The sequence below is a fragment of the Rhinopithecus roxellana genome, chromosome 9 (genome assembly GCF_007565055.1).
Source record: "Rhinopithecus roxellana isolate Shanxi Qingling chromosome 9, ASM756505v1, whole genome shotgun sequence".
Lineage (NCBI taxonomy): Eukaryota > Metazoa > Chordata > Mammalia > Primates > Cercopithecidae > Rhinopithecus > Rhinopithecus roxellana.
The window spans coordinates 16,757,728-16,901,906 of NC_044557.1; the positions used below are offsets into that span (position 1 = coordinate 16,757,728).

General features: G+C 39.3%; 1 protein-coding gene and 1 non-coding gene across 2 annotated transcripts; both read left to right on the plus strand.

The window, feature by feature from the left end:
* Nucleotides 1-5,193: 5,193 nt before the first annotated feature.
* Nucleotides 5,194-80,542, plus strand: LOC104665285 (POTE ankyrin domain family member A-like). The gene is given in 14 exon segments (XM_030938153.1): nucleotides 5,194-5,451; nucleotides 7,218-7,270; nucleotides 10,131-10,239; nucleotides 10,400-10,516; nucleotides 10,519-10,566; nucleotides 14,233-14,339; nucleotides 15,951-16,088; nucleotides 18,854-18,924; nucleotides 28,158-28,228; nucleotides 42,271-42,347; nucleotides 51,884-51,914; nucleotides 52,534-52,675; nucleotides 67,638-67,851; nucleotides 80,254-80,542. Coding segments are annotated over 14 exon segments (1,725 nt in total).
* On the plus strand, nucleotides 17,328-17,434 carry LOC115899763. The gene has a single exon (XR_004059372.1). It is a non-coding gene; the product is annotated as a U6 spliceosomal RNA (small nuclear RNA).
* Nucleotides 80,543-144,179: the final 63,637 nt, after the last annotated feature.

Here is a 144,179-nt window from a genome sequence, read left to right on the forward strand (position 1 = left end):
GTGTAGATAGTCAGTTGTGGGATTGCTCTATTCAGATGGTAGTTCTGTTTTAAGTTCTTTGAGTAATCTTCAAACCACTTCTCACAGTGTGAGAGCTGGTTTTTATTCCCACCAAGAGTGTAGCAGTGTTCGCTTTCCTCTGCTGCCTCGCTACCATGTTAATATTCGGACTTAGGACAAATGGCCATTCTGACTAGTGTAAGGCGGTATTTCATTGTGTGTGTGAGTTGCATTTCTCTGATGATTAGTGATGTTGAGCAGTTTTTCTTCTGTTGGTTGCTTGTACATCATGTCCTTTGCCCCTTGTTTGATTGGATTATTTTTCTGCCTTTTGATTTTTTTAGGGTCACGTTACAGTCTGGCTATTAGATCTTGGTCAGAAGCATAGTTTGGGAACATCTTCTCCCATCCTGTAGGGTATATAGGCGTTTACTGTGCTGGTGATTTCTTTTGCTATCTGGCAGTCTTTCAGTTTCTTAGGCCCAACGTTTTTATTTTGGTTTTTCTTGCTGTTGCTTTTAGGGACTAAGTTATCTAAATGCTTTACCAAAGCCTATGTTGAGAAAGGTATTTCCTAGGTTTTCTTGTAGGACTTTTATAGTTTGAAGTCTTCTTCTGAAATCTTCTGTTCACCTTGAGTCAAATTTGCATATGGTGACAGGTAGGGCTCCAGTGTTAATCTTTTGCCTGTGTCTAGCCGCCTCTCCCAGCACCATTCATTGCATAGGGAGTCCTTTCTCCGTTGCTGAGTTTTGAGTCTTTTCAAAGGTGAGATGGTTGTAGGTGTGCGGGATTACTTCCAGGTTCTCTGTTCCATCCAGGTGGAGGCGGATCTATACCTCCATCGTGAAATTTGAAATCAGGGAGTGTGGTGCATCTGATGTAGTCTGGATCTTCCAGTGTAGCTTTGGAGTTTCAGGGAGTTTTGTGGTCCCACAGGAATTTTATCATTGTTTCTTTATGTTGCTTTCAAAAAACAAAATTGGCCCGTACATAAATGTGTACAAATAGAGGTTAGAGTGGGACATTTAGGTCCATGCATGCATTGCATAGTGATGAAATCAGGGTATTTAGCATCTCTTTTTGCCTTGTAGCGTTACCATGTCTTTGAGGTGAGGACAGCCAGAACCCTCCTTTCTGGCTGTCTTGAAAACTGCCCTCTGATAACGTTAGCCCTAGTGACCCTGCTGAGGAATAGAACAGTAAGTTTCATTCTTCTTATGGAACTTGTCACTTTGTACCCATTTCCTATCCCTGCCCATGCCCCACCTTCCACTCCAACCCTGGCAGGCACTATGGTGCTTTCTAGGTCTATGTGAGATAAAGTATTTTATAGTCCTCATGAATGAGATGATGTGAGGTTTGCCTTTCTTGGCCTAATGTGTTTCATTTTTGATAATATCCTCCAGGTTCCACTATGTTGCTGTGAATGACATGATTTCCCGTATGCATGTCTAGCTGAAGAGTATTTATTTGTGAATGGATACTGTGGTTTCTGGATCCCATTCTCTGTGGGTGGACAGGTAGGTTGATTCCTTATCTTGTCTTTTGTGACTGGTGCCACAGTCAGTATGGGAAGGCAGATACTGCTTCCATGTACTGGTTTCAAGTGCTTCCACTGCACACCCAGCAGTAGCAAAGCTAAGTGAAATGGTAGTTGTATTTTTAGCTTTCTGTGGAACCTCCAACTGGTCTCTGTAGTGTGCATACTAATTTACTCCTGGCTGGGTGACAGAGTGAGACTGTTTCTAAAAAAAAAAAAAAATAGTGTAGCAAAGGGATACCTGCATTGTCATGTTTATCATAGCACTATTCACAATAGCAAAGATATGGAATCAACCCAAGTATTCATCAACAAATGAATAGCTAAGTAAAATGTGCAAAATGTACACAATAGAATACTATTTGGCAATAAAAAATAATGAAATCATATCATTTGCAAAAACATGGATAGATCTTGAAGTCATTATGATAAGTGAAATAAGCCAAGCACAGAAAGACAGATACTGCAGGTTCTTACTCATGTGTGGGAGCTAAAAAACCTTGATCTCATGGACACAGAGAATACAGTGGCAGATACCAGAGTCCGGGAAGACTGGGTGTGTGGAAGGGAGAATGAAAAGAGGGTGACTATTGGGTGCAAACATACAGTTAGTAGAAATAAGCTGTAATGTTTGATAGCAGACTAGGGTAACTAAACAACAATATTTCAAAGTAGCCAGAGTACACATTCACTGCATGTAACAAACACTCGTATGTACCCTATTAAATAGGTAAAATATTACGGGTGTTAATGTTTTTTTTTTTTTTTTTTTGAGATGGAGTCTTGCTCTGTCGCTCAGGCTGGAGTGCAGTGGCACGATCTCAGCTTACTGCAAGCTCTGCCTCCCGGGTTCACACCATTCTCCTGCCTCAGCCTCCTGAGTAGCTGGGACTACAGGCGCCTGCCACTGTGCCCGGCTAATTTTTTGTATTTTTAGTAGAGACGGGGTTTCACCGTGTTAGCCAGGATGGTCTCGATCTCCTGACCTCATGATCCGCCTGCCTCAGCCTCCCAAAGTGCTGGGATTACAGGCAATGATTTTTTTTTTTTTAAGATAGAGAGGTTATGCCCAAGTCTCCACAGAGGGGCTCTTTGGATCCACACAGCACATCATGCTCACCTGTATCCACTGCTCCACCATGCTGGTCCTGTCTGGGCCTTCATGCTCTGGCTCCCAAGGCAAGTGGTGCTGACTCAGGTGGCCACACTGTGGACCTGGATGTTGGTGGCCTAGAAGGTGGGTGCTATGGGCTTCCTGTCCTAATTGTTTCACTGAGACCAGATGGGGCCAGGCAGTGACAGGGCACCACCTTCTTGACCAGATCCTGAGACATAGGAGGAGTGTCGCCTGGCCCCTCTTCATCCCAACTCAGAGCCTAAAGTACCCTCAGACCTGGGCCATGGCTGGGCTGGAATTCAGGAAGCCTAGGATGCAGCTCAAGCCTTGTGGCATCTCTGGGTTCTCAGCCCACTGAGGGTGCCCCATACAGATGATCCAGGACCCATAGCTGGTGGGAAGAGAGTGGCATTTCTCTGGCCCCTCCTTACTCATGCCAAGCACCCTAAATGTCCTTCCTAGTCCATCACCCTGGTCACATTCCCCAGGGCAGCTCAGGGCTTTGTTCAGATGTCTGCCATAGTCAGGTGCCTAATAAGTGCTGAGACTTGCAAGACCACCTGGGCAGATGGGTTGATGCCCTCTGGTGAGCACCCCAGCAGCCAGGCCCCTGTCCACGTGTCTGCCTGCTCCTGCTTGTGTTTGACTGTCACAATGCTGCTTTCCAGGGACACCGGCTCCCATCCCTCCTGTTGAGAAGGACAGAGACAGCAAGTGCCTGGGAGTAAGGCATTTGCCAGGTGGCACAAGTGAGGAGGGTCGGAGCTGGGATTTGAATCCAGATCATGGAACTCTGCATGGGGGAATGCAGGTGTGGGGATGCCCATAAAGGAAGGAAGGGTGGCCCAGCCCCACTGAGCCCAGTTGCTCCCTGCAACCCTGGAGGAAACTGCTCTGCTGTCAGGTGGGGAGAGGGCCCAGGTGGCTAGGCCTCCCCTTGCTTGCTGGCTCAGGGCATCACAGTGGGACAAGGAGATTTAGAGTATATGTCTTCTTTCCTTTTCCTATTTCATTCAAAAGGTCATTTAGTATCAAGCAAGAGGAGCCTTAGCTTAACCCTGCAGATCAGGCAAGACTTGAGTTACAAAAGAATACATTCTTTTCGCACTTTTAATTCTCCTCTACTTTTGTTGGCAAGAGCAGGTCTGTGTCCCAGGTTTGGAATCCAGTTTTCATCCCACACCAAAGCGCCTACTGTTTGGGTGAGCACCCTGGAGCCTGGCCACGTGGAGCTGTGTGGCAGGAAGGTCCCCACAGAAGGGTCACGGCGCCACTGCCCAGGTCCAGCTCAACTCTGCTGCCAGGGTTGCCTGTTCTGGCTCCCTGGGGCTTGCACGTCCTGTTCCCAGGATCTGCACATAGGGGTACCTTTCTGCATCTCTCTGTCAGTGGTAGGTACTCCTCCAAGCCCCCATGGCTTGCCAGCCTGGAGACAGCGGCCTGCACCCCGCCCCGTTGCATGCCAGCTGAGAGGAGCCTGGGCCAGAAGCCCCACAGCGGTTGGCTGTGGCTTGGACACCGGTTGGGGGCAACAGGGCAGGGGCTGGCCGCCCAGCCCCAATCCTATGGCCCCTTGCTCTGGGTGGGGACCAATGAGGAGCGGGTGGGGAAGGCGCCTCAGGCAGGCCCTAGGGACCATGGGCGGCTTATGTTCCACGATTTTGAGGCCATTTGCAGCGAGCTCAGCCAGCCTGCCCCTCCCCTGCAGCCGCCACCACCGGCACAGCACCGCCACCAGTGTCTTCGGGGCTTTCTTCAGAGGAGACTGTCAGCATCCTCAAGTTCCAGGTGCTCTGGCCCCAGTCCTGCTTCTTGACGCTTTTTGCCAGGGGCTGCCTCCCCTTCTCAATGGCCTGAACCTTGGCCAGTTCCCACAAAGTTTGACGGGAACACAAGGCTGTCACTGACATTTGTGGCACTATAACTTACAGGCACGCGTGTTGCACACATCGGACACTGTGCCACATGCAGTGACACCATCTGAGGTGCGCACGCCGCACGCGCACCCCGCACGCGCACGCCGCACCGTCTTGGCTTGGCGTTCTGCACACGCGTGTGTAACGGCTTGGGTTGGCGTTCCTCGCTTGGCTTGGTGTTGGTCGCTTGACTTGACGTTCCTTGCTTGGCTTGGCATTGGTCGCTTTGCTTCCTGGTCCTTGCGTGGATTGGCGTTTCCTCCCTCGGCATTCCTTTGCTGGGCTTGACCTTTCCTTGGCTGGGCTTGGCATTCCCCTGACTGGGCTGGGTGTTTCCTTGGCGGGTGGGTGGAGGGGCTTGGCCTTTCCCCGGGTGGGTGTGGGCTTTCCCCCGGGGTGGGAGTGGGGATTTTCCCAGGTGGGTGTGGCCTTGCAAATACTGCTGGGCTTGGCCTCTCCTCGCCTGGGCTGGGCTCCACTGCTTTGGTGGGTTTTGGCTGTGCTTGACCTTTCTCCTGTAACAGATTGGAAACCTAGAGTATCTTGCTTGTTGGTGAAATTTGTTGGCAGAGGTGATTGGCTGGCTACTACCTGGCTCCCCAGGCTGGTAAAAGAGGATGGGGGCTGAGGTTTCTTCAAAGCCGGCTGCCTCTACTATGAAGAAGCCTTTTGGCCTCAGCAGCAAGATGGGCAAGTGGTGCTGCCACTGCTTCCCCTCCTGCAGGGGGAGTAGCAAGAACAACGTAGACTCTGGGGGAGACCACGACGACATCGCCTTTTTGGAGCCAAGGTAACACATCCGTCGAGAAGATCTGGGCAAGTTCCACAGAGCTGCCTGGTGGGGTAAAGTCCCCAAAGGGGATCAGAGGCGGAATGTGTGGAGATGGGGTGGGGATTTGCCCTTCTGTTGGGTGGGCGAGGGCTGACTTTCTTGCCTCTGCAGGCCCCACAGCACCCTGGATGTGGAAACCTCGGAGAGGTTGGCGCAAAGTCCTCTTTATGAGCAACAACACAAAAAAATTTTAGCTGATTTCCAATCAGTAATAATTTCCTTTACATAACACTTAATAGACTGTTTTAAAGTGGTTTAACTTGCAAGATTAAGTCGATGCAGCAGATTATTTTTAATGTACACATTTAAAACAATGTTATATGCATTATAGAAAGGTGTGTAATGAGAAATAATTCCTATAATATATCGACTTCTGGGCTAAATATTCTTCAGATAAAATCCAATGTGCGTTTTATGTCAATGTATCCCTATATAAATATGTTCTTCACTGAGGAGTCTTAGAAAGAAACTGAAATGGGAAGATGGTTCATGTCCTTGAATAAGAAGATTCATTTTTCTCAAGATGTGAGTTCTTTATGTATCACCTTTCCCTAAGCCCAAATAAAAATATCAAAGTTTTATCATTTTTAAGTTACACATGGTGTCTTTTACTATTGTGGTAAATTAGTGTTTTGTAACAGAATGGAAAAAGACTTGCCTTTCTAGGTATCAAAATGTACTAATATTTCCACAAATTGTTTACCAGCAACTGAAAAGACATAAATGAATAGAACAGAATAGAAAATCCAGAACTACCCAAATGTATGTAAGAATTTAGAAGTTGATAATGGTCACATTTCATATTAGTAGAAATGTAGCAGAACGAGCCGCAGACAAAACTCTTCAGACACCAGATTAAAGAAGGAAGAGGTTTTTTATTCAGCCAGGAGCATCAGCAGACTCGTGTCTGAAGAGCCGAGCTCCCCGAAAAAGAAATACTTGGCCTTTTTAAAGGCTTACAACTTTAAGGGGCCCACGTGAAAGGGTCGTGATAAATCGAGCAAGTGTGGGAAACGTGACTGGGGGCTACATGCATCAGCTAACAGAACAAAAAGTTTTACAATGCTTTTTTCATACAGTGTCTGGAATTTACAGATAACACAAGTAGTTTAGGTCAGGGGTTGATGTTATTATTATTACCTTTTTTTAACTCCTAGGGCCGGGTGGTGGTGCCAAGGTTGTCTGGCTATTTATCTTACTTTTATTTCTTTCGAACTTTTTGCTTTCTCTTTTTCCTCCTGTCTTGTGAACTAGGCAAGGTAGTGGGGAGGAGGCAGCAGTAGTAGTAGTGGTCTCCTTCCTTAGAAAAAGATGAATTATTAATAAATGAAATGCCTGCTATTTGGAGAAAACTAGATGTTTATGTCACAAAATAAGTCTCTGATGGAATATAGATTAAAAGTTTTAAATATTCAAAATGAGAAAAGTACCAGAAGAAAACACAAATGCCTATTTATACAGATATATTTTTATCTTGACAAAGGCCTTCCAAGAACCTCACAAGCAAGCATTCTGAAGGTTGTTTTGGCAAAATAAAAATTAAAACACCTTGTATATAAGAAAAAAATTAGCAAAAGACAGCATACATGCAAAATATTTACTATATATATATTAGATAAGAAATGTGTTTTCATCTTACAGATAATTCTTTCAAATCAACAAGAAAAAAAAAATAAGCTCAATTTAAAATTGGGCAAAGTACTTTTTTGCAGATCTTCCAGTGACCTATGCACATAGGAAAACACTTAGTGTTCCTGGTGAGAGAAGGAATTTAAAAGAGGATTGAAATACTGTTTTCTATCCACAAAGTGTGAGGATGAAGAGCAGCGGTACTTATATAGTTGCTTAAAGTTTAAGTTGCTGTGAGTTTTCAAATAGACACTTTGGTGTTAAGAACCACATTTTAGAAATGTCTATGTGCCTTTTACCCATCAATTCCATTGTACTGAAATATCTTTGGGAAATTGATTTATCTGTCTTTCTCAGTGTTACTTAAAATAGCAGTGTATTAAGAACTCATAACGGATTTTACGAACAAATTTCAGTGCATCCATAGGATGGAATAATACGTAACCATTGAGGATGTCAATAGATACAGATATACGTTGACATGCGAAGATATACTTTGCTATACCAAGTGACAAAAAACCAGGTTATATATACACACAAACAGAATATGCTCTTGTGTTAGGTGAAAATACAATAAAACTTATTTCTGGGCATTTGTATTGTAAGTGAAGTTTTTCCTTTTTTCTTATCTATGATTTTTGCAATGAACCTCTGAAAAGTTCTAAAGTTCATTCTGAATGAAATAATCCTTGGGAAGAGAAGGAATATAATATTTGCATAGATCAATTCTCAGTTTCTATTACTTATTTATGTGGATGGATATCTTATGTGAACTTTTAGCCTCTTCAGAAGTAGAGGGAATGTTTTTGCCTGTGCCTGTAGATTTTATGTGTAGATTTTATTATGTATACATTTTATTATGTAAGTATCTTTTCATTATATATAGATTAACATGTTCAAGAAGTATGGATTAATCATTTTAGTTATATCTTTATGAAAACTAAAATAGCAAATATAAATGATCATTACTATTACAAATGTATTGCTGTACTCTACAGGAGTTTTCTTTAAAAATATTGAACTTGGGCTGGGCGCAGTGGCTCACGCCTATAATCCCAGTACTTTGGGAAGCCAAGGAGGGCGGATCACCTGAGGTTTGGAGTTCGAGACCAACCTGACCAACATGGAGAAACCCTGTCTCTACTAAAAATACAAAATTAGCCGGCTCTGGTGGCTCATGCCTGTAATCCCAACTACTTGGGAGGCTGAGGCGGGAGAATCACTTGAACATGGAGGTGGAGGTTGCGGTGAGCTGAGATCACACCATTGCATTCTAGCCTGGGCAATAAGAGTGAGACTGTGTCTCAAAAAAAAAAAAAAAAAAAAAAAAAAAAAAAAAAAAAAAAAAAATTGAACTCCCCAGCTGTGTTTATCCATTCTTTCAATCCATTTATTCATCAAATATAAGCCATCTACCTATAATGTGGCAGGCATAGTCTACTATCTTGCAGTATCCTTCCATCTTCGAAAACTTCATGTTTACCTGCTCAGCTTGAGCAAGGTGAGAGATTTAAAATTAGAGTAATAGGACTTAATCTCAACTGAAGCTTTTCCTCCCTCCTTTCAAACAAAAGCATTCTGAAGGTAGAAAATAGTAAAAAATAACCTTTAACTGCCCTTTTGAAAATTTATAACAGTCTTGGATAAAGACTGTTTTAGCACTTTTAAGAACTAAAATGTGGTACATAAACACCATGGAATACTATGCAGCCATAAAAAAGAATGAGAGCATAACCTTTGCATGGACATGGTGTTGGAGGCCATTATCCTTAGCAAACTAACTTAGGAACAGAAAACCAAATACTGCATGTTCTCACTTATAATGGGGAGCTAAATGGTAAGAACACAAAGGTACCTAGAAGGGAGCAACACACATTGGGGCCTATTGGAGGGATGAGGGAGAGAAGCAGGAAATATAACTAATGGGTACTGGGCTTAATACCTGGGTGAAGAAATAATTTATACAATCAACCCTCTTGGCACACATTTACCTGTGTAACAAACCTGCAATATACCTATGTATATTTACCAATTTACCTATGTAACATCCTGCAATATACCCCTGAGTGTGAAAGTTGAAAAAAACTCCACAAATAGTTTCATAAATTCATTAAAAAAGCAAATTTATAAGTTTCAAATCCTAATATTTATCACTGGAAATATCTGATTTACATATACTCTATAAATCTAGGTATTGAAAAAATGAGCCATACCTATTCATTTGAACCCCAAGTTTCCTTTGGTTTAAAGTTTTTTTGAAAATTAAAGTAAAAATTAGTTTTGACATTTGTTGTTTCTACCTTAGCCCTCTTATTCCATAGTACTTTTAAGAACCAAAATTTATCTAAATGCCAATCATCTGGTTAGAATTGCCTCAGAACTGTTATACGTACCATATTCTACTTAATGTAAGCCACCATGGATTGTATGATGCCCCATTATTTCATGTGTCAATAAGAGAACTATGTAAATGCTACCAATTATAGTTACAGTAAGTCATGAATTACAAGTGGTACTACAATGTAAGGAATGTCAAAACATGAAGACAGCGTCTTATAATCATCAAAATACAATGTAAACTGTCATCTTTAAAACATACCTCAAAGTGTATGTATAATTGTATTATCTCACTTAATTCAAGTGTTGTTTTTAGTAGTATTAGCAAAAATAACAATTATTGAACTGTTATTTGTGTTAGGAACTCTTCTATATATTTTGTGTAGAGTCTCATTTAAGCATTACAGTGGTTTCCTGTGAGAAAGCTACTATTTTCATTCCCATTTTATTGATGAGGAAATTGAGACACAAAAAGGCTAAGCAACAGCTAGGAAGTGACAAAGCTCAGAGCAGGATTCCAGCCCAAATTTAATGTAATCAAAGGGCTATGCTCTTTCTTTTCAGATAGGCTGCTATTTCATTAATACAGTGAGAAATGAGAGGTAATTAATAGTGTGCTTTCTCTACAGGAAAATTAAATGCTTGTTTTGAAGGCAGAGGGATAGCATGCTATTCAATGTTTGCAATTACGTGAATCATTGATACGGCTTTAGATAGTACACTACAATTTGCTAAAACGTCTTCTCACTCTCATAGGACTGCTCTACATTTGGCCTGTGGGAATTCAGAAGTAGTAAAACTCCTGCTGGATAGAAAATGTCAACTTCATGTCTTTGACAGCAAAAAGAGGACAGCTCTAATAAAGGTATGCAGTAGCCAACTATATCAGCATGAGATGGATTTGATTTCAATACATAGAATAAAAATGAGTTTTCTTATTTAAATATAACTTATTGATGAAACCTGTGGAATGTTTATCTTGAATTCCTAGGATTTATAATTTGTTTTTGGTCTAATATTGGCAGGCTGTACAATGTGCAATACTTTTGCTACGACGTGGTATTGATCCAAATCTTCCGGATGTGTATGGCAATACTGCCCTACACTATGCTGTCTACAGTGAAGATAGATTAATGCAATTAGCAATTAAACACTGCTTTTATACAATGCTGATATCAAATCAAAAAACAAGGTATAGATCTAATTTTATTTTCAAAATACCCAATGCATTTATTTTAACATTGACCTGTGTAAGGGCCAGTTTTCTATATTTGGAAGCTCAAGTATAACCTGAATGAAAATATTTTGAAATGACTTAATTATCTAAGACTTTATTTTAAATATTGTCACTTTTAAAGACACATTAGAGGGTACAGCATTTTTTATGCACTTGCGGTAAATATTTTTTTTTGAAAACTCTGGATTTGTAAAAGGTAAGACTTACTTTTTTTTCAATTTTCCCTCCCAGTTTCCCCCTCCCCCCCAAACAATGTAAAATGTCAAAATTTGCCCTGGAAATAGGTTTTACATTAAAACTCCAAGAAAACTAAAACATGCTTCAGTGAATAGAAATCTTGCTGCTTTGGCAAGCTCCTAAAAAAAAAAATAAAAAAAAAACTGTAATAGATATGAAGTGATGTATCTCTCAGTGGCAAGGCTTAAGATATTTCTGATTGCACATCTAGTTCTAGATCCTTGAGGAATTGCCATACTGATTTCCATAATGGATGAACAAGGATCTAGAACTAGATGTACCATATGACCCAGCCATCCCACTACTGGGTATATACCCAAAGGATTATAAATCATGCTGCTATAAAGACACATGCACATGTATGTTTATTGTGGCACTCTTCACAATAGCAAAGACTTGGAATCAACCCAAATGTCCATCTGTGACAGACTGGATTAAGAAAATGTGGCACATATACACCATGGAATACTATGCAGCCATAAAAAAGGATGAGTTTGCATCCTTTGTAGGGACATGGATGCAGCTGGAAACCATCATTCTTAGCAAACTATCACAAGAAGAGAAAACCAAACACCGCATGTTCTCACTCATAGGTGGGAACTGAACAATGAGATCACTTGGACTCGGGAAGGGGAACATCACACACCAGGGCCTATCATGGTGAGGGGGGAGGGATTGCATTGGGAGTTATACCTGATATAAATGACGAATTGATGGGTGCTGATGAGTTGATGGGTGCAGCACACCAACATGGCACAAGTATACATATGTAACAAACCTGCACATTATGCACATGTACCCTAGAACTTAAAGTATAATAATATAGAGGTCAATTTGGATATTAGGTAATGGAGAGAAAAGACCATGAAGAGGTTTTATATGTATGTTTTTTGTTGTTGTGCATTCATTTGTTCCCTTTGCATGGTGAGACAAGGTTCTCTTCAGTTTTAGAGAATGACAGTTTTTCAATTTGGGAGAGGGAGTTAGTGAGTTGTAAACTGCCTAGAGATCAATTTTAGGAGGCCTCTGAGGAACCAGATTGGCTGTGAATAGGTGGTGATATTGTGGGAAACCCTTGAGCAGAGGGAATAACGAGTAATTCACTGACTTACTATCCTATTCTGGTAGAAATGGCCGCTTAGATAGAGTCTCAACTCTGCTTTCAAATCTAGAATGTCCTGATGGGAAGGTGGGAGATAAGGAGCTTATAAATAACAAGATGAAGTTGGATTTTGAGTTTACTACACCCTGTTCTACCCCTACCCAGGAAAATTAAGTGGTGTTTTCAGCAAATGAGTCTCTCTCTCATTCTTTCCTCTTTTTGGCCAAATGCTCAAATGATAAAGGGAATTGGTCATGTGGGTGAGAGATGACACTGAAGTAATTGTCCATTGCACTAGTTTTCAGCTAGAATTGTGAATTAGAGTAACCTGAGAAAAAATTTTAAATAATCTGCAAGTCTAGGTTCTATCCTGAAGATTTTAATAGCGTATGTTTAAAAATGTTTCCTTGAGGCCAGGTGCAATGGCTCCTGCCTTTAATCGCAGCACTTCGGGAGGCCAAGGCAGGTGGATCACAAGGTCAGGAGATGGACACCATCCTGGCCAACATGGTGAAACCCCGTCTCTCCTAAAAAAACAAAAATTAGCTGGACGTGGTGGCACATGCCTGTAGTCCTATCTACTCAGGAGGCTGAGGCAGGAGAATCGCTTGAACCCAGGAGGCAGAGGTTGCAGTAAGCCAAGATTGTGCCACTGCACTCCAGCCTGGTGACAGATCGAGACTCAGTGTCAAAAAAAAAAAAAAAAAAAAAAAAAGTGTCCTTGAAGCCAGGCATGGTGGTGCATGTGGTGCATGGCTATAATCCCAGCTGCTAGGGAGACTGAGGTGGGAGGACTGCTTGAGCTCAGGAGTTCGAGTCTAGCCTGGGCAACATAATGAGACCCTGTCTCTAACAACAACAACAACAACAACAAATTCCTCAAAATCCGTGTATGCTTTTGCTTAAGAATCACTGAATAGATAAGTGTAATAGGTAAATTCTTCTATCTCAGGAACTTAATATATCTCTAGAAGAGTTGGAATTGGATATGTGCTAATTCCTTTACATCTTTCCTTTCCGATAATATTAGTCTGACTTTTTTTTGACACAGGGTCTCACTCTGTTTTCCAGGCTGCAATGCAGTGGTGTGATCACAGCTCACTGCAGCCTCAACCTCCCCAAGCTCAGGTGGTCCTCCCACCTCACTTTTTTTTTGTCTTTAAAGTAGAGATGGGGTTTTTGCCATGTTTCCCAGCCTGGTCTTGAACTCCTGAGCTCAAGCAATTCATCCACCTCAGCCTCTCAAAATGCTAGGATTACAGGTCTGACACCATGCCTGGCCTAATTTGACTTTTATCTGTGATTGGGACATTAAAATGAATATTATTGGCAGTATCTATCAGCTTACAGAATAATACTTTTTCCTTCCTATCATCAGTTATTCAATGCCATTCAGAAGGTCTTTAGAAATTTTCAGTGAGTAGCCTTTCAGTAAGTACAGGCTGGGTTTCTCAGGATTTTATGTCTCTTTGTTATCATTTAAGTGCTTAGGTCAGTAAATCATTTTTAAGAGCAGAGTTTTCTCAATTAGTATTGTAGCAAATTCTAAACCCTTTTTGTCAATTGAAGCTGTATTGTGGACTATCAAGTGTGTCTCTTAAGTTTGTAGAGGTTTGGCATAATCAGGATGGCAGTTTTAAACACTAAAAACCATGGAGTTATTAAGAATACAGATAGGAATTCTGTTAATTTAGTTTCAGCAGTACTATGAACTCATTATTTAGTTAACAATCTGGGAAAATTATATACAAATAGAGTTTAAATGAATAAATGTTGGAAAAATTCTTGAAATGGGCAGTGTGAGTCTTAACAGCAAGTTTTATTGCATGTCAGAGCTTGATCTTTTGGTAAAACATCTGAATTTAAGAAATATTTTACATGCAAATTCTTGCTTTATACACAATGATTTGTCATAGGGTTTGAGGATATAGAGATAAAATATACAGCCCCTGCCCTCAAGAAGCTTTTTGTTTAGATGGGAAAAATTATCCAGTAATACCATGTCAAATGCTGGGGCAGAAGCAAATAATCTTGGAAACAGTAAATGTTTAAAGTGAGTTTTCAAGATAACCAGAGTTAATGTGAGGCAGAGGAGGGGTGTTTCCAAGGGAAGGAGTAGTGAGTGTGTGGGAAAGCACAGAAGAGTGAGAAGGAGACGACTATATTTTATTTACTTTCTATGAGTATAAGTTCATAGGATCTTATATAAAGTTTCCAGTTCATTTGAAAATAGGTAATTTTTTTGAATTACATATTGTTTTTGCATTAATATTGTTTTACAGGGTGGCCTCACACCACTTTTACTCGGTGTATATGGACAGAAACAGCAAATGGTGGAATTTTTAATCAAGAAAAAAGCTAATTTAAATGCACTTGATAGGTTTGGAAGGTATAGTTATTTTATCTCTGTGTTGTTCTGGAGTGATAAGTCATTCAAGTCATAAATATTAAATTAATAAAATTAACTTATACTTATTGGAACATGGTGATCAGTATCAATACAAATCAGTTATGGAGAAATACAGTCATTTGAACTAGGCAACATAAAGAACAGTTTTAGTAGGGTTCATCTTCTCTTATTATATTGACTGATGTTATTTGTTATGTGACGTTTTCGGTTATATGATCTTATGTTAGCTAAAGGGATTTCATATTAGTTTCATGAAGTGCAAACTTTAGCTTTTAGTTTTTGACTCAGTGTTGAACTTCTTAACCCTTTCTATAGTTTTTAACCTCTACTTCTTGTATGCTTTTCCATTAAATATGCTATATTAAACATAAACAGGAGTTGAAAATCATTTTGTCTTTTGAATGACTGCTTTAAGTTGCTTCCTTTGAAGAATATTAATGTTAGCTTATCCCTACATGATGATTAATTGCTATTCCCAAATACTGTGGGTTCATTAGATTTTTTTCCTTCTTTATTTCCAGTATATTTTGATGTTTTTTTAATTGGTATGGAGAGAGGGAGTTAAGATAGTTTTAAGTGGATAACATACACTTCCTTTAATGAAGGCAAGCTGTAGGTGGGTGATAAAGAGAAAAGAGCTAGACTTTAGATTCACACAAAACTGGATTCAGTTCCTAGGTTTCTTACTTGCTAGGTGTGTGACCTTGGGAATGTTATTTACTACCACATATGTTGTCATATATGAAAAGAAGGAGAATATATCCTTCAAAGTTGGCTGTGCATAAGTAAGAAAGACATATATGGCATTTAATTCAGTGCCTAGCACATGCTTATTGGCATCATCAACTGAAGCTACTATAACTACTATTCTTACTATTATTATTAATATTACTGCTTTCAGCCTGCAGATAGCTCATATTTAGCTGATTTTCTATTACACCATATCAGTCTAGGGAAGCTGGGAAGAAATCTTCAGTTAAATCTTTGTCCACTTCAGATAAGCAGCCCTAGCATAGTTTCTTGCCCATCAAAGTCCTTTAAATTAGTAGCTTCTACTATTCAGTACCCCACTGAGATAAGAGGATTCCTTTTTGTCCCTTTCTTTTTTTTTTTGAGACGGAGTCTCGCTCTATCGCCCAGGCTGGAGTGCGGTGGCCGGATCTCAGCTCACTGCAAGCTCCGCCTCCCGGGTTTACGCCATTCTCCTGCCTCAGCCTCCCGAGTAGCTGGGACTACAGGCGCCCGCCACCGCGCCCAGCTAGTTTTTTGTATTTTTTAGTAGAGACGGGGTTTCACGGTGTTAGCCAGGATGGTCTCGATCTCCTGACCTTGTGATCCACCCGTCTTGGCCTCCCAAAGTGCTGGGATTACAGGCTTGAGCCACCGCGCCCGGCCTGTCCCTTTCTTTTAACCTTGGTGGTATTTTACAAAGATGAACACTTGAGCACCCAAGATGCTTATGTTTTTTAGTACATGTAAATGTTTAATTCTGCATGGACAGGCAAGATATTAAATTGGGAAAGTATATCAAATTAGCTTTTAAAATAACTTTATTAAAGTTCCTAAGGGAGAAATTATCTGTCATTTTAGAACTGCTCTTATACTTGCTGTACGTTGTGGATCAGCAAGTATGGTTAGCCTTCTGCTTCAGCAAAATATTGATGTATTTTCTCAAGATGTATCTGGGTGGACTGCTGAAGATTATGCTGTTTCTAGTCATCATAATATGTAAGTATTTACATTAAAAGGCTAGTTAACACTAAATTGAGGTTTAAAATAGTTTTAACTTTTGCATCTTAGATATCAGGTGAGATGTCATAGTTTGGTTTAGGTAGTTTTAGAGTGGCCATGAGTTAGTCCACTGGATCAGCTGGAAATCAAACAAAAAGTTAGACTAGTTAGAAGTGCCAATGGGTGCAGGATTCTTTACCTCAGGACTTTTAAGACCTTTATCCTTAGAGATCCCAAGATTGTTCATTTCATTCCAAGTATAACACCTATGCATTGGATAAAAAACAGAATCACATCTTTGATTTTTCTGATTAGTTATTTGGGTCTTTAAATGTCTAGTTTAGCAGAAAGTCTTGTATTGTTTTCTGGGGACTGTCTCCTATGCACTCCCTGAATTTGTCCAAGGAAGACAATCCTTTTTATCAAGTCAGAAGGAGGAGGAAAAAAGGACATTTTAATCATTCTGTTGTTTCCATTGATTCTGTTGCTGCATTGTCGCCACTGAAACTGGTCCTGCTGCCTGGTAATGGTTGACCTTTGACACCAACATGCCCTTACTGATTGAGATCCCTCAAGTCTTCATGGTGATCCATACATAGACTTCAAAGTTACAACATTCTTTACTTCACATACCTGTGCTTATGTGCTCAGTCATTGTTCCCAAAGCACCAGCACCCTGCTCTGGCAGCTTGACATCCTGGCTTTATCTGCATGCAAAGTGAGCAAATTGACCCTCCCCACCACATTCAAAACTTGATGTGGAACCCACATCTTATCCTAGACTTAACTGAGAACTTCATAGTAAGAGATCCTTTGAGTCCTGTGTTGGTCTTTTCTCTAGCAGATATTAATTGGGCTTGTTCTAAACTGTCAAAGAGGTTCAAATAATGTGGCAGAAAGAGATCAGTGTTTGTTTCTTCTTCTTTGCTACCAGATATGTACCCTGAGGCACCTTTATATCCTGTATAGTACCTTAGGCAGTAGAAAGTCTCATGTTAACCTTCCCTAGAGCAGTGGGCACCCAATTGTGGTTGGCCCCTTGAGTGATCTGTTTTCCATGATAATGAAAATTTCCCAAGCTACTTGCATCTTTTCCTCAGTATTTAAAAATATTTTCAAATTCTACCTCACAGGAAGCCGTTGAAGATAATTCTCGAGATCTCAAGTAGGTTAGTTGGACTTAGAGCTAAACTGCGTTCATGACTTATCACTGTCCATGTGTAAAAGTAGGGCTTTGTGCTTGCTTTGGCTGCACATATCCTAAAATTGGAGCAATACAGAGAAAATTAGCATGGCCCCTGAATAGGCAGGCTGCACAAATTTTTGAAGCATTCTATATTTTGCATAGTCACTGGAAGGTCATTTGACTATTTGCTGACTAACTCTAAGGAAACAGTGTGAATCAAAGCAAAATGGGTGCCATCTGAGTATTGAAATTGTGATTTTTGCTATAAAAATATTCATGTAAGGTGGCCTATGAGATGTTCCCAGAGCTGAATAATGTGTAGAGTGTTGTGTGCAAAATATATTGTTAGTATGTATCTCAAAAATTAGAGAATGTCAATTTGCAACTTCTTCATGGAACCTAAAACAAATAAAAGCAGGGTTTTGATCTCCCATGTCAGCTGGAGATGAACATGGACATGACGCATTATCCTAACAAACATCTGCTGGTTCAGAGTGTGAGTCTGTAGAGAAGGATCATTGGTCCAAGCCAGGTCTTGACATTCATCCATCGGTTTTTCTGCTCTTGGTGTGATTGAAACTCCATAATCGTGGACAATCATGTTACCTACTTTAATGAGATATTTAGAAATAAATTTAGTTATAAACTGTGAAATAGTTGAGATGCTCTGAATTATAAGCCATAAAGAGTAGGACAACTAATAATCAAAATTAATAACATTTCCTGAAAGCTACAATATTTGCATATTAGGACCTATGAACACAATACACTTTGGGTTTTTTTTTTTTTTTTTTTTAGACTGAGTCTTGCTCTGTTGCCAGGCTGGAGTGCAGTGGCGCGATCTTGGCTCATTGCAACCTCCATCTCCCGGGTTCAGGTGATTCTCCTGGCTCAGCCTCTCAAGTAGCTGGGACTACAGGCACGTGCCATCATGCCCACTTAATTTTTTGTATTTTTAGTAGAGATGGGGTTTCACTATGTTGGCCAGGATGGTCTCAATCTCTTGACCTCGTGATCTGCCTGCCTTGGCCTCCCAAAGTGCTGGGATTACAGGCATGAGCCACTGCGCCTAGCTACACATTGGGTTTTATTTGGGATTCGAAGATAATTTCGGTCATAAAGTTTAGGAACAGAATATTCCATTGCTTTACTGTTTCTGTGAGCATATAAAAATTTTATCTTGTTAAATCTTTATAGCTTAGTGAAATAAGGCAGCAAAGTCCTCACTTTGTAGAAGACATTGAGCCTAAAAGAAGTAAATTTTCCAAGAACAAATAGCTCTTCATTATGGAGCTAGGACTTCTTCAGAGTTGGGACTTTCTATTATGTCAAGCGAATGCAAGTTAATTTGCTGAGTCATAGTGCCCTCGATTTATGAGTATTTCACCTTACTTTGTTTCTTTTTTATGTAGAAGCTTAATGAAAAGTTTGTAGGATGTACACAAAAGTAGATGGGATAATATTGTTTTCTGATATTCTGATATTGTTTGAAATACTCTAAGAATTTTGCATTTAGTAAGTATTTTTCATGTCAGTATTAAAATAGTAATTTTATTTGTTACATTTTTATACATAGAATTTGCCAATTACTTTCTGATTATAAAGAAAAACAGATGCCAAAAAAATGTTCTGAAAACAGCAATCCAGGTAAGACTTCTGAGAGTGAATTACTTTAGGTCAGTTGTCCCCAGCCTTTTTGCTTTTTTGGCACCAGGGATCGGTTTTGTGGAAGACAGTATTTCCATGGACTAGGGGAAGGTGCAGATGGTTTCAGAATTACTCAAGTACATTGCATTTATTGTGCTACTTTATATTATTATTACATTGTAATATATAATGAAATAATTATACAACTTACCATAATGTAGAATGGGTGGAAGCTCTGAGCTTGTTTTCCTGCAACTAGATGGTCCCATCTGGGGGCAAAGGGAGACAGTGACAGACCATCAGGCATTAGATTCTCATAAGAAGCACACAACCTAGATCCCTCGCATGGGCAGTTCACAACAGGGTTCATGCTTCCATGAGTATCTAATGCTACCAGTGATGATCTGACAGGAGGCGGAGCTTAGGTGGTAATATGAGCCATGGGGCATGGCTATAAATGCAGATGAAGCTTCTCTGGCTTGCCTAATACTCACTTCGTGTGTGGCATGGTTCCAAAAAGGCCATGAACTGCTACCAGTCTGTGGCTTGGGAGTTGTGGATGCCTGTTCTGGGTAGTCCTACCATAGATGAAAAAGTAAAAGTAAGGAAGTTTTGATCATGAACAGCGAAGCACAGATCGTGTTACATATGCTTGTACCAGCAAGGCTCACTGTTACTGACTTTATTCCTCTAAATTTGAAATTCAAAGAGGTATATTTACTTTGTTGGAACAAGATGTGTTCTTCTACCTGGTGGTTAATTGTCGTGGTAACAGTAATTTTGTTAAAACAAGATGCTCTGCTACCGTTCGCCAAAAGATTGTCATAATAAATATACAAATTGCCCAACTATAGGCCCAGCAGATTATAATAAAAGTACAAAAATGTTTCACAATAAGAAAAATGCTAGTATGCTACCTGGATGTGGACACCTAGTATATTGTACAATTCAAACTGTGTGAGGACACCTTTAATTTAGCCCATATGTTTATCAAAGAGCTTCTGTAAGTTAGATTTTGTACGCTGCAGGAGACAAAGATGGAATAGATGTAGTTTTGATCTTTAAGGTGCTCATAACAGAATAGAGCTGTCTCTATTTCATTTCTGTGCTTTTTCAACATAATTTACAAAGAAAACATTTGTATTTATGTTTTCACCTGTCTACTTAACAAATAACTGTCAGATGTCTTTTAGATACTAAGCATTTTTCTAATGCTACAGAACACATTTAAAAATACAGACAGGAGCTTGTTATTATCATTGTCATTTTTATTATTTTGCTACTTTATTCAGTGCTTGCTGTGTGCTAGATGGCCACTGGAAGTTTATATTTATGGTTTATATATTACATTGATTATGTGCCAGACATGTGATGAGGAATGAAAGCTTTAAAAAAAAGTAGGTAGGATTTAAGGTGAGCGTGCAGAGTGAGTAGAATTTTTCTAGGTAAAGTAGCAGAAGAATGATGTTTGGCAGAATGAACATGTAACGAGATGGTGTGTTTGGCAGAAGGAACATCTAACGAGATTGCCTGTATGGGAGGAAGAGCAGCAAGTGCAAAAGCAAGATGCTTGAGTGAACTTTGCAGGGTTTATGAGCAGTTCACTTTTGCTAGTACAAAAAGTGTGAGATACAAGAGGTTGGGAATGAGGTGAATACTAAGCTAAGTCAAGTTTATGATATAATTTTTAATACTATAGAAATTAGTAGCTCTTATCCCATGGGCCATGGGAAATTTACCAGGTAGAATGCTTTGGACTGCAAATACTAGATGAGGAGTGGCTAAAACAGTAGGAATCAGAGTTGTTTTGGTCATTCAGTGATATCCTAGAATCCCACTTGTCCCTCTTTCAGCTGTGCTGTTGGCAGTGTCTTGTTCATGTCTCCTTTCACAGTTGACTAATCTGCATCAGCTGCAGGCATCTTATTCTCAGAACACAACGTTGCAAGGGCTGCTTTTCTTCATGTGTTTCTTTAAATAGGGAGAAAACTTAGAAGCATGCAGTGGACTTTCTGTAACATTTCACTGGCTGGGTCACACCACATGCCCATCCCCAAACCGGGCACTGGGAAAGCAAATGTAATTTTGTGACTAGCTTAGAATAACCATTTCTCTTTCTGAAGCTGGGGAGGAGTATTGGGATAGTAAGTATCCCAATAGATTTGTGTTTCTTCTGCAAGAAAGAATTAGGAATGGCTATTGGTAGGGAGCCAGCAATGGTTGATGCAGGGACTCATTGGAGAAATTTGAGCAGGGGAGTCAGAAGATTAAATTGGAGTGTTAAGGCATTCTGGCTATGGTGTAAAACAGGGGTTGTCAAGCTTTTTCTGTAAAGGACTAGGTGGGAAATATTTTAGACTATGTGATCTCTGTCATACCTACTTAACCCTGCTGTTGTAGTGTGAAAGCAACTATGGATAATATGTAAGCAAATAGGCATGACTGAGATCCAATAAAACTTTATTTACAAAACTATAAGGCAGACTGGATTTGGCCTGTGGCCTATAGTTTGTGACCCCTCATACAGGTTGATGGAAGGTAACTATGTAAAGAAACCGGGAGACAAAGGAAGCTTTTGCAGTAGTCAGCTATAGTTTTCTTGTCAGACATCCTTGGACTAGTATCAATGTATTTAAGGTTTTTACCCATCTGTGGTGAAATAAATAAAGTTAGGAATCTCAGTTTTTCATTTTAAAATGTTGGCCTTTTTTGGTGTTACGCCTTTTTCATTTGTTTTGCTTAAGTTCTTTTTTCATGTAAGAAATAACATTAATAGTTGGCAGATTTTTTTTTTTTAATAAAAGTCATTTGGTAAATGTTTATGTTCCCAGTGGCAGTGAGAATATAAAGCAGAGGCAGAAGAGAGGGATGGTCAATATGATTTAGTGATGATTGAATGAAAAAGGTTTGGGGGATAGAGAGAAATCTCAGATGATTCACAGGTTTCCAGGTTGTACACTAGCATTTAACCTGGACATGAGGAAGGAGTAGGAAATTTTCTGGTGAATACAGAATAGCAAAGAGCAGCAGGTCTGCAGGAATGACTAATTTTTTTTCTGTGCATGTTTAATGGCATATTCTTATATTTTGAGTAGGTAATTGGATAATCAGCATTTATAGCTGGATTCCTACTAGTTTGACTCTCAGTAATAAGAACTGTCAAAGATTCAAGAATCTGAAAGTTGATGATAAATATCCATGTGTATCACCATCAATGACTGAAAGTCAGTCAGCATCCACAGAATTGGGACAGATGAACTTAATGGACAAAGATGTATATTGTAGTTGTGTTTTCCTTAGGGAATGATACTCTCCATGACCTATGTGAGTAACAGCTGCCAGAAAACAAAGAGAGAAAGGAACGTATTAAAGAAGCACAGCAAATTCAGTTCTAGAGTGCCTCTGCTTGACTTCATGTTATATTCCGACTTCCAAAAAATCATTTTCTGGCAAAATGTGCTTTGTGTTTCCTCCTCTCTTTCTGCCTGCAACCAAACAGAATCCCTTTTCGCAGGGAATTTTTGTGTTCTTCCTTTAACAAAAGCAACATAAAAATAACAAAAAGAAGTAAGAGAAAGAGCGTTTTTTGTGTAGGCTAGTATTTAAAGTAAACTTGAGAGTGAGTACCAGGATTATATTTAGAATTTAGGGACTAGATGAGAAAACTATATAGAAATCTAAAGATTGCTGACTCAAACACAATGTGGTTTCTTTGCTTTATTTTCACAGCTCTGAATTCATAACTATTAGTTATATTTATATGCACTATAACTTTAGAAAGCACCTTCCCAAACCAAATATTAAGTGATTTCTTATAGTTTCTATGACTTTATTATAGAATTGACTTTCCAAATGTTCATAACAATTATTGAGAGTTTTCTACATAGTATCATCTCAGCTGTGTCCACATGAGCTATCTATCACCTTGCGTTAATGAATAATGATTCACTAGGAATATTAGTTTTGGCATTTAAAGTGATTTATAGCTAATGCAGATAGAACGAGACTACTCTTGAACATTAATGTCCAAGCATCTTAAAATTACACATAAGGCTTTCATAATCTGACTCTGCCCCAGCCACCATCTTTAGCCCTTTTCCCTGTGTGCCCTTTCTCTGGCATTACTGAACTGCTGGTAAAGACCTACTCACTCATCGTTCTGTTGTAGGCAAATACACATTCACTCTTGCAGGCCTTACTCCCTATCTTGTTGCTTCCTGGCACACTGTCACCCTTTCCTGCCCCCTACCCCTTTTATTTATTTTATTTTATTTATTTATTTATTATTTATTATTTATATTTATTTTATTTTTTTATTATTATACTTCAAGTTCTAGGGTACATGTGCATAATGTGCAGGTTTGTTACATATGTATACTTGTGCCATGTTGGTGTGCTGCACCCATCAACTCGTCAGCACCCATCAACTCATCACTTACATCAGGTATAACTCCCAATGCAATCCCACCCCCTCCCCTTCCCAGTGATAGCATGAAGGGCTGTTGAATTTTGTCAAAGGCTTTTTCTGCATCTATTGACATAATCATGTGGTTTTTGTCTTTGGTTCTGTTTATATGCTGGATTACATTTATTGATATGCATTTGTTGAACCAGCCTTGCATCCCAGGGATGAAGCCCACTTGATCATGGTGGATAAGCTTTTTGACGTGCTGCTGGATCCGGTTTGCCAGTATTTTATTGAGGATTTTTGCATCAATGTTCATCAGGGATATTCGTCTAAAATTCTGTTTTTTTGTTGTGTCTCTGCCAGGCTTTGGTATCAAGATGATGTTGGCCTCATAAAATGAGTTAGGGAGGATTCCCTCTTTTTCTATTGATTGGAATAGTTTCAGAAGGAATGGTACCAGCTCCTCCTTGTACCTCTGGTAGAATTCAGCTGTGAATCCATCTGGTCCTGGACTTTTTTTGGTTGGTAGGCTATTAACTATTGCCTCAATTTCAGAGCCTGCTATTGGTCTACTCAGGGATTCAGCTTATTCCTGGTTTAGTCTTGGGAGTGTGTAAGTGTCCAGGAAATTATCCATTTCTTCTAGATTTTCTAGTTGATTTGCGTAGAGGTGTTTATAGTATTCTCTGATGGTAGTTTGTATTTCTGTGAGGTCAGTGGTGATATCCCCTTTATCATTTTTTATTGCATCTATTTGATTCTTCTCTCTTTTCTTCTTTATTAATCTTGCTAGTAGTCTATCAATTTTGTTGATCTTTTCAAAAAACCAACTCCTGGATTCATTGATTTTTTGGAGGGTTTTTTGTGTCTCTATCTCCTTCAGTTCGGCTCTGATCTTAGTTATTTGTTGCCTTCTGCTAGCTTTTGAATGTGTTTGCTGTTGCTTCTCTAGTTCCTTTAATTGTGATGTTAGAGTGTCCATTTTAGATCTTTCCAGCTTTCTCTTGTGGGCATTTAGTGCTATAAAATTCCCTCTACACACTGCTTTAAATGTGTCCCAGAGATTCTGTGTGTTGTATCTTTGTTCTCATTGGTTTCAAAGAACATCTTTATTTCTGCTTTCATTTCGTTATGTACCCAGTAGTCATTCAGGAGCAGGTTATTCAGTTTCCATGTAGTTGAGCAGTTTTGATTGAGTTTCTTAGTCCTGAGTTCTAGTTTGATTTCACTGTGGTCTGAGAGACAGTTTGTTATAATTTCTGTTCTTTTACATTTGCTGAGGAGTGCTTTACTTCCAATTTTGTGGTCAGTTTTGGAATAAGTGTGATGTGGTGCTGAGAGGAATGTATATTACGTTGATTTGGGGTGGAGAGTTCTGTAGATGTCTATTAGGTCTGCCTGCTGCAGAGATGAGTTCAATTCCTGGATATCTTTGTTAACTTTCTGTCTCGTTGATCTATCTAATGTTGACAGTAGGGTGTTAAAGTCTCCCATTATTATTGTATTGGAGTCTAAGTCTCTTTGTAAGTCTCTAAGGACTTGCTTTATGAATCTGGGTGCTCCTGTATTGGGTGCATATATATTTAGGATAGTTAGCTCTTCCTGGTGAATTGATCCCTTTATCATTATGTAATGTCCTTCTTTGTCTCTTTTGATCTTTGATGGTTTAAAGTCTGTTTTATCAGAGACTAGGATTGCAACCCCTGCTTTTTTTTGTTCTCCATTTGCTTGGTAGATCTTCCTCCATCCCTTTATTTTGAGCCTATGTATGTCTCTGCATGTGAGATGGGTCTCCTGAATACAGCAAACTGATGGGTCCTGACTCTTTATCCAGTTTGCCAGTCTGTGTCTTTTCATTGGAGCATTTAGTCCATTTACATTTAAGGTTAATATTGTTATGTGTGAACTTGATCCTGCCATTATGATATTAACTGGTTATTTTGCTTGTTAGTTGATGCAGTTTCTTCCTAGCCTCGATGGTCTTTACATTTTGGCATGTTTTTGCAATGGCTGGTACTGGTTGTGCCTTTCCATGTTTAGTGCTTCCTTCAGGGTCTCTTGTAAGGCAGGTCTGGTGGTGATAAAATCTCTAAGCATTTGCTTATCTGTAAAGGATTTTATTTCTCCTTCACTTATGAACCTTAGTTTGGCTGGATATGAAATTCTGGGTTTAAAATTCTTTTCTTTAAGAATGTTGAATATTGGCCCCCACTCTCTTCTGGCTTGTAGAGTTTTTGCCGAGAGATCTGCTGTTAGTCTGATTGGCTTCCCTTTGTGGGTAACCTGACCTTTCTCTCTGGCTGCCCTTAAGATTTTTTACTTCATTTCAACTTTGGTGAATCTGGCAATTATGTGTCTTGGAGTTGCTCTTCTGGAGGAGTATCTTTGTGGCATTCTCTGTATTTCCTGAATTTGAATGTTGTCCTGCCCTACTAGGTTGGGGAAGTTCTCCTGGATGATATCCTGAAGAGTGTTTTCCAACTTGGTTCCATTTTCTCCCTCACTTTCAGGCACCCCAATCAGATGTAGATTTGGTCTTTTTAACTAATCCCGTACTTCTTGCAGGCTTTGTTCATTTCTTTTTCTTCTTTTTTCTTTAGATTTCTCTTCTCGCTTCATTTCATTCATTTGATCCTCAATCGCTCATACTCTTTCTTCCAGTTGATCGAGGTGGTTACTGAAGCTTGTGCATTTGTCACATATTTCTCATATCATGGTTTTCATCTCTGTCAGTTCATTTATGGCCTTCTCTGCATTAATTGTTCTAGTTATCAATTCTCCCACTCTTTTTTCAAGATTTTTAGTTTCTTTGCGCTGGGTATATAATTCCTCCTTTAGCTCTGAGAAGTTTGATGGACTGAAGCCTTCTCTCAACTCGTCAAAGTCATTCTCCGTCCAGCTTTGATCCGTTGCTGGCGATGAGCTGCGTTCCTTTGTGGGGGGAGATGCGCTCTTATTTTTTGAATTTCCAGCTTTTCTGCCCTGCTTTTTCCCAATCTTTGTGGTTTTATCTGTCTGTGGTCTTTGATGATGGTGACGTACTGATGGGGTTTTGGTGTGGCTGTCCTTCCTGTTTGTTAGTTTTCCTTCTAACAGTCAGGACACTCAGCTGTAGGTCTGTTGGAGATTGCTTGAGGTCCACTCCAGACCCCATTTGCCTGGGTGTCAGCAGCAGAGTTTGCAGAAGATAGAATATTGCTGAACAGCGAGTGTACCTGTCTGATTCTTGCTTTGGAAGATTCCTCTCAGGGGTGTACTCCACCGTGTGAGGTGTGGGGTGTCAGTCTGCCCCTAGTAGGGGATGTTTCCCAGTTAGGCTACTCAGGGTTCAGGGACCCACTTGAGCAGGCAGTCTGTCTGTTCTCAGATCTCAACCTCCATGTTGGGAGATCCACTGCTCTCTTCAAAGCTGTCAGACAGAGTTGTTTGTGTCTGCAGAGGTTTCTGCTGCTTTGTTGTTGTTGTTGTTGATTAGCTGTGCCCTGTCCGCAGAGGTGGAGTCTACAGAGACAGGCAGGGCTCCTTGAGCTGCTGTGAGCTCCACCCAGTTCCATCTTCCCAGGGCTTTGTTTACCTACTTAAGCCTCAGCAATGTCGGGCGCCCTTCCTCTGGCCTCGCTGCTGCCTTGCCGTTAGATCGCAGACTGCTGTGCTAGCAATGAGAAAGGCTCCCTGGGTGGGCGTGGGACCCTCCCGGCCAGGTGTGGGATATAATCTCCTGGTGTGCCCGTTTGCTAAGACCCTTGGTACAGTGCAGTATTGGGGTGGGAGTTACCCGATTTTCCATGTGTTGTGTGTCTCAGTTCCCCTGGCTAGGAAAAGAGATTCCCTTCCCCCTTGCGCTTCCCAGGTGAGGTGATGCCTTGCTTCTGCTTCAGCTCTTGCTGGTCGGGCTGCAGCAGCTGACCAGCACCGATTGTCCGGCACTCCCTAGTGAGATGAACCCAGTACCTCAGTTGAAAATGCAGAAATCACCTGTCTTCTGTGTCGCTCGCGCTGGGAGCTGGAGACTGGAGCTGTTCCTATTCAGCCATCTTGCTCTGCCCCCCCCCACCCCTTTTAATCTGGCTAGCCTCAAAATTTAAGTCTCTGTGTGGGCATGATTTCTGGAAAAGCCATCCCTGAAATGCTTTATTTTCGTTCTTGTTAAACACTAATGCTGGTATGTATGTAACAGGATTCAATGAAAAATTGCTGAGTAAAATACTGTTTATACCAAGGTGATGTGCACGACAGTCTTGGAGCAGAGGGGATAGACGTGGAACAATAATGTACAGTTCAGGCAGTAAAGGTGCAGTAGAAAAATCAGTAAAGTACAAAGGCAGCCTCAAAGAAAGAGTTACCTGTTTATTGGGGAAAGACATGTAGAGTCAAGAAAGACTTCACATTGGATTGTTTTAAAAGAGTTTTAAAAATTGTCAGAATAGTGGAGGGAAACATTTTAGATATTAGGAAGACATTGTACACTAATAAATGTATCAGCAGTGATTTTGGAAATCATTTATAAGGTACTATTAGGCAGTGGAGAACAATATACCATGTTACCTTGTATGTTTCTACTGTATTTTGAAGTTGTGTTTCCGGTAGTTTTGTTCATTTATGTTTGGTGGATGAATTTGTGAGCAAATGTTTGACCTGTTTGTATGTCTTTGATCTGGTGACATGACCAAGTGGTTTGTTGAAGTTTTGGAGAATTATTTCTTAAGTAACTATTTCATGAAAGATTAAGCTTCATTTAAACGCTCCATTTATGAAATAAAATGAAATGTAGTTTTTAATTGTTCTAAGTGGTTCATTTTAACTGAATGTATGGATTTCTCTTCAGAACAAGACTTAAATCTGACATCAGAGGAAGAGCCACAAAGGCTTAAAGGAGGTGAAAATAGCCAGCATGAGGCATGTAAAATTTTAAATGCACATTTCTGGTTTAATGTTGTTTTCTTTGTTTTAATAATATTAGTTCAAATAGAATTGCCTTTCAGACTAGGCTTTGAGAATCAATAGATTCTTTTTTTTAAAGAATATTTTAATAGATTCTTAAAGTTTACTTTAATAAGTGTAGCAACCTCATTAATAGAAGAATCGCCGGGCGCAGTGGCTCAAGCCTGTAATCCCAGCACTTTAGGAGGCCCAGACGGGCGGATCACGAGGTCAGGAGATGGAGACCATCCTGGCTAACACGGTGAAACCCCGTCTCTACTAAAAAATACAAAAAACTAGGCGGGCGAGGTGGCGGGCACCTGTAGTCCCAGCTACTCAGAGGCTGAGGCAGGAGAATGGCGTAAACCCGGGAGGCGGAGCTTACAGTGAGCTGAGAACTGGCCACTGCACTCCAGCTCGGGTGACAGAGCAAGACTCTGTCTCAAAAAAAAAAAAAAAAAAAAAGAAGTATCAATAGATTCTAATTTAATATTTGCTATTTAACTTAAACATTATAACCCACTATTAAATTTAAAATGTTCTTATTTAAAATATTCTTACCTGCTTTCTTGACTAGCTTATAGCTAATTTTTCCCTTTGGAATAGAGGCAAAAAAAAAAAAAAAAAAAAAAAAAATCCAGAACTTTGTTCTTTTATTTATTTATTTATTTTGTTTGTTTGTTTGTTTGAGACAGAGTCTTGCTCTGTCCCCCAGGCTGGAGTGCAGTGGTGCGATCTCTGCTCACTGCAAGTGCTGCCTCCCGGCTTCACGCCATCCTCCCGCCTCAGCCTCCCGAGTAACCGGGACTACAGGTGCCCTGCCACCACGCCCGGCTAATTTTTTTTGTGTTTTTAGTAGAGACAAGGTTTCACCATGTTAGCCAGGATGGTCTCGATCTCCTGACTTCGTGATCTGCCCGCCTCGGCCTCCCAAAGTGCTGGGATTACAGGTGTGAGCCACCGCGCCCGTCCTGTACTTTTATTTTTACAACATCTTAGCATGATAAAGAAAGTAACATCGGCCGGGCGAGGTGGCTCACGCCTGTAATCCCAGCACTTTGGGAGGCTGAGGCGGGCGGATCACAAGGTCAGGAGATGGAGACCATGGCTAACATGGTGAAACCCTGTCTCTACTAAAAATACAAAAAATTAGCCAGGTGTGGTGGCGGGTGCCTGTCGTCCCAGCTGCTCAGGAGGCTGAGGCAGGAGAATGGCGTGAACCCGGGAGGCAGAGCTTGCAGTGAACAGAGATCGTGCCACTGCACTCCAGCCTGGGCCACAGAACGAGACTCTGTTTCAAAAAAAAAAAAAAAAAAAAAGTAACATCAATTATTGGATAATATTATTAAGCAATTGAAGTTATGAACAGTATAACAGTGTTGGTCCCTGAGCTGGATTCATAGTAAAGAAGTAATCATGGCCAGTGATTGAAAATCTGCAGTTTCATATTGCCAATCACTGATGCCAAGGTTAAAGATGCATTCTGCCTTGTGGTCTGTCATTGACCTCAGGGTTTCTGTTCAGAGAGAGAACCAGATCATGAAAGCAACCCAAATGCCTATTACAAGAATCATATTTTGCAGAATGGGGCTTTTGATGTTAGTGTACAAACACAATAACATTTTACTTATTTCAGTTGCAGAAAATCAGTGCATATTATTTAAAAATTTTTATCCACTGTCCTATCATTAGTACACATTAGAATATATTAGAACTGGACTTTAGCAGATAGTCTAGATACATAACACTAACATACTACAGTATATAATTTCAATTAAAATTTAAGAATTTGCATTTCTTTCTGTTTGATGTTGATTTCAGCTCCTACTAATTTTAAGTGTGCCTATATGCCAGTTAGTAATCTTTTATTTTTATTGTTATTTATTTTATATTTCTAATTTTTTATTCTTTTTATTTTTTATTTATTTTTTTTATTATACTTTAAGTTCTAGGGTACATGTGCATAACGTGCAGGTTTGTTACATAAGTATACTTGTGCCATGTTGGTGTGCTGCACCCATCAACTCGTCAGTACCCATCAATTCGTCATTTATATCAGGTATAACTCCCAATGCAATCCCTCCCCCCACCACCCTCCCCATGATAGGCCCCGATGTGTGATGTTCCCCTTCCCGAGTCCAAGTGATGTCATTGTTCAGTTCCCACCTATGAGTGAGAACATGTGGTGTTTGGTTTTCTCTTCTTGTGATAGTTTGCTAAGAATGATGGTTTCCAGCTGCATCCATGTCCCTACAAAGGACGCAAACTCATCCTTTTTTATGGCTGCATAGTATTCCATGGTGTATATGTGCCACATTTTCTTAATCCAGTCTGTCACAGATGGACATTTGGGTTGATTCCAAGACTTTGCTATTGTGAATAGTGCCGCAATAAACATGCATGTGCATGTGTCTTTATAGCAGCATGATTTATAATCCTTTGGGTATATACCCAGTAGTGGGATGGCTGGGTCATATGGTACATCTAGTTCTAGATCCTTGAGGAATCGCCATACTGTTTTCCATAATGGTTGAACTAGTTTACAATCCCACCAACAGTGTAAAAGGTTCCTATTTCTCCACATCCTCTCCAGCACCTGTTGTTTCCTGACTTTTGAATGATTGCCATTCTAACTGGTGTGAGATGGTATCTCATTGTGGTTTTGATTTGCATCTCTCTGATGGCCAGTGATGATGAGCATTTTTTCATGTGTCTGTTGGCTGTATGAATGTCTTCTTTTGAGAAATGTCTGTTCATATCCTTTGCCCACTTTTTGATGGGGTTGTTTGCTTTTTTCTTGTAAATTTGTTTGAGTTCTTTGTAGGTTCTGGATATTAGCCCTTTGTCAGATGAGTAGATTGCAAACATTTTCTCTCATTCTGTAGGTTGCCTGTTCACTCTGATGGTAGTTTCTTTTGCTGTGCAGAAGCTCTTTAGTTTAATTAGATCCCATTTGTCAATTTTGGCTTTTGTTGCTGTTGCTTTTGGTGTTTTAGACATGAAGTCCTTGCCCATGCCTATGTCCTGAATGGTACTACCTAGGTTTTCTTCTAGGGTTTTTATGGTATTAGGTCTGACATTTAAGTCTCTAATCCATCTTGAATTAATTTTCGTATAAGGGGTAAGGAAAGGATCCAGTTTCAGCTTTCTACTTATGGCTAGCCAATTTTCCCAGCACCATTTATTAAATAGGGAATCCTTTCCCCATTTCTTGTTTCTCTCAGGTTTGTCAAAGATCAGATGGCTGTAGATGTGTGGTATTATTTCTGAGGAGTCTGTTCTATTCCATTGGTCTATATCTCTGTTTTGGTACCAGTACCATGCTGTTTTGGTTACTGTAGCCTTGTGGTATGGTTTGAAGTCAGCTAGCGTGATGCCTCCAGCTTTGTTCTTATGACTTAGGATTGTCTTGGCAATGCGGGCTCTTTTTTGGTTCCATATGAACTTTAAAGCAGTTTTTTCCAATTCTGTGAAGAAACTCATTGGTAGCTTGATGGGGATGGCATTGAATCTATAAATAACCTTGGGCAATATGGCCATTTTCACGATATTGATTCTTCCTATCCATGAGCATGGTATGTTCTTCCATTTGTTAGTTTCCTCTTTTATTTCACTGAGCAGTGGTTTGTAGTTCTCCTTGAAGAGGTCCTTTACATCCCTTGTAAGTTGGATTCCTAGGTATTTTATTCTCTTTGAAGCAATTGTGAATGGAAGTTCATTCATGATTTGGCTCTCTGTTTGTCTGCTACTGGTGTATAAGAATGCTTGTGATTTTTGCACATTAATTTTGTATACTGAGACTTTGCTGAAGTTGCTTATCAGCTTAAGGAGATTTTGGGGTGAGACAATGGTGTTTTCTAAATATACAATCATGTCATCTGCAAACAGGGACAATTTGACTTCTTCTTTTCCTAACTGGATACCCTTGATTTCTTTCTCTTGCCTGATTGCCCTAGCCAGAACTTCCAAGACTATGTTGAATAGGAGTGGTGAGAGAGGGCATCCCTGTCTTGTGCCAGTTTTCAAAGGGAATTTTTCCAGTTTTTGCCCATTCAGTATGATATTGGCTGTGGGTTTGTCATAAATAGCTCTTATTATTTTGAGGTACGTTCCATCAATACCGAATTTATTGAGTGTTTTTAGCACGAAGGGCTGTTGAATTTTGTCAAAGACCTTTTCTGCATCTATTGACATAATCATGTGGTTTTTGTCTTTGGTTCTGTTTATATGCTGGATTACATTTATTAATTTGCATTTGTTGAACCAGCCTTGCATCCCAGGGATGAAGCCCACTTGATCATGGTGGATAAGCTTTCTGATGTGCTGCTAGATCCAGTTTGCCAGTATTTTATTGAGGATTTTTGCATCGATGTTCATCAGGGCTATTGGTCTAAAATTCTGTTTTTTTGTTGTGTCTCTGCCAGGCTTTGGTATCAAGATGATGTTGGCCTCATAAAATGAGTTAGGGGGGATTCCCTCTTTTTCTATTGATTGGAATAGTTTCAGAAGGAATGGTACCAGCTCCTCCTTGTACCTCTGGCAGAATTCAGCTGTGAATCCATCTGGTCCTGGACTTTTTTTGGTTGGTAGGCTATTAATTATTGCCTCAATTTCAGAGCCTGCTATTGGTCTATTCAGGGATTCAGCTTATTCCTGGTTTAGTCTTAGGAGAGTGTAAGTGTCCAGGAAATTATCCATTTCTTCTAGATTTTCTAGTAGATTTGCATAGAGGTGTTTATAGTATTCTCTGATGGTAGTTTGTATTTTTGTGAGGTCGGTGGTGATATCCCCTTTATCATTTTTTATTGCATCTATTTGATTCTTCTCTCTTTTCTTCTTTATTAATCTTGCTAGTGGTCTATCAATTTTGTTGATCTTTTCAAAAAATCAACTCCTGGATTCATTGATTTTTTGGAGGGTTTTTTGTGTCTCTATCTCCTTCAGTTCGGCTCTGATCTTAGTTATTTGTTGCCTTCTGCTAGCTTTTGAATGTGTTTGCTGTTGCTTCTCCAGTTCTTTTAATTGTGATGTTAGAGTGTCCATTTTAGGTCTTTCCAGCTTTCTCTTGTGGGCACTTAGTGCTATAAATTTCCCTCTACACACTGCTTTAAATGTGTCCCAGAGATTCTGGTATGTTGTATCTTTGTTCTCATTGGTTTCAAAGAACTTCTTTATTTCTGCCTTCATTTCGTTATGTACCCAGTAGTCATTCAGAAACAGGTTATTCAGTTTCCATGTAGTTGAGCGCTTTTGATTGAGTTTCTTAGTCCCGAGTTCTAGTTTGATTGCACTGTGGTCTGAGAGACACTTTGTTATAATTTCTGTTCTTATACATTTGCTGAGGAGTGCTTTACTTCCAATTTTGTGGTCAATTTTGGAATAAGTGTGATGTGGTGCTGAGAAGAATGTATGTTCTGTTGATTTGGGGTGGAGAGTTCTGTAGATGTCTGTTAGGTCTGCTTGCTGCAGAGATGAGTTCAATTCCTGGATATCCTTGTTAACTTTCTGTCTCGTTGATCTGTCTAATGTTGACAGCGCGGTGTTGAAGTCTCCCATTATTATTTTATGGGAGTCTAAGTCTCTTTGTAAGTCTCTAAGGACTTGCTTTATGAATCTGAGTGCTCCTGTATTGGTTGCATATATATTTAGGATAGTTAGCTCTTCCTGGTGAATTGATCCCTTTATCATTATGTAATGTCCTTCTTTGTCTCTTTTGATCTTTGATGGTTTAAAGTCTGTTTTATCAGAGACTAGGATTGCAACCCCTGCTTTTTTTTGTTCTCCATTTGCTTGGTAGATCTTCCTCCATCCCTTTATTTTGAGCCTATGTGTGTCTCTGCATGTGAGATGGGTCTCCTGTATACAGCAGACTGATGGTCTTGACTCTTTATCCAGTTTGCCAGTCTGTGTCTTTTAATTGGAGCATTTAGTCCATTTACATTTAAGGTTAATATTGTTATGTGTGAACTTGATCCTGCCATTATGATATTAACTGGTTATTTTCCTCATTAGTTGATGTAGTTTCTTCCTAGCCTCGATGGTCTTTACATTTTGGCATGTTTTTGCAATGGCTGGTACCGGTTGTGCCTTTCCATGTTTAGTGCTTCCTTCAAGGTCTCTTGTAAGGCAGGCCTGGTGGTGATGAAATCTCTAAACTTTTGCTTATCTGTAACGGATTTTATTTCTCCTTCACTTATGAAACTTAGTTTGGCTGGATATGAAATTCTGGGTTTAAAATTCTTTTCTTTAAGAATGTTGAATATTGGCCTCCACTCTCTTGTGGCTTGTAGAGTTTCTGCCAAGAGATCTGCTGTTAGTCTGATTGGCTTCCCTTTGTGGGTAACCTGACCTTTCTCTCTGGCTGCCCTTAAGATTTTTTCCTTCATTTCAACTTTGGTGAATCTGGCAATTATGTGTCTTGGAGTTGCTCTTCTCGAGGAGTATCTTTGTGGCGTTCTCTGTATTTCCTGAATTTGAATGTTGGCCTGCCCTACTAGGTTGGGGAAGTTCTCCTGGATGATATCCTGAAGAGTGTTTTCCAACTGTTCCATTTTCTCCCTCCCTTTCAGGCACTCCAATCAGACGTAGATTTGGTCTTTTTACATAATCCCATACTTCTTACAGGCTTTGTTCCTTTCTTTTTCTTCTTTTTTCTTTAGACTTCTCTTCTCACTTCATTTCATTCATTTGATCCTCAATCGCTGATACTTTTTCTTCCAGTTGATCGAGTCGGTTACTGAAGCTTGTGCATTTGTCACAGATTTATCGTGTCATGGTTTTCATCTCTGTCAGTTCATTTATGGCCTTCTCTGCATTAATTATTCTGGTTATCAATTCTTCCACTCTTTTTTCAAGATTTTAATTTTTTTGCGCTGGGCACGTAATTCCTCCTTTAGCTCTGAGACGTTTGATGGTCTGAAGCCTTCTGCTCTCATCTCGTCAAAGTCATTCTCCATCCAGCTTTGATCTGTTTCTGGCAATGAGCTGTGTTCCTTTGCAGGGGGATCTGCGCTCTTATTTTTTGAATTTCCAGCTTCTCTGCCCTGCTTTTTCCCAATCTTTGTGGTTTTATCTGCCTCTGGTCGTTGATGATGGTGACGTACTGATGGGGTTTTGGTGTGGCTGTCCTTCCTGTTTGTTAGTTTTCCTTCTAACAGTCAGGACACTCAGCTGTAGGTCTGTTGGAGATTGCTTGAGGTCCACTCCTGGCCCTGTTTGCCTGGGTGTCAGCAGCAGAAGCTGCAGAAGATAGAATACTGCTGAACAGCGAGTGTACCTGTCTGATTCTTGCTTTGGAAGCTTCCTCTCAGGGGTGTACTCCCCCGTGTGAGGTGTGGGGTATCGGTCTGCCCCTGGTGGAGGATGTCTCCCAGTTAGGTTACTCAGGGGTCAGAGACCCACTTGAGCAGGCAGTCTGTCTGTTCTCAGATCTCAACCTCCGTATTGGGAGATCCACTGCTGTCTTCAAAGCTGTCAGACAGAGTCGTTTGCTTCTGCAGAGGTTTCTGCTGCTTTTTTTTTTGTTGTTGTTGTTCTTGTTGTTTAGCTGTGCCCTGTCTCCAGAGGTGGAGTCTACAGAGACTGGCAGGCCTCCTTGAGCTGCTGTGAGCTCCATCCAGTTAGATCTTCCCAGGGCTTTGTTTACCTACTTAAGCCTCAGCAATGGTGGGTGCCCGTCCCCTAGCCTCGCTGCTGCCTTGCAGTTAGATTGCAGACTGCTGTGCTAGCAATGAGGAAGGCTCCGTGGGCATGGGACCCTCCCAGCCAGGTGTGGGATATAATCTCCTGGTGTGCCCGTTTGCTTAAAGTGCAGTATTGGGGTGGGAGTTACCCAATTTTCCAGGTGTTGTGTGTCTCAGTTCCCCTGGCTAGGAAAAGGGATTCCCTTCCCCCTTGCGCTTCCCAGGTGAGGGGATGCCTCGCCCTGCTTCAGCTCTGGCTGGTCGGGCTGCAACAGCTGACCAGCACCAATTGTCCGGCACTCCCTAGTGAAATAAACCCAGTACCTCAGTTGAAAATGCAGAAATCACCTGTTTTCTCTGTGGCTCACACTGGGAGCTGGAGACTGGAGCTGTTCCTATTCGGCCATCTTTCTCCGCCCCCCTACATTTATTTTTTTAAGACAGGGTCTCACTCTGTTGCCCAGGCTGGAGTACAGTTGCATGACCATGGCTCACTGCACCCTTGACTTTTTGGGCTCTAGTTATCCTCCCACTTCAGCCTCTGTACTAGCTGGGACCACAGGTGTGCAACATCACACCCAGCTAATTCAACTCTATGGACTAGAAAGTGAATAAGCATGACTGTGTTCCAAGGTACTTTACTTACAAAAACAGGTAGTGGGCTGGATTTGGCCCACAAGTACTAATTTACTGACTCTTGTGCTAAAAGGAAGGTGCTGCTAATGCAGTGACTTTTATTTGTAAAAGTACCCTGTATGCATGACATTATCTTTCCTCTGAAAAAAGAATATATTTCGGTATTCACTTCACCATATTTTTCAACGGTGACTTCATATAATTTTTATATTCATATAATTCATATAATTATACTTCATATAATTTTTAAAATTTCATTTATAAAATAAGATTATTTTCTGCATTTTTCCTATTTTATTTCTGTTAATAGAACTCACTATTTTACTATGATCAATTACTTTTTATACTTGATGAGTATCAGCTGTTGTAGAATTGGCTGGTTTTTATCAAGCAAGAAATACTCCCCTTAAAACTCTTAGTATTAGTCTTTATTTATAAACATGAACAAAATGATAATGAGCTTATGTAATCTAGAAATGTTCAAGGGGTCTTTTAGTTCTATAATTTTAAGAATGTGATATCTTGGTCTGACATTTTTAAATGCCATATTGTATAATTTTTATAACCTTTAAAATGTATAATTGTTATATAAAATTTGAAAACTGCACCATTTATATAAAATTTGAAGACTACTGTTTCTTATCTATTACTATTCATGACTGTGGAAGAAAATTACATTATTCAGAGTTATGACTCCTAAGTGTGATGTCCTTAAAAGAACTGTCTACACTCACAAACTCAAATTTTCTTTCCATTCATTATTGATCTCATGCCAGTAGTCTTCAACTTCAGCACTCCTCCAAAATTGTTTTTCTCAAGGTTATCACTAATTTTTTCTGTAACAAATCTAGGCATTTTTTTCTTACACCTCATTTTATTTAATTTGTCAGCAGTATTTGACCCTATGAAGGACCTCTTCTCCATAACAGTGTCTTCGCTTGGCTTTCAGGGCCTCCCTCCCTCAGGCTTTTCATCCTTTTTTTCTACTCCGTTCATCATGGTCTGTTTTGCTTGCTCCTCCTCATCTTTCACCTTTTGCACATTGTTGTCTCCCAGGTCTCAGTCCTAAATCTTCTCTCTCCTCTCCCCTCCCCTCCCCTCCCCTCCCCTCCTCTCCTCCTTGACAGTCTCACTCTGTTGCCCAGACTGGAGTTCAGTTGCACGATCTCAGCTCACTGCAACCTCCACCTCCTGGGTTCAAGTGATTCTCCTGCTTCAGTCACCTAAGTAGCTGGAATTACAGGTGCGTGCCACTGTGCCTGGCTAATTTTTATATTTTTAGTAGAGACAGGGTTTCCCCATGTTGTCCAGGCTGGTCTCAAACTCCTGATCTCAGGTGATCCACCCACCTCGGCCTCCCAAAGTGCTGAGATTACAGGTGTGAGCCACCGCTCCCAGCCCCTTGTGACTTTTTCTACCGTGTATATGCTAGTGATTTCCAAATGTATGTCTCCAACTCAGTTCTCTCTCCTTAATTCCAGATCTCTATATCAACCTGCCTACTTGACATCTCTCTTTGGGTAGCACACACTTGTCAGCCCAAAACTGGGCTACTCATGTCCTTCCTAAAATCTACACCTCATGTAGTCTTTCCTACTTTGGTAAATGGCAGCTCTTCCATTTGCTCTGCCAAAAACTTCGGTGTCATTCTTGACTCATCTTTCTGTCTCTCTGATGCCTCACATCTAATCTATCAGTAAGTCTTATCAGGTATACCTGAAGAATATATCCAGAAGACAGTCATATATTGTACATCTGAGCCACCATCATCTGTAGTCTAGATGAGTGTCATAGACTGGTAATTGATAGTCCTGGTTTAAAAAAAAAATCCCTTTAAATCAATTCTTAACTCAATGGATATGTTTTAAAAATAAGTCAAAATGTGTCATTGCTCTACCCCAGCCCTTCTGATTGCCTCCCATTTCACTCTGAGTATGTGTCAAAGTTCCTCTTAATAACTAAAAGACAGTACACCATCTGGCATATTATCTCTCCTGCTTAAACTTCTATTTCTTATCTCCTTTGCTCTGCTTCAGCCACGCTGAACTTCTTGCTATTCCTTATCTAACCCTATTGCTTAAAGACTCCAGGCACACCTCTGTACTTGGCAGTTCCTTTTGTCTGGAATGCTTTTCCCCCAGATATCCTCCTAGCTTACTCTTTCCATTCCTTCAGTTCTTTAATTAAAATACCCTTTCTCAGCAGGGACTTTTCTGGCCATCCCAACTTTCCCACCACTCTTCCCCTCAAACACATAAACATTTCATTTTCCTGCTTTAGTTTTTCTCCTCTAACATATTGTATATTTTGCCTTATCCATTGTTGTTGTGTGTTTATCTCATTCTCTTCAATAGGATTTTTATTATTCACTACCATATCCTCACTGCCTAGGAAAAGGCCTAACATACTGGATGTAGCTACCTAGTAAATATTTTTTTTTTTTTTTTTTTTTTTTTTTTTTTTTTTGAGACAGAGTCTCACTCTGTTTCTCAGGTTGGAGTGCAGTGGCACGATCTTGGCTCACTGCAAGCTCTGGCTCCCAGGTTCCAACCATTCTCCTGCCTCAGCCTCCTGAGTAGCTGGGACTACAGGTGTCTGCCACCATGCCCTGCTAATTTTTTTGTATTTTTATTAGAGACAGGGTTTCACTGTGTTTCCCAGAATGGTCTTGATCTCCTGACCTTGTGATCTGCCCGCCTTTGGCTCCCAAAGTGCTGGGATTACAGGCGTGAGCCACCGTGCCCGGCCATAAATACTTACTAAATGAGTGAATGGAATTTATCCTAGGTATATTGTTTGATTGATTCTCACTTAAAAAATGTTTGACATGGTTCATTCTAACAATTTTGCCTGTTAATTATATGCATTTTTTATTCTTTTGGCTCTTTATAGTGTGCTACATTTTTTATATTAATATTCCTTCATTTAGGAAGAAAAGCCCAATATTGTGGTTATTACTAGTTATTCTTTTACTGGTAATCATGATAATTGTAATCAGGGTAAAATGAGTCAGAGGAATTGCAAATTTTACTGGTATTTTATCTAAAGAAAATTTGAGTGGCGAATTTAATGGACTTACAAATTTTTTTCCAAGGGATTATGAACCTTCGGGTGACTTCTTGTTGACATGGCTACAGGTTGGTTCTTTCCTGAGTTTGAGTCAACTTTAACCAGAAATTTTCTATTTAAAAGTTGCCTTCCATTAACTGTGTTCAAAATGAAACTATTTTATATTCAAGAATTGTAGACTTAATTTTAAAGTTTTGGTCAAGATGAATTGGTTAAGGAAAGCTCTCAGGAAGATCTTCTTTTTTTTGATATATAATCTTGTCTTAACCTGAAGAGTTCTCTGTATAATTTATATCTTAAAAAAAATTGTTTTGTTTCTGTTTTTGGTATTTTTAGAAGCTTTTACTCAAGTCCTAACATAATTTCCAGTGGGAGATTTTAGTCTCTTTGTCAATTCATGTATGTATATGGTACCGATATTCTCTCTTTTTAGACTCCTTTTCTTGTTCACTTTCTTCTCTGTACAATAATAGTAATAATTGTATGCATGTTTACCTCATTAAAAATTAATTACAATTTTCTGCTGGCAAATCCAACTTTTTATATTTTGACTAAATACTAGACTAAAATTGAAGAAAATTTATGAGATCATTTTATTTTCAAACAAAATCATAACTAATCAAAAAATTGCTATTTTTGAAATATAAATAATGAAATTTATAAATTAGATATTTCTAAGGATATCCCTGATATAGTTTCACTTTGTGTCCACACCCAAATCTCATGTCAAATGGTAATTTCCAGGTGTTGAGAGAAAGACCTGGTGGAAGGTGATTGGATCATGGGGTTGGTACACCACCATGCTGTTCCCATGATAGTGAGTAAGTTCTCCACAAGAGCTGGTGGTTTCATAAGGGGTTCTTTCCCCTTCACTTATCTCTCTCCTGCCACCTTGTGAGGAAGGTGCCTGCTTCCCCTTCCCCTTCCACCATGATTGTACATTTCCTGAGGCCTCCTCAGCCGTGTGTAACTATGAATCAATTAAGCCTCTTCCTTTAGGAATTACCCAGTCTCAGATATTTCTTTATAGCAGTGTGAAAACAGACTAATACAAATAATTGGTACCAGGGATAGTGGGGTACTGTTATAAAGATAACCTGAAAATGTGGAAGCAACTTTGGAACTGAGTAACAGAAAGAGGTTGTAACAGTTTGGAGGGCTCAAAAGAAGACAGGAAGATGTGGGAAAGTTTGGAACTTCCTACAGACTTGCTGATTTTTTTTTTTTTTTTTTTTTTTTTTTTTTTTTTTTACCAAAATGTTGATAGTGATATGGACCACGAAGTCCAGGCTGAGATGGTCTTAGATAGAGATAAGGAACTTTTTGGGAACTGGAACAAAGGTGACTCTTGCTCTGCTTTAGCAAAGAGACTCAAAGACATTTTGCCCCTGCCCTAGAAAACTGTGAAACTTTGAACTTGAGAGATGATTTCAGGTATCTGGTGGAAGAAATTTCTAAGCAGCAAAGCATTCCTAGTGGTGATCTGGTTGATTCTGAAAGCATTCAGTTTTATGCATTCACAAAGAGATGGTTTTAAGTGGGAACTTATGTTTAAAAAGGAAGCAGAACATAAATTTGGAAAATTTGTAGCCTGACCATGGGGTAGAAAAGAAAAACAGCCCATTATATGGGGAGGAATGCAAGCTGGCCTGGGGAAAGTGTCTCCAGGGCACGTCAGAGATCTTCATGGCATCCACCCCCATCATAGGCCTGGAGGCCTAGAAGGAACAAATGGTTTCATGGGTTGGGCCCACGGCCCTGCTACTGTGTGCAGCCTCAGGACTTGGTACCCTGTGTTCAGCTGCTACAGGTACAGCTGTGACTAAAAAGGGCCAAGGTGCAGCTTAGCCTTTATGAATTACCTGGTCTTTGGTATTTCTTTTTAGCAGTGTGAAAGTGGACTAATATACTCTCCCTCAGGACATTTTCCTGACTTAACCTTTCATGTTATATGTGCCACAGCTATTTTCAAAACTTCATTTAAAGGTAAACATTATTATAGTGAACAATAGAAATATAGCCCAACTACAATTATGATTTTCATGTTTAACAGTCATTGCCTGTATTCAGTGGACTCCAGCTTTTTAATGTAGCATTCAAATGTAGCATAGCATTCATCTATTCTTAGCTTCCAGGTATTTTACACTTTTCCTTTCAAGTCTCTGGTAAGCATCTAGACTTCATGTGCTTAATCTTTGTACTCACGTTCTGTTTTCTGACTAGAATGGTTTTCTTAATGTTTTTTCCCAGTTGGGCTCCTCTTATATTTTGCCACTTCTCTAAAGCCTTCCCTGTGCTAAAATATAACTTTTTATGTATCAACTTTCACATAACACATTGTATCATAACTGAATATTACCTTGTTTTTGAAGCAGGGAATGCACATTTCCTTTTATGTTGTTTGCACTTCATAACCATTTTTTAAATTAATAAGTGAATTGAGATGGAAAAGAGTTGGAGTTTTACAAAAAAATTTTTTTTTGTTCATTGTCAATAGAGTTATTGGAAAACATTGACTTTTTATAGAGTTTTAAAAATAGTGGTTTTGCCTTGCATGTGAAGAAAGTAAGGAAACCTGAAAATAAAAAGCAGACCTCAAAATAATCTGTGATTACCCCCATGTTTGCGAAGGCCAATTTACTAACTCATGGTCTGCTACAAATAAATGATGACAGCAGTTTAAGTGAAATAGATGAGGATGAAAGAAGGTAAAAGTATGTCTTATATAAGAAATCTCTGGGAATACCCCATCAAAAAGTGGGCAAAGAATATGAACGGACACTTCTCAAAGGAAGACATTTACATGGCCAACAAACATATGAAAAAAAGCTCATTATCACTGGTCATTAGAGAAATGCAAATCAAAACCACAATGAGATACCATCTCACGACAGTTAGAATGGTGATCATTAAAAAGTCAGGAAACAACAGATGCTAGAGAGGATGTGGAGAAATAGGAACACTTTTACACTGTTGGTGGGAGTGTAAATTAGTTCAACCATTGTGGAAGACAGTGTGGCAACTCCTCAAGGATCTAGAACCAGAAATACCATTTGACCCAATAATCCCATTACATGGTAAATACCCAAAATATTATAAATCATTCTACTGTAAAGACACATGCACACTTATGTTTATTGCAGCACTATATAGCAAAGACTTGGAACCAACCCAAAGGCCCATCAATGATAGACTAAATCAAGAAATTGTGGCACATATACACCATGCAGTACTGTGTAGCCACAAAAAAGGATGAGTTCATGTCCTTTCCAGGGACATGGAGGCAGCTGGAAACATCATTGTCAGCAAACTAACACAGGAACGGAAAACCAAACCAAACACTGCATGTTCTCACTCATAAGTGGGAGTTGAACAATAACACATGGACACAGGGAAGGGAACTTCACACACTGGGATCTGTCAGGCAAGGGGAGGGATAACAGGAAAAATACTTAATGCTTGCGGGACTTAAAACCTAGATGACGGGTTGATAGGTGCAGCAAATCACCATGGCACATGTATACCTATGTAACAAACCTGCACATTCTCTACGTGTATCCCAGAACTTAAAAAAAAAAAAAAAGGTAGGCTGGGCGCGATGGCTCATGCCTGTAATCCCAGCAGTTTGGTAGCCCGAGGCGGGCAGATCACCTGAGGTTGGGAGTTTGAGACCAGCCTGACCAATATGGTGAAACCCTGTCTCTACTAAAAATACAAAATTTGCCAGGCATGGTGGCACATGCATGTAATCCCAGCTACTTGGGTGGCTGAGGCAGGAGAATTGCTTGAACCCGGGTGATGGAGGTTGTGGTGAGCCAAGATCGCACCGTTGCACTCCAGTCTGGGCAAGAAGAGTGAAACTTCATCTAAAAAAAAAAAAAAGGAAAAAAAGAAAAAAATCTCCGGGAAGGAATGTTAACACTGATTACTTTTTTTTTTTTTTTTGGAAATAGAATAATGTAGTCTCTCAAAGCTGGAGAGTACTCAACTATATCAATGCTGTTGAAAGATTGATTACAATAAGTATTAGTGACTTTGACTGGGAGCAGTTTCAATAAATGGTAGCCATGGAACTCTGTAGTAGATGAACGTAGACAACTCTTGAGAGAAACTTTACTGGGAAAGGCAATAGAGAAATGGGCAGTAATTGGAAAAGAATATGGGATTTTAGGGAGTTTTCTCTCTTTTTGTATTTCAGAACAGAAATTTTTAGAGTATTATTATTATTATTATTTTTACTTTTGGGAGTGATCCATAATAGAAGAACATGTTTATGAAATGTAATTTTGTTTACATGGTTGCATGTCTAAGCATTAGACAGCTTGATTCATTATCTTTTATGGGTGTTTAGCAAACTAATTGTCCTTAGAACTTCTATTCATGTATAGTTTTGTTTTGTTTTGTTTTCTGAGACAGAGTCTTGCACTGTCACCCAGGCTGTAGTGCAGTGGTGCGATCTTGGCTCACTGCAACTTCTGCCTCCCAGGTTCAAGCAGTTCTCCTGCCTCAGCCTCCCAAGTGGCTGGGACTACAGGCGTGTGCCACCACGCCTGGCTAATTTTTGTGTTTTTAGTAGAGATGGGGTTTCACCACGTAGACCAGGCTGGTCTTGAACTCCTGACCTCAGGTGATCTGCCTGCCTTGGCCTCCCAAAGTGCTAGGATTACAGGGGTGAGCCACCACACCTGGCCTATTCATGTATAGTTGTATGATTAGAGTTCTTTTTTCAGAATTGGTTCAGAAGTGTAACATGTTAGTATAACTGAACATCTAGATGATGATGACCTAAAACTTAAACTATCATACACAGATTTAAAAAAATAATTATAATAAAAATCCACACACTTAGGCCATGATGAATAGAACTTAAATATTTCATAATAACTGTACATATTGCAGTACCTCTGACAGTAGCCATGATTTGCTGAGGTACTTATTCTAAAATATCAGGTGTATCAACTTTATAGTTGTTTAGATTCTGGGGAGTAGGGAAGGATTTTGTTCATGAACTTGAGAAAAGCAAACTATTGACAAATCATTGCAGATTGTTACTTCAAGATTGTAAAGTTCGAAAGCATCAAAACCGTGTTTCCCTGGGACAACAGTGTCATCAGCATGTATTGTGTGCCCAACGAATGTTTGTTGAATGCATGAATAAACAGTTAAAGAGATGCATGAATGCCGTTGATGAATTTCTTTTAAAAAATAAATTTTTAGTGTTTTCAAAGTAGTAGTTTCCAAACTTGCCTCTGTATAAAGTCTTTTTAGTTTTTTAAGTGTAAGATTCAGAAATTATTAGTTATAATTACAGCCAAAAATGTAATAATATGGATGCATCTGAGATAATATAAGACTATCATATCTCTTTAAAACACTTGGAAATAAATATTACTTTCACAAGATATTGCAAAACACATGTTTTGGAGGCAGAATTATTGGGTTTCAATGTTGTGTAGACTACTGATCAGCTCTGTGGGCTGGGGAAATTGATATGGCCTTTCCGTGCCTAGTTTCTCCCTTTATAAAATCTCTAATATGTTATCTACCTCACAGAATTGTTATGATAATTAAAATCAGCTTGACAAATGCACAGTGTTTAGAATGATGCATAGTGCCTGAAAAATAAGTCATGAAAAGCTAATATTATCGTTAAAAAGGGTTCCCCTCATATAAGAATGTAAGTAATATGTTCCAAATAGGTTTTAGTGTCAGTAGAAGCTTGTTTTTATTGTAAAGGACAACAATGAGAAGTCCTAGTATATTTATTTCTTTTTATCATACTTTAAGTTCTAGGGTACATGTGCACAACCTGCAGGTTTGTTACATATGTATACATGTGCCATGTTGGTGTGCTGCACCCATTAACTCGTCATTTACATTAGGTATATCTCCTAATGCTATCCCTCCCCCCACCCCCTCCCCACAATAGGACCCAGTGTGTGATATTCCCTTTCCTGTGTCCAAGTGATCTCATTGTTCAATTCCTACCTATGAGTGAGAACATTTGGTATTTGGTTTTCTGTTCTTGCGATAGTTTGCTGAGAATGATGGTTTCCAGCTGCATCCATGTCCCTACAAAGGACACGAATTCATCCTTTTTAATGGCTGCATAGTATTCCATGGAGTATATGTGCCACATTTTCTTAATCCAGTCTGTCACAGATGGACATTTGGGTTGATTCCAAGTCTTTGCTATGTGAATAGTGCTGCAATAAACATACGTGTGCATGTATCTTTATAGCAGCATGATTTATAATCCTTTGGGTATATACCCAGTAATGGGATGGCTGGGTCATATGGTACTTCTAGTTCTAGATCCTTAAGGAGTCACCATACTGTTTTCCATAATGGTTGAACTAGTTTAGAATCCCACCAACAGTGTAAAAGTGTTCCTATTTCTCCACATCCTCTCCAGCACCTGTTGTTTCCTGATTATTTAATGATTGCCATTCTAACTGGTGTGAGGTGGTATCTCATTGTGGTTTTGATTTGCAGTTCTCTGATGGCCAGTGATGATGATGTGTTATCATTTTTTCATGTGTCTGTTGGCTGTATGAATGTCTTCTTTTGATGAGTGTCTGTTCATATCCTTTGCCCACTTTTTGATGGTGTTGTTTGTTTTTTTCTTGTAAATTTGATTGAGTTCTTTGTAGGTTCTGGATATTAGCCCTTTGTCAGATGAGTAGATTGCAAACATTTTCTCCCATTCTGTAGGTTGCCTGTTCACTCTGATGGTAGTTTCTTTTGCTGTGCAGAAGCTCTTTAGTTTAATTAGATCCCATTTGTCAATTTTGGTTTTTGTTGCCATTGCTTTTGGTGTTTTAGACATGAAGTCCTTGCCCATGCCTATGTCCTGAATGGTATTCCCTAGGTTTTCTTCTAGGGTGTTTATGGTTTTAGGTCTAACATTTAAGTCTCTAATCCATCTTGAATTAATTTCTGTATAAGGAGTAAGGAAAGGATCCAGTTTCAGCTTTCTACTTATGGCTAGCCAATTTTCCCAGCACCATTTATTAAATAGGGAATCCTTTCCCCATTTCTTGTTTCTCTCAGATTTGTCAAAGATCAGATGGCTGTATATATGTGTTATTATTTCTGAGGGCTCTGTTCTGTTTCATTTGCCAATATCTCTGTTTTGGTATCAGTACCATGCTGTTTTGGTTACTGTAGCCTTGTAGTGTAGTTTGAAGTCAGGTAGCATGATGCCTCCAGCTTTGCTCTTTTGGCTTAGGATTTTCTTGGCAATGCAGGCTCTTTTTTGGTTCCATATGAACTTTAAAGCATTTTTTTCCAATTCTGTGAAGAAAGTCATTGGTAGCTTAATAGGGATGACATTGCATCTATAAATTACTTTGGGCAGTATGGCCATTTTCACAGTATTGATTCTTCCTATCCATGAGCATGGTATGTTCTTCCATTTGTTTGTGTCCTCAGTATTTCACTGAGCAGTGATTTGTTGTTCTCCTTGAAGAGGTCCTTTACATCCCTTGTAAGTTGGATTCCTAGGTATTTTATTCTCTTTGAAGCTATTGTGAATGGAAGTTCATTCATGATTTGGCTCTCTGTTTGTCTGTTACTGGTGTATAAGAATGCTTGTGATATTTGCACATTGCTTTTGTAACGTGAGACTTTGCTGAAGTTGCTTATCAGCTTAAGGAGATTTTGGGCGGAGACAATGAAGTTTTCTAAATATATAATCATGTCATCTGCGAACAGGGACAATTTGACTTCCTCCTTTCCTAACTGAATACCCTTGATTTCTTTCTCATGCCTGATTTCCCTAGTCAGAACTTCCAACACTATGTTGAATAGGAATGATGACAGAGGGCATCCCTGTCTTGTGCCAGTTTTCAAAGGGAATGCTTCCAGTTTTTGCTCATTCAGTATGATATTGGCTGTGGGTTTGTCATAAATAGGTCTTTTTATTTTGAGATACGTTCCATCAATACCGAATTTATTGAGCGTTTTTAGCACGAAGGGCTGTTGAATTTTGTCAAAGGCCTTTTCTGCATCAATTGAGATAATCATGTGGTTTTTGTCTTTGGTTCTGTTCATGTGCTGGATTGCGTTTTTTGATTTGTGTATGTTGAACCAGCCTTGCATCCCAGGGATGAAGCCCACTTGATCATGGTGGATGAGCTTTTTGATGTGCTACTGGATTTGGTTTGCCAGTATTTTATTGAGGATTTTTGTATCAATGTTCATCAGGGATATTGGTCTAAAATTCTCTTTCTTTGTTGTATCTCTGCTAGGCTTTGGTATCAGGATGGTGTTGGCCTCATAAAATGAGTTAGGGAGGATTCCCTGTTTTTCTATTGATTGGAATAGTTTCAGAAGGAATGGTACCAACTCCTCCTTGTACCTCTGGTAGAATTCAGCTGTGAATCCATCTGGTCCTGGACTTTTTTTGGTTGGTAGGCTGTTAATTATTGCCTCAATTTCAGAGTCTGCTATTGGTCTATTCAGGGATTCAACTTCTTCCTGGTTTAGTCTTGGGAGAGTGTAAGCATCCAGGAAATTATCCATTTCTTCTGGGTTTTCTAGTTTATTTGTGTACAGGTGTTTATAGTATTCTCTGATGGTAGTTTGTGTTTCTGTGGGGTTGGATATGATATTCCCTTTATCATTTTTTATTGCATCTATTTGATTCTTCTCTCTTTTCTTCTTTATTAGTCTTGCTAGCGGTCTATCAATTTTGTTGATCTTTTCAAAAACCAACTCCTGGATTCATTGATTTTTTGGAGGGTTTTTTGTGTCTCTATCTCCTTCAGTTCTGCTCTGATCTTATTTGTTTCTTGCCTTCTGCTAGCTTTTGAATGTGTTTGCTGTTGCTTCTCTAGTTCTTTTAATTGTGATGTTAGGGTGTCAGTTTTCAATCTTTCTAGCTTTCTCTTGTGGGCATTTAGTGCTATAAATTCCCCTCTACATGCTGCTTTAAATGTGTCCCAGAGATTCTGGTATGTTGTATCTTTGTTCTCATTGGTTTCAAAGAACATCTTTATTTCTGCCTTCATTTCGTTATATACCCAGTAGTCATTTAGGAGCAGGCTGTTCAGTTTCCATGTAGTTGAGCGGTTTTGGTTGAGTTTCTTAGTCCTGAGTTCTAGTTTGATTGTGCTGTGGTCTGAGGGACAGTTTGTTATAATTTCTATTTGTTTACATTTGCTGAGGCGTGCTTTACTTCCAATTTTGTGGTCAATTTTGGAATAAGTGTGATGTGGTGCTGAGAAGAATGTATGTTCTGTTGATTTGGGGTGGAGAGTTCTGTAGATGTCTGTTATGTCTGCTTGGTGCGGTGTTGATTTCAATTCCTGGATATCCTTGTAAACTTTCTGTCTTGTTGATCTGTCTAATGTTGACAGTGGGGTGTTAAAGTCTCCCATTATTATTGTATTGGAATCTAAGTCTCTTTGTAAGTCTCTAGGGACATGCTTTATGAATCTGGGTGCTCCTGTATTGGGTGCATATATATTTAAGATCGTTAGCTCTTCCTGGTGAATTGATCCCTTTACCATTATGTAATGGCCTTCTTTATCTCTTTTGATCTTTGATGGTTTAAAGTCTGTTTTATCAGAGACTAGGATTGCAACTCCTGCTTTTTTTTGTTTTCCATTTGCTTGGTAGATCTTCCTCCAACCCTTTATTTTGAGCCTATGTGTGTCTCTGCATGTGAGATGGGTCTCCTGAATACAGCAAACTGATGAGTCTTGACTCTTTATCCAATTTGCCAGTCTGTGTCTTTTAATTGGACCATTTAGTCCATTTACATTTAAGATTAATATTGTTATGTGTGAACTTGATCCTGTCATTATATTAGTTCATTATTTTGCTCGTTAGTTGATGCAGTTTATTCCCAGCATCGATGAACTTTACATGTTTGCATGTTTTTGCAATGGCTGGTATCTGTTGTTCCTTTCCATGTTTAGTGCTTCCTTCAGGATCTCTTGTAGGGCAGGTCTGGTGGTGACAACATCTCTAAGCATTTGCTTGTCTGTAAAGGATTTTATTTCTCCTTCACTTACGAAACTTAGTTTGGTTGGATATGAAATTCTGGGTTGAAAATTCTTTCTTTAGGAATGTTGAATATTGGCCCCCACTCTCTTCTGGCTTGGAGAGTTTCTGCCGAGAGATCTGCTGTTAGTCTGATGGGCTTCCCTTTGTGGGTAACCCGACCTTTCTCTCTGGCTGCCCTTAAGATTTTTTCCCTCATTTCAACTTTGGTGAATCTGACAATTATGTGTCTTGGAGTTGCTCTTCTCGAGGAGTATCTTTGTGGTGTTCTTTGTATTTCCTGAATTTGAATGTTGGCCTGCCTTAGGAGGTTGGGGATGTTCTCCTTGATGATATCCTGCAGAGTGTTTTCCAACTTGGTTCCCTTTTCTTCATCACTTTCAGGCACCCCAATCAGATGTAGATTTGGTCTTTTCACATAATCCCATATTTCTTGGAGGCTTTGTCCATTTCTTTTTCCTCTTTTTTCTCTACACTTCTCTTCTCGCTTCATTTCATTCATTTGATCTTCAATCTCTGGTACTCTTTCTTCCAGTTTATCGAGTCAGTTATTGACACTTGTGCATTTGTCACATAGTTCTAGTGTTATAGTTTTCATCTCTATCTGTTCTTTTAAGGACTTCTCTACGTTTATTATTCTAGTTAGCCATTCATCAAATCTTTTTTGCAAGGTTTTTAGTTTCTTTGCGCTGATTACATAGTTTCTCCTTTAGCTCTGAGAAGTTTGATCGACTGAAGCCTTCTCTTAACTTGTCAAAGTCATTCTCCATCCAGCTTTGCTCCGTTGCTGGTGATGAGCTGCATTTCTTTGGAGGGTGTGATGCGCTCTGATTTTTTGAATTTCCAGCTTTTCTGCACTGCTTTTCCCCGATCTTTGTGGTTTTGTCTGCCTTTGGTCTTTGATGATGGTTATGTACTGATGGGGTTTTGGTGTGGGTGTCCTTTCTGTTTATTAGTTTTCCTTCTAACAGTCCGGACCCTCAGCTGCAGGTGTTTTGGAGTTTGCTTGAGGTCCACTCCAGACCCTGTTTGCCTGGGTATCAGCAGTGGAGGCTGCAGAAGATAGAATATTGCTGAACAGTGAGTGTTGCTGTCTGATTCTTGATCTAGAAGCCTCGTCTCAGGGGTGTACCCAGCCATGTGAGGTGTGAGGTCTTGGTCTGCACCTAGTAGGGGATGTCTCCTAGTTAGGCTACTCAGAGGTCAGGGACCCACTTGAGCAGGCAGTCTGTCCATTGTCACATCTCAACCTCCATGCTGGGAGATCCACTGCTCTCTTCAAAGCTGTCAGACAGGGTCATTTACCTCTGCCGAGGTTTCTGCTGCTTTTTATTTAGCTATGCCCTGTCCCCAGAGGTGGAGTCTACAGAGGCAGGCAGGCCTCCTTTAGCTGTGGTGGGCTCCACCCAATTCGAGCTTCCCAGTGGCTTTGTTTACCTACTTAAGCCTCAACAATGGCGGGCGCCCCTCCCCCAGCCTTGCTGCCACCTGCAGTTAGATCTCAGACTGCTGTGCTAGCAATGAGGGAGGCTCTCTGGGTGTGGGACCCTATAGGCCAGGTGTGGGATATAATCTCCTGGTGTGCCATTTGCTAAGACCGTTGGTAAAGCACACTATTAGGGTGGGAGTTACCCGATTTTCCAGGTGTTGTGTGTCTCACTTTCCTTTGGTTAAGAAAAGGAATTCCCTTCCCTCTTGCACTTCCCAGGTGAGGTGATGCCTTGCCCTGCTTCAGCTCTTGCTGGTTGGGCTGCACCCACAGACCAGCACCAACTGTCCGACGTGCTCCAGTGAGATGAACGTGGTATCTCAGTTGAAAATGCAGAAATCACCCATCTTCTGTGTCACTCAAGCTGGGAGCTGGAGGCTTGAGCTGTTCCTATTCGGCCATCTTGGGCATGCCCTCCGGTATATTTATTTCTATCACATAATACAAGTAATGTGTTTTTCCTTTTGCCTTGACTGTCAGAAAGCTTGATCTAAATCTGTTTCTTTGTAATGATATTATTACCATATTTCGTCTCCCTTAATGTTACTCTTTCTTTTTATAGTTTAATTCCCCTTGTGGAAAATAATTATATTTACATTACCTGTTAAAATGACCTGAACACTTAATGAAAAGAAGAAATAACTTATAAATGCATTGATTTTATATAATAAAATAATAGTTTTGGATGTTCTTTGTATTTTATGTGTTTACTATTTGTCTAAAAGGAATTGTTTCTTTTTTCAGCCCTGAAAAGAAATTTAATGAAAAGAACAAGGTATTGTAAAATTAAATTATCTAAAACATTATTGTTACGAAAAAAGCACATTATAAAAGGTACAGTGAGAATCTTTTGTTATAAAGACATTTAGTTAGAAAGAAAGGCCTTGGATGGGCATGGTGTTTCACGCTTGTAATCCCAGCACTTTGGGAGACCCAGCCAGGCAGATCACAAGGTCAGGAGTTTGAGACCAGCCTGGACAACATGGTGAAACCCTGTCTCTAATAAAATTAACCAGGCGTGGTGGCATATGCTTGTAATCCCAGCTACTTGGGAGGCTGAGGCAGGAGAATTGCTTGAACTTGGGAAGTGGAGGTTTTAGTGAGCTGAGATGGCGCTATTGCACTCCAGCTTGGGTAACAGAGCGAGACTCTGTCTCAAAGAAAACAAAAAAAAAAAAAAAAAAAAAAAGGAAAAGAAAAGGGCTTAGTAAAAGAAAAAAGGGCTTAAGAAAGAGTAGTCATTTATAATGGTACCCTTTTAATAAACGTCTATTGTTTTAAGAAGTGCCTGTGGTTTTGCTCATATAAAAAGATGAATAAATACCACTTCTGTACATCTACTATATTCTGTAAATATTTTGAGGACATTTGAAGCAGTATTATTTATCTTACAGGTCAAAAGCGAAATACATTCAGTGGATGACCTTGATGACATAACGTGGCCATCTGAAATAGCCTCAGAGGATTATGATTTGCTTTACCCTAATTATGAGACTTTTATGTTGCTCACTGAACAACTCAAAATGGATTTTAATGGTAGGACCATTGCATAAGTAGAATGAGTTTTTGTATATCCTACAGTAATATTCGCACACATTGCTTAGCATTGCACTCTAGAATACTGACGTGTTATAGTGTTGCTTATCTCAGAAATATGTTTAACATTAAAATAGAATGAGAAATAATGTATATTGTATACCAAAGAGCTATGATAACTCCACTGTACCTTTCTTAGTATGAAGGGCAGTATCAGCCTTTTTGTTAACTCTACTTCTCTTGTACGCCTTCTTCCCAGATCAGGTTACCATTCTCTCACACTCGGAATACTGCAATAACCTTAGAACTGTTTTTCCCACTACCCCACTTCCTGAGACCATGGTCTACTCTGAAACTATAATTATTAATTTTTAAAAATTCAAATCTGGTGTTATCTCTTGCTTATAACTCAGCTTACCACTTGCCATTGCTATAAGGTTAAGATTTGAATACTCGAGGTCTCTCCTGCATCATTTAATACACTTTTTTCCTCTGTGTCCTAGCCATTGTCTTAGATGTTTATTCCTGCCATTGATAGCTTTAGTGAGTTATAACTGATACACGATAGACTGCACATATATAAGATGTACAATTTGATAAGTTTTGGCATATATATGCACATGCGAAGCCATCACCATAATCAAGAGCGATAACATACCCATCATCCATAAAAGTGTCTTCCTGTCCCTTTGTATTCCTGTATTGAGAAACTGCTAAATGTTTAAGTATCTGTGCTATTTTCCATTCCCATCAGCAGTATATGACGATTCTCATTGTTCCATATCATCATGAGCTCTTAGTATTGCTGTTTATTAGTTTTTAGTTTTTAGCTATTCCAATGGGTGCATGTTGTGCGTGTCACTATTGTGTGAATTGCATTACCCTAAGGACCAAGAATGTTGAACATCTTCTCGAGTGCTTTATTTGCCACCTGTATATCTTCTTTAGTGAAATGTCTTTTCCAATCTAGAGAGCTTATAAAGAATTAAAAATTAGATAGTTTTTACTCTTATTTCTTGAGTTTTAAGAGTTTTTTTTTTTTAAAATAAATTCTGGATATCATTCCTTTATTATGCTTTTTGGAAGGATTTTTTTCCCAGTTTGTGGCTTGACCTTTTGTTTTCTTAATATATTTTAAAGAGAAAGAGTTTTTCATTTTGATGAAGTCTGATATATATGTTCATTTAATTATGGATTTTTTTTGGTCTCATATCTAAAAAAAGTCTTTGTCTAGCACAAGGTCCCATAGATTTTCTTCTCTGCTTTCTTGAAGAATTTTTATAGTTTTAGGTCTTACATTTGTATCTGTGATCCACGTTGTGTACATTTTTGCTTATGGAGTAAGGTGTGGATGCAAGTTCATTTTATGGATGTGGATATCTAATTGTTCCAGCCACAGGTTGAAAAGGCTGTCCTTTCTCCACTACATTGCTATCGGGCATTTGTGAAAAATAAGTTGGCTATATGTGTGTGGGTCTATTTCTGGACTGTTTGTTGTGTTCCATTGATCTACATATTCTTCTAGAGTTACACTGATAAACCAATCATAAGTTGAAAATCCATTTAATACCCCAATAGGCCATGCACAGTGGCTCACACCTGTAATCCCAGCGCTTTGGGAGGTTGAGACTGGCAGATCACGAGGTCAGGAGACTCAGACCATCCTGGCTAACACAGTGAAACCCTGTCTTTACTAAAAATACAAAAAAATTAGCCAGGTGTGGTGGCGGGTGCCTGTAGTCCCAGCTACTTGGGAGGCTGAGGCAGGAGAATGGTGTGAACCCTGGAGACAGAGCTTGCAGTGAGATGAGATGGCACCACTGCACTCCAGCCTGGGTGACAGAGCGAGACTCTGTCTCAAAAAAAAAAAAAAAAAAAAAAAAAAATAACCCAATAAACCCATCGTATAGTTGAAAAATTCTCAGTAGAACCATCTTAAATTAGGGACTGTCTGTATCTGGCTTTCTTTATGTAGCATCCCTAATCCAAAATCCAAAATCAGAAATACTCCAAAATCCAAAACTTTTTGAGTGCCAACATGATGCAACAAGTAGAAAATTTCACACTAGACCTCAGGTACACAAACTTTCATTTGCAAATTTACTGAAAGTATTTCATAAAATTACCTTTAAGCTCTGTGTATAAGGTGTATGTGACATAAGTGTATTTTGTGTTTAGACTTGGATTCCATCCTCGAGATATCTCATTATATATGTGCAAATATTCCAAAACCCAAAACACTTTTGGTACCACACACTTTGAGAGATATTCCACCTGTAATAGTAACACACAGTTTTCATTACTATATATTTATACTAAATCTTAACATCAGTCCTTTGGTTTTCTTTGGTTTTAAGGGTTATTTTTGACTATGCTGGATCTTTTGCATTTCCACATGAGTTTTGGAATCAGATTGTTAATTTTTTTTTTTTTTTAAAGTCTGCTGTCAGCCGGGTGCAGTGGCTCACACCTGTAATCCCAGCACTTTGGGAGCCCAAGGCGGGTGGATCACCTGAGGTCAGGAGTTTGGGACCAGCCTGACCAAAATGGAGAAATCCCGTCTCTACTAAAAATACAAAATTAGCCAGGTGTGGTGGCGCATGCCTGTAATCCCAGCTACTCGGGAGGCTGAGGCGGGAGAGAATCACTTGAACCGAGGAGGTGGAGCTTGAAGTGAGCCGAGATCATGCCATTGAACTTCAGCCTGGGCAACAAGAGTGAAACTCCATCTCAAAAAAACAAAAAACAAAAAACAAAAAGCCTGCTTTCCTTCTGGGAATTACACTGAGTTTGTGTTGAATCTATACATTAATTGGGGGAGGATTGACATTTTAATGATAATGCATTTTGCCACGCCTGTGAAATCTCAGCTCACTGCAACCTTTGCCTCCTGGGTTCAAATTATTCTCCTGCTTCAGCCTCCTGAGTAGCTGGGATTATAGGCATGAGACACCGTACCCAGCTAACTTTTTTATTTTTAGTAGAGATGGAGTTTCATTATATTGGCCAGACTGGTCTTGAACTGACCTCAAGTGATCCTCCCAGCTTACCTTCCCAAAGTGCTGGGATTATAGGTGTGAGCCACTACACCCAGGCTTAGTCTTTCCATATTTTATCTGATTCATCTGTATCTCATTTTTTAAATGAAGTTATAAATGATATTTTTTAAAATTTCAAGTTGTTTATTGCTAGTATATACAGCTGATTTTTGTATGTTGATTTTTGTATCCTCCAGCCTTGCTAAACTTACTTATTATTAGTTCTAGTAGCTTTTTTGGTATATTTGATCAGATTTTATACATACAATGATTATCAAATCTTTTCATTCTCAAACTACTGTTTTACTGAAGACAGGAAATCTTTTAGACCTGGGGCAAAACAGTCTCTGTTGTAGCTAATCAACTCTGCCATTGTAGTATGAGAGCAGCCAGGGAGAATATATATACTAATGAACACAGCTGTGTTCCAATAAAACTTTAGTTACAGAAACAAGAAGCTGACCCACAGGTTGCAGTTTATCTGCCCCTATTATGTGATAATGGTTGTGAATAAAGACAGTTTTACTTCTTTTTTCCAACCTGGATACCTTTTATTTCTTTCTCTTGTCTGACAAAGCATTCAGTGTGTCATTGTGATACACATTAGCTGTAGGTTTATCATAGATGCTTTGTGTCATGCTGACGAAGTTCATTTGTATTCTTAGGTTGCTGAGAAGGTTTTTTTTTTTTTTTTTAAATCAAGAATGAAATTGAATTTTATCAAATGCCTTTATCTACTGAGATAATCATAAGGTTCTTCTGTTTTAGCTTTTTAATGAGTTGAATAACTAATATTTTAATGTTAAACCAACCTTGCATTTTAGAATAAACCCCATTTGCTTAGGAGGTAGGCTTTTTAAAAATAATATATCACTGGCACCAGACACGGTGGCTCATGCCTGTAGTTTCAGCACTTTGGGAGGTCACAGCAGGAGGACTGCTTGAGGCTAGAGTTTGAGACCAACCTGGGCAACAAAGTGAGACCCTATATTTATTTGTATTCAGTTTGCCAAAATTTTGTTTAGAAATTTTTAAAAGACTATTTTAATGTAGTTTTAGGTTCACAGCAACATTGAGAGGTACAGAGATTGTCTGTGTGCTTCCTGTCCCCAGACATGCATAGCCTTTCCCATTATCAGTATTCTTCACTAGAGTGGTACAGTTGATATGATTGATGAACCAAAATGGCACGTCATAATCATCCAAAGTTCATAGTTCATATTAGTGTGCACTCTTGGTGTTGTATAATATGTGGGTTTGGAAAGGGCATATATTCATCATTATAGTATTGTACACATTATTTTTACTGCTCTAAAATTCCTTTGTGTTTCACCTATCTGCCCTTTCCTGCCCTCCTCAAACCCAGGCAACCACTGATCTTTTCACTGTATCCATAGTTTTGCCTTCTCTAGAATGTCATGTAGTTGAAATCATACAGTGCATACCCTTTGGATTGGCATCTTTCACTTAGTAATATGCATTTATGTTTCCACCATGTCCTCTTATGACCTGATAGCTTATTTTTGTTTAGCATTGAATAATAGTTCATTGTATGACTGTACTAGAGGTTGTTCACTCACCTATTGGAGTATATCTTGATTGCTTCAGAAATTTGTTAAATTTTTTGTGAATGTTCATGAGGGAGTTTTCTTTTTTGTAATATCACTATTTGGTTCAGGGTAATGCTAGCACTATAGAATGAGTTGTGTTGTATTTTTCCTCTTTATTTTTGGGGGGAGAGGTTGTGTAAAATTATATTATGACTTCCTAAAATGTTTGATAGAATTCATCAGCATAGCTGTCTGGGCTTGGAGTTTTCTCAACTTTATTTTCTTTTTTAGATATTGGGTGATTTGAGTTATCTATTTCTTCTTGATTGAGCTTTGGTAATTTTTATTTTTCAAGGAATATGTCCATTTAATCTAAGTTGTCATGGTTAGTTACATAAAGCTCCACATTATTATCTTGCCATTCTTTTAATATCTCTAGAATGTATAAAAATGTCACATTGGGCCAGGCACGGTGGCTCATGTCTGTAATTCCAGCACTTTGGGAGGCCGAGGGGGGGGGGTGTATCATCTGAGGTCAGGAGTTCGAAACCAGCCTGGCCAACATGGTGAGACCCCCTCATTTCTACTAAAACTGCCAACGTTAACTGGGCTTGGTGGCAGGCACCTGTCATCCCAGCTACACAGGAGGCTGAAGCAGGTTAATCTCTTGAACCCGGGAGGTGGAGGTTGCAGTGAGCTGAGATTGTGCCACTGCACTCTAGCCTAGGCAACAGAACGAGACTGTATCTCCAAAAAAACAAAAAACAAAAAAAGTCACTTTACTTATTTCTGAAATTAGTAATTTGTTCCTTTTCTATTATCAGCCTGGCTAGATTGTGGTTTATCACTTTCATTGACCTCCTCAAAGTGTTTGGTTTTATTGATTTTCCCTATTCTGTTTTATTGGTTTTATCTTCGATGTCATCGTCAGTTTGGCCTGCTATCACCCATAGACTGGATAGCTTATAAACAACAGAAACTGATACCTTACATTTCTGGAGGATGTAAAGTCCAAGATCAAGGTGCCAGAAAATTGAATGTCTGGTGCAGTATTAATTCCTGGTTCCTAGGTTCCCTTTTTTCCCCTGTGTGCTTCATATGACAGAAGAGGTCAGTGAACTCTCTGTGGTCTCAGATAAGGGAACTAATCCCATTCATGAGGGCTTGTAATCCATGAGCTAATTGCCTCCACAAAGCTGCAGTTCCTAATAACATCACTTCTGTGATTAAGTTTCAGTGTATGAGTTTTGGGAGGACACAAGTGTTCAGACCATAGCAGATGTTTATTATATTATTTCCTCTGCTTCTTTTGGGTTTAATTTGCTCTCTCTCTTTTTTTTTCTTTGTAGTTTCTTCTGTTTTACTTTCTTAAGATAGAAGTCAAGGCCATTGATTTGAGAGTCTTCCCAGTATGGACATTCAGCGCTAACTTTTTAAGTACATTGTAGCTATAGTCCACAAATTCTGATATGTACTATTTTCATTCTTATTCACTTCAAAATAGTTTCTAATTTCTCTTTGCATTATGTCTTTGACCTAGGGTTATTTAGATGTATGTTACTTTGTTTCTAAATTTTTGAGTATTTTGATGAGATATTTTGTTAGTGATTTTAATTTGATTCCTTTGTGGTCAGGGATCATACTTTCTATGACTTAAATCCTTTGACTTAATTCTTTTATGAAGATTTATTGTATAGCCTAGAATATGGTCTGTTTTACTAAGTGTTCCAAGGGTAGTTGAGAAGCATTGTGTTCTTCAAGTCTACTCTCATCTTGCTGATTTTCTGCCTCCTTGTTCTATCACATATTGAGTAAGCGGTATTGAAATCTCAGACTATACCTGTGAATTTGTCAATTTGTTCTACCAGTTTTTTCCTCATGTATTTCAAAGCTGTTATGTTACTAGGTACATAAACATTTAGGGTTATATGTTCTTGATTAATTGAACATGAAATGATGTTGTTTATAGCTAGTAATATTTTTTTTTGCTGTGAAACCTACTTTGGAATTAATATAACATTCCTGCTTAGCTTTCTTTTGTCAACTGTGTGGTCTATATTTTTCATCCTTTTAATTTGCATCTTTACAGTTAAAATGTGTTTCTTATAGGTAGCATGGAGTAGGATCTTGCATTTTATACAGTTGGACAATCTGTCTTTTAGGTTTTTAGGACAGTTTTATTTATAATGTGATTATTGATATATTAATGGTTAAGTTTATCTGTCATGCTGTTTGATTTTCATTAGTTCCAGCTGTACTTTGTTCCCTTCTTTTCCTGCTTTCTTTTCAATTAGTTATGTAATTTTTATGATTTAGTTTTATCTCTCTTTTTGGCTCATTGGCTATAACTCTTATTTTGCTGTGGTAGTGGTTGCATTACAATTTGTACTGTATGATTTTAACTTATCACAGTTCACCTTCAGGCAGTATTATTTAATATCATATATGGCATAAGAAAATTAGAATAGCATACTTTCATTTTCTCTCTCCCAGCCAGAGTCTTCCTGGATTTGTGGGATTATAGTTTTTATTAAGTTTAGAAAGTTTCTGGCCACTTTATGTTTTTGTTTTTCTCTCTTCCTCCCTCTTTGGGGACTTATATACTATTGTTTAAAATTTTCTCATGGTTCTCTGATGTCTCAAATTTATGAATCTTCTTTTTTGTGATATCTAGTCTGTATTTACTTCCACCCAGTGTTGTTTTCAGTCCTAACTTTCTTTCTTTTTTTTTTTTTTTGAGACCAAGTCTTGCTGTGTCACCCAGGCTGGAAGTGCAGTGGCTTGATCATCACTCATGACAACCTTCACCTCCCGGGTTCAAGCCATTCTCTTGCCTCAGCCTCCCGAGTACCTGGGATTATAGGTGCCTGTTATGATGTCCACCTAATTTCTTTGCATTTTTCATAGAGATGGGGTTTCACCATGTTGGCCAGGCTGGTCTCGAACTCCTGATCTTAAATGATCTGCCTGCCTCGGCCTCCCAAAGTGCTGGGATTACAGGCATGAGCCACTGTACCTGGCCCAGTCCTAACATTTTAATTTTAATTCCTACTAGTGCAATTTGTTTTCAGAAAATACCTTCCATACCTCTACTGGAGATTTATTTGAGGACACAGTTGACTTACCTATAAACAACTTGATCTTTCTGGTCTTGCTTTATGATTTGTTCTAACTTTCCACTCTTGAGGCAAGGTGTTTTTGGTAACTCTATTCTTTGCCCTGTGAAGTTTTTCCAGTGTCAGTCATAGGAATGGACACTCTTCCTGGTATATTATGTGAGCAACAGGCACTGTTGCTTTTAATTTTTTTTTTTTTAATTATACTTTAAGTTCTAGGGTACATGTGCATAACGTGCAGGTTTGTTACATATGTATACTTATGCCATGTTGGTGTGCTGCACCCATCAACTCGTCAGCACCCATCAATTCATCATTTATATCTTGTATAACTCCCCAATGCAAGCCCTCCCTCCTCCCCCCTCCCCCCTCCCCATAATAGGCCCCTGTGCGTGATGTTCCCCTTCCCGAGTCCAACTGATCTCATTGTTCAGTTCCCACCTATGAGTGAGAACATGCGGTGTTTGGTTTTCTGTTCTTGTGATAGTTTGCTAAGAATGATGGTTTCCAGCTGCATCCATGTCCCTACAAAGGACGCAAACTCATCCTTTTTTATGGCTGCATAGTATTCCATGGTGTATATGTGCCACATTTTCTTAATCCAGTCTGTCACAGATGGACATTTGGGTTGATTCCAAGTCTTTGCTATTGTGAATAGTGCCGCAATAAACATACGTGTACGTGTGTCTTTGTAGTATAATAATTTATAATCCTTTGGGTATATACCCAGTAGTGGGATGGCTGGGTCATATGGTACATCTAGTTCTAGATCCTTGAGGAATTGCCATACTGTTTTCCATAATGGGTGAACTAGTTTACAATCCCACCAACAGTGTAAAAGTGTTCCTATTTCTCCACATCCTCTCCAACACCTGTTGTTTCCTGACTTCTTAATGATTGCCATTCTAACTGGTGTGAGATGGTATCTCATTGTGGTTTTGATTTGCATTTCTCTGATGGCGAGTGATGATGAGCATTTTTTCATGTGTCTGTTGGCTGTATGAATATCTTCTTTTGAGAAATGTCTGTTCATATCCTTTCCCCACTTTTTGATGGGGTTGTTTGTTTTTTTCTCGTATATTTGTTTGAGTTCTTTGTAGATTCTGGATATTAGCCCTTTGTCAGATGAGTAGGTTGCAAAAATTTTCTCCCATTCTGTAGGTTGCCTGTTCACTCTGATGGTAGTTTCTTTTGCTGTGCAAAAGCTCTTTAGTTTAATTAGATCCCATTTGTCAATTTTGGCTTTTGCTGCCGTTGCTTTTGGTGTTTTAGACATGAAGTCATTACCCATGCCTATGTCCTGAATGGTACTACCTAGATTTTCTTCTAGGGTTTTTATGGTATTATGTCTAACATTTAAGTCTCTAATCCATCTTGAATTAATCTTCGTATAAGGGGTAAGGAAAGGATCCAGTTTCAGCTTTCTACTTATGGCTAGCCAATTTTTCCAGCACCATTTATTAAATAGGGAATCCTTTCCCCATTTCTTGTTTCTCTCAGGTTTGTCAAAGATCGGATGGCTGTAGATGTGTGGTATTATTTCTGAGGACTCTGTTCTGTTCCATTGATCTATATCTCTGTTTTGGTACCAGTACCATGCTGTTTTGGTGACTGTAGCCTTGTAGTATAGTTTGAAGTCAGGTAGCGTGACGCCTCCAGCTTTGTCCTTTTGACTTAGGATTGTCTTGGCAATGCGGGCTCTTTTTTGGTTCCATATGAACTTTAAAGCAGGTTTTTCCAATTCTGTGAAGAAACTCATTGGTAGCTTGATGGGGATGGCATTGAATCTATAAATAACCTTGGGGAGTATGGCCATTTTCACGATATTGATTCTTCCTATCCATGAGCATGGTATGTTCTTCCATTTGTTTGTGTCCTCTTTTATTTCACTGAGCAGTGGTTTGTAGTTCTCCTTGAAGAGGTCCTTTACATCCCTTGTAAGCTGGATTCCTAGGTATTTTATTCTCTTTGAAGCAATTGTGAATGGAAGTTCATTCCTGATTTGGCTCTCTGCTTGTCTGTTACTGGTGTATAAGAATGCTTGTGATTTTTGCACATTAATTTTGTATCCTGAGACTTTGCTGAAGTTGCTTATCAGCTTAAGGAGATTTTGGGCTGAGACGATGGGGTTTTCTAAATATACAATCATGTCATCTGCAAACAGGGACAATTTGACTTCTTCTTTTCCTAACTGGATACCCTTGATTTCTTTCTCTTGCCTGATTGCCCTAGCCAGAACTTCCAACACTATGTTGAATAGGAGTGGTGAGAGAGGGCATCCCTGTCTTGTGCCAGTTTTCAAAGGGAATTTTTCCAGTTTTTGCCCATTCAGTATGATATTAGCTGTGGGTTTGTCATAAATAGCTCTTATTATTTTGAGGTACGTTCCATCAATACCGAATTTATTGAGCGTTTTTAGCATGAAGGGCTGTTGAATTTTGTCAAAAGCCTTTTCTGCATCTATTGAGACAATCATGTGGTTCTTGTCTTTGGTTCTGTTTATATGCTGGATTATGTTTATTGATTTGCGAATGTTGAACCAGCCTTGCATCCCAGGGATGAAGCCCACTTGATCATGGTGGATAAGCTTTTTGATGTGCTGCTGAATCCGGTTTGCCAGTATTTTATTGAGAATTTTTGCATCAATGTTCATCAGGGATATTGGTCTAAAATTCTCTTTTTTTGATGTGTCTCTGCCAGGCTTTGGTATCAGGATGATGTTGGCCTCATAAAATGAGTTAGGGAGGATTCCCTCTTTTTCTATTGATTGGAATAGTTTCAGAAGGAATGGTACCAGCTCCTCCTTGTACCTCTGGTAGAATTCAGCTGTGAATCCATCTGGTCCTGGACTTTTTTTGGTGGGTAGGCTATTAATTGTTGCCTCAATTTCAGAGCCTGCTATTGGTCTATTCAGGGATTCAACTTCTTCCTGGTTTAGCCTTGGGAGAGTGTAAGTGTCCAGGAATTATCCATTTCTTCTAGATTTTCTGGTTGATTTGCGTAGAGGCGTTTATAGTATTCTCTGATGGTAGTTTGTATTTCTGTGGGGTCAGTGGTGATATCCCCTTTATCATTTTTTATTGCATCTATTTGATTCCTCTCTCTTTTCTTCTTTATTAGCCTTGCTAGCGGTCTGTCAATTTTGTTGATCTTTTCAAAAAACCAACTCCTGGATTCATTGATTTTTTGGAGGGTTTTTTGTGTCTCTATCTCCTCAGTTCGGCTCTGATCTTAGTTATTTCTTGCCTTCTGCTAGCTTTTGAATGTGTTTGCTCTTGCCTCTCTAGTTCTTTTAATTGTGATGTTAGAGTGTCCATTTTAGATCTTTCCTGCTTTCTCTTGTGGGCATTTAGTGCTATAAATTTCCCTCTACACACTGCTTTAAATGTGTCCCAGAGATTCTGGTATGTTGTATCTTTGTTCTCATTGGTTTCAAAGAACATCTTTATTTCCGCTTTCATTTCGTTATGTACCCAGTAGTCATTCAGGAGCAGGTTGTTCAGTTTCCATGTAGTTGAGCGGTTTTGATTGAGTTTCTTAGTCCTGAGTTCTAGTTTGATTGCACTGTGGTCTGAGAGACAGTTTGTTATAATTTCTGTTCTTTTACATTTGCTGAGGAGTGCTTTACTTCCAATTATGTGGTCAATTTTGGAATAAGTGCGATGTGGTGCTGAGAAGAATGTATATTCTGTTGATTTGGGGTGGAGAGTTCTATAGATGTCTATTAGGTCCGCTTGGTGCAGAGATGAGTTCAATTCCTGGATATCCTTGTTAACTTTCTGTCTCGTTGATCTGTCTAATGTTGACAGCGGAGTGTTGAAGTCTCCCATTATTATTGTATGGGAGTCTAAGTCTCTTTGTAAGTCTCTAAGGACTTGCTTTATGAATCTGGGTGCTCCTGTATTGTGTGCATATATATTTAGGAGAGTTAGCTCTTCCTGTTGAATTGATCCCTTTACCATTATGTAATGGCCTTCTTTGTCTCTTTTGATCTTTGATGGTTTAAAGTCTGTTTTATCAGAGACAAGGATTGCAACCCCTGCTTTTTTTCGTTCTCCATTTGCTTGGTAGATCTTCCTCCATCCCTTTATTTTGAGCCTATGTATGTCTCTGCATGTGAGATGGGTCTCCTGAATACAGCAGACTGATGGGTCTTGACTCTTTATCCAGTTTGCCAGTCTGTGTCTTTTAATTGGGGCATTTAGTCCATTAACATTTAAGGTTAATATTGTTATGTGTGAACTTGATCCTGCCATTATGATATTAACTGGTTATTTTGCTCGTTAGTCGATGCAGTTTCTTCCTAGCCTCGATGGTCTTTACATTTTGGCATGTTTTTGTGATGGCTGGTACCGGTTGTTCATTTCCATGTTTAGGGCTTCCTTCAGGGTCTCTTGTAAGGCAGGCCTGGTGGTGACAAAATCTCTAAGCATTTGCTTATCTGTAACGGATTTTATTTCTCCTTCACTTATGAAACTTAGTTTGGCTGGATATGAAATTCTAGGTTTAAAATTCTTTTCTTTAAGAACGTTGAATATTGGCCCCCACTCTCTTCTGGCTTGTAGAGTTTCTGCCGAGAGATCTGCTGTTATTCTGATGGGCTTCCCTTTGTGGGTTACCCGACCTTTCTCTCTGGCTGCCCTTAAGATTTTTTCCTTCATTTCAACTTTGGTGAATCTGGCAATGATGTGTCTTGGAGTTGCTCTTCTGGAGGAGTATCTTTGTGGCGTTCTCTGTATTTCCTGAATTTGAATGTTGTCCTGCCCTACTAGGTTGGGGAAGTTCTCCTGGATGATATCCTGAAGAGTGTTTTCCAACTTGGTTCCATTTTCCCCCTCACTTTCAGGCACCCCAATCAGACGTAGATTTGGTCTTTTTACGTAATCCCATACTTCTTGCAGGCTTTGCTCATTTCTTTTTCTTCTTTTTTCTTTTGGTTTCTCTTCTCGCTTCATTTCATTCATTTGATCTTCAATCGCTGATACTCTTTCTTCCAGTTGATCGAGTCGGTTACTGAAGCTTGTGCATTTGTCACGTATTTCTCGTGTCATGGTTTTCATCTCTGTCATTTCGTTTATGATCTTCTCTGCATTAATCAGTCTAGCTGTCAATTCTTCCACTCTTTTTTCAAGATTTTTAGTTTCTTTGCGCTGGGTACATAATTCCTCCTTTAGCTCTGATAAGTTTGATGGACTGAAGCCTTCTTCTCTCCTCTCGTCCAAGTCATTCTCTGACCAGCTTTGATCCGTTGCTGGCGATGGGCTGCGCTCCTTCGCAGGGGGAGATGCGCTCTTATTTTTTGAATTTCCAGCTTTTCTGCCCTGCTTTTTCCCCATCTTTGTGGTTTTATCTGTCTCTGGTCTTTGATGGTGGTGACGTACTGATGGGGTTTTGGTATAGGTGTCCTTCCTGTTTGATAGTTTTCCTTCTGACAGTCAGAAGGACTGTCTGTTGGTCTGTTGGAGATTGCTTGAGGTCCACTCCAGACACTGTTTGCCTGGGTAACAGCAGCAGAGGTTGCCGAAGATAGAATATTGCTGAACAGCGAGTGTACCTCTCTGATTCTTCCTTTGGAAGTTTCCTCTCAGGGGTGTACTCCACCCTGTGAGGTGTGGGGTGTCAGACTGCCCCTAGTGGGGGATTTCTCCCAGCTAGGCTACTCAGGGGTCAGAGACACGCCTGAGCAGGCAGTCTGTCCGTTCTCAGATCTCAACCTCCGCGTTGGGAGATCCACGGCTCTCCCCAAAGCTGTCAGACAGAGTCGTTCGCGTCTGCACCGGCTCCCGCTACTTCCCCTGTTGGTCTTCAGCTGTGCGCTGTCCCCAGAGGTGGAGACTACAGAGACAGGCAGGCTTCCTTGAGCTGCTGTGAGCTCCACCCAGTTCGAGCTTCCCAGCGGCTTTGTTTACCTACTTAAGCCTCAGCAATGGCGGGCGCCCCTCCCCCAGCCTCGCTGCTGCCTTGCGGATAGATCGCGGCAGACTGCTGTGTTAGCAGTGAGGGAGGCTTCGTGGGCGTGGGACCCTCCCGGCCAGGATTGGGATATATTCTCCTGGTGTGCCTGTATGCTTACAGCACAGTATTGGGGTGGGAGTTACCCAATTTTCCAGGTGTTGTGTGTCTCAGTTCCCCTGGCTAGGAAAACGGATCCCCTTCCCCCTTGCGCTTCCAGGTGAGGCGATGCCTCGCCCTGCTTCAGCTCTCGCTGGTCAGGCTGCAGCAGCTGACCAGCACCGATTGTCCGGCACTCCCTAGTGAGACGACCCCAGTACCTCAGTTGAAAATGCAGAAATCACCGGTCTTCTGTGTCGCTTGCGCTGGGAGTTGGAGACTGGAGCTGTTCCTATTCGGCCATCTTGCTCCGCCCCCGAGATTCTGCTTTTAATTTTTTAAGGATTGTTTCTCTCTGGTCTCAAGTAGTTTCCTAGCACACATGTACTGTTCATTACTCTGTTAAATAAATACCCTAAAGGATATTTTTGCAGATCTTCATTGTTCTTCTCCTGTACTGCTCTCTTCTTTCCCGTGTTTTGTTTTGTGATTTCTGGCTGCCTTGGTGTTTTTTTGAGACTCTCGGCTTCATTGTTCCAACTCAGGGAATCTGGTGGACTCTACCTCAGTTTAATTTTCTCCTGTTGTCATGGCCTGAAAACTGTCAAGTCAGTTTGCTGGGGTGTTTGTAAATCTTACTTCATTTGTTTCCTGTCTTCCAGGGATCATCATCTTCATTACCTGCAGTCCATGTTATTGAAAATCATTGTATTATGTATTTGATCTTCTTTGTTTTTGTTTCAGGCAAGAAGGTAAATCAGTATCTGCCACTCCATCGTGGCCAGAAGCATACTGCGGCAGAGCTTCAGCACATGCCATAGACTAGCGAGAATGCCTTTTGACTCCCTTTACTTAACTGCTTCCTTCTCATCCTTCATTACTCAGTGTAGCCATCTCTTCCCCAGGGAAATCTTCCTCAGCCCAGTATAGATCAAATTCTATGTTATCATAGAACTGTTTTCTTGTAGCATCTCTCTGAATTTGTAATTTCACTTTTATAGTATTTGTTCTTCACTACACCTAAAGCTAAACAAGAACAGAGTTACTGTTTGTTTATTCTGCAGAGCTCAGTAGAATGTCTTCCACATGGTAGGAACTCAGTGCATGTTTTTTTGGCGTATGGATGGGTGAATGTTAAAATGCACAGGACTTTATATCCAAAAAGTACTCATATATTTTACTTCTACCTTGTTTCCCCCCGATGCAGGTTCTACTAGCCTATCAAAAATCCAGGATGCAGTTCTTTCAGATGAACACTTATTAGAACTTAAAAATAATCACTGTGAACAACTTACAGTAGAAATTGAAAACATGGAAAATATGATTCATGTACTACAAAAGAAGCTGTCTGAAACAAAAGAAACACAATTACAGTTAGAGCATGAAAAAGATGAATGGGAGCAAGAACTTTCCGCTTTGAGGTATAACATTCTAGTTTTAAAGAATGTTTTAACTATTTATACTAAAGATACATGTGAGAATTATTGTGATTGCTGACTTTCTGGGCTTTAATGGGAGAAAACGTCTTGGTCTTGCGGAGTACTTAACTGTGATTCTTCTAATAATTAATTGGGTATTCTTTTAAATCATAATTTTAATGACTATATAGAAGTCTGCCATATAGAAATCTCTTCATTTAACAAATTGAATTTGAGGTTTTAAATTCTTTTGTATTAGAATTAATGCTGCAAGGAACATCTTTCAGTATTACTATTATTGTTATCATTAGACACTTATTAGACACTATTGTTATACATTATTACTAGACAGGGTTTTGCTCCATCACTGAGGCTAGAGTGCAGTAGTGCAATCATAGCTTATTGCAGCTTTGAACTTTTGAGCCCAACAGATCCTCTCGCCTCAATTTCCTAAGTAGCTAGGACTATAGGCACATACCCCCCATGCCTGGCTAACTTTTTAAATTTTTCATTGAGACAAGGTATCACTATGTTGCCCAGAATGACCTCCAACTACTGACCTCCAACAATCCTTCTGCCTGAGCCTCCCAAAGCATTGGAATTACAGGTGTGAGCCATCGCACACAGCCCAGAACATCTTTTATATAAATAATTTTCTACATTTCTAATTATTTACTTTGAATAAATCTTTAATATAATATAGAATTTTTTGGTTAAAATATAGAAAGTTTAAAAAAAGGCCTTGGAGGGGGGCGGAGCAAGATGGCCGAATAGGAACAGCTCCAGTCTCCAACTCCCAGCGCAAGCGACACAGAAGACCGGTGATTTCTGCATTTTCAACTGAGGTACTGGGGTCATCTCACTAGGGAGTGCCGGACAATCGGTGCTGGTCAGCTGCTGCAGCCTGACCAGCGAGAGCTGAAGCAGGGCGAGGCATCGCCTCACCTGGAAGCGCAAGGGGGAAGGGGATCCGTTTTCCTAGCCAGGGGAACTGAGACACACAACACCTGGAAAATCGGGTAACTCCCACCCCAATACTGCGCTGTAAGCATACAGGCACACCAGGAGATATATCCCACACCTGGCCGGGAGGGTCCCACGCCCACGAAGCCTCCCTCACTGCTAACACAGCAGTCTGCCGCGATCTATCCCCAAGGCAGCAGCGAGGCTGGGGGAGGGGCGCCCGCCATTGCTGAGGCTTAAGTAGGTAAACAAAGCCGCTGGGAAGCTCGAACTGGGTGGAGCTCACAGCAGCTCAAGGAAGCCTGCCTGTCTCTGTAGTCTCCACCTCTGGGGACAGCGCACAGCTGAAGACCAACAGGGGAAGCGGCGGGAGCCGGTGCAGATGCGGACGACTCTGTCTGACAGCTTTGGGGAGAGCCGTGGATCTCCCAACGCGGAGGTTGAGATCTGAGAACAGACAGACTGCCTCCTCAGGTGTGTCCCTGACCCCTGAGTAGCCTAGCTGGGAGAAATCCCCCACTAGGGGCAGTCTGACACCCCACACCTCACAGGGTGGAGTACACCCCTGAGAGGAAACTTCCAAAGGAAGAATCAGAGAGGTACACTCGCTGTTCAGCAATATTCTATCTTCGGCAACCTCTGCTGCTGATACCCAGGCAAACAGGGTCTGGAGTGGACCTCAAGCAATCTCCAACAGACCAACAGACAGTCCTTCTGACTGTCAGAAAGAAAACTATCAAACAGGAAGGACACCTATACCAAAACCCCATCAGTACGTCACCACCATCAAAGACCAGAGACAGATAAAACCACAAAGATGGGGAAAAAGCAGGGCAGAAAAGCTGGAAATTCAAAAAATAAGAGCACATCTCCCCCTGCAAAGGTGTGCAGCCCATCGCCAGCAACGGATCAAAGCTGGTCAGAGAATGACTTGGACGAGAGGAGAAAAGAAGGCTTCAGTCCATCAAACTTCTCAGAGCTAAAGGAGGAATTACATACCCAGCGCAAAGAAACTAAAAATCTTGAAAAAAGAGTGGAAGAATTGACAGCTAGACTAATTAATGCAGAGAAGATCATAAACGAAATGACAGAGATGAAAACCATGACACGAGAAATACGTGACAAATGCACAAGCTTCAGTAACCGACTCGATCAACTGGAAGAAAGAGTATCAGCGATTGAAGATCAAATGAATGAAATGAAGCGAGAAGAGAAACCAAAAGAAAAAAGAAGAAAAAGAAATGAGCAAAGCCTGCAAGAAGTATGGGATTACGTAAAAAGACCAAATCTACGTCTGATTGGGGTGCCTGAAAGTGAGGGGGAAAATGGAACCAAGTTGGAAAACACTCTTCAGGATATCATCCAGGAGAACTTCCCCAACCTAGTAGGGCAGGCCAACATTCAAATTCAGGAAATACAGAGAATGCCACAAAGATACTCCTCCAGAAGAACAACTCCAAGACACATAATTGCCAGATTCACCAAAGTTGAAATGAAGGAAAAAATCTTAAGGGCAGCCAGAGAGAAAGGTCGGGTTACCCACAAAGGGAAGCCCATCAGACTAACAGCAGATCTCTCGGCAGAAACTCTACAAGCCAGAAGAGAGTGGGGGCCAATATTCAACGTTCTTAAAGAAAAGAATTTTCAACCCAGAATTTCATATCCAGCCAAACTAAGTTTCATAAGTGAAGGAGAAATAAAATCCTTTACAGATAAGCAAATGCTTAGAGATTTTGTCACCACCAGGCCTGCCTTACAAGAGACCCTGAAGGAAGCCCTAAACATGGAAAGGAACAACCGGTACCAGCCATCGCAAAAACATGCCAAAATGTAAAGACCATTGAGGCTAGGAAGAAACTGCATCAACTAACGAGCAAAATAACCAGTTAATATCATAATGGCAGGATCAAGTTCACACATAACAATATTAACCTTAAATGTTAATGGACTAAATGCTCCAATTAAAAGACACAGACTGGCAAACTGGATAAAGAGTCAAGACCCATCAGTCTGCTGTATTCAGGAGACCCATCTCACATGCAGAGACATACATAGGCTCAAAATAAAGGGATGGAGGAAGATCTACCAAGCAAATGGAGAACGAAAAAAAGCAGGGGTTGCAATCCTTGTCTCTGATAAAACAGACTTTAAACCATCAAAGATCAAAAGAGACAAAGAAGGCCATTACATAATGGTAAAGGGATCAATTCAACAGGAAGAGCTAACATCTCCTAAATATATATGCACACAATACAGGAGCACCCAGATTCATAAAGCAAGTCCTTAGAGACTTACAAAGAGACTTAGACTCCCATACAATAATAATGGGAGACTTCAACACTCCGCTGTCAACATTAGACAGATCAACGAGACAGAAAGTTAACAAGGATATCCAGGAATTGAACTCATCTCTGCACCAAGCGGACCTAATAGACATCTATAGAACTCTCCACCCCAAATCAACAGAATATACATTCTTCTCAGCACCACATCGCACTTATTCCAAAATTGACCACATAATTGGAAGTAAAGCACTCCTCAGCAAATGTAAAAGAACAGAAATTATAACAAACTGTCTCTCAGACCACAGTGCAATCAAACTAGAACTCAGGACTAAGAAACTCAATCAAAACTGCTCAACTACATGGAAACTGAACAACCTGCTCCTGAATGACTACTGGGTACATAACGAAATGAAAGCGGAAATAAAGATGTTCTTTGAAACCAATGAGAACAAAGATACAACATACCAGAATCTCTGGGACACATTTAAAGCAGTGTGTAGAGGGAAATTTATAGCACTAAATGCCCACAAGAGAAAGCAGGAAAGATCTAAAATGGACACTCTAACATCACAATTAAAAGAACTAGAGAGGCAAGAGCAAACACATTCAAAAGCTAGCAGAAGGCAAGAAATAACTAAGATCAGAGCCGAACTGAAGGAGATAGAGACACAAAAAACCCTCCAAAAAATCAATGAATCCAGGAGTTGGTTTTTTGAAAAGATCAACAAAATTGACAGACCGCTAGCAAGGCTAATAAAGAAGAAAAGAGAGAGGAATCAAATAGATGCAATAAAAAATGATAAAGGGGATATCACCACTGACCCCACAGAAATACAAACTACCATCAGAGAATACTATAAACGCCTCTACGCAAATCAACCAGAAAATCTAGAAGAAATGGATAAATTCCTGGACACTTACACTCTCCCAAGGCTAAACCAGGAAGAAGTTGAATCCCTGAATAGACCAATAGCAGGCTCTGAAATTGAGGCAACAATTAATAGCCTACCCACCAAAAAAAGTCCAGGACCAGATGGATTCACAGCTGAATTCTACCAGAGGTACAAGGAGGAGCTGGTACCATTCCTTCTGAAACTATTCCAATCAATAGAAAAAGAGGGAATCCTCCCTAACTCATTTTATGAGGCCAACATCATCCTGATACCAAAGCCTGGCAGAGACACATCAAAAAAAGAGAATTTTAGACCAATATCCCTGATGAACATTGATGCAAAAATTCTCAATAAAATACTGGCAAACCGGATTCAGCAGCACATCAAAAAGCTTATCCACCATGATCAAGTGGGCTTCATCCCTGGGATGCAAGGCTGGTTCAACATTCGCAAATCAATAAACATAATCCAGCATATAAACAGAACCAAAGACAAGAACCACATGATTGTCTCAATAGATGCAGAAAAGGCTTTTGACAAAATTCAACAGCCCTTCATGCTAAAAACGCTCAATAAATTCGGTATTGATGGAACGTACCTCAAAATAATAAGAGCTATTTATGACAAACCCACAGCTAATATCATACTGAATGGGCAAAAACTGGAAAAATTCCCTTTGAAAACTGGCACAAGACAGGGATGCCCTCTCTCACCACTCCTATTCAACATAGTCTTGGAAGTTCTGGCTAGGGCAATCAGGCAAGAGAAAGAAATCAAGGGTATCCAGTTAGGAAAAGAAGAAGTCAAATTGTCCCTGTTTGCAGATGACATGATTGTATATTTAGAAAACCCCATCGTCTCAGCCCAAAATCTCCTTAAGCTGATAAGCAACTTCAGCAAAGTCTCAGGATACAAAATTAATGTGCAAAAATCACAAGCATTCTTATACACCAGTAACAGACAAGCAGAGAGCCAAATCAGGAATGAACTTCCATTCACAATTGCTTCAAAGAGAATAAAATACCTAGGAATCCAGCTTACAAGGGATGTAAAGGACCTCTTCAAGGAGAACTACAAACCACTGCTCAGTGAAATGAAAGAGGACACAAACAAATGGAAGAACATACCATGCTCATGGATAGGAAGAATCAATATCGTGAAAATGGCCATACTCCCCAAGGTTATTTATAGATTCATCAAGTTACCAATGAGTTTCTTCACAGAATTGGAAAAAACTGCTTTAAAGTTCATATGGAACCAAAAAAGAGCCCGCATTGCCAAAACAATCCTAAGTCAAAAGGACAAAGCTGGAAGTGTCACGCTACCTGACTTCAAACTATACTACAAGGCTACAGTAACCAAAACAGCATGGTACTGGTACCAAAACAGAGATATAGACCAATGGAACAGAACAGAGTCCTCAGAAATAATACCGCACATCTACAGCCATCTGATCTTTGACAAACCTGAGAGAAAGAAGAAATGGGGAAAGGATTCCCTATTTAATAAATGGTGCTGGGAAAATTGGCTAGCCATAAGTAGAAAGCTGAAACTGGAGCCTTTCCTTACTCCTTATATGAAGATTAATTCAAGATGGATTAGAGACTTAAATGTTAGACCTAATACCATAAAAACCCTAGAAGAAAATCTAGGTAGTACCATTCAGGACATAGGCATGGGCAAGGACTTCATGTCTAAAACACCAAAAGCAACGGCAGCAAAAGCCAAAATTGACAAATGGGATCTAATTAAACTAAAGAGCTTTTGCACAGCAAAAGAAACTACCATCAGAGTGAACAGGCAACCTACAGAATGGGAGAAAATTTTTGCAACCTACTCATCTGACAAAGGGCTAATATCCAGAATCTACAAAGAACTCAAACAAATATACGAGAAAAAAACAAACAACCCCATCAAAAAGTGGGGAAAGGATATGAACAGACATTTCTCAAAAGAAGATATTCATACAGCCAGCAGACACATGAAAAAATGCTCATCATCACTCGCCATCAGAGAAATGCAAATCAAAACCACAATGAGATACCATCTCACACCAGTTAGAATGGCAATCATTAAGAAGTCAGGAAACAACAGGTGTTGGAGAGGATGTTGAGAAATAGGAACACTTTTACACTGTTGGTAGGATTGTAAACTAGTTCAACCATTATGGAAAACAGTATGGCAATTCCTCAAGGATCTAGAACTAGATGTACCATATGACCCAGCCATCCCACTACTGGGTATATACCCAAAGGATTATAAATTACTCTACTACAAAGACACATGTATACGTATGTTTATTGCGGCACTATTCACAATAGCAAAGACTTGGAATCAACCCAAATGTCCATCTGTGACAGACTGGATTAAGAAAATGTGGCACATATACACCATGGAATACTATGCAGCCATAAAAAAGGATGAATTTGCGTCCTTTGTAGGGACATGGATGCAGCTGGAAACCATCATTCTTAGCAAACTATCACAAGAAGAGAAAACCAAACACCGCATGTTCTCACTCATAGGTGGGAACTGAACAATGAGATCACTTGGACTCGGGAAGGGGAACATCACGCACTGGGGCCTATCATGGGGAGGGGGAGGGGGGAAGAGGGAGGGATTGCATTGGGGAGTTATACATGATATAAATGATGAATTGATGGGTGCTGACGAGTTGATGGGTGCAGCACACCAACATGGCATAAGTATACATGTGTAACAAACCTGCACGTTATGCACATGTACCCTCGAAATTAAAGTATAATAAAAAAAAAAAAAAAAAAAAAGGCCTTGGATCAATATTTCTAAATTGTCCTCAAGAATATTTGTATTTAATGCATGCTGGGCTTAATACCTAGGTGATGTGTTGGTAGGTGCAGCAAACCACCATGGCACATGTTTACCTATGAAACAAATCTGCACATTCTGCACATGTACTCTGGAAATTAAAATTTAAAAAAGAATATTTGTATTAATTTACAGTTCAACTAACAGAGCATGAAGTGGCCATTTTTCTCAAACCAGAATACTTCTTTAAAACTTTATACAGTTTTATTCTTTTTTTCTCCCTGTTTAAATTTATTTGTTTATATTTCAGTAGCTGTAAGGGTACAAGTGGTATTTGGTTACACGGATGAGTTGTATAGCGGTGAAGTCTGGATTTTAGTGTACCCATCACCAATAGGTAGTTTTTATTGCTCATCTTTCTTCTACTCTTTCTTCTTCTGAGTCTCCAATGTCATTATATCACTCTGTCTACCTTTACATACCCATAGCACAGCTCCCACTTATAAATGAGAACGTGTGGTATTTGTTGTTCCATTCCTGAGTTACTTCACTTAGAATAATGGCCTCTAGCTCCATCCAGTTTGCTGCAAAAAACATTATTTCATTCTTCTTTATGGCTGAGTAGTATTGTAGTATTCTGTGGTATCACACACACACACACACACACACACACACACACACACACATACACATATATATATCACGTTTTCTTTATTCCACTCACCAGTTAATGGACACTGGTTGATTACATATCTTTGCATATTGTGAATTGTGCTGCAGTAAACATACGTATGCAGGTGTCTTTTTGATTTAATGATCTCTTTTGGGTAGATACCCAGAAATGAGAATGCTGGATAGAATGGTAGAATCTACTTTTAGTTCTTTGAAAAATCGCCATAGTGTTTTCCATATATTTTATACTAATTTGCATTCCTACCAGCAGTGTATGACTCTTCTCTTTTCACCACATCCACACCACTATCTATTGTTTTTGGATTTTTAATAATGGCCATTCTGGCTACAGTGAGAAGATATCTTGTTATTGTTTTATTTTACATTTCCCTGATGATAAGTGATATTTAGCATGTTTTTATATGCTTGTTCACTATTCGTACATCTTCTTTTGAGAAATGTCTATTCATGTCATGTGCCCACTTTTTAATGGAATTATTTGTATTTTTCCTGCTGATTTGTTTGAATTTCTTGTAGATTATGGATGTTTGTCCTTTGTTAGATTCATAATTTGCAAATATTTTTCCTGTTCTGTAGGTTGTTGGCTTACTCTGATGGATTATTTCTTTTGCTGTGCTGAAGCTTTTTTGTTTAATTAGGCCGTATTTATTTATTTATTTATTTTAATTTTTGTTGCATTTGCTTTTAGGGTCTTCATCATAAATTCTTTCCCTAGGCCAGTGTTTTCAGGTCTTAAGTTTAGGCCTTTAATCCATCTTGAATTAATTTTTGTATATGGTTAGAGATAGAGATCTAGTTTCATTCTTCTACATGTGGCTATCTTTTTCTCCCAGCACCATTTATTAATAATGTGTACTTTCTCCAGTGTATGTTTTTGTATCCTGTCTCAAAGATCATTTGCTTGTAAGTGACTTTATTTCTGGCTTGTCTATTCTGTTCCATTGATCTATGTATCTACTTTTATACCAGTACCATGTTGTTTTTGTTACTGCAGCCTTAGAGTATAATTTGAAGTAAGGTAATGTGATGCCAACATATTTATTCCTTTTGCTTGATATGTCTATTGCTATTCAGGCTCTTTTGTGGTTCTACATAAATGTCAGCATTTTTAAATAATTATATGAAGAATGACATTGGTATTTTGATAGGAATAGTATCAAACCTGTAGACTGTTTTGGGCACTATGGTCACTTTCACAATATCAATTCTTTCAATCCATGAACATAGGATGTATTTTCATTTGTGTCATCTATTATTTTCTGCAGTGGTGTTTTCCAGTTATCTTTATATAGATCACTCATCTCCTTCATTAAGTATATTCCTAGGTGTTTTACAGTTTTGCAGCCATTGTAAAAGGGTTTGGGTTATTCATATGACTCTCAGCTTTGTTGTAGTTGGTGTATAGTGTTGATACTGATTGGTATTCATTTATTTTGTAGCCTCAGACTTTACTGAATTCATTTATCAAATCTAGGAGTGTTTTGTAGGAGTCTTTAGAGTTTTCTAGGTATAAGAGCATCATTGGCGAAGAGATAGTTTGACTTTCTCTTTTCCAATTTGGATGCCCTTTATTTCTCTTGCCCAGTTTCTCTGCCTAAGACTTCTCAGTTTTGTTCTTATTATTCATGAAATGAAAAGTAAAATGGAAAGTGATTAGTTTGTTTCATATCTATCATACACAGATAAAATTAATTAAAAGTTTTATGTTAAAAACACAAGTTATTCTTCATTGTTTAAATACTAGACCATGCTTTGTTCCAAAAGGGATTTCTAAGTTGTTGATAAAACACATAGGAATCAAGAATATAAGTGGAAAGTGTTTCCAGAAAATAAACATAAAAAGTGTGGGTTAACACAGGTTCCCAATCCCCAGGACAAGGACTAATACCAGTCCCTGGCCTGTTAGGAATTGGACCACACAGCAGAAGGTTAGTGGCAGGTGAGCAAGTGAAGCTTTATCTATGTTTTCAGCCACTCCCCATCACTTGTGTTACTGCCTGACCTCTCCTTCTGTCAGATCAGCGGTGGCAATAGATTGTCAAGAAGTGTGAACTGAATCCTGTAGTAAGCTGCTCATGCAGGGGATCTAGGTTGTGCACTCCTTATGAGAATCTAATGCCTGATGATCTGTCACTGTCTCCTGTCACTCCCAGATGGGACCATGTAGTTGCAGGAAAACAAGCTCAGGGCTCCCACTGATTCTACATTATGGTGAGTTATATAATTATTTAATTATATATTACAATGAGTAATAATAGAAATAAAGTGCACAATAAATGTAACATGCTTGAATCATCCTGGAACCATCCCCCCACCTCAGGTCTGAGGAAAAATTATCTTCCACAGAGCCAGTCCCTGGTGCCAACATGGTTGGGGACAGCTGAATTAACAGTTGTGAGACCCCTTTGCCTTGTCTTGGATTAATCGGCAGATATACATTCTGTGAATGACATCTGATGGTACCATCTTGCCCTGTAAATCATTTTAGGGACACCTGCAATATTTCATGAAAATAAAATTTCTTCTAGTGAACTTATAAACTTGTTTAAGTAGTATGTTCTTTTTAATTAGTTAATTTGAAATGATCTGTCATAATTGAGATGTTCCTATGGCTGTGTGAAAAAGAGATAATTTTCAACTTGTAAATTAACTCAATTTCTATTATCATTTTTCATAATATTTATTGGTGTTACTAGTAACAGAAACTCACCAATTAGCAAGATGTTCTTTCCTCACTACCTTTCAAGTATTTGTCCCTTGGAAGAGATTGAAGGAAGAAATTAAAATCATGAGAACTGGAAAGAAAAGATAGTCAAGAACACAGAAATTTTATTTGTATAATAAACCTATGCACGAAGAGCCACATCACAAAATAAACTTTCTTGTTTTCTAATAAAACAAATTTGAATGTAACTATATTTAAGTGTATAGATTGACTTTAAAATGAGAAGAAGAAAAGAGAAAGGATGTGATATGTTGTATAAAAAAGGTAGTGAAGAGTTAGAAAGAAAAGAAGAGGAATATAGGAAAGCTGTTGAAATGAACCAACAACTGAAACGGACTCTGAAAATATGAGCCATGGAATTGGGGACAGTAAGAAAGAATTTGGATCAGGTAAATTTCTGATGAAAACTTTATATTTCATCAATATTACTTATATTCCTTTGCTTTAATGTAGTATGGTATTTAGGTGTAAACACACCAAAGCTGTTAACTAATTTTTAAAATGAACTATGGCATTTATAGTTACAATTATTTTATTGTAAACCTTGGCATCTCAGTCTGTGTTTTCAGAATAAAAAAATGGAGGATAAGTTGAGTTTAACCACTTAGTTTAATCACTAACATAAATGCTCATTTATGGATTTTTATGTTAAGATACAGGCTAAATAGCTTTGAAACTAAAATGTGTTAAATGTTTTGAAGGAAATTTTATTAAACAATACTGTATCTTTATATAAGTAAGAACAGTTTTTCCTCTTAGAGAAATTTAGCTCTCACATATGCAATTAAAATTTTAATGATTCTTGAGGGTTAAACATTTTTGTGTTTTAATAGGCTACTTTCTTTTAACAGTTTTATAAAAGAGTTTCTGCTCTTTTAGACTTTTTCAGTCCTATTAAACCAAAAATGTATCTCTAAGTTGTGCAGGACTGAAATGATACCCAGAAGCAACTTTCCGAAGAACAGAATGCTACAATATTATTAAACAAGATTCTGATTAACAAACCAAAGCAGATAGAAGTAGCTGAAAAGAAAATGAATTCTGAGATATTTTCTTAGCCATTTTCAAATGTTTTTATATGTGTATATATTTGAAAAACCAACTCTATGTATTTTGGAAACTATAAAGGATTTTTAAATCTATATATACACACACATGCATATGTATGTGTATATATATGTATATATATACATATAAAAACATATGTATATACACATACATATATATACACACATACATATATACATACATACATATGCGTGTGTGTATATATATTCTATATATTCTTTATCATTTATCTATACATGTATATATAAGATAAAGCTATGTTCTTAATTCAACTCCATTTGCCTGCAGCAGTCGAATAGTGACATTTACAATGGCCTCAATCCAAAGGAGAAGCATTTGATATTTTTCATAAGAATTGATGATCTTTATAATTTCAAAAATAAGTTTTACTACTAACAACAGATTTTTTAGTTTTTGAATATTAGTTCATCTTCTTAACATATTAATGGAGAGGTCAGTTTATTCATAAAAGGAAAGTTTTTTCAGAAAAAGTTTATACAGAAAGTTTATTCAGAAAAAGTTTATTCAGAAAAGTCAGTTTATTCAGAAAAAGGAAATTAAAGAACTTTGAGAAATTGCTTCTATCCAAATATAGGCATAGCTAAGGCTCTTTACAGTGGTGTAGTTTATAGATTGTAGGTGGTTATCAAGAGTATACAACCAATTTTTAAAATATAGTCAAATGTATTAATCTTATATATTATGCCTCTGGGTTTTTTGTAATTCAGAGAAAGGCTTTTCCAATTCTGAGATTCTTAAAAATCCTCTAGTGATTTATTTTTCATGGTCTTTAAATAGATTAACTTTTGGGAATTTACACTCTCTTAGGTTTGAAGTTTTGTCCAACGTTTTTTCCAGTTAAATATTCACCATGGGAATTATTTCATTATGCAGATATACAGGTTACTCTTTAATTTCAGAAGAAATTATAATGTGTCATTCTATTGAGCACTAACTAAAAGTTTCCTTTGTTTACTTAGATTTCTCTTAGCCATAAGAAAGAAAAAGATCTCTTGCATGAAAATAGCATGTTGCAGGAAGAAATTGCCATGCTAAGACTGGAACTGGATATAGTAAAACGTCAGAATCAGCTAAAGGAAAAGAAGTATTTTGAGGACATTGAAAGTGTGAAAGAAGAGCATGATAATCTTCTAAAGGCTATAAAATTGAATGAGGAAGCAAAAACAGTATTTCAGTACAATGGACAGCTTAACATCTTGACAACTGAGAATAAAATGCTCAGTTCTGAGCTGAAGAATGTAAAATACAACAAAGAATGACTGGACACAGAAATTCAATCATTTCATGGTAGACTGGTTGCTGCTCTCCATGATTGTGACCAAAGTCAGATAGCAGAAAGAGACCTCTTTCCAGAGAACAAGACATGAATGAGTTTATTTATAGGAGACAGTGAATTTTCATATGTCTAACCTAAAAGATAACAGTGAGATTCTTTCTGAACAGCCCTCTAATGCTGACAGTAAAATTAACAGCCTGAAAATTAAGCTCCATCACACAAGATAAACTCTGAGAGAAAAGATGGGGCAGACTGCCATCTTTCCTGTTTGGGCAACTTAGCCATTCCAGCCTGCTGGCTTTGGAGAGTGCAAACTGACCAGGGGCAGAAGAGATCCCGCAGCACAGCACAGCTGCTTTACCAAATCATGGCCAGACTGCTTCTGTAAGCAGGCTGCTGATGCTCTTCCTCCTCACTGGACAGGACCTTCCAACTGGGTCCTCCAGCTACCCCCACCAGTATTCCCCAACCAACAGAGATTTGAAACCCCCCTGGGACAGAGTTCCCAGAGGAGAGGGGCAGCCACCACCTTTGATGTTTGGGGGACTAGCTGTTCTGGCCTGCGGACTTTGGAGAGTCCAAGCTGACTGGGGTGCAAGTGGTACCCCAGCACAGCACAGCCACCCTGCAAAAACATGGCCAGACTCTTTTTTAAGTCAGTCCCTGACCACGTTTCTCATCACTGGGTGGAGCCTTTCAACCAAGGTCTCCTACTACCTTCACTGCTATTCTCTGGCTGACAGAGGTTTCAGGCCCCCTGGGTCAGAGCTGCCAGGGGGAGGACCAGTCTGTCATCTTTGCTGTTTGGGTGACTTAGCCATTTCAGCCTTAGGGCTTCAGAGTGTCTAAGGCGACCAGGGGCTGAAGTGAACCCCCAGCACAGCACAGCTGCTCTGCAAAAATGTGGCCAAACGTCTTTTTTTTTTTTTTTTTTTTTTTTTTTTTTTTTTGAGAGGGAGTCTCGCTCTGTTGCCCAGGCTGGAGTGCAGTGGCTGGATCTCGACTCACTGCAAGCTCCACCTCCCAGGTTTACGCCATTCTCCTGCCTCAGCCTCCTGAGTAGCTGGGACTACAGGCGTCCGCCACCTCGCCTGCCTAGTTTTTTTGTATTTTTTAGTAGAGAAGGGGTTTCACTGTGTTAGCCAGGATGGTCTCCATCTCCTGACCTCGTGATCCGCCCACCTCGGCCTCCCAAAGTGCTGGGATTACAGGCTTGAGCCACTGTGCCCTGCCGCCAAACGTCTCTTTTAAGTAAGTTCCTGTTCTTGTTCCTCCTGTCTAGGCAAGACTTCTCAACTTGCCTCCAGCCACCTCCTACAGGTGTGTTCAGATTGGCAACAGGTTCATACCTCAGTGGTACAGAGCTCCCAGAGGAAGGGACAGGCTGTCATCTTTCCTTTTTCGCAGGCTTCACTGGTGATACCTTCAGGCACTGGAAAATCTGAGGCAACTGGGGGCTGGAGTGAACTCCCAGCGTACCACAGTGGCTCTATGGAAAAGTGGCCAGACAGTTGTGTGGGTGCCAGTTTCCATATCTCCTTGATGGGCAGGTCCTCCTGGCCTGGGTTTCTAGCCAATCCCCCACTGAAGCTATCAAGCCGGTAGCAACTTGGCAGTTCCCTGGACAGAGCTTCCAGGAGCAACTGAAATCCTCTCTGCCACTGCCTCTGAAGTGGAACTGTCCTTGCTACTCTCAGAATATCAAGGAGCAAAGACTTTAAGTGCTGTATTGACACCTCCAACAAGCTGCAGTTGGCTCAAGGAGCATGCCAGCCCATCTCCCATGGGTCCCACACACCCTCCACTGCTCATCACCAGACAGGGAACCCTGACTTGGCCCACAGCACAGACCCTCCATCCTGGCTGATTGTACTTAGTGATTGCTAACTCACATCTCTGGGGTGGAGCCCCCAGGAGACAAGCAAAGTGGTGGAGCAGCAAGACAGCTCATGTGGAGCCCAGAGGGCAGGGACAGCTATCTAAGCTCCACTTGCTCTTGTGAGACACTTTACCCCAGCACTTTAGGAATGCTGACGTCAGACCAACCACATCTCATGTGCAAGATTGCCCAGCAGAGATCAGGTCTGAGAGTTCCCTTCTTAAAAAAGGGGACTTGCTTAAAAAAGAAGTAGAACAGCTTTGCTGTGCTGGGTCTTTACTTTTGAGAGAGTTCTCCTCTCAGACCTGATCTCTGCTGGACAATCTTGCACATGAGATGGGACTGGTCTGACCTCAGCACTCCTTAGTCTGCTTGCCTCTCCTAGGGCCCCAGCCTGGCCACACTTGCTTACAGGACACTCTCGGGTGCCCACACCATAGCTTCTGTGCCAGTGGACTGTGCTTGACCAGTGGAGAGCTGCAGCAATGTGGCCCCTACAGCCATGCACCAGCCTGCACATTGCCTCTCCATACTGCAGCTCTTTATATGGAAACTTCCTTCATCACTTTGCTGGTGTGTGTCTACACAGGTGGGTTTTGCTGTACTTGCCCTATCAGCACATGGGAGTGCAGCCACACACCCCAAATGCACGTCAACTGCCATTGAAGATGGAGCTATGGTGGGCACAGAGCCAAAAATCCCCACCTCCACCAGCACCTTGCCCTTGAGCTAATGCTGCACAGAGAAAAAGGGACCCTCTTATACCCTGAGCGACCACTGTTGCTCAGGGGGCACAGAGAAGGCACCCAGACCTGCACTTGCCAGCACCCCACCCCAAACCAATACCTCCTCCAGTGCAACAGCACACACTGTCAGCAGGGCCCCCTTGGCCCCCACCCTCAGCTGTCTTGCCTCCACCACTAGGTGAATGCCCGCAGGGAGGCAGGCACTTTTGCATCTGCTAGCACTCTGCTATAGCTGCTGCACTTTGTTCCTCCAGTACAGTGGACTCCAAACCTGGAGGAGCCAGGGAACAAAGATGGGGCTCAATGCAAGTTCCCCATAGTTAAAGCACATAGTCCAGGAATTGGGAGCTGAACGTTGGCCCCCTAAAATCCTCCAGAAACAAAGCCAATTGGCTGAATCCACCTTATACCACAAACTCTCAAAGTCATCAAATACGATAAAAAAAAAAAGTATCCTGCCCAAAGGTCAGCAACCTCAAAGGTTGAAGGTGGGGTAAGCCCATAAAGATGAGAAAGAATCCATGCAAGAACACTGAAAACTCAAAAAGTCAGCATGCCTTCTTTCCTCCAAATGACTGCATCAACTCTCCAGCAAGTGTTCAGAACTGGGCTGAGGCTGAGATGTCTGAAATGATACAAGTAGAATTCAGAATATGGGTAGGAACAAAGTTCACTGAGTGAAAGAAGTATGCTGTAATCCAATGCAAGGAAGCTAAAAATCATTGTAAAACATTGCAGGAGCTAACAGACAAAATAGCCAGTATAAAGAAGAACATAACTGACCTGATAGAGTTGAAAAGCACACTACAAGAATTTTCATAATGCAGTCACATGGTGATTGTGTGTGATTGCATTATGAAAATTCTTGTAGCTTGTGTATGGGTACCCGAGAGTGCCCTGTAAGAAGGTGTGGCCAGGCTGGGGCCCTGGGAGAGGCAAGCAGACTAAGGAGTGCTGAGGTCAGACCAGCCCCATCTCATGTGCAAGACCAACTAGCAGAATAGACCAAGCAGAGAAAAGAATCTCAGAGCTTGAAAACTGGCTTTCTGAAATAAAACATGCAGGCAACTATGGGGGAAAAAAGAATGAAAATGAATGAAAGAATGAAACCTTTGAGAAATATGGGATTATGTAAAGAGACGAAATCTACTACTGATTAATATACCTGAAAGATGAGAATGGAACCAACTTGGAAAAATATTTCAGAATATCATTCATGAGAATATTCCCAACCCAGCCAGACAGACCAACATTAAAATTCAGGAAATCCAGAGAACCCCAGTAAGACATGCCATGAGAATATCATCCCCAAGACACTTAATCATCAGATTCTCCAGGTTCAAAATGAAAGAATAAATATTAAAAGCAACTAGGGAGAAAGGTGAGGTCACCTACAAAGGGAATCCCAACAGACTAACATCAGACTTATCAGCTCAAACCCTAAAAGCCAGAAGAGATTGTGGGGCCCAATATTGAACTTCTTAAAAGAAATTTCAACCCAGAATTTCATGTCCAGCCAAACTAAGCTTCATAAATGAAGAAATAAGATCCTTTTCAGAGAAGTAAATGCTGAGGGAATTCATTGCCACCAGACCTGCCTTAAAAGAGCTCCTGAAGGAAGCACTAACTACGGAAAGAAAAGATCACCACCAGCCACTACAAAAATGCACTGAAGTACACAGACCAGTGATGCTAAAAACCATCCACATACACAAGTCTGCAAAATAATCAGCCAACAACATGATGACAGAATAAAATCCACACATATTACTAATTTTAAATGTAAATGGACTAAATGCTCCAAATGAAAGACACAGAGGGGCAAGCTGGATAAAGAACCAAGACCCATTTGAATATTCTGTCTTCAAGAGACCCATCACAGATGCGATGCCACACATAGGCCCAAAATAAAGGAATGGAGAAAAATCTTTCAAGCAAATGGAAAACAAAAAAGCAGGTGTTGCAATCCTATCCTGACAAAACAGACTTCATACCAATAAAGATAAAAAAAAAGGCAGAGAAGTACATTACAAAGATGTCCCTGACCTTTGATAAATCTCTTATTTTTGCTTGATACCATCTGGGCTATCTTTATTTCTCACACCAATTGGATAATTGGTGGAGCTTGGGGGGCTTCTCCCCTCCAGAGAGTCCCTGATCTCCCCAAATTTGGTTGATATTTAAAGTTATTTTGCCGTACAACTCGTTTTCTGAAGTTTTACTCATTTCCAACAAGGAAGGCAAGTTTTCCTGCTTCCATGATGATGGAGAGCAGGCACCTTCTTTCTTGAATTTCAACTTGCTTCTGACAGAGAAGGTGAGTGTGAGTTTTTTCCTGCCTCTCTAAGATGGTAGAGAGTGATCATCAACCTGAGCGTTATTTCCAGGTAAGTAGGTGAATTAGAGTTTTGTCTTAAAAGTGTTCCTTAATGACTAAAAGTTAAGATTACCAACCAGCTGGTTTTAATTTCTCCTTACTGTTAGAACACTCGGCAATCATACGAATTTGTTTGTTTTGCTTAACTGTTTTTGTTTATGTTTGGGGTTTTGTTGTTGTTGTTTCACATTTCTCCCATGAAGTATGACTATCTTTTCCTGACTTGGTCAAATGCAAAGGAATGTTCCAAATTGTGGGGAACAAGGCATCTGAATTGGCTAAAAATCCTGTAGCTGCAAAAAGAAAAAAAATATCCAGTTAGCAGAAAGGACTTTTTAAAACTTTTTTTTTTTAAACCTAAGAGGCTTTGTCTACATAACAAGGCCATCTTTTGCTAGCCAAGGCCAAACTGAAGGAGCAGTGGTGGCCACTCAATGCTAAGATTCTGCCTTGTTCACCACAGCAACCTGAGTTTGGTTCCTAAGTCTAGTTCTTTCTGGTTTGGTATTTGTATTACCTTAAAAATACCAGCAGTTTGTCCTAGCTATGATGTAGTAGTAAGATATTTAAAAGGAATTTTTTAATAGCTCCATGATTAAAAGTCAGCTTAATTAAAAGCAAATTTCTAATAAATATAATTATATTTAAACATAATTACATATATGATATAAATATATAAATACATATATTTATGTATAAACAAATACACATATGTATTTAAAAATATGTGTTTATATATTATTATTTTTCTATTATATATGTGCATATGTTTGTGTGTGTGTATCTAAAAGACTTTTCTGTGGATCTTGTTTTTTGAAAAATATTTGTTTTTCTTCTCATTCAACTGAATTATATCTCTCCATTTTACTTATGTCTGTCCCTTTTTTCTCTTGCCATCCTTGATGCCCACATAAAAGATCTAAAATAATTTCTGATAGCCTGATTGCTTACAACAGAAAAGGCACCAGACTCCTTTTTGGGAGGAACCACTATTTTTGTTAACAAATCCCAAGAGTTGTAAACAGACAAGTTTTTTGCAGATCTTAAACTGCTCACTTTTAAAATTGCATTGCTGGATCTTAATGGCTTTTGAGGGTGTCAAAAATCACTTTGCACAATGAGAAAGTTTTTGACTTTGGTGTGTGTAATAGCTAGGTAAGAGATATATTTTTAGGGCTGGTTATTGGAAGAGATAGTATGCCTTTGGCCACCTGGAAGGAATGGAAACATCCCAACCCCCTACTGAATAGTGAGACTGCCATGGGATATAAGCTGATTATTGAATGGGCTAATTGGCTTTTGTTGGTCACCAACCTCAGGGGAAATGTACTTGTAGTGAAATCCATGGTAAAAACATGGCATTGTCTCATCTCATAATGTTTTCATCTTTTGAGGTCCTGAGGATTTTCTGTAAAAATGAAATTCTTGATTTTTAGATATCCGTTCTGCCTTACAGCTCTTCCTGCATGTTAGGCTCTAGAAGCTGCACGCTTCCTTGGCCCTGTTTCTTAAAAGGCTCCATCCTAAAGCCAGTAAGCCAATTTTTAAAAATCTTTAAGGAAGTCACATTTAAGGGTGTCTGCTTTCCCTGGCCATCTTAACTAAACTTTTACAGCATTTTTTTGTTTTTCGCTTGAGTAAAATATAAATCCTCCATTTTGTTTCACTTAAGAGTCATACCTTTAAAAATGCACATTTGGAGTTACCTAACTGATAATTGTTTACAGCAGGGAGCAGGTAATCAAAAGACTAATGATCTAAAGTGGAGAAGAAAAACTGGCAAATGAAAAATCTTATGAATCCCTAAGATCTACTTCTGTGTCTGTATGTCTAAATATTTATATGACATATGTATATAATGTTTGAGTATCAAAAGTATATAAAAGGGCCCTAATTGGCTTTTTAAAATGTTCTTAAATATTTTTTCAGAAAATTAGAAACTTATTCCCAAATGCTTTTTCAAGTTCATGTGACTTAAGTAGATTTTTAACCAATGAGTTGGCTTTAAATTGATTGGTAAAAAGAAAATTCAAAACGTCTTCACAATTGTCAGCATACATTATTGTTTAGATGTATTGGTCAAGTGGTTTTTTCTTTTTTCTTTTTTTAAATTTTCTGGTCAAGTGGTTTTATATTCATCTCTGCTAGCTACTTTAAGATGTCAAAATTTGGCACAAACGTTATAAATTATAAACCCAGCATAAAACAATGAATTTTGTTTATGTAATTTTTGATAAATAAGACATTTAATATCGTTGATTTAATGGAAACAGCTCAATCCAGAGTTATCAGTAAGAAAAACCTATTAATAATAAATTAGGTAATATGTAATAGAATAGAAGCTTATAAATGAACTTGTCATATAAGTTGAATCTTAATGCTGTATCAAATAATAGATATTAAATGCTTGGGTCATTATCAATTTTTAAATTACATTATTAGAAACATTTTCCAAATAAGTATAAGGTGGTTCTCACCGGCCAGGCATGGTGGCTCACACCTCTAATTCCAGCACTTTGGGAGGCAGATCACAAGGTCAGGAGTTTGAGACCAGCCTGACCAACATGGTGAAACCTCATCTCTACTAAAAATACAAAAATTAGCTGGGCGTGGTGGTGCATGCCTGTAATCCCAGGTACTCAGGAGGCTGAGGCAGGAGAATTGCTTGAATCCAGGAGGCAGAGGTTGCAGTGAGCTGAGATCGTGCCATTGCACCCCTGCTGGGGGACAGAGCAAACCTCTGTTTCAAAAAAAAAAAAAAAAAAAAAAAAAACAAAGATGATTCACACCTATAAAATGCTGATGTGACAATTAAAGATGTCCAGCTTCCTAGATTTTCACAAAAAATTGTTATAAAAAATCAACATTTTAATTAATATGTGATTTTACGAATAAAGTGTACCAAAATAATTATTCCAATGAAAAAGGAAAAACTGTAAGAAAAAAATGAAATGAAGAAATGATAAGAAATAAAATGAAAGTAATTGTCCAATTCAAAGTTTATTAAAATATTTCTTATATAACAAGATAAAGGAAACCCTTCAGTAAGAGAGAGATTTAAAGAAAGTTAAATTATAAAGATGTATTTTTGATAACAAAGATTAAAAGGAAAATAATTTTGTGTAAAAAAGAATCTTGTGTGATAGCTTTTTATCCTAAAATGAAATGACTGGTTATTTAAGAAACAGTATGTTTAGGACAAAACAGAAAGTCCAAGCATGTTATAATTGGTCTGTGTAATAAACTTCATTAAAAAGAGAATTTATTTTAAAATTTTGTATGAGATTCTGTTGGCTAGAATGGAAAGGAAATTATTCATAATAGCCTTTCTAAAAAATTGGACTTTGATTTTTTTGTTGTTATACTTTAAGTTCTGGGATACATGTGCAGAACCTGCAGGTTTGTTACATAGGTATACAAGTGCCATGGTGGTTTGCTGGACCCATCAAACTGTCATCTACATTAGGTATTTCTCCTAATGCTGTCCCTCCCCTAACCCCCCGTCCCACGAGATGCCCCAGTTTGTGATGTTCCCTTCCCTATGTCCATGTGTTCTCATTGTTCAACTCCCACTTGTGAGTGAGAACATACAGTGTTTGGTTTTCTGTTCCTGTATTAATTTGCTGAGAATGATGGTTTCCAGCTTCATCCATGTCACTGCGAAGGACATGAACTCATCCTTTTTTTATGACTGCATAGTATTCCATGGTGTATATGTGCCACATTTTCTTTATTTAGTCTGTCATTGATGGGCATTTGGGTTGGATCCAAGTCTTTGCTATTGTGAACAGTGCTGCAATAAACATATGTGTACTTGTGTGTTTATAGTAGAATGATTTATAATTTTTTGGGTATGTACCCAGTAATGGGATTGCTGGGTCAAATGGTATTTCTGGTTCTAGATCCTTGAGGAGTTGCCACACTGTCTTCCACAATGGTTGAACTAATTTACACTCCCACCAACAGTATAAAAGCATTTCTATTTCTCCACATCCTCTCCAGCATCTGTTGTTTTCTGACTTTTTAATGATCGCCATTCTAACTGGTGTGAGATGGTATCTCATTGTGGTTTTGATTTTGCATTTCTCTAATGACAAGTGATGATGAGCTTTTTTTCATGTGTTTTTTGGCCGCATAAATGTCTTCTTTTGAGAAGTGTCTGTTTATATCCTTCACCCACTTATTGATGTTCTTTTTTATTGTAAATTTGTTTAAGTTCTTTGTAGATTCTGCATATTAACCCTTTGTCAGATGGATAAATTGCAAAACTTTTCTCCCATTCTGTAGGTTGCCTGTTCACTCTGATAGTTTCTTTTGCTTTGCAGAAGCTTTTTAGTTGAGTTAGATCCCATTTGTAAATTTTGGCTTTTGTTACCATTGCTTTTGGTGTTTTAGTCATGAAGTCTTTGCCCATGCCTGTGTCCTGAATGGTATTGCCTAGGTTTTCTTCTAGAGTTTTTATGGTTTTAGGTCTTATTAAGTCTTTAATCCATCTTGAGTTAAGTTTTGTCTAAGGTGTAAGGAAGGGGTCCAGTTTCAGTTTTCTGCATATGATTAGCCAGTTTCCCCAGCACCATTTACTAAATAGGAAATCCTTTCCCCATTGCCTGTTTTTGTCAGATTTTTCAACAATCAGATGATTTGTACGTGTTTGGCATTATTTCTGAGGCCTCTGTTCTGTTCCATTGGTCTATATATCTATTTTGGTACCAGTACCATGGTGTTTTTGTTACTGTAACCTTGTAGTATAGTTTGAAGTCAGGTAGGATGATGTCTTCAGCTTTGTTCTTTTTACTTAGGATTCTCTTGGCTATACAAGCTATTTTTTGATTTCATATGAAATTTAAAGTGGTTTTTGTAATTCTGTGAAGAAAGTCAATGGTAGCTTGTTCGGGATAGCATTGAATCTATAAATTACTTTGGGCAGTATTGTCATTTTCATGATATTGATTCCTTACATCCATGAACATGAAATCTTTTTCCATGTGCTTGTGTCCTCTTTTATTTCCTTGAGCAGTGGGTTGTAGTTCTCCTTGAAGAAATCCTTCCCATTATTTGTAAGTTGTAATCCTAGGTATTTTATTCTCTTTGTAGCAGTTGTGAATGGGAGTTCACTCATGATTTGGCTCTCTGTCTGTTATTGGTATATAGGAATGCTTGTGATTTTCGCACATTGATTTTGTATCCTGAGACTTTGTTGAAGTTGCTTATCAGCTTAAGGAGATATTGGGCTGAGATGATGGGGTTTTCTAAATATACAATCATGTCATCTGCAAACAGAGACAATTTTACATCTTTTCTTTGTATTTGAATACTCTTTATTTCTTTCTCTTGAATGATTGCCCTAGCCAGGGCTTCCAATACTATGTTGAATAGGAGTGGTGAGAGAGGACATCCTTCTCTTGTGTTGGTTTTCAAAAGGAATGCTTCTAGCTTTTGCCCATTCAGTATGATACTGGCTGTGGGTTTGTTATAAATAGCTCTTATTATTTTGAGATAGGTTTATTGAGAGTTTTTAGCATGAAGGGATGCTGAATTTTATTGCAGGCCTTTTCTGCATCTATTGAGAAAATTATGTGTTTTTTGTCATTAGTTCTGTTTATGAGATGGATTACATTTGTTGATTTACATATGTTGAACTAGCCTTGCATATCAGGGATGAAGCCAACTTGATCATGATGGATAAGCTTTTTGATGTGTTGTTGGATTCGGTTTGCCAGTATTTTTTTGAGGATTTTCACATTGATGTTCATCAGGGATATTGGCCTGAGATTCTTTTTTTGTTGTGTCTCTGCCAGGTTTTGGTATCAGGATAATGCTGGCCTCATAAAACGAGTTAGGTAGGAGTATCTCTTTTTCTGTTGTTTGGAATAATTTCAGAATGAATGACACCAGTTCCTCTTTGTACCTCTGGTAGAATTCAGCTGTGAATCTGTCTGGTCCTGGGCTTTTTTGGTTAGAGGCTGTTAATTACTACCTCAATTTTAGAACTTGTTGTTGGTCTATTCAGGGATTCGAAATCTTACTGGTTTAGTCTTGGGAGGCTGTATGTGTGCAGCTTTTGGTGTTGCTTTTCTGCGACTACCATTTGCCATTGGTGATAATTCTTCACTTCCTCTGGGAGTGTAAGAGGGAGAGGATGCAGTCAGAATTTTTTTTTTTTTAATTAAAAAAATAAGTAGGAGGGCGGAGCAATATGGCCAAATAGGAACAGCTCGTCTCCAACTCCCAGCGCAAATGACAGAGAAGACAGGTGATTTCTGCATTTTCAACTGAGGTACCGTGTTCATCTCACTAGGGAGTGTCAGACAATGGGTGCTGGTCAGCTGCTGCAGCCCGACCAGCAAGAGCTGAAGCAGGGTGAGGCACCGCCTCACCTGGGAAGCACAAGGAGGAAGGGAATCCCTTTTCCTAGCCAGAGGAACTGAGACACACAACACCTGGAAAATCGGGTAACTCCCACCCCTATACTGCACTTTACCAAGGGTCTTAGCAAAGGGCACACCAGGATATTATATCCCACATCTGGCCAGGAGGGTCCCATGCCCACAGAGCCTCCCTCATTGCTAGCACAGCAGTCTGCGATCTGACTGTAAGGCAGCAGCCAGGCTGGGGGAGGGGCACCCGCCATTGCTGAGGCTTAGTAGGTAAACAAAGCCGCTGGGAAGCTTGAACTGGGTGGAGCCCACAGCAGCTCAAGGAGGCCTGCCTGTCTCTATAGACTCCACCTTTGGGGACAGGGCACAGCAAAACAAAAGGCAGCAGAAACCTCTGCAGATGAAAACGACCCTGTCTGACAACTTTGAAGAGAGCAGTGGGTCTCCCAACATGAAGGTTGAGATCTGAGAATGGACAGACTGCCAACTCAAGTGGGTCCCTGACCTCTGAGTAGCCTAACTGGGAGACATCTCCCACTAGGTGCAGACCGACACCACATACCTCACATGGCAGGGTACACCCATGAGACGAAGCATCCAGAGCAAGATTCAGACAGGTACACTCGCTGTTCAGCAGTATTCTATCTTCTGCAGCCTCTGCTGCTGATACCCAGGCAAACAGGGTCTGGAGTGAACCTCAAGCAATCTCCAACAGACCTACAGCTGAGGGTCCTGACTGTTAGAAGGAAAACTAACAAACAGGAAGGACACCCACACTAAAACCCCATCAGTACGTCACCACCACCAAGACCAAAGGCAGATAAAACCACAAAGATGGGGAAAAAGCACGGCAGAAAAGCTGGAAATTCAAAAAATAAGAGCACATCTCCCCCTCCAAAGAAATGCAGCTCATCGCCAGCAATGGATCAAAGCTGGACGGAGAATGACTTTGACGAGTTTTGAGAAGAAGACTTCAGTCCATCAAACTTCTCAGAGCTAAAGGAGGAATTACGTGCCCAGCACAAAGAAACTAAAAATCTTGAAAAAAGAATGGAAGAATGGATAGCTAGAATAATCAATGCAGAGAAGGCCATATATGAACTGACAGAGGTAAAAACCATGACAAGAGAAATACATGACAAATGCACAAGCTTCAGTAACTGACTCGATCAACTGGAAGAAAGAGTATCAGTGATTGAGGATCAAATGAAAGAAATGAAGCGAGAAGAGAAGTCTAAAGCAAAAAGAGGAAAAAGAAATGAACAAAGTCTGCAAGAAGTATGGGATTATGTGAAAAAACCAAATCTACGTCTGATTGGGGTGCCTGAAAGTGAGGGAGAAAATGGAACCAAGTTGGAAAACACTCTTCATGACATCATCCAGGAGAACTTCTCCAACCTACTAAGGCAGGCCAACATTCAAATTCAGGAAATACAGAGAACGCCACAAAGATACTCCTCCAGAAGAGCAACTCCAAGACACATAATTGCCAGATTCACCAAAGTTGAAATGAAGGAAAAACTGTTAAGGACAGCCAGAGAGAAAGGTTGGGTTACCCACAAAGGGAAGCCCATCAGACTAAGAGCAGATCTCTCGGCAGAAATTCTCCAAGCCAGAAGAGAGTGGGGGCCAATATTCAACATTCTTAAAGAAAATAATTTTCAACCCAGAATTTCATATCCAGCCAAACTAAGTTTCATAAGTGAAGGAGAAATAAAATCCTTTACAGAAAAGTAAATGGTTAGAGATTATGTCACCACCAGGCCTGCCTTACAAGAGACCTGAAGGAAGCACTAAACATGGAAAGGAGCAACCGGTATCAGCCACTGCAAAAACATGCCAAAATGTAAAGACCATCATGCTGGGAAAAAACTGCATCAACTAACGAGCAAAATAACCAGCTAATATCATAATGACAGGATCAAGTTCACACATAACAATTTTAACCTTAAATGTAAATGGACTAAATGGTCCAATTAAAAGACACAGAATGGCAAGTTGGATAGAGTCAAGATGCATCAGTTTGCTGTATTCAGGAGACCCATTCACATGCAGAGACACACATAGGCTCAAAATAAAGGGATGGAGGAAGACCTACCAAGCAAATGGAGAAAAAAAAAAAAAAAAAAAAGCAGGGGTTGCAATCCTAGTTTCTGATAAAACAGACTTTAAACCATCAAAGATCAAAAGAGACAAAGAAGGCCATTACATAATGGTAAAGGGATCAATTCACCAGGAAGAGCTAGCTATTCTAAATATATATGCACCAAATACAGGAGCACCCAGATTCATAAAGCAAGTCCTTGGAGACTTACAAAGAGACTTAGACTCCCATACAATAATAACGGGAGACTTCATCACCCCACTGTGAACATTAGACAGATCAATGAGACAGAAAGTTAACAAGGATATCCAGGAATTGAACTCATCTCTGCACCAAGCGGACCTAATAGACATCTACAGAACTCTCCACCCCAAATCAACAGAATATACATTCTTCTCAGCACCACATAGCACTTATTCCAAAATTGACCACATAATTGGAAGTAAAGCACTCCTCAGCAAATGTACAAGAACAGAAATTATAACAAACTGTCTCTCAGACCACAGTGCAATCAAACTAGAACTCAGGACTAAGAAACTCAATCAAAACCGCTCAACTACATGGAAACTGAACAACCTGCTCCTGAATGACTACTGGGTACATAACAAAATGAAGGCAGAAATAAAGATGTTCTTTGAAACCAATGAGAACAAAGACACAACACACCAGAATCTCTGGGACACATTTAAAGCAGTAAGTAGAGGGAAATTTATAGCACTAAATGTCTACAAGAGAAAACTAGAAAGATCTAAAATGGACACTCTAACATCACAATTAAAAGAACTAGAGAAGCAAGAGCAAACACATTCAAAAGCTGACAGAAGGCAAGAAATAACTAAGATCAGAGCATAACTGAAGGAGATAGAGACACAAAAAACCCTCCAAAAAATCAATGAATCCAGGAGTTGATTTTTTGAACAGATCAACAAAATTGATCAACCACTAGCAAGACTAATAAAGAAGAAAAGAGAGAAGAATCAAATAGACGCAATAAAAAGTGATAAAGGGGATATCACCACCGATCCCACAGAAATAGAAACTACCATCAGAGAATACTATAAACACCTCTACGCAAATCAACTAGAAAATCTAGAAGAAATAGATAATTTCCTGGACACTTACACTCTCCCAAGACTAAACCAGGAAGAAGTTGAATCCCTGAATAGACCAATAGTAGGCTCTGAAATTGAGGCAATAACTAATAGCCTACCAACCAAAAAAAGTCCAGGACCAGATGGGTTCACAGCTGAATTCTACGAGAGGTACAAGGAGGAGCTGGTTCCTTTCCTTCTGAAACTATTCCAATCAATAGAAAAAGAGGGAATCATCCCTAACTCATTTTGTGAAGGCAACATCATCCTGATACCAAAGCCTGGCAGAGACACAACAGAAAAAGAGAATTTTAGACCAATATCCCTGATGAACATCAATGCAAAAATCCTCAATAAAATACTGGCAAACCGAATCCAGCAGCACATCAAAAAGCTTATCCACCATGATCAAGTGGGCTTCATCCCTGGGATGCAAGGCTGGTTCAACATATGCAAATCAATAAATGTAATCCAGCATATAAACAGAACCAAAGACAAAAACCACATGATTATCTCAATAGATGCAGAAAAGGCCTTTGACAAAATTCAACAGCCCTTCATGCTAAAAACTCTCAATAAACTAGGTATTGATGGAACGTATCTAAAAATAATAAGAGCTATTTATGACAAACCCACAGCCAATATCATACTGAATGGGCAAAACCTGGAAACATTCCCTTTGAAAACTGGCACAAGACAGGAATGCCCTCTCTCACCACTCCTATTCAACAGAGTGTTGGAAGTTCTGGCTAGTGCAATCAGGCAAGAGAAAGAAATCAAGGGTATTCAGTTAGGAAAAGAAGAAGTCAAATTGTCCCTGTTTGCAGATGACATGATTGTATATTTAGATAACCCCATCATCTTAGCCCAAAATCTCCTTAAGCTGATAGGCAACTTCAGCAAAGTCTCAGGATACAAAATTAATGTGCAAAAATCACAAGCATTCTTATACACCAGTAACAGACAAACAGCCAAATCATGAATGAACTTCCATTCACAATTGCTTCAAAGAGAATAAAATACCTAGGAATCCAACTTACAAGGGATGTCAAGGACCTCTTCAAGGAGAACTACAAACCACTGCTCAGTGAAATAAAAGAGGACACAAACAAATGGAAGAACATACAATGCTCATGGATAGGAAGAATCAATATCATGAAAATGGCCATACTGCCCAAGGTTATTTATAGATTCAATGCCATCCCCATCAAGCTACCAATGAGTTTCTTCACAGAATTGGAAAAAACTGCTTTAAAGTTCATATGGAACCAAAAAAGACCCTGCATTGCCAAGACAATCCTGAGTCAAAAGAACAAAGCTGGAGGCTTCACGCTATCTATCTTCAAACCATACTACAAGGCTACAGTAACCAAAACAGCATGGTACTGGTATCAAAACAGAGCTATAGACCAATGGAACAGACCAGAGTCCTCAGAAATAATACCACACATCTACAGCCATCTGATCTTTGACAAACCTCAGAAAAACAAGAAATGAGGAACGGATTTCCTATTTAATAAATGGTGCTGGGAAAATTGGCTAGCCATAAGTAGAAAGTTGAAACTGGGTCCTTTCCTTACTCCTTATATGAAAATTAATTCAAGATGGATTAGAGACTTAAATGTTAGACCTAATACCATAAAAACCCTAGAAGAAAACCTAGGGAATACCATTCAGGACACAGGCATGGGCAAGGACTTCATGTCTAAAACACCAAAAACAATGGCAACAAAAACCAAAATTGACAAATGGGATCTAATTAAACTAAAGAGCTTCTGCACAGCAAAAGAAACTACCATCAGAGTGAATAGGCAACCTACAGAATGGGAGAAAATGTTTGCAATCTACTCATCTGACAAAGGGCTAATATCCAGAACCTACAAAGAACTCAAACAAATTTACAAGAAAAAAACAACCCCATCAAAAAGTGGGCAAAGGATATCAACAGACATTTCTCAAAAGAAGACATGCATACAGCCAACAGACACATGAAAAAATGCTCCTCATCACTGGCCATCAGAGAAATGCAAATCAAAACCACAATGAGATACCATCTCACACCAGTTAGAATGGCAATCATTAAAAAGTCAGGAAACAACAGGTGCTGGAGAAGATGTGGAGAAATAGGAAAACTTTTACACTGTTGGTGGGATTGTAAACAAGTTCAACCATTATGGAAAACAGTATGGCAATTCCTCAAGGATCTAGAACTAGAAGTGCCATATGACCCAGCCATCCCACTACTGGGTATATACCCAAAGGATTATAAATCATGCTGCTATAAAGACACATGTACACGTATGTTCATAGCGGCACTATTCACAATAGTAAAGACTTGGAATCACCCCGGATGTCCATCAGTGACAGACTGGATTAAAAAAATGTGGCACATATACACCATGGAATACTATGCAGCCATAAAAAAGGATGAATTCATGTCCTTTGTAGGGACATGGATGCAGCTGGAAACCATCATTCTCAGCAAACTATCACAAGAACAGAAAACCAAACTCCGCATATTCTCACTCATAGGTGGGAACTGAACAATGACATCACTTGGACTCGGGAAGGGGAACATCACACACCAGGGCCTAATATGGGGAGGTGGGAAGGGGTGGGATTGCATTGGGAGTTATACCTGATGTAAGTGATGAGTTTATGGGTGCTGACGTGTTGATGGGTGCAGCACACCAACATGGCACAAGTATACATATGTAACAAACCTGCACGTTGTGCACATGTGCCCTAGAACTTAAAGTATAATAATAAAAAAAAAAAAAAGAAAAAAGAAAAAAAAATAAGTAAACTAGGCTGGCCATGGGGGGTTCACACCTGTAATTTCAGCACTTTGGGAGGCCAAGGCAAGTGGATCACCTGAGCTCAGGAGTTCAAAATCAGCCTGTGGGCAATATGGCAATACCCCATCTCTACAAAAAGTTCACATTAGCTTGGTTTCTTGGCATGTACCTGTATTCCCAGGTACTTGGGGGACCAAGGCAGTAGGATTGCTTTATCCCAGGAGTTCAGGGCTGTAGTCAGTGGAGATGGTGTCACTGCATTCCAGCCTGGGTGACAAAGTGAGACCCTGTCTCAAAACAAAAAACAAAAATGCTTTCATGTGATTCTGGGCTAGCCCTGTATACAAAGACATAAATACTAAATTATTTTTTCTCTATCTTAATATAATTTGTTCTATTCCTTAATACTAGATAATTTAAATGTTTAACTACCTGTGAGTTCTTTTTCTGTCATTGTCAGAGCTAGGCAGGGCTTTTGTCCTTTGTGTTTAAACATTTTTAATTCTGGGCCAAGCACGGTGGCTCACATCTGTTACCCCAGCTTTGGGAGGCCAAGACAGATACACTACTTGAGGCTAGGAGTTCGAGACCAGCCTGGCCAATGTGCTGAAACCCTGTCTCTACTAAAAGTACAAAAATTAGCTGGGTGTAGTGGCATGCTGCTATAGTCCTAGCTTTTAGGGAGGAGAGGTAGGAGGATTACTTGAACCCAGGAGACAGAAGTTCCAGGGAGCTGAGATCATCCCACTTCACTCCAGCCTGGGTGACAGTGAAACTGTCAAAAAAAAAAAAATTAGTTCTATATATAGCTTATAAAATTGGGTAAAACAACAAAAATTACCTTTCTCTACATGTTATCTCCACAATTTAAAACTATTTAAATCCCACTGGGCCCAATCCATTTTTATTGCTGATGTCCCACTGCTAAAACTATATAAACACCTTTTCTCATAGGTGTAAATACTCTTGTAGAAAAGTTGAGCAGATGAGACTGTAAGGACCAGTTTTGAGAGATGAAAGTAGTTTAGCTTCTTTAAATAAAAGAGTGGCACCCATACCTAAACAGCTGACAAAATGAGAAACTGCCTCCTGGGTTCTTTCCATCCATCTCAACTGTAAAGCATTTTCTACTCTCCATAAAATTGAAAGAAAATTACTGAGAGGAGGATATTAAGATACTTAGTGACAAAGCCTCATGGGTAGAGTGCTCCAAATTATGAAACTTATACAGATAAATATAGAAAGCTCTTTTAAAATCAGCCATCTTAGTATAAATTACTAAAAAGACCACACAAAAACCTTTGTGGCATAACAAAAGTCTCTAAATTTCTAAGCATAAATGGTTTTAATAAGATGATTGTGTTTCACATAGCTAATTACTACCGTCTGTAACTAAAACCAAAATTATGCTAGCTTATCACATAGAAATTAAAAGAAAAACTTCAGCCAAATTAAACTTAAAAGTTTACTTGAGCAATGCATGATTTGTGAATTGGTCTGTCTCCTGAGCCAGAGTAGACTCAGAGACTCAGTGCAGCCACATGGTTGAAGAATGTTTATGGACAGAAAAAGGAAAGTGATATACAGAAAATTGAAGTGAGGTACAGAAACAGCTGGATTGGTTACAGCTCAACGTTTGCCTTATTTGAACATGATTTGAACAGTTGTCTACATTTGATTGGCCTAATCTCAGTGAATGGCGCAAATGTAGGGTGCAGTCTGTTTATACATTTACTTGTTATAGTTCAAGTACAGGGAAACCTTTGGCCTTAACCTTTAGGCCAAACTTAACATTTGTAAGGAGGAAGCTTTAGGGTAAACTTTAGCAATTTCACTCCTTTGGTCGCCTTCTCAATTTTGAGAGATGGCCATACTTTAGTCATTGATGTTCCTATTACTATTGTATGTGTACTTATTTGGTCTTGAAACCCACTGAGAAGTAGCAGAAAGTGGGTTTTGTAAGATGGGAACAAGGACTTTAGATTATTTAATTTTTTTGTAAGGGTTAGAGTAGAGGGACCCTCCTTATGCTGGAACATCTTTTTTGTAGGAGGGAGAAAAAAAAAAGTCTGTTCTAGGATCTGTGTTTTTCTTTAAAGTTTTAGTTTGATTATGTCACATTTAGCATGAGTGACTCAATTTTGGTTTGGTTTGATCTGGTCTGTTGGGGCCTAATGCATGAACTCAGTCCAAAACAATGGCCTCTCATAATTTTGTTTAAAAATTCCCCCATTTTGATCAGGTTCTCACTTAGGTGATTGACACTGTGACCAAAACTTAGGGTCTTAGTGCCACTCTCAGTTACCATCACTTTGGGTTTCTAATCTCAGCATGTTACTTATAGGTTACAGTGTCCTCATGGTCACACATTTTTTTCAGCTCTTGTCATTCCAGTTGAAGAGAGACCATTTGACATTCCAGAGATGGCTACATGGAAACATTTAAAATTTTAAGGAGAATACAGTGTACCAGGAAGACTATAGTGTATCAGGAAGATAATAAAAAGAGTTTGGAGTAGTTACTTAGGGTCCTCAAAAACCAAACCACCTACAATCAAAAGAATGAGCTGGAGTTTGCTTCCTTAAGTAAGCAGTCTCTTCATTAATGTCCTACATCTGAATATAATACCTGATGTGATGTATTTCTTCACAGGCCACATATGCCAGCAGCTGCACAGTCACTTCTCTGTTTAGCCAGTAATTAATCTAGAGCAATTCTATTATTTAGCATAACTTTCCCAAGAGAATTTAAAGTCTGTTTTGTAAATTTAGCCTTTACAGTAGAATTTGCTATACAACCTATCATGAGGGACACATTTGAAATCATTGCCTCTTTTACTTTAAACTATGGGAAAAATATGACCTAACAAATGATGCCCTCCTACAAGAGTGAAGGCTTTCTGGCAATGTTCTCTTTAACCCATGATGTAAGTTAAGAGGAGTGAACAAATGTTTGTTTCCAACTGATTATGATGCAACATAGGCACCATTAAAATTGCTCACATTTGGCTTTCATCTTGCATCTATCAAGGTGTAAGGTTATACAAATGTGAGGGCGATATGGCTCTGACATCTCTTACCTCATTGATCTCCAGGTTTGATTTGGCTGATCTGGCTGGCTAGGCAGTTGTCCCCTTCCTCTCTCACTACTCCAAGTGCATTGCTTTTGAAGCTACATAGGAGGACCATTTTTTGGTCAAGAGTATACGAGTAGCTGCACTCCCCTGCTAGAACCTCCAAACAAGCTCCCCAGGTTTAAGGTCTATATATATATATATGTATATAACTGGCTACAAAATCTTTCACAGATAAAAGTATACCCCATGAGTGTGCACAATAGAACTGCCTTTTCACATCTATTATATATAGAGACATAAGCAAGGGAAAAAATATTCAGAGTCTTATGATAGAGAAGTCTTGATCTGTGATCTTGGGAAAAGGTGTTCACATCAAGGATGCCATCTTCTGGGAGAAACTTCTCTGATTAGCTTTAAGGGTTCCAGTGGGTGTACAGTTTCAAGACTGTGGAGGGAAGCTTCTTTGTGGTGAGATTATGAACCCAAGGTTCAAGGTTCCAAAGCTTTGCTACAGTGTGGATATTAAGGGCAGTCTTTCTCTGATGTTCTCAGAAGATCCAATCTTCAGGCTCCAGATTGTGAAGGGTGTTGATTGTTCTCAGTGAATCATAAAACGCTTTTTTTTACGTGGTGAAAATACACTGTGACATAATAATCTACTGTTATAATGTCAGGTCTTTTGCATAGGAAAGTTTTTATACAACCAGAAAACATGCACTGAAAATGATAATTCAGCGAAATCCCTTTATAAATGTTGAAATGGCCTATTTTTTAAAAATTTTATTTATTTATTTATTTATTTATTTTTTATTATACTTTAAGTTCTAGGGTACATGTGCATAACGTGCAGGTTTGTACATATGTATACTTGTGCCATGTTGGTGTGCTGCACCTATCAACTCGTCAGCACCCATCAACTCGTCATTTACATAAGGTATAACTCCCAATGCAATCCCTCCCCACTCCCCCATCCCTGTGATAGGCCCTGGTGTGTGATGTTCCCCTTCCCGAGTCCAAGTGATGTCATTGTTCAGTTCCCACCTATGAGTGAGAACATGTGGTGTTTGGTTTTCTGTTCTTGTGATAGTTTGCTAAGAATGATGGTTTCCAGCTGCATCCATGTCCCTACAAAGGACTCAAACTCATCCTTTTTTATGGCTGCATAGTATTCCATGGTGTATATGTGCCACATTTTCTTAATCCAGTCTGTCACTGATGGACATCCAGGGTGATTCCAAGTCTTTGCTATTGTGAATAGTGCCGCAATAAACATACATGTGCATGTGTCTTTATAGCAGCATGATTTATAATCCTTTGGGTATATACCCAGTAATGGGATGGCTGGGTCGTATGGTACTTCTAGTTCTAGATCCTTGAGGAATCACCATACTGTTTTCCATAATGGTTGAACTTGTTTACAATCCCACCAACAGTGTAAAAGTTTTCCTATTTCTCCACATCTTCTCCAGCACCTGTTGTTTCCTGACTTTTTAATGATTGCCATTCTAACTGGTGTGAGATGGTATTTCACCGTGGTTTTGATTTGCATTTCTCTGATGGCCAGTGATGAGGAGCATTTTTTCATGTGTCTGTTGGCTGTATGCATGTCTTTTTTGAGAAATGTCTGTTGATATCCTTTGCCCACTTTTTGATGGGGTTGTTTTTTTCTTGTAAATTTGTTTGAGTTCTTTGTAGGTTCTGGATATTAGCCCTTTGTCAGATGAGTAGATTGCAAACATTTTCTTCCATTCTGTAGGTTGCCTGTTCACTCTGATGGTAGTTTCTTTTGCTGTGCAGAAGCTCTTTAGTTTAATGAAATCCCATTTGTCAATTTTGGTTTTTGTTGCCATTGTTTTTGGTGTTTTAGACATGAAGTCCTTGCCCATGCCTGTGTCCTGAATGGTATTCCCTAGGTTTTCTTCTAGGGTTTTTATGGTATTAGGTCTAACATTTAAGTCTCTAATCCATCTTGAATTAATTTTCGTATAAGGAGTAAGGAAAGGATCCAGTTTCAGCTTTCTACTTATGGCTAGCCAATTTTCCCAGCACCATTTATTAAATAGGGAATCATTTCCCCATTTCTTGTTGTTCTCAGGTTTATCAAAGATCAGATGGCTGTAGATGTGTGATATTATTTCTGAGGACTCTGTTCTATTCCATTGGTCTTTATCTCTGCTTTGGTACCAGTACCATGCTGTTTTGGTTACTGTAGCCTTGTAGTATAGTTTGAAGTCAGGTAGCGTGACGCCTCCAGCTTTGTTCTTTTGACTTAGGATTGTCTTGGCAATGCAGGTTCTTTTTTGCTTCCATATGAACTTTAAAGCAGTTTTTTTCCAATTCTGTGAGGAAACTCATTGGTAGCTTGATGGGTATGGCATTGAATCTATAAATTACCTTGGGCAGTATGGCCATTTTCACGACATTGATTCTTCCTATCCATGAGCATGGTATGTTCTTCCATTTGTTTGTGTCCTCTTTTATTTCACTGACCAATATCATACTGAATGGGCAAAAACTGCAAAAATTCCCTTAGAAAACTGGCACAAGACAGGGATGCCCTCTCTCACCACTCCTATTCAACAGAGTATTGGAAGTTCTGGCTAGGGCAATCAGGCAAGAGAAAGAAATCAAGGGTATTCAGTTAGGAAAAGAAGAAGTCAAATTGTCCCTGTTTGCAGATGACATGATTGTATATTTAGAAAACCCCATCGTCTCAGCCCAAAATCTCCTTATGCTGATAAGCAACTTCAGCAAAGTCTCAGGATACAAAATTAATGTGCAAATATCACAAGCATTCTTATACACCAGTAACAGACAAACAGCCAAATCATGAATGAACTTCCATTCACAATTGCTTCAAAGAGAATAAAATACCTAGGAATCCAACTTACAAGGGACCTAAAGGACCTCTTCAAGGAGAACTACAAACCACTGCTGAGTGAAATAAAAGAAATGGCCTATTAAGTAGTGGAATGTATCTGAAACTTTGATTGTCTTTCCAGGAATATGAGTTTGACAAACCAAACATTGGTCATAAACTATTTTAGCAATTTAGAATTCACCACATCAATATATATTTAACTTGGATTATTTTATCTTTTCTGTGATGAGTCATGCAATGCAGAAATTTTAATAATGAAAGCTTTAAGGATGGACTCAGGAAGGACAAGGCAGCTGTCCTGTTCTCCATGAGTCCATGCTTAACATTGAACTTATGCCCTCTTGAATACCAGTTGTTTCCCTAATTTAGGTTCATAGCACTAAAAACTGATGGGTTTTCATAGGTAATTTGACTTAGAACATGGAGTTCATTCAATTGTATATCTAAACAATTTCAGTATTGGCTTATTTAGCATGAAGATTTGACAAAGTGTTTTCTTGTTATTCAATTAATTTTTGTTCTACATGAGTAGAAGTTTTAAAAACAAGTAAGTCTTTTCATTAGAGTTACAAGAATTCTTTCTTTCTTTTTTTTTTTTTTGAGGTGGAGTCTTGCTCTGTCGCCCAGGCTGGAGTGCAGTGGCACAGTCTCAGCTCACTGCAACCTCCACCTCCCAGGTTCAAGGGATTCTACTGCCTCAGCCTCTTGAGTAGCTGGGATTACAGGTGCCTGCCACCACGCCAGCTAATTTTTTCTTTTCTTTTTTATATTTTTAGTAGAGACAGAGTTTTACCATGTTGGCCAGGCTGGTCTCAAACTCCTGACCTCGTGATCCACCCGCCTTGGCCTCCCAAAGGGCTGGGATTGCAGGTGTGAGCCACCACATTTGGCCAAGTTTCAGAAGTTCTTACACATCCAAATGATACAATTCTAAAGGTTCCAGAAACCTGTATTCAAGAGGTCTTTTCGTGGTCCTTCCATCCTTTCAGGAACCTAAAAGACACCATATTCTAGGATATTTTGTGCTTGTGAAGTTTTCAGAAACTGCATCAGTATTAAGCAGTTAACTGTGGAAATGAGGTTAAATAGTCATAGTTACATAACTGACAAGTAAATTTGGTTATTTCTGTGGTCTACAATTTATTGTAACTGTAATTATGATTGATAGCATGTATTTAGACATATTAGAATTTTAGAAATCCCACACAATGTTGTAACATATATTAACATTCATTAGAATATAACCTGAAGAAGGTTAAACATTTCTTATTTTGACAGTGGTTCCCATGTAACTTAACATGTCAGATAATCCTGTTTACCCCTCTTTTGGATGCTTCAGGGGCCTCTGTAGCATCCCAAAGTTAGAAGTCAAAAAAGACTTAATTTTGAAGCTGAAATTTGATTTTGGGAAGGCTATCAAATATATTAAAGGTTTAAAACACTTGGTATTATAAAAGGGAATTCCAGGTCACAATAAGTCATTTAGCCAAAATAATTCAAAAAAATTTTAAAGGCAAAAAAGTTGACTCATTGATAGAAGACTTAGCTTTTCAAACAGTCTGTGTCTTTCTTTTTTTTTTTTTTTTTTTTTTTTACTGTAGTTTATTTGGAGGGGAAACAAGTCTTTTATTATCCTTTAATATTACATGAAAATCTTATTTAAGAGAGAATGCCAAATTTCATCTTTGCATTAATGTACTATTAATGTCAACCCCAATTTTTAATAAAACCTTATAGACAAATTCAGTCTTTATCAGTCTGACCATAAGGTGAGAGTCTCATAAACTTTTGATAACCTTTTACAAATTTGTATTAAAAAGCAGTTCAGTGCTCTAATAAAACCCTCTTGTGCTTTTATTCCAAAGTTCAATTTATGGAAATACTGAATAATGCTACTTTAAATTTAGCCAATATGTTCACACACAGTTTCTTTTACAAGATTAATTTTTCAGAAACCTTCCACAACTTGTTCAAAGCTTTAGCTTTATCCTTTCTAAATTAAAACAATCCTTTAACCCTCTAAACTAGGCAAAAATTTACATTCCAATGCCTTCTTATAATCTTTTACTAAAAGCACATTTCACTTTGCTCACACAGCTTCCATGTAAAACTTTTCGGTGCTCTCAATTACATGTTACAGTGTTAACTCTTAGCAATTTTTATTTTTGGTGGAAAACCTGGCAAGTAACTGATTTTAATTATGTACTAGGTGTGGAGCCTAGGACATCAGAAGTGCAGATAAAGTCTGACTCTTTCAAGCATAGTTAGGAGGCATGGCTAATTCCACATGTCCTCAGGCCTTTCCTAGTGGCTCCAAGGCAGTTAAGTTGGACAAATTTTAGAAGTCAAAGAAGCAGTTTATTTAAAGCATTTTATAAATCTAATATCTGACCTGCCTAATTTAGACCAAATGCCTTTATTTTACCAATACACTTTAAAACTGTCTTTATTTCCCAAAGCTTACTAAAGTCACATGAACTAAAAGGCATTACAGTTTTTATTTTTCTGAAAAAAATATTTGATTTAAGCACTCATTGATTTTTAAGCCAATTAGAGCTTCTCCATTTATAAACATAACACACAACATATAAAAATACAGACAGAAGTAGATCCAGTAATTGTAACATTTTTTCATTTGCCAGTTTTTGTCAGTTTTGTCTTAATTGGATTACTGACTTCAGGATGAAGTCCTTTGTGGAAGAGGGCTACGAAAATATGCAGTTTTTAGGACCTAATAAACAGGCACAGCTGAAAGGCAAAACAGATCCCCCAAAATTTAGGGTCCCAGTTTATACTGGATCCCCAAAAGAGAAATGTTATGGAACAAGATAGTGTAATGATCCTTACCATGCATTTGTTGCGGAGCAATCCAAAACCAATTAGTTCATTTTGTGATCAGCCCATCCCTTATGGGAGCCTTATTTCTCAGTGGGGACTGGGGACATTTCCATACTTTCTAGGTGACTAAGAACGTGTTTCTCTGATTGAAACGTGCAAAGAGCCAAGTATCCCCCCTATAACTGTCATTTGCCATCCCCAAAAATATTGCCTTAGATTTTTCGAGGAATTTATCTGCTTTCAATTTCTGGGGTTTCATGAGGAAAACGGAGGTTTTTCCCCAAACCGAGTCTGTGGTGCCTCCTCTGTTTTTCCCAAGGAGTTCCAGGCTGTTAGAAGTTATCTTAGGTTCCCTCGTGCAAGCATGAAGAATGGCAAGAAGACAAAATGGAGAAAAACGATTGAGTTGACTGAAAACAAAAACACCTTTTTTAAAAAAAATTTTCTTCTTTTCTTTTTTTTTTATAAGAAAAATAAGATCCAAGAAGAGAAAAAATCAAAAAGGACTTTAAAATATACCTATATCTTGGATATTCTGTTTTAATTAAGCTGGCTTTTATCTATAGTGCTCTTAAAAAAAAAAAAAAAAGCCATTTTAAACTCCTATTAACCTGACTTAAGCTAGGCCAAACAGCCAATAGTTCTGGCTTTTGAACTATTACAGAAGTAATCTCCCAGGTGAAACCAATAAGCCTTAACTAAGGTTATGACTTAACCAAGAGTGTATGAGGTATTTTCAAAGAGGTAGTAAGCAATTTTTACAAAATCTAGACTCTCCAAAGGTACCCCAGAGAAGGAAAATTTCAAGATGGATGTCAGAAGTTGTTCATGGAGGGAGAGAGAATCAATAAATGGCAAAGGTCACACAGACAGCAAACCAGAAAGGACTCATTCTCTGAGCCAAGAATTGAAACCAGACTGCCATTGTAAACAGGCAAAGTCTTAGCCACTAAGCTATGGCATTGGGTAGTTTCCATTGCTCTTCACAGAAGGAGCCTAGAGCAGCCAGTTTCGAACTTGCAAAGGCTTTTAACTGCTCAAGATAACTATTTTTAGAACTATGACATGAACCCCACAATTCCTGTCCTGCAGATGGTGGAGAACAAGAGAAAGTACTACCATGTGGTAGTAGGACAAGGACATAAAACTAGATGAAAGGGAATCCCCATCCATTTTTTTTTTTTAATGTTTCAGACACCTGCAGCAAAGTTTGTAACTGACCAGTTTGCCAGACTGGCTTGAACAGTGAGCTTATGGAGTCCTAGGCCTGCATTCTATCCTGTAGTACCCCTTTTTATGGCAAAATGACACCAATTCATAGCACAAAGTACACCAGATTTGCTACATTTAAGACAGGTCTCACAAATCCTTTTTTTCATTAATGAAAACTTTGCAGAGGAGACTGTGATTTTTACCATTTCTACAGCTAGTTTGCAAAAAGAGAGGCCAGAAGTGTGAGGGTACCCTTTTGGAAGGATGTCAGGCTTCTGGGTTCCCTTTCCCTTAGTGATCCTAGCAACCCTGCTTGCCACCCCATAGCCTTGGCCAAGCCACATTACAAAGGAAAATTACCTTTTACTATTTCTTAAAATCTATTTCTGTTTCTTAAAACCATAGGCAAAGCCTCTCAAATTTGCAAGATGCTTACAAGAGGTTACATGGGGTAACCAAATTAACATTTTCTATTCTGGCCAATGCAAAATACATGTGACAAAACTCTGCTTAGTGCCCAATATTGAACTGGCAAGGGTCAGACTTGCCTCAGGTTGGGCCCTGTCGTCCACTCAAAGTGAGATGGAATGAGCTTCCAGCCAGGAATTTCAATATATGGACTCTGGGGAAGATGAAAGAGCAGACAGTTGCCCTGAGTAACAGAAAAGTTAGAAAAGGGAAAAGAGAAAAATATTGCCTGTGGCAGGGTAGGGAAGGCAAAGAGCTCAGGGAGGCCAGAAAAGGACCTACCTGTTGCAGTACCACTGAATTACAGTTCAGGTGGCTGCTTATCAGTCGTGAAGGGATCTTTTTTAAGAGTACCATCAGCGCATTTCCCTTTTTGAGGAGAAAAATAGTTCCCCATGTCCCATGATCCTTTACATGCCGAATCCTGTCATCCACAGCCATCAGCAGAGTGCAAGGCAGATTTAATTTTTTAAATCAGTCTCTTAAGCTGTTTGTTTTTTGTGAAGTCTTTAAAATACTGAAATATTTTTAGAAGCTTTTGCATACCAATAGGCATCCTTCAATGAGACTGATGTAAGAGCCTTCATTTTCAAATCACTTCAGTGCAGTATTGTTCATTTAAAATGTTGCACTGTAAATTATCTTTAGTAAGATTTTGCCATTTTTGTAAGACTTTGCTGCTTCTGGGGCTTAATACTTATGCGTGTGTAAGCCAGAACTCAATTCTTCAGAAATTAAGATGCCATTTTTACCACAAATATTGACTTTGCTGTCAGGTTCCCTTGATCAACTTAGCCAATGAATTTTTTCCTACCTAAGTCACAAGAAAAATCAAAGGGGTAGAACACAAAAATCCCTGCAAATTTCCAAAAGCCAAATTTTATGCCCCCTGTGATATTGCCATTTACTTGGGTTCTTTTTGACCCCATCAGATGTGGATCCAAGTCAGTTAATTACCAGATTCTATCCTGGACCCAGTCTAGTTTTGGTCACGACTTCCAAACCCAGTTTGGATCAGAAATTTGCTCAAAGAAACTTGGAGAGCTCAAAACACAAATCCGCGGAACTTCAAAATCTGAGAGAACATACCACTATCCCCAGTTGCTGTGAGAAAGCAACAGGCACAATGGGCCCAGCAGGTACCTTGTTTGGTCACTCAGCACTCCTAGGAGTCATTAGAAGCTCTACTTCAGATCCCACTTCTGATGCCATCTGTTAAAAGAAAAACTTTAGCCAAATTAAATTTAGAAGAGTTTAATTGAGCAATAAATGATTCATGAGTCAAGCAACCTCCTGAGCCAGAGTAAGCTCAGAGACTCCAGTGCAGTCAACATGGTGGAAGAAGATTTATGAACATAAAAAGGAAAGTGACATACAAAATACAGTAGTGAGGTATAGAAACAGATTGGTTACCACTAGGAATTTGCCTTATTTGAACACAGTTTGAACAGTTGGCTGTATTTGGCCAATAGTCTGTCGTTGGCACAAGTGTAGGCTGTGGTCTGTTTACATGTCCACTTGATATACAGAGAAACCTTTAGGCTGAACTTAAAATATGTAAGGAGGCAGCTTTAGGCTAAACCTGATTTAACAAAGTTATACAAGTCAATTTTATCATCTTTAGTTTTTGGTTTTTGGCTTTTATGTTGCTTTAAAATTTTTAAGAGTTGATGAATACCTGCTTACCCCTATTCCTGTCTGGCCTAGAATATGTCGAAGAAAAGAGTCAAACTTTGTAAAATATTTGAAGAGATTTATTCTGAGCCAAATTTGAATGACCTTGGCCCATGATGCAGCCCGCAGAAGGCCCTGAGAACATATGCCCAAGGTGGTTGGAGTGGAGCTTGGTTTTATACATTTTAGAGAGGCATGAGACCTCAAATACATTTAAGAAATACATTGGTTTCGTCCAGAGAAGCAGGACAACTCAAAGTCAGGGGGCTTCCAGGCTATAGGTGAATTAAAAATTTTCTGGTTGATAATTGGTTGAGTTTGTTTAAGGATCTGGGATTCATAGAAAGAGAATGTTCTGGTTAAGGTAAAATTTGTGGAGATCCAAGTTCTTTTGAAGTGTTATAGTGGCTCCCCTTAGAGATAGTAGATGACAAATGTTTCCAATTCAGATTTTAGTTATACCTCTTTAGGATTGGGAGGGTCTTGAAGAAAAATTTTAACAGCTTTGCAGGGCCATTGCAAGATATGGCAAAGAAACATGTTTTTGATTCTTTCATGTTTTGATTTTCTTTCTTGTCTCATAATGTTATGCCAGAGTCAGGTTGGAAAATAAGTCATGATATATAGGATTAAATAAAACCCTTCTGATGAGAATTTATCATATGTAGGGCATGGCTCTCCAGACCCTTTAGATAGGAATGTGGGCAAGATAAAAAAAAAAAAAAAAAATCAGAGTTTAGTCCTCAAACATTTAAATTGGCTATAAGTCTTTTGGCTTTAAGTCTGTTGGCCATAAGGGCCCCATCAAGGAACAGAATGAATCCGGGGCAGGTAGCTTCACCACCCTGGCAACAGGGAAAAAATTAAAGTTTGACTTTTTTTTTTTTTTTTTGAAATAGAGTCTTGCTCTGTTGCTTAGGCTGGAGTGCAGTGGCATGATCTCATATCACTGCAAACTCTGCCTTCTGGGTTCAAACGATTCTTTTGCCTCAGCCTCCCAAGTAGCTGGGATTACAGGCATGCACCACCACACTTGGCTAATTTTTGCGTTTTTTATAGAGATGGAGTTTAGCCATGTTGGCCAGGCTGGTTTTGAACTTCTGGCCTCAAGTGATCTGCCCACCTTGGTCTCCTGAAGTGCTGGGATTACTAGCATGAGTCACCAAGCCCAGCCAAAGTTTGACTATTGATGTTGCCTTGCAAACGTTTGCCAGAAAGAGCAGGATGTAAAGCACAAATAAAATTATAAGTCCTCCAACTAAGTCGATTTCTTAGTCAAGGAGGACCAAATCAACCTGAAAAACTAGTTCAGGCCATGATGGTAAGTGGAGTCAGACATGTCTCATTGTACTCTTCTATCCTTGGAGCTGAGGTACAAGTGAACAGCATTAACATTGTAACTGACAAAAACAGCCTCTTTGTAACAAGAAGACCAACTCCAACCTGACTGTGGCATAACTTCACGTGACAAATAACAGGCCCTAAAAGAAAATCAAAGTACTTTATCCCAAAATATATTTTTTGACATATTTTGAAATGGACCTGCAAATCTGTCTCTTGATAAGATTTGCATTCTGTAAAGAATCTCTCTCCCTTTCTAGGCCTCTCCAGGTAGCCTGACACCTATGATAAGAACGTTCACATATATTCTTTCTGAAACCTGCTATCTAGAGGCTTCATCTACATGACAAGAACCTTGGCTTCTGCAACCTTCCCCCTTAACTGAAGCTGATTTCAGCTAGGTTGTACTAATTTACATTGTATATACATTCACTTTTTTCTTTCTTTTTTTTTTTTTTTACTTTTTAATAGTAGCCATTCTGACTGGTGTGAAATGGTATCTCACTGCAGCTTTAATTTGCACTTGTCTAATGATTAGTGATGAGCATCTTTTCGTATGCTTGCTGGCCACTTGTATGTTTTCTTTTGATAAATATCTTATTACATCCTTTGCTTGCTTTTTAATGATTTTTGTTGTTGAGTTGCTTGAGTTCCTTATAGATTTTGGATATTACTACTTTGTCAAATGCATAATTTGCAAGTATCTTCTCCTGTTCTTTAGGTGGTCTGTTTGCTCTGTTGATTATTTCTTTTGCTGTGCAGAAGCTCTTTGGTTTAATATAATCTTAGTTGTGTATTTTTTGCTTTTGTTGCATTGACTTAGTTATAAATTCTTTGCAAAGACCAGTATCCAGAAGAGGTTTTTTTTGGCTTTTCTTCTAGAATTTTTATAGTTTCCAGTCTTACATTTAAGTCTTTAATCCATTTTCTGTTAATTTTTGTATATGGTGAGTGATAAGGGTCCTGTTTTATTCTTCTACGCGTGGCTGTTTAATTTTTTTAGGACAATTTATTGAATAGGTTGTTTATTCCTCATTGTGTATTTTTGTTGACTGTATTGAAGATGACTTGGTTGTAGGTATAAGGACCCTGTTCAGTTCCATTAGCCAGTTGGTATAATTCTGTACCGTCATCATGCTGTTTTGGTTGCTACAGTCTTATAGTATAATATGAAGTCAGGTAATATGATGCTTCCATCTGTGTTATTTTTGCTTAGAATTCCTTTGGTTGGGCGTTTTTTTGTTCTGTGTAAATCTTAGAATTGTTTTACTAATTCCTTGTAAAATGATGGTAATAGTTTGACCAGAATGCACTGAATTTGTTTTATTTCCTTGGGCAGTATGGCCATTTTAATGACATTGATTCTTCCAAATACGTGGTTATAGGTTTTTTTTTACACATTTGTTTCATCTGTGATTTTGTTCATCAGTATTTTGTCTTTACTTGGAGTGTAGTTCTCCTAACACAGATCTTCCACCTCCTTGACTAAAATGAACATCTAGGTATTTCATGTTTGTGTGACTATTGTAAATAAGATTGAGTTCTTGATTGGGTTTTCATCTTGAACGTTATTGGTGTTTAGAAATGGTACTGCTTTTTGCACTTTGATTTTGTATCCTGAAACATTACTGAAGTCATTTATAAAGTCTAGAAGTTTCTCGTACGAGTCTTTATGGTTTACCAGGTATAAGATCAATAAGCAAACAGAGATAATCTGACTTTTTCTTTTCCAATTTGGATACCTTTCATTTCTTTCTCTTGCTTACTTGCTCAGTCTAGGACTTCAAGTAATATCTTGAATAGATGTGGTAAAATTGGGTATCCATGTCGTGTTCCAGTTCTTAGGGAGAACACTTTCAACTTTTGCCCATTCTGTATGATGTAGGCTGTGGGTTTAGCATACGTGACTTTTTTTATTTTGAGAAATATTCCTTCAGTGCCTCATTTGTTGAGGAATTTTTTTTATCATGAAGGGATATTGAATTTTATCTAATACTTTTTCTGCATCCATTGAGATGATCATATGGTTTTTCTTCATAGTTCTCTTTGTGTGTTGAATTACATTTATTGATTTCCTTATGTTGAACCATCCTTGCATCCTTTGAATAAAACCCACTTGTATGTGATGTATTGCCTTTTTGATGTACTGCTTTACTTATGTCTGGTAACATTCAACTGTGAATATGTATGGCCCTGGGCTCTTTCTAGTTGGGAGATTTTCTAAATTACTGAGTCCAATTAATTACCTTTTATTTGTCTGCTCAGGAATTTTATTGTTTCCTGTTTCAGTCTTATGAGGTATGTATCCATGAGTTTATGTTTCCTAGATTTTCTAGTTTTTGAGCATATGCCCATAGTAGTCTCTAATAATCTTTTGTCTTTTTTTGGTATTATTACAGGAGTTATTAAATTATTTTAGGCAGCTAGAAAGGGTAAAAGAGTCCTCAGTAAGGCTTTCTCTTTTAATAAAAAAGCAGCCCCCAAAACATTTCTTCTTTTAAAAAAGTGGCCTGAAAAACCATACCTGCAAGCATTGATATGCAAGCTACACGTTTGCATATGTAAATGCAGGTAGCTAAGAGCCAGGTCCACCCAATATGGTGGTTCCCACTACTTTTTCTTTGTTGCCACATGTAAGGACATCATGGTGGGGAGTCAGGTAGAGGCCATCTGTACAGGTGTCATGGCGACCAGTTAGGTAGCTGAGTTTGCATAATAAAAGGCCAGTTTTGTTGCAGGCTATGCGAATGACACACCTGGTCAAACCAATCCCCTGGACCCTATGCAAATCAGACATCACCTCCTTGAACCTCCCAATATAAGCGACTGCTTTCCCTCCCTCTATACAGGGGAGCTGCTCTCTTCTTTCTTGCCTATTAAACTTTCTGCTCCTTAATCCACTCCACATGTGTCCATGTCACTAATTTTCTTTGTTCAAGACCAAGGACCCTGGGTGTGTCCCCAAACGACAAAGCCGTATCAGTATCATTTGGAATGTCACTTTTACTCTTTTTGATTGTGCTTATTTGAGTGTTCTTGCTTTTTTTTTTTTGTTTAACCTAGCTACCAGTTTGTTAATTTTGTTTGTTCAAAGAGCCAGCTTTTCATTTTGTCAATCCTTTGTATCTTTTTTCATTTCAATCTCTTTTCGTTGGGCTCTGATGTTTGCGTTTTTTGTTGTTATGCTGGCCTTGGGTTTGGTTTGTTTTTATTTTTCTAGTTCCTTGAGGTGTGACATTGGGTTGTTATTTTGAGCTATTTCTGTCATTTTGACGTAATTAATGCTGTAAACATTCCTGTTAGCATTCCTTTTGTTGTATCCCAGAGGTTTGGGTTTTTTTTTTTGTCTCTATTTTTATTCTTTTCAAAAAATTTTTTTGATTTCTGCATTAGTTTTTTTGTTTACCCAAAGATCATTCAAGAACAGTGTTTAGTTTCCATGTATTTGTGTAGTTTTGAGATTTCCTCTTGGTATTGATTTCTAATTTTATTCAAAATTACAATAGGATTACTGTGGTCTGAGAAGATACTTGATATGATTTTGATCTTTTTACATTTATTGAGACTTTCATATGGTAAAACATATGGAGTATTTTTGAGCATGTTTCATGTGCAGATGAGAAAAATATATATTTTGTGGTTGTTGAGTAGAATGTTCTGTCGATGTCTATTTGATCCATTTGGTGTATAGTTCATTTTAAGTTCAGAGTTTCACTATGGATTTTTATCCTTGATGATTTGTCTACTGCTGTCAGTGGGCTGTTGAAGCGCCCTGCTATTACTATATTGCTGTCTGTGTCTTTCCTTCAGTCTACTCATATTTGGTTAATGAGCCTGGGTTTCCCGTTTGGGGTATATGTATTTTAAGAATAGTTATATCTGCTTGTTTAATTGACTTCTTTATCATTATATAATAACCTCTTTTTTGTTGTTGTTGTTAATTTAATAATCTGTATTATCTGATAAAAGTACAACTGCTCCTGCTCATTTTTGTTTTCTGTTCACTTAACTTTGAGTCTGAGTGTGTTGATTCATTAGGTGGGTTTCTTCTTGGCAGCAAATGGCTGAATCTTCTGTTAAATTCAATTTGCCATTCTCTATCTTTTAAGTGGAGCACTTAGGCCACGTACATTCAAGGTTTATATTGATATGTAATATTTTATTCCTGTCATAATATTGTTATCTAGTTTCTTTGGTGTCTCAATTGTAATTGCTCCATAAGATCTGTGAGATTTGTATTTATATATTTTTTTAACTTTAATGATTATTTATTTATTTTGGGACAGGGTCTTGCTCTGTCACCCAGGCTGGTGTGCAGTGGTGCGATCTCAGCTCACTACAACCTCTACCTCCCAGGTTCAAGTGATTCTCCTGTCTCAAGCTCCTGAGTAGCTGGGATTACAGGCACAAGCCGTCACATCCACCTTAGTTTTTTCTATTTTTAGTAGAGATGGGATTTCGCCATGTTGGCCAGGCTGGTCTCAAACTCCTGACCTCAAGTGTTCCACTCACCTCGGCCTTGCAAATTGCTGGAATTACAGGCGTGAGTCACCATGCCCGGCTAACAATTATTTTTGATGCAGAGGTACATGAGATTGATTGTTGCAAGGGTACATTGCAACCAGTTAGTAAGAATATTACCCAGTAGGTAGATTGTCAACCCATACCTCCCTTTCTACCTCCCCAGTCTAGTAGTTTACAGTGTCTATTGTTCCTATGTTTATGTCTCAGTGTGCTGAATATTTAGCTCCCACTTATAAGTGAGAACATGTAGTATTTTCTGTTTCTGTGTTAATTTGGTTAGGATCATAGCCTCCAGTTTATGCATGTTGCTTAAAAGAACAAGATTTTACTCTTCTTTTGTCTGTGTAGTATTCCATGGTGTGTATGTACCACATTTTCTTTGTCCCATCTACTGTTGAGGGACATCTGGGTTGACTTTCCATGCCTTTGTTATTGTGAAAAGCACAGTAATAGACATACAAGTGCATGTGTCTTTTGGCATATTGATTTATTTTCTTTTGAGCATATTCCCGGTAATTGGATTGCTGGGTCTAATGGTTGCTCTGTTTTAAGTTCCTTGAGATATCTCAAAACTGCTTTCCCCACCAACAGTGCATAAATATTCCCTTTTCTCCACAGCCTCACCAGTATCTGTTGTTTTTTTGATTTTTTGATAATAGCCATTCTGACTGTGTGATAGTATCTTATTTGGTTTTGATTTGGATTTCTCTTATGATTACTGATGCTGAGCAGCTTTTTAATTTATTGGCCACTTGCATGTGTTTTTATAATGGTACGATTCTTTTGTTTCCATGTTTAGAACTTCTTTGAGCATTTCTTGTAGGGCTGGTCTAGTGGTGACAAATTTCCTTAGCGTTTGCTTGTCTTTGAAAGACTTTCTCTCTGTTTCATTTGGCAGGATATAAAATTTGGGGCTGGTATTTTTGTTTTAAAAAGGTGTAAATAGGTCTTTAATCTCCTGGTCTGTAAGATTTCTGCTGAGATATCTGCTGTTAGCCTGATGGCATTTACTTTATAGATGATTTGATGCTTTTCTTTAGATGCTCTTATGATTTTTTCTTCATGTTGACTTTGGACAGGCTGTTGACTTACATGCCTTGGTGATATTCACCTTGTAAAGTATCTTCTAGTTGTTCCCTGAGCTTCTTGCATTTGCATATCTACATGTCTATCAAGACCATGAAAAATTTCCTAAAGCGTTTCATTAAATGTTTTCCAAGACTTTAACTTTTTTCTCCCTGAGGTATGCCTATAACTGGTGGGTTTGCTCACTTTTCATAATCCCATATTTTTCAAAGTCTTTGTTCATCTTTTTTGTTGTTGTTGAGATGGAGTTTTGCTCTTGTTGCCCAGGCTAGAGTGCAATGGCGTGATCTCGGCTCACTGCAAACTCTGCCTCCTGGGTTCAAGTGATTCTCCTGCCTCAGCCTACTGAGTAGCTGGGGTTACAGGCATGCACCACCACACCTGGCTAATTTTGTGTTTTTAGTAGAGATGGGGTTTCTCCATGTTGGTCAGGCTCGTCTTGAACTCCTGACCTCAGGAGACCTGCCTGCCTCAGCCTCCCAAAGTGTTGGGATTACAGGCGTGAACCACTGCACCTGGCCCAAAGGCTTTGTTCATTTTTAAAAATACTTAAAAAAAATTTTTTTTTTGTGTGTGTAGGTGAATTTGAAAGATTAGTCTTTATGTTCTAAAATTCTTCTGCTTGGTCTAGGATATTGTGAAAACTTTTGACTCTGTAACTTTGCAGTTTCAGAAGTTCTGTTTTTTAAAATCTGTCTTTCCTTTCACATTTTAAATTGTTTTTGATGTTTTGTTGTGTTTATTTTTTAACTTTTATTTTAAATTCAGGGGTACATGTGCAGGAATTTCAGATCTGTTACAAAGATTAACATATACCCTGTTGATTTGTTGCACAGATCATCTCATCACCCAGGTATTAAGCCTTGTACCAATTAGCTATTCTTCCTGATCCTCTCTCTCCCTTTTCCCACCCCCTTCCCTCCTACAGGTTCTGGTGTGCTGATATTAGTACTGGGAGCACTATCCAGTGCTGGATGTTAGACCCTTTGTCAGATGGGTAGATCGCAAAAGGTTTTTCCCATTTTGTAGGTTTTCTGTTTACTCTGTTGATAATTTCTTTTGCTGCGCAGAAGCTCTTTAATTTAATTAGGTCTTATTCATCTGTTTTTGCTTTTGTTGCAATTGGTCTTCATCATGAAATCTTTGCCTATGCCTGTGTCCTGAATGGTATTGCCTAGGGTTTCTTCTAGAGTTTTTACAGTTTGGGGTTTTACATTTAAGTCTTTAATCTATCTGGAGTTGGTTTTTGTATATGGTGTAAGGAAAGTTTCCAGGTTCAATTTTCTGCATATGGCTAGCCAGTTCTCCTAGCACCATTTGTTAAATAGGGAATCTTTTCCCTATTGCTCATTCTTGTTAAGTGTGTCAAAGATCAGATGGTGGTAGTTGTATGGTCTTATTTCCGGGTTCTCTATTCTGTTCTATTGGTCTGTGTATCTGTTCTTGTACCAGTACCATGCTATTTTGGTTACTGTAGCCCTGTAGTATAGTTTAAAGTCAACTAGTGTGATGCCTCCAGCTTTTATTTGTCTTTTTGCTTGGGATTGCCTTGGCTATTTAGGGCTCTTTTTGGTCTCATATGAATTTTAAAATAGTTTTTTTCTAATTCTGTGAAGAATGTTATGGTAATTTAATGGGAATAGTATTGAATTGATTAATTGCTTTGGGCAACATGTTATTCTGTTTACACACTTCTATAAAGAACTACCTGAGACTGAGTAATTTATAAATAAAAGAGGATTAATTGACTCACAATTATGCATGGCTTGGGAGGCCTCAGGAGACCTACAATTATGGCAGAAGGTAAAGGGGAAGCAAGGCACATCTTACCTGGTAGCAGGAGATAGAGAGTAAGGGGGGATCTGCCACACACTTTTAAACCATTAGACCTCATTACAACTCACTTACCATGAGAACAGCATGGGGAAAACCACCTTCATGATCCAGTTATGTCCCACTAGGTCTCTTTCTTGACATGTGGTAATTACAATTCGAAATGAGATTTGGGTGGGGACACAGAGCAAAACACTATTCCACTCCTGGATTCTCCCAAATCTCATGTCCTCCTCACATTTGAAACCAATCACACCTTCCCAACAGTCCCCCAACCTCTTAATTCATTCCAGCATTAACTCAGACATCTAAGTCCAAAGTCTCATGTGAGACTAGGCAAGTTCCTTTCACCTATGAGCCTGTAAAATAAAAAATAAGTTAGTTATTTCTTAGATGCAGTGGAAGTACAGGCATTGGGTAAATGCTCCCATTCCAAATGCAAGAAATTGGCCAAAACAAAGAGGTTACAGGCCCCATGCAAGTGCAGAACACAGCAGGGTAGTCATTAAATCTTAAAGCTCCAAAATAATCTCCTTGGACTCCATGCCACACTGACACAAGGCATGGCCTCCCAATATCTTGGGCAGCTCCACCCCAGTGGCTCTGCAGGATACAGCCCCTATTGCTGCTTACTGGGACTAGCGCTGAGTGCCTTTGGCTTTTCCAAGTGCATGGTGCAAACTGTCAGTGGATCTACCATTCTGGGGTCTGGAATATGGTGGCCCTCTTCTCACAGTTCCACTAGGCAGTGCTCCAGTGGGGACTCTCTGTGGGGTCTCCAACCCCACCTTTCCCTTCTGCACTGCCCTAGTAGAGCTTCTCCATGAGTGCTTTGTCCCTGCAGCAGAATTCTGCCTGGACATCCAGGCATCACCATACATCCTCTGAAATCTAGGTATAGGCTCCTAAACTGTTGCCTTCTGTGCACCCACAGGCTTAACAGCATGTAGAAGCCACCAAGGCTCTGAAGCCAGTGTCTGAGCTCTACCTTGGCCTCTTTTATTCACAGCTGGAGCTGGAGCAGCTGGGACACAGGGCTCCATGTCCCAAAGCTGCACAAAGTAGTGAGCTCCTGGGTACAGTCAACAAAACTATTTTTTTCTCTTAGGCCTTCAGACCTTTGATGGGAGGAGATGCCATGAAGATCTTTGAAATGCCCTGAAGACATTTTTTCCTGTTGTCTTGGTTATTAATATTCACCTTCTCTTATGCAAATTTCTACAGCCAGTAGCTTGACTATCTCCTCAGAAAATGCATTTTATTTCCTAACACATGGTCAGGCTGCAAGTTTTCCAAACTTTTATGCTTTTTTTTTTTTTAACATAAGTTCCAATTTCAGACCATCTCTTTGTGAAGACACATGACTGTACACATTAAGAAACAGTCAGGTCATGGCTGGGCATGGTGGCTCACACCTGTAATCTCAGCAGTTTCAAAGGCTGAGGCAGGTGGATCATGAGGTCAGGTGTTCAAGACCAGCCTGGCCAACATGGTGAAACCCTGTCTCTACTGAAAACACAAAAATTAACCAGGTATGGTGGCATGTGCCTATAATCCCAGCTACTCAGGAGGCAGAGGCAGGAGAATCATTTGAACCCGAGAGGCGCAGGTTGCAGTGAGCCAAGATCACTGCACTCCAGTTTGGGTGACAGAGCTATACGCAGTCTCAAAAATAAACAAATAAACAGCCAGGTTATACCTTGAATGATTTGCTGCTTAGAAAGTTCTTCTGGGATGGGCACCGTGGCTCCTGCCTATAATCCCACAGTTTTGGAGGCTGAGGTGGCTGGATCACTTAAGGTCAGGAGTTTGAGACCAGCCTGGCCAACATGGGGAAACGGTAGTCTCTACAAAACATACAAAAATTAGCTGTGTGTGGTGGCATATGCCTGTATTTCTTAGCGGGAGGCTGAGACATGAGAATTGCTTGAACCCAGGAAGGGGAGATTGCAGTGAAGTGAGATCACACCACTGCACTCTAACCTGGGTGACAGAGCAAAACTCTCTCAGAAAAAAAAAAAATTCTTCTGCAAAGATACCCCAAATCATCTCTCTGAAGTTCCAAGTCCCATAGTTCTCTAGTTTAGGGGAAAATGCTGCCAGTCTCTTCTAAAGCATAGCAAAAATGATTTTATTTTTGTGGCAGGTGTGAATGAGATTTAATTTATGATTTGGCTCTTGGCTTGCCTGTTGGTGTATGGGAGTGGTGGTGATTTTTGCAGATTGCTTTTATGTTCTGAGACTTTGCTGAAGTTGCTTATGAGCTTTTTCTGTGAAGCTGTTGGGCTGGGATTATGAGATTCTGTTGAAATAGAGTCATGTCATCTGCAAACAAAGGTAGTTTGACTTCTCTTTATATTTGAATACCCTTCATTTCTTTCTCTTGCCTGATTGCCCTGTCCAGAACTTCCAATACTATGTTGAATAGGACTGGTGAGAGAAGGCAACTTTCTCTTGTGCCAGTTTTCAAGGGGAATGCTTGTATCTTTTGCCTATTTACTATAATATTGGCTGTAGGTTTGTCATATATAGCTTTTATTTTGAGGTATGTTCTTTCAATACCTGGTTTATTGAGAGCTTTCAACATGAAAGGATGTTGAATTTTATCAAAGGCATTTTCTGCCTCTGTTCAGATAATCATGTGGTTTTTATATCTAGTTCTGTTTATGTGATGAATCACATTTGATTTGTGTGTGTTAAACCAGCTTTGCATCCTGGGAATGAAGTCAGCTTGATTGTGGTGGATAAGTTTTTGCTGTGGTGGATAAGCTTTTCTGCAGTGCTGGTGGATTCAGTTTGCCGGTATTTTGTTGAGGATTTTTGCATCGATCTTCTTCAAGAATATTGGACTGAAGTTTTCTTTTGGACTGAAGTTTTCTTTTGTTACATCTCTGCCAGGTTTTGGTGTACTGGCCTCATAGATTGAGTTAGGGAGGAGTCCCTCCTTTTTAGATTTTTGGAATAGTTTCAGATGGTACCAGCTCTTCTTTGTACCTTTGTACCTCTGGTAGTATTCAGCTGTGAATTCATCTGGTCCTGGGCTTTTTTTTTTTTTTTTTTTTTTTTTTTGGTTTGTAGGCATTTATTACTACCTCAAGTTCAGAACTCATTATTGGTATATTCAGGGATTCAGTTTCTTCCTGGTTCAGTCTTGGGAGGTTGTATGTGTCCAGGATTTTATCTCTTTCTTGTAGATTTTCTAGTTTATGTGCATAGAGGTGTTTAGAGTATTTCCTGATAGTTGTTTGTATTTTTGTAGGGTCAATGGTGATATCCTTATTATTATTTCTGGTTTTGTCTATTTGAATCTTCTCTCTTTTCTTCTTCATTAGTCTAGCTGGTGGTCTATTTTAATAATTTTTTCAAAAAACCAGCTCCTGGATATGTTGATTTTTAAAAGGGTTTTTTGTGTCTCTATCTTTTTTAGTTCAGCCCTGATCTTGATTATTTCTTGCCTTCTTCCAGCTTTGAGGTTTGTTTGCTCTTGGTTCTCTAGTTCTTTTAGTTGTTATATAGGTTGTTGACTTGAGATCTTTCTAGCTTTTTGATGTGGGCATTTAGTGCTGTAAATTTCCCGCTTAACACTCCTTTAGCTGTGTCCCAGAGATTCCCAGGTATATTGTATATTTGTTCTCATTAGTTTGAAAGAACTTGTTGATTTCTTCCTTAAGTTCATTATTTACCCTTTCAGAAGCAGGTAGTTCAACTTCCATGTAGTAATATGGTTTGGAGTGAAATTCTTACTCTTGAGTTCTAATTTGATTGTGCTGTTGTCCGAGAGACTGTTTATTGTTATTTCAGTTCTTTTGGATTTGCTGAGGAGTGTTTTACTTCCAATAATGTGGTCGATTTTATAATAAGTGACATGTAGTGATAAGAAGGATGTATATTCTGTTATTTTGGGGTGCAGAGTTCTGTACATATCTGTTAGGTTCACTTGGTTTAGAGCTGAGTTCAGTTCCTGAATATCTTTGTTAATTTTCTGTCTCGATGATCTGTCTAATATTTTCAGTGATGTGTTAAAGTCTCCCACTATTATTGTGTGGGAGTCTAAGTCTTTCTAGGTCTCTAAGAACTTGTTTTATGAATCTGGGTGCTCCTGTGTTGGGTTCATACATATTTTGGATAGTTAGCTCTTGTTGAATTGTGCCCTTTACCATTATGTAATGCCCCTTTTTTGTCTTTTTTGGTTTTAAGTCTGTTTTTTCAAGAAACTAGTATTGCAACCCCTGCTTTTTTCAGCTTTTTATTTGCTTTGTAAATTTTCCTCCATCCCTTTATTTTGAGCTATTTGTATCTTTGCACATGAGATGGGTCTCTTAAAGACTGCATACCAATGGGTCTTGATTTTTTTATCCAGCCTGCCAATGTGTGTCTTTTAATTGGGGCATTTAGTCCATTTACATTTAAGGTTAAAATCATTATGTGTAGGCTGGGTGTGGTGGCTCACACCTGTAATCCCAGCACTTTGGGAGGCCAAGGCAGGCGGATCATGAGGTCAGGCATTCGAGACCAGCCTGGTCAACATGGTGAAACCCTGTCTCTACTAAAAATACAAAAATTAGCTATGCATGGTGGTGCATGCCTGTAATCTCAACTACTCGGAGGCTGAGGCAGGAGAACCACTTGAACCAGGGAGTTGGAGGTTTCAGTGAGCCAAGATCGTGCCACTACACACCAGCCTGGCAACAGAGCAAGACTGTCTCAAAAAAAAAAAAAAAAAATTAGGTGTAAATTTGATCCTGTCATCATGACACTGCCTGGTTATTTTGTAGACTTGTTTATGTGGCTGCTTCATAGTGACACCAATCTGTGTACTTCAGTGTGTTTTTGTAGTGGCTGGTAATAGTTTTGCACTTCCATATTCAGTGCTTTCTTCAGGAACTCTTGCAAGTCAGGTCTGGTGCTAATGAATTCCCATAGCATTTGTTTGTCTGAAAAGGATCTTATATCTTCTTTGCTTATGAAGGTTAGTTTGGCCATGTATGAAATTCTGGATTTGAATTTCTTTTCTTTAAGAAAGCTGAACATTTGTCTTCAATCTATTCTGGCTTGTAGGGTTTCTGCTGAGAGGTCCACTTATTCATCTGATGGGCTTCCCTCTGTAGATGATGTGTCCTTTCTCTCTGGCTGCCCTTAATATTTTTCCTTCATTTGGACGTTGGAGAATCTGATGATTATGTGTCTTGGGGATGATCTTCTGTGGATTATCTTACTGAGGTTCTCTGCATTTCCTGAATTTGAATGTTGGCCTGTCTAGGTAGATTGGGGAAGTTCTCCTGGGTGATATCCTGAAATATGTTTTCCAAATTGGTTTTATTCTCTATGTCTGTTTCATGTACTCCAGTTAGTCATAGATTCAGTCTCTATATAATCCCATATTTCTGTGAGGTTTTGTTCATTCCTTTTTATTCTTTGTTATCTCTTCTTGCCTGCCTATTTCAGAATGCCAGTCTTCAAGCTCTGAGATTCTTTCCTTTGCTTGGTGTATTCTGCTACTAATACTTGTGATTGCATTGTGAATTTCTTATAGTGTGTTTTTCAGCTCTATCAGGTCAGTTATGTTCCTCTTTATACTGGCTATTTTGACTGTCAGCTCCTGCATTGTTTTATCATGATTCTTAGCTTCCTTACAATGGATTATAACTTGCTTTTTTAGCTCAGTGATGTTCGTTTTTATCCACATTGTGAAGCCTACTTGTGTCATTTTAGCTATCTGAGCCTCAGCCAAGTTCTGAATCCTTGCTGGAGAGGTGTTGTCATTTCGGAGGAGAGGGGCACTCTGGCTTTTTGAGCTTTTATTATTTTTGCACTGATTCTTTCTCATCTTTTTGGACTTACCTACCTTCAATCTTTGAGGATTCCTGATCTTTGGGGTTTTTGTGTTTTTGTTGTTGTTTATCTGGTTGTCTATTTTTCTTTTAACAGGCTGGCCACTGTTTGGTAGGGCTGCTGCAGTTTGCTGGGGTTCTATTCTAGACCCTTGTTGCCTCAGTTTTTCTGGTACCTGAAGGTATCACCAGTGAAGCCTGTGAAATAGCAAAGATGGCATCCTGTTCCTTCCTCTGGTAGCTTCATCCCAGGGGATTACTGATCTTTTTCCAGCTTGAAAGCACCTGTAGGAGGTGGCTGGAGACCTGGGTTGGAACATCTCACCCAGTCAGAAGGAAAGGGATCAGGGACCAACTTAAAGAAGCAATCCGGCTACATTTTGTAGAGGAGCTGTGCTGTATTGGAGATCCCTTCAGCTTCCCAGTTGGTTTGGACTCTTTAAGGCCCATAGGTTGGACCAGCTGAGATACCCAAAGAGCAAAGGTGGTGGCCTGCTTCACTCCTCAGGCACTCCATTGGAGGGAGAAATTGGAACTTTGTTTGCCGTAGAACATGAATGGTGGTGGCCAGAGGCTTTGGCTGGGAGAGCCAGCAAGGAGGAATGGATTTGTGTCCTGTTTAAAGAAGCAGTCTGGCCATGCTTCAACAAAACAGCCCTACCATACTGGGGAATTGCTTTTGGCCTGGTCTGCTTAGACTCTCCAAAGCCCACAGGCTTGAATGGCCAAGTCACTCAAACAGCAATGATGATGACCCACTCCTCCCCACAAGCATTTTGTTTCAGAGAGCTATCAGAATGCTGTCTGTAGTATACAGGTGGGTGCGACTGGAGGCTCTGGCTGGGAGGACCCACCTTGTAAGGAGAAGTGGATCAGGGACCCATTTAAAGAAGCAGTTTGGCCACGCCTCAAGAAAACAATCATGCCAGGCTGCAAAACCACCTCCGCCCCTTTGAGCTTTGACTCTCCATAGGTCTATGGCTGGAATGGCCGAGTCGTCCAAACAACCAAAGTGGCAGCCCATCCTAAGAAGAGATCAGAACTCTGTCTATAGAATATGTGTGGGAGGGGGTGGCTGGAGGCTGGGGGTGGCTGAAGGCTCCAGTCGGGAAGTCCCACCCAGTGAAGAGGAATGGATTGGAGTCCCTCTTAAAGAAGCAGTCTGACCATATTGTGGCAAAGCAGCTATGCTGCGCTGAGGGTACTTTTTCTTTTTTTTTAATATATATATATATATATATTTTTATTATACTTTAAGTTCTAGGGTACATGTGCATAACGTGCAGGTTTGTTACATATGTATACTTGTGCCATGTTGGTGTGCTGCACCCATCAACTCGTCAGCACCCATCAAGTCATCATTTATATCATGTATAACTCCCCAATGCAATTCTTCCCTCCTTCCCTCTCCCCATGATAGGCCCCAATGTTTGATGTTCCTCTTCCCGAGTCCAAGTTTCCTCATTGTTCAGTTCCCAACTATGAGTGAGAACATGCGGTGTTTGGTTTTCTCTTCTTGTGATAGTTTGCTAAGAATGATGGTTTCCAGCTGCATCCATGTCCCTACAAAGGATGCAAACTCATCCTTTTTTATGGCTGCATAGTATTCCATGGTGTATATGTGCCACATTTTCTTAATCCAGTCTGTCACAGATGGACATTTGGGTTGATTCCAAGTCTTTGCTATTGTGAATAGTGCCGCAATAAACATACGTGTGCATGTGTCTTTGTAGTAGAATAATTTATAATCCTTTGGGTATATACCCAGTAGTGGGATGGCTGGGTCATATGGTACATCTAGTTCTAGATCCTTGAGGAATTGCCATACTGTTTTCCATAATGGTTGAACTAGTTTACAATCCCACCAACAGTGTAAAAGTGTTCCTATTTCTCCACATCCTCTCCAATACCTGTTGGTTCCTGATTTTTTAATGATTGCCATTCTAACTGGTGTGAGATGGTATCTCATTGTGGTTTTGATTTGCATTTCTCTGATGGCGAGTGATGATGAGCATTTTTTCATTTGTCTGTTGGCTGTATGAATGTCTTCTTTTGAGAAATGTCTGTTCATATCCTTTGCCCACTTTTTGATGGGGTTGTTTGTTTTTTTCTTGTATATTTGTTTGAGTTCTCTGTAGATTCTGGATATTAGCCCTTTGTCAGATGAGTAGGTTGCGAAAATTTTCTCCCATTCTGTAGGTTGCCTGTTCACTCTGATGGTAGTTTCTTTTGCTGTGCAGAAGCTCTTCAGTTTAATTAGATCCCATTTGTCAATTTTGGCTTTTGCTGCCGTTGCTTTTGGTGTTTTAGACATGAAGTCCTTGCCCATGCCTATGTCCTGAATGGTACTACCTAGATTTTCTTCTAGGGTTTTTATGGTATTAGGTCTAACATTTAAGTCTCTAATCCATCTTGAATTAATCTTCGTATAAGGAGTAAGGAAAGGCTCCAGTTTCAGCTTTCTACTTATGGCTAGCCAATTTTCCCAGCACCATTTATTAAATAGGGAATCCTTTCCCCATTTCTTGTTTCTCTCAGGTTTGTCAAAGATCAGATGGCTGTAGATGTGTGGTATTATTTCCGAGGACTCTGTTCTGTTCCATTGGTCTATATCTCTGTTTTGGTACCAGTACCATGCTGTTTTGGTTACTGTAGCCTTGTCGTATAGTCTGAAGTCAGGTAGCGTGACGCTTCCAGCTTTGTCCTTTTGACTTAGGATTGTCTTGGCAATGCGGGCTCTTTTTTGGTTCCATATGAACTTTAAAGCAGTTTTTTCCAATTCTGTGAAGAAACTCATTGGTAGCTTGATGGGGATGGCATTGAATCTAGAAATAACCTTGGGCAGTATGGCCATTTTCATGATATTGATTCTTCCTATCCATGAGCATTGTATGTTCTTCCATTTGTTAGTGTCCTCTTTTATTTCACTGAGCAGTGGTTTGTAGTTCTCCTTGAAGAGGTCCTTGACATCCCTTGTAAGTTGGATTCCTAGGTATTTTATTCTCTTTGAAGCATTTGTGAATGGAAGTTCATTCCTGATTTGGCTCTCTGCTTGTCTGTTACTGGTGTATAAGAATGCTTGTGATTTTTGCACATTAATTTTGTATCCTGAGACTTTGCTGAAGTTGCTTATCAGCTTAAGGAGATTTTGGGCTGAGACGATGGGGTTTTCTAAATATACAATCATGTCATCTGCAAACAGGGACAATTTGACTTCTTCTTTTCCTAACTGGATACCCTTGATTTCTTTCTCTTGCCTGATTGCCCTAGCCAGAACTTCCAAGACTATGTTGAATAGGAGTGGTGAGAGAGGGCATCCCTGTCTTGTGCCAGTTTTCAAAGGGAATTTTTCCAGTTTTTGCCCATTCAGTATGATATTAGCTGTGGGTTTGTCATAAATAGCTCTTATTATTTTGAGTTACGTTCCATCAATACCGAATTTATTGAGCATTTTTAGCATGAAGGGCTGTTGAATTTTGTCAAAAGCCTTTTCTGCATCTATTGAGATAATCATGTGGTTCTTGTCTTTGGTTCTGTTTATATGCTGGATTGTGTTTATTGATTTGCGAATGTTGAACCAGCCTTGCATCTCAGGGATGAAGCCCACTTGATCATGGTGGATAAGCTTTTTGATGTGCTGCTGAATCCGGTTTGCCAGTATTTTATTGAGAATTTTTGCATCGAAGTTCATCAGGGATATTGGTCTAAAATTCTCTTTTTCTGTTGTGTCTCTGCCAGGCTTTGGTATCAGGATGATGTTGGCCTCATAAAATGAGTTCGGGAGGATTCCCTCTTTTTCAATTGATTGGAATAGTTTCAGAAGGAGTGGTACCAGCTCCTCCTTGTACCTCTGGTAGAATTCAGCTGTGAATCCATCTGGTCCTGGACTTTTTTTGGTGGGTAGGCTATTAATTGTTGCCTCAATTTCAGAGCCTACTATTGGTCTATTCAGGGATTCAACTTAAACCTGGTTTAGTCTTGGAAGAGTGTAAGTGTTCAGGAAATTATCCATTTCTTCTAGATTTTCTAGTTGATTTGCGTAGAGGTGTTTATAGTATTCTCTGATGGTAGTTTGTATTTCTGTGGGGTCGGTGGTGATATCCCCTTTATCATTTTTTATTGCGTCTATTTGATTCCTCTCTCTTTTGTTCTTTATTAGTCTTGCTAGCGGTCTGTCAATTTTGTTGATCTTTTCAAAAAATCAACTCCTGGATTCATTGATTTTTTGGAGGGTTTTTTGTGTCTCTGTCTCCTTCAGTTCTGCTCTGATCTTAGTTATTTCTTGCCTTCTGCCAGCTTTTGAATGTGTTTGCTGTTGCTTCTCTAGTTCTTTTAATTGTGATGTTAGAGTGTCAATTTTAGATCTTTCCTGCTTTCTCTTATGGGCATTTAGTGCTATAAATTTCCCTCTACACACTGCTTTAAATGTGTCCCAGAGATTCTGGTATGTTGTATCTTTGTTCTCATTGGTTTCAAAGAACATCTTTATTTCTGCCTTCATTTCATTATGTACCCAGTAGTCATTCAGGAGCAGGTTGTTCAGTTTCCATGTAGTTGAGCGGTTTTGATTGAGTTTCTTAGTCCTGAGTTCTAGTTTGATTGCACTGTGGTCTGAGAGACAGTTTGTTATAATTTCTGTTCTTGTACATTTGCTGAGGAGTGCTTTACTTCCAATTATGTGGTCAATTTTGGAATAAGTGCGATGTGGTGCTGAGAAGAATGTATATTCTGTTGATTTGGGGTGGAGAGTTCTATAGATGTCTGTTAGGTCTGCTTGGTGCAGAGATGAATTCAATTCCTGGATATCCTTGTTAACTTTCTGTCTCGTTGATCTTTCTAATGTTGACAGTGGAGTGTTGAAGTCTCCTATTATTATTGTATGGGAGTCTAAGTCCCTTTGTAAGTCTCTAAGGACTTGCTTTATGAATCTGGGTGCTCCTGTATTGGGTGCATATATATTTAGGATAGTTAGCTCTTCCTGTTGAATTGATCCCTTTACCATTATGTAATGGCCTTCTTTGTCTCTTTTGATCTTTGATGGTTTAAAGTCTGTTTTCTCAGAGACTAGGATTGCAACCCCTGCTTTTTTTTGTTCTCCATTTGCTTCGTAGATCTTCCTCCATCCCTTTATTTTGAGCCTATGTATGTCTCTGCATGTGAGATGGGTCTCCTGAATACAGCAGACTGATGGGTCTTGACTCTTTATCCAGTTTGCCAGTCTGTGTCTTTTAATTGGAGCATGTAGTCCATTAACATTTAAGGTTAATATTGTTATGTGTGAACTTGATCCTGCCATTATGATATTAACTGGTTATTTTGCTCGTTAGTTGATGCAGTTTCTTCCTAGCCTCGATGGTCTTTACATTTTGGCATGTTTTTGCAATGGCTGGTACCGGTTGTTCCTTTCCATGTTTAGGGCTTCCTTCAGGGTCTCTTGTAAGGCAGGCCTGGTGGTGACAAAATCTCTAAGCATTTGCTTATCTGTAAAGGATTTTATTTCTCCTTCACTTATGAAACTTAGTTTGGCTGGATATGAAATTCTGGGTTGAAAATTCTTTTCCTTAAGAACGTTGAATATTGGCCTCCACTCTCTTCTGGCTTGTAGAGTTTCTGCCGAGAGATCTGCTGTTAGTCTGATGGGCTTCCCTTTGTGGGTAACCCGACCTTTCTCTCTGGCTGCCCTTAAGATTGTTTCCTTCATTTCAACTTTGGTGAATCTGGCAATTATGTGTCTTGGAGTTGCTCTTCTGGAGGAGTATCTTTGTGGCGTTCTCTGTATTTCCTGAATTTGAATGTTGGCCTGCCCTACTAGGTTGGGGAAGTTCTCCTGGATGATATCCTGAAGAGTGTTTTCCAACTTGGTTCCATTTTCCCCCTCATTTTCAGGCACCCCAATCAGACGTAGATTTGGTCTTTTTACATAATCCCATACTTCTTGCAGGCTTTGTTCATTTCTTTTTCTTCTTTTTTCTTTTGGTTTCTCTTCTCGCTTCATTTCATTCATTTGATCCTCAATCGCTGATACTCTTTCTTCCAGTTGATCGAGTCGGTCACTGAAGCTTGTGCATTTGTCACGTATTTCTCGTGTCATGTTTTCCATCTCTGTCATTTCGTTTATGACCTTCTCTGCATTAATTAGTCTAGCTGTCAATTCTTCCACTCTTTTTTCAAGATTTTTAGTTTCTTTGCGCTGGGTACCTAACTCCTCCTTTAGCTCTGAGAAGTTTGATGGACTGAAGCCTTCTTCTCTCATCTCGTCAAAGTCATTCTCTGACCAGCTTCGATCCATTGCTGGCGATGGGCTGCGCTCCTTTGCAGGGGGAGATGCGCTCTTATTTTTTGAATTTCCAGCTTTTCTGTCCTGCTTTTTCCCCATCTTTGTGGTTTTATCTGTCTCTGGTCTTTGATGATGGTGACGTACTGATGGGGTTGTGGTATAGGTGTCCTTCCTGTTTGATAGTTTTCCTTCTGACAGTCAGGACCCTCAGCTATAGGTCTGTTGGAGATTGCTTCAGGTTCACTCCAGACCCGGTTTGCCTGGTTATCAGCAGCAGAGGTTGCAGAAGATAGAATATTGCTGAACAGCGAGTGTACCTGTCTGATTCTTACTTTGGAAGCTTCCTCTCAGGGGTGTACTCCACCCTGTGAGGTGTGGGGTGTCAGACTGCCCCTAGTGGGGGATGTCTCCCAGTTAGGCTACTCAGGGGTGAGGGACCCACTTGAGCAGGCACTCTGTCCGTTCTTAGATCTCAACCTCCGTGTTGGGAGATCCACTGCTCTCTTCAAAGCTGTCAGACAGAGTCGTTCGCGTCTGCACAGGCCTCTGCTGCTTCCCCTGTTGTGCCCTGTCCCCAGAGGTGGAGTCTCAGTTGAAAATGCAGAAATCACCGGTCTTCTGTGTCGCTCGTGCTGGGAGTTGGAGACTGGAGCTGTTCCTATTCGGCCATCTTGCTCTGCTCTCGAGGGTACTTTTTCTTATCTGGACTGTTGGTACTCTCCACAGCCTGCAGGCTGGAACAGCTGAGTTGATCAAACAGCAAAGATGATAGTGGGCCCCTCCACTGGGGGCTCCATCCCGTCTCAGGCAGACTCCACACTGCTTTTCGTGGCTGACTGAAATTCCAAGCCAATGTGTCTTATCTTGTGAGGTGCCGTGGAAGTGGGGCCTGCAGACTGATGCTGCTCAGCCCCCTTGATTCAGCCCCCTTCCTAGGGGTATGTACAGACCTTTGACCTTGCCTGAGTTGCAGTCACCTTTGTCAGGGATCCTGGGCTCAGAGTTTGTAAAACCCCTGGGTCTCTGTGCATGCCTGAGCAGCTGCTCTGCTGACTCTACACAGCTCTGTGTGTTGGACCCAAGGTCCCTGTGGTGTGGGCTTACAAGGTGATCTCCTGATTGGAGGGTTGCAGAGATCCAGGGGAGAAGTGTGGTTTCCCTGGGGTCGCACATTGACTCACTGCTTTACTTGGCTGGGGTTGGGGACTCCCTTTCCAAATTGTTTATCCGATTTCTTTGTGGTGGTTTTCAACTCTCTTGGATCTCATTAAGCCTCCTTACAAGCCATAGTTTGTGTTCTTTATTTGTCATTTCAGAATTTTTATTTTGTTTAGGACCCATTTCTAGACCACTAGTGTGATCCTTATGGGTGTCATAACACTCTGTTTTTCATGGTGCTAGAGTTCTCATTCTGATTTTGTTTTTAATCTGGAGAAGCTGTCATTTATCATTTTTGAATTTACTTTTGTTCAGATGGGATTTTTACCCTCCCAAGGGCGTGACTGTTTCGTATGTCAAGTAGCCAGTTTTTTGGCTTTGCTTCTTTGTGCTATTAGGGGGCTAAGCTTTGTATGAATTCCTTGGTTATAGATAGCCTTTGTGTAGTGGTGTTCTCAAATGCTGGTTTTTTGTAGTATGTAGTAGCAGTGTACTGTGCATGTGAGTAGGCTTGCTGTCTTTTGCAGAGATGGGGAGGAGGCTCATAGTTTTTCACAGCAGTGTGCACTCTGTCAGCAGGAATTATTTTGAATTTTACTGTCCATCCTATATACCAGTAGGTGGCAGTGGTAAGAGCTAGCTGAATGCTGTGCAGTCATGTCAGCATAAGTTGTAATGGATATGCAGATTGGCATCAAAGTCAGTAGACTATACTTGCCAGAAAGAGGCAGCTTTAGTGGTGGCAGTAAGATTTTTACCTGGCCTTTTAAAACCAAGAGAAGTGCCAGGGTATCTTAGTGATGGGCAGCCTGTGGAGCTCCTGGGGGTCCCTCTCCAGTTTTCTGCTGCCAAGGTGACTAGAGTGGGCAATGCTAGCCATGTCTGGGTTGGTATATCAGTGAGCAGGCTTTTCAAGGCAGACATAAGTACCAACAATTGCAGCAATCTAGGCACAGCTCCCAGGCTGCTGGCGCAACCCTTCAGGGAGGAATAGAGGTGTCTCTCCACCACAGAGCCCACTGAGAAGAAGAAGAGAGTGACCCAGAGTGTTCAGCATAGCAGGTGGCAGTAGGATCCACCCAACTCCCACACTCCTGACCTGGCAGGTCTCCCTCCAGAGTCCACCTGCTGCCAGCAGGCCAGAATGTTTAGGCTGGTCCCAAATAGTCTACATTCAGATTGTTGAACAGTTCCAGAAATTGTGGCTATGAGACCACACCCTTTTAGGTCTAGTCTCTTGACCAAAGTGGGGGCCCAGGTTCTATGCATACATTCACACCATAGTCTTCTCTGTGTTCTGACAGTGGGAATTCCTCCTCTGCTAGAGGTCACATCACAGATCTCATCTCCATGCCCCTGGGTGATTGTGTTGAGTCCTGGGGAACTAGGATAAGGCCAGTAGTTTTGTCCTGTGGCCACTCAGGCTTTAGCACCTGCTGTGATCAGAAGGTGTAAATCGTTTCCAGGCCACCAACAGAACACTCAGGTAGGGCAACTGCAACTGTGTCACATGTCTCAACTGCCTGTGAGAATGGTCAGGCAGGCAGTCTTAGGAGGAACTGGAAAGCATGTGTGTGGCTTGAATGTACCTCAGTCCCACAGCAATGGTGGTGGAACCTGTTTAGGGAGCAATGGAGTGCGTTGGGCCCCACTCATTCCTTGGCCTGACAGGCAACAACATCAAGATATGATGCAAAGCCTTCAAGGATGGGCAACAATATTATGCTTTGCTGCAGCTGCCCAGGACATGGAAGTCTTTCACTTTTTATTTAAATGCATACATTTATAAACATTGTCAGCAGGGGTTTGAGGGATAGAGGGGGTGTACTTATATACATCAACATGTTTTGTTTTTCTTTTTATCATGCTAGGAGTTGATTTGGTTCAGGCAAATATTCTTTAAGTTTAAAATGTACAGACCTCACCATACAGAAAATACCTGTTTAATGTCTGACCTGCTCAGATTTCATTTACTTGTATTGAGAATGCTTTTTTGTTTTATTTATTCATGACATTTTACATATTTATGAGGTACATGTGATTATTTGTTACATGCGTAGAATGTAGAATAAAGTTGGGAGTATTTGAGGTATCAATCAGCTTGAGTATTTATAATTTTTTTGTGTTGGTAACATTTCAAATCCTCTCTTCTAGCTACTTTGAAATATACTGTGCTATCTGTAGTCACCCTACTCTGCTATCAAACATTATAATTTATTTCTCCATTAACCAACCTCTCTTCATCCCCACTTCCACCCTCACACCTTCCCAGCCTCTGGTAGTTATAATTCTATTCTCTATCTTCACGAGATCAACTTTTTTAGCTCCCACAAATGAGTCAGAACATACAATATTTATCTTTCTCTGCCTGGCATGTTTTACTTAGCATAATAACCTCCAGATCCATCCATGTTGTTGTAAATGACATTTAATTTTTCAATAACTGAAAACATTCCACTGTGCATATATACATTTTCTTTATGTTTTATTGACACTTTGGTTGATTTCATAGCTTTGCTATTGTGAAGAGTGCTATAAACATGTGAGTGCTGGTATCTCTTTGATATACTGATTTCTTCTCTTTTGGATAAATACCCAATAGTGGGATTGCTGGATTGTATAATAGTTTTACTTAACAGTTTTTAAAGAAATGTTTGGCCAAGCGTGGTCTCATGCCTGTAATCCCAGCACTTTGGGAGGCTGAGGCGGGCGGATCACAAGGTCAAGAGATAAAGACCATTCTGGACAACATGGTAAAACCCCGTCTCTACTAAAAAATACAAAAATTGGGGCTGGGCGCGGTGGCTCACGCCTGTAATCCCAGCACTTTGGGAGGCCCAGACGGGCAGATCACGAGGTCAGGAGATCAAGACCATCCTGGCTAACAGGGTGAAACCCCGTCTCTACTAAAAATACAAAAAATTAGCCAGGTGCGGTGGCGGGCGCCTGTAGTCCCAGCTACACGGGAGGCTGAGGCAGGAGAATGGCGTGAACCCGGGAGGCGGAGCTTGCAGTGAGCTGAGATTGTGCCACTGCACTCCAGCCTGGGCGACAGAGTGAGACTCGCTCTCAAAAAAAAAAAAAAAAAAAAAAAAAAAAATTAAGCCGGGCGCAGTGGCTCACACCCGTAATCCCAGCATTTTGGGAGGCTAAGGCCGGTGGATCACAAGGTCAGGAGATTGAGACCATCCTGGCTAACACAGTGAAACCCTGTCTCTACTAAAAATACAAAAAATAAGCCGGTGAGGTGGCTGGCGCCTGTAGTCTCAGCTGCTCGGGGAGGCTGAGGCAGAATGTCGTGAACCTGGGAGGTGGAGCTTGCAGTGAGCCGAGATCGCACCACTGTACTCCAGCCTGGCAACAGAGTGAGACTCTGTCTCAAAAAAAATGTTTATAATGTTTTTCGTAGTGGTTGTACTAGTTTACATTCCCACCAACAGTATATAAACATTCCCTTTTTCCACATCCTTGCCAGTATCTGTTTTTGCTGTTGTTCTTGTTTGTTTTGTCTTTCTAATCATTTTAGCTGGGGTAAGATGATATCTCATTGTGGTTTCAATTTGCATTTCCCTGATGATTAGTGATGTTGAGCACTTTTTATATAACTATTAGTTATTAGTATGTTTTCTGTTTGAGAATTATTAATGTCCTTAGCCAACTTTTTAACAGGATTTTTTTAAATTGTTGGATTCCTTGTGTATTCTGGACATTAGTCCCTTGTCTGATGAATACTTTTAAAATATTTTCTTCCATTCAACAGCTTGTCTTTTCCCTCTGTTGATTGTTTCTTTTGCTATGCAGAAACCATGTAGTTGAAAATAGCTCAATTTGTTTGTTTTTGTTATAATTGTCTTTGCCCTCAAGGTCTTAGCCAGGAAATATTTGCCTAGACCAATGTCCTGAGGTGTCTTATCTATGTTTTCCTCTAGTAGTTTTATATTTTTGGGTCTTACATTTAAGTCATTAATTTATCTTGGTTGAATTTTGTATATGGTGAGAGATTGGGAGTCTAATTTCATTCTTTCTACATATGGTTATTCAGTTTTGCCAGCACCTTTTATTGACTTAAGGTGACCTTTCTCCAGTGTGTTATCTTGACAGTGTTGATTTGTTGGCTGTAAATATGTGGATTTATTTCTGTATGCCCTATTCTGTTCTATTGAATTATGTTCCCATTTTTATACCAATACCATGTTGTTTTGGTTACTATTGCTTTGAAATGTAGTTTGAAGTGAGGTCCTGTTAAGTTTTGTTCTTTTTATCAGAATTGCTTTGCTATTTGAGATCTTTTTTGGTTCCACATGAATTTTAGGATTTTTTTTTCTAATTCTGTGGAAAATGATGTTAGTAGTTTGATAGAAATTGCCTTGCATCTGTATTTTGCTTCCAGCAGACTAAAATGGTCATTTTAGCAGTATTGATTCTTCCTTTCAGAGCACTTAGGTGTTGGAAAAAAATAAAGATACTGATTCTTTCAATCCATGAACATGGGATGTTTTTCCATTTGTTTGTATTATCTATATATTTCATCAATGTTTTATAGTTTTTTCTTTTTTTTTCTTTTTTTTTGAGATGGAGTCTCACTCTCTCGCCCAGGCTGGAGTGCAGTGGCGCGATCTTGACTCACTGCAAGCCTTGCCTCCCTGGTTCATGGCATTCTCCTGCCTCAGCCTCCTGAGTAGCTGGGACTACAGGTGCCTGCCACCACACCTGGCTAACTTTTTGTATTTTTAGTAGAGATGGGGTTTCACCACGTTAGGATGTCAGGATGGTCTCGATCTCCTGACCTCGTGATCCACCCGCCTCGGCCTCCCAAAGTGCTGGGATTACAGGTATGAGCCACTGTGCCCGGCCTGTAGTTTTTTCTTATAGAGATCTTTCACCTCCTTGGCTAAACATATTCCTTGGTATTTTCTGTTTGGTTTCTGTTGTAAAGAGGATTGAGTTATTGACTTTGTTTCAGCTTGACTATTATTGGTGTATAGAAATGCTACTGATTTTTGAATTTTGTTATGTTAATTTTGTATCCTGTAACTTTACTAAATTTGCTATCAGCTCTAACAGGGTTTTTTTGATGAAGTCTTTTGTTTTTTCTAAATATTACTTTATGTCATCTGCAAAGAGGGATGAGAAAGGTTAAATTGGAAAAGCCCATCCCCATCGTGGGAACTTACGGAGCCAGTTAAGGTGGTCTCTTTGCAGGTGTGACATGTTAGCTACAACTCTCTTTGGAAAATGGGAAAGGCTTTTCTGATCCATAAGGGCTATCTCATACATGAAGATAAAAACCTAATGTTTGGTTGTTTTGTTGTATTTTTGTTCTGTTGATAATTTTAGGGAATTTATTAAGACCCATAAATATTTATTTATTTAGAGATGGAGTCTTGCTCTGTCACCCAGGCTGGAGTACAGTGGTGCGATCTTGGCTCACTGCAAGCTCCGCCTCCCAGGTTCACGCCATCCTCCTGCCTTAGCCTCTGGAGTAGCTGGGACTACAGGTGCCCGCCACCATGCCTGGCTAATTTTTTGTGTTTTTAGTAGAGACAGGGTTTCATCGTGTTAGCCAGAATGGTCTGGATCTCCTGATCTCATGATCTGCCCACCTCGACCTCCCAAAGTGCTGGGATTACAGGTGTGAGCCACCGTGCCTGGCCAAGACCCATAAATTTATGGGATACAGGCCCATAGGCTAGGGGTGATGCCACTATGAGATTCAGACTCACTTAAATGTAAGGAGGCTACAGGTATGTTTAGAAAGAATGTCATAATTTTAGCCACCTTTTGACTTCTGGATACAAGGGGAGAAAGTGTGACTTTCTCTTGACATACAGTTGCCAAGTAGGCAGTTATTTGGCTGTATAAATAATTGTAATTTTATGGAAAAAATTTGGAGATTGAAAATAGAAATTAAAATTCTCATTTCATCACTCAAAGACAATTGTTATTACCATGTTTGTATAATTTGTGTTAGAGTGTGTAATTTTCAGATATATATTTTTTAAATTTATAATTTAGATTAAATAAAGATGAGCTTTTGCCACATTGCCCAGGCTGGTCTTGAACTCCTGGACTCAAGCTATTCTCCCGCTTCAGCCTCCCAGAGTGCTGGGATTACAGGCATGATCTATTGTGCCTGGACTCATGTATATTATAAAAACTGTTGAGATTATTTTATATGAGAGATTTATATTTGTTTAAGGTTTGAAGGCTTCAGGGGTTATGTAGAAAGTTACAGATAATGTTTCTGCTCATGTATCAAAAGAAAAATAATACTCAGCGACTGAAGTTTTCGTAGGGAAATACCACAGGGGTTCATGTCCTTAGAAGTTAGCAGTGGCCTATATAGTGCAGTGTGATTGTGGTGATTGTTTTTTTTTTTTTTTCTCTGTTCTCTCTTGTTCTTTGGCAAACAGCTTTCAGCCTTAGACAGTGTGACATCGATGAGTCTCTTAATTTATGGCCCTCTTTCCCACAGGTTTTTATGCAGCCAGTGTTATAGCTGCTGGTCTTAAGCTAAAGATGGGCAGGTTATGGCACCCAGTGTGGGCTGGATTTAGAATATGAATTGCTACAGTTTTATTTTGAAGAACACGGAGCATCAGCAGATGATGGGCGTGTAGGGCCTCCATAAAGAGTGCAGCTGAGGGAAAGATTCACTTACAAGTACAGGAGCATCATGGTTGGGAGGGGTCAAGGTAATTATTGACCACACCTTTTACAATCTGCTTTGTCAACCAGGGTTGCAGGCCAGGAATTTAGCGCAACTAAATTTTACGTATAAACTAAAGAACTAGTGTGTAAGTGAACTTTATGTTATGTGTGCAGATGTAGGTTGGCATTCACTTTTTGCACTATTTTAGGCTGAATTCAGGGTGTAAAGATGGGCTAATTCATGGATATACATGGCTTCAACACAGGCTTTTAAAAGCCAGTCCCCACACTGTAGTTTTAAGTTGGCCATGGATTTGTTAATCAAAATAAACTGTGATCTCGGTATTAGACCATTTTGAGACCTAAAATGCACCCTTGCCCACAGAAGGGTAGTACATTTTTATTAACAAATGTGCAAAAAGACATGAGCCTTATTACAAAAAATGGTCCCTTTTTGGATTGACATAGAAAAACACTCAATGAAGCTATTATGACACCAAAGTCTAGAAAGCCTGTGTTTTGAGGACTGTGTCTCAAGAATCAGCTTTGCTCAGGAAGCCATGGGCTTAAGAGTATGCTTCAACCTTACTATAAGAATAAGTGCATCAGAATAACAAGAATAAAGAAATTTAGGCGTATTTACCTGAAGGAAACAAAGGATTTCCTTATGAGAAAGGTTGCAGTTTTATTGGTTTGGATCAATAGATGTAAAGGGGAAACAAGACCTGTAAGGAAAGACAGATGTAGATGGTCTACCTGTTCTCAGAAGGTTTCAGAAAAGAGATTGTGCTTTCATTGTTGCTATATCAAAAAGAGTAACTGGAGCCTGATAAAATTTAGAGAGGAAGCAAGGCAGGATCTCAGTAGACTAGAGTAATTTCTGAGAGAGTGTGTCCAAATGCTGCAAATTGGCTCATAAGTGTAAGCAGAAACCAACTCTCCAAGCAAATATTGAGACAACTGTATGCCTTGGTTACACAATATTAGAACAAATTTGAGGGTAAATGTGGGGAAGAGCAGCATAGAAAACCAAAAAACGAGGTGACTTAAAGTGATGATGTATTATACACTGTTCCCTGAGGAAATATCCCCAAGCAATTTTTGGTTAGGACTCGAAGTAAGGCACAGAAAAGATCATTTATATTGGAGGTATGTGGACAGAAGAACAATAATATGTACTGAGCCCAGTATAGATATTGGGTGATGGAGGGGTATCTTCTGGGATGGATAATCTTCCCAGGAAGCTTGAATGTAGACAAAATATGTTTAAACAGCAGATATGTTTGACAGACCCAGAACCTGCTATTTTCAGTATATCTCACCATGGAAAACTCTATAAACCACAATCTAGCAGAATATACTAGTAAAATATCTGGGCCCAAGAGCAATGGAAAGGTAAAAAGAAAGAATTCAGATCCTGCCAACATCATGATCCTACTTGGCAGAAGCGAAGAAACTTCTCAGGTAGGTTAATCAGCTAAGTCTTCCTGAAACTACTAGTGGAGAAAATGAAAACATTTGAGATATATAGCATAAAAGACATGACAGACAAAAATGTTCAGAGCCTGTAGCATCCTAAACCAGAGGAAATGCCATCTCTTGGGGAGTAATCAGGGATTTTTTTTCCATGATGCTGCAAGGAGTGCAGTTCACCAGAAGCAGCTTTGTTTAAGGAACTTGCTTAAGGTGGTTCTCCAGCTGGAACAGTTCTGGGGACTGAGGGGCAGGAGAATCTTCACTGGGAGCCAGGTTTCATGGTTCTAAGCAATTCTGTAGTGAGTGACAGCAGCCATTGTGTCTCAGGACCAAAACTGTAGTTCCTAGGATACAGTGTTGGCTACATGGCCAGGTCCACACTTACTATAGCATTAGAATGGCACTCAGTAGGAAAGTTGAGACTAAAAGGCTGAGAAAATACTGAATTGGAAGAACTTCTTAGTTAGGACCTGATGCCCAGTGGGTGAGGTGGGGGATGCTTCCACTGCAAATTTTAGAGATTAAAAGGGCAGGAATATCTCAGATGACAATAACTCGGAAAGAAGATAAGTAAATCTCAGCCTTTAACCCACTCTGGTCCCATAGTTAGGATGAATCCCATAGAGTCAAATTTAATCTCTTATGAGAGGTTTCTCTCAATTTATTTTTAATTGTGATATAATCTATATAACATAAAATCCACTGTTTAAAAGCATATAATTCAGTGATTTTTAGTATATTAACTATGTAGTGCGACCATCACTACTGTCTCACTCTAGAGTATTTCTGCCACCCCAAAAAGAAACCCTGTACTGATTAGCAGTGAGTCCCAAATTCTTCCCTCTCTCATATCCTGATAACCAGAAATCTAGTTTTTGTCTACACAAATTTACACAGTCTGAATAGTTCATGTCAGTGGAATCAAGCCATATTGTTGCCTTTTGTAACTGGCTTCTTTCCATTAGCACAGTGTTTTCAAGATTCATCTATATTATATCATGTAGCAATACTCATTCCTTTTTATATATGAACATGTTTTGGAAATATACCACATTTTGTTCATTAATTCATCAGTTGATGGGCATTAAATTACTTCAGGTTTTTAGCAATATGCATAATGCTGCTATGAATATTTCTATACAACTAATAGATTTTTAGGGTAATTCTCATGTACCCCAGACAAGTGTCTCCTATAGAGATCTTTTACCTCCTTGGGCAGAGGTATTCCTAGGTTTGTGTTTGTTTTCTTTTTGTTTTCGCTGTAAGTGAGATTGCATTCTTGATTTGGTTCTCAGCTTGAATGTTGATCGTGTATGGAAATAATACTGATATTTATATGTCGATTTTGTATCCCAAAACTTGACCACGTCATTTATCAAATCTAGGAGTCTTTTGGACTTTGGGTTTTCTAGGTATAGAATTATATTTTCAGTGAAGAGAGATAATGTGGCTTCTTCTTTTTCTATTTGGATGCCTTTTATTTCTTTCTCTTGGCTGATTGCTGTGGTTAGGATTTCCAGCACTATGTTGAATAGGAGTGGTGTAAGTGGACATCCTTGTCTTATTCCAGTATCAAGAGGGAAGGTTTCTAAATTTTCCCCTTCAGTATGATGTTAGCTGCAGGTCTGTCACAGATGGCTCTTAATATTTTGAGGTATGTTTCTTTGATGCCTACTTTAAGGGTTTTTATCATGCAGGAATGGGTTGATCAGCAATTTAGTAAAGTTGAAACTAGTATTTCTTTTTCAGATACTTTTGAGTTTCTATAATGACCTTTGACAACAGTATGTACTGGGTTCTAGAACATAATTATGTTTAGGATAACTTTACTAGCAAATGGGGATTGCTTTATTTTCTAAAACGTGTGGGTTTGGAAAACCATGGTGTGCACTTTTGTATTCTTTATTAATGCTTTGGATCCTTAAAAGTGAGGCTCCTGAGTTGGCTTGTGAGCAAATAAACAAATTTCTGAGGCCCTGAAGGAACTGTACCCATTCCTGAGAAAGAGTCAGGCTGTAGCTGCTGAAAGAAATGCAGATATAGAGAATTCATCTAACTGAAACTGAACAGAATGAGAAGTTGGAGAGAATAAGTTTGGAATTTAAGTTGGGATTTGAGGCTTTACTTTCTTTGAATTCACACTGCTCAACAAAGACAGCAGGAATTTTTCAGACTTTAGCTTTTATGGACTTTAAGGTAAGAATTTGTATTTTTTTTGAAGATTTTAGTCTTTGAATTTAATTATATTTCTTGGGAAATTATTAATGAGAGGGAAATTATATTTAATTGTGGAGTATCAATATATGTTGGCATATGATTATTGGAATATTTTATCGCCATCATTTAGTCTCATTGCAGAAGCTTTGAGAGGCTATATTAGGCAATATGGCTGGATACCATTTAAGATAGGAAACAGAACAGAAGTGAAATTTCAGCTTTAAATTCAGAATGATCATTAAGATCTTTCAATTAACATACCATTCTGTTTCATTTCAGAGCCAAAAGCAAACCTAAATTCTTTCAGTAGAAAGAAGTATCCCAGAAAATCCCAGGAAGATCCACAAAAGAGTATGGAAGGACAGTTATTTTCTTATAAGAAACATTTCTTTATTATGATGAATGTATATGTGATAGTTCTGTTCTAATGATGCCTCATGGAGTGATCTTAGAGGACATTTAAATAATTACAGAACCACACTTAGACTAAAATTTTAAAAAATGTAACAAAAAATGTTTTATTCAAAGGTAATGGCAGAAGTACAGAAAGTGATCATTATATTAGCACTTAGTCTTCCATCTGAAACATGGGAAGTTTATTTTGCTCTAGGTTTTTTAAGCAGCTTCATCCTACAAACATTGAAATGTAAAAGAAAAAAGTTTCTGATTTTTTTCTTTTAGCTGAATCTTTGTTTGCTGCTTCCATTGCCAGGTGTGAAAAAGTAGTGATCAGACTTTGGCCCTTTGGTGTTTTCTTCTTAGATCAAAGTAAAGACTTAGTTTGGCAGCTCTTCAAGCATAGGCCCTGGGAAGGAGGCTGGAAATCAAGTATGCTTTTTATGCCCTCCGAACTGTCTGTACTGAGGCTTTTCAGAATTTCCCTCACTTGCTGCTACTTTGTATACTTGTCTCTGGAAAATGAATAACTCGTACATTGCAGAGATTTTATTTTAATTTGGGGCAAGGTTTGTGGCGTAAGGTTGGACCTATTTGTAGCCTCAATGTGGAAGACAGCCTTTCCTTTTTTTTTTTTTTTTTTTTTTTTTTACTTTTTAGATTGCATAACTCAAATGGAAAAGAAGTTTCAAGAATCTGCAATTACCTGGCCATTTTGTTCTGTAGTATTCTAGCTTTTTAGAATGTTTCAGCTTCTCCTTTAAAAATGTCTAGCATGTTTATTTGGTCAATGAATTGGCACCATGGTAGGTACTGAAAAAGAATGCCATGTATGTTAAAAGTTATCTCTAGATATTTAGTTGCAGGAAAAAAATCTGAAAAAACCTCATCTAGGTATCAAATTTTAGTAGTGGTAGGGAAACTGCATATTTTTTTTCTTTTTTCAAAGAGGATTAAATGAAATGTTACATAATCACATAATCAGCACTTAACATTCCACCAGGCATATGATGAGTATCCAACAAATGTTGGCTTTTATTGTTACTACTCTTATTCTGCTCAGCAAACTATAACCTAAGGCACATGATTTCACCCTGTGCTTGTATAATGAATGCCTCTTGGTCTTTCTCTTTCACTTGCTCTCCTCCCACCTCACTCTCATTCTTCATCTCTCTCTTTCCACTTGCTGTGGCCAACTCCATAGTCATACTCCAAGTCCTATGCCATTTTTATTTTTATATTTTCTGCCAATAACTGCCAAACAAGTAGTACAAATTTGTATGTTTATTTTTATTTTTACAATGTAGGA